A 144,179-nucleotide genomic window follows, 5' to 3' on the forward strand; every position below is an offset into this window, starting at 1 on the left:
AAGGGTATAATTTTCTCTGTATTTGTTTGTGTGTGTACTACATGATCTTAGTTATAAACCACCTAAGTAGCTTGGATTAGAGACATGACTCAATGGCCCTTCTTTTTTTTTTTTAACTAAAACTTTTTTTTATTGTGAAAATATTGTACAGAGGGGTTACAATTACATGAGCAAGGTAATGAGTACATTTCTTATCAAGCATTGTTGTCTCCTCCTTTGTTTCCCCTTGCCATCCCTTTCTATCCACGCCCCCCCCCCCCAAGTTGTAAAGTTCGTTTTTTCGACATAACGTCTTGTATGTCTCATTATTGCAATGGGTCCACTTGTATCCCTATTTAAACAATTTGTTTTTTCCCTTCCTCTCCACAAAGTATACCAACATCAAATACAGTGAAAACAGGAGTTATACTGTGGGGGAGGGACATACAAAGCAACAAAGAAATCATCTTATAAATATGTTAGAAACAATCGCAAGAAAGATAAAAAACATTTGAATCCTTATCTTGGGGTTCATTTCGCCTAACATCAACTTATCTGACCATTTCTGCTTGACTCAGACATATACTAGTTATTGCAAATAAGAGAAACCATGGGACCTATGTTTCTTTGGGCCTGGCTTACTTCACTTAATAGAATTTTTTCCAAGTCTTTCCATTTCCTAACAAATGGGGTGATATCATTCTTTCTGATGGAGGCATAGAATTCCATTGTGTATATATACCACATTTTCTTGATCCATTCATCTACTGAGGGGCATCTGGGTTGGTTCCATATCTTAGCTATGGTAAATAATGCTGCTTAATAAACATAGTTGTGCTGGTAGCTTTAGTATGGTCTTGTTTCTGATCATTTGGGTAAATGCCCCAAAGTGGGATTGCTGGGTCAAAGGGGAGCTGTATGTGGAATCTTTTTTTTTTTTTTTTTTTTGAGGAACCTCCATACTACTTTCCAAAGTGGTTGAACAAGTTTATACTCCCACCAACAATGCAGTAAAGTTCCCTTCTGTCCACATCCCCTCCAGCATCTGTTGTCATTAGAGTTCTTGATTATAGCCATTCTAACTGGGGTGAGGTGGTATCTCAATTGTTTGATTTGCATTTCTTTTATGGCTAGGGAGGTTGAGCATTTCTTCATGTGCCTATTGGCCATCCTTCTTTCCTCTTCAGAGAAGTTTCTCTTTAAGTCTTTAGCCCACTTCTTTATTGGGAAGTTGTTTCTTTGAGAATTTGTTGTTTGGGGATTTAATTTTTTGAGTTCTAGGTATATTTTAGATATGAGACCCTTGTCCATTGTATGGCTAGCAAAGATCTTCTCCCAATCTGTGGGCTTTCTATTGATCTTGCTAGCTATGTCCTTTGCCATGCAGAAGCTCTGCAATCCATACAATCCCATTTGTCCAAACTTTCTTTGATTTGTTGTGTTTCTGGGTCTCTATGAAGAAAATTTCGGCTGAGCCAAGGAGACATAGGGTTTCTTCTATTTCATCCTATAATGTTTTCAGAGTGTCTGCTTTGACTCCGAGGTCTTTGATCCATTTGGAGTTGATTCTGGTACAGGGTAATAGATAAGGATCTAGCTTTAGTTTTCTACAAGTGATTAACCAATTTTGCCAGCACCATTTACTGAAGAGGCTGTCTTTCTTCCATTCTATTTTTTTTTTAACTCCCTTATCCAAGATTAGATAGCTATAGGTCTGTGGATTCATTTCTGGATTTTCAATTCTGTTCCATTGGTCCTGAAGTCTGTTCTTGTGACAGTACCAAGCTGTTTTGATTACTATGGCTTTGTAGCAGAGTTTGAAATTTGGTATTGATATTCCTCCAGCACTGTTCTTTCTGTTAAGGATTGTTTTTGCTATTCAGTGTCTTTTATAGTTCCATATGAATTTTTGGATTGCCTCTTCTATTTCCTTGAAGAATGAGGTTGGAATATTGATAGCTATCGCAATGGCCCTTCTTTATCTAATATTTGTGTCTCTGTTATCCCTGGATGATGGGTGGGTACCAGTACCTGAGCAGGATTCATCCTTTTGGTGATTTCATTATTCCATACTTTTACAACAGAGGGACACTATAAGTTAAAAAGATTTGCCTTGAACTGGGAAGGTAGCTCAGTGGTAGAGCGCTTGCCTTGCATGCATGAGGCCCTGGGTTTGATTCCTCAGCACTACATAAGCAGAAAAAGCGGGAAGTGGCGCTGTGGCTCAAGTGGTAGAGTGCTCACCTTGAGCTGAAGCTGAGGGACAGAGCCCAGGCCCAGAGTTCAGGTCCCATGACTGACGCCCAAAAAAGATATGCCTTGAAGAGTTACTGGAGATATGAACAAGCCTGTCTTTTGAGTGTAAGGTCTGCTTTGGAGGTTATTATAGCTGGGTAATAATGTTTTTTATATTTCCACGTGATTAAATTACTTTTTAGAATGGTCAACTAGGAGGACATAGCCAATCTAATAGTATTTCAGCTAGCGGTTTTGCTATCTGAATTATTCAACAAGGTTTATATAGAACCCATAGCTTTTATTGTGTCCTTTAATAATACATTTTGTCACAACTTGTAATTTACTAGTCATAAATTGAATTACTCAGAGGATTTTGTATAAATTTAAACTCTACTTTACTTTTAGAATTTATGGTCAAGGTTTGTGAGACTCTTAAGGCTTATGATGATTTTCAGACTGTGGCAACAAATTTGGCCATGGTATTTTGACAGGTGAAGACAAAAATTGAAAATGTATCTATATTCACAGCTCTTCAATGTGTCAAGTTCCTAGGGCATGCAAGGATTATTATTTTGTAATGTATTTGCTGCTTGCCACTCTGTTAACCAAAAACAATCCAGTCTGAGGGATCTAAATGTTAGAGGACATGTATGGGACCTATTTCATCTGAGGGAATTTGTGACAAAGCATTCTTGAAACACTTGAGGTGGGTCTCCTGCTTTTTTTGTTGTGGCAAAATACATATTTCTTACTGCCAAAATACATAATAAAAATTAAACTTAAGTCTGAAGTTTACCTTAACCATTTCAAAACATTTGTTGATGAGAATCACTGCCATCAACCAAGACATTCGCTATAATACTATTTTAAGAAGAAAAAGCAAGGATTGATTTTTCTGATTCTCCCCTTCCTCCCCCCCCCCCCCCATTCACTGATGTTTGAATGGGGGGTGGGAATCTGGTGAGTGTCCAGGAGCCAAAAGTTCTTGGTTAATAAACTCTTGAGTTAGTCTGCCTATCTGATCCTGGATATCTTCAGCAGTGACGGGAAGAAGAAAATAAAAGACAAAAATAAACTAAGCAGCACACCAGTGCTCTGGACGTTGAAGTACCCACCCGTGCTGAGTGGCAGAGGCCGCTCCGCGGCGTAGGAGCCCCAGGCTCAGTGATCGCACACAGCAGGGATTCGCAGCCTCCTGCACGCGCGCAGGTGCCCGTCCGTCCGGGGCTCTGCAAGCCAAGGAGTTTGATTTCAGGAAGGACCCGGCCACACAGAGGCTTTGGGGCGGTGGAGGACGTTTACACAGAGACGGGGACTCGGGGTGACCCTTCCCCCCCAGGGCTGCGGCCACGGGTCTCAGTGGCCAGCGAGGCGCAGCGTGTGAATCGGGGCTTCGCCAGTTACAGGGCCCGGGGGCCCGAGGCGCGCAGTTACCGAAAACCCGGGCGGCCGCGCACTGCGGGCGACGAGGGGCACCCTGGGAGGACTGCGGGGCGGCGGGGACCGACCCGGCACCACCGAGGTTCCGGGACCGGGAGGGAGGACGCCGAGCTCCAGCAGCCAGCGCGGGGCCGCGGCTGTTACCTCCCCGGACCCGCGCGACCCTTCCCGCGCCCCGGCTCCGCGGGCTCGGGCGCGCAGAGGACCCCCGCGCCCGCCCCGCTCCGCCGTCGCGCCCCCCACCCGGCGGCCTCCCGCTCCCCCGCCCGGTAACGGCTCCGGGCCCCGCGGCTCCCCCGCGCTCCAGCCGCAATGCGCGCCGGCGGGGGAGGCGGGGGAAAGAGGGGTCATCCGCCCCGGAATCGGCGCAGCCGCCCGGGGCCGCGCTGTGGGGGCGGCTGAGGGATCCCCCAGCAATTCCCGCCGGCCCTCTCCGCCCCTCGCGGCGATCGGCGCCCCCACCGCTAGCCCGTCGCCACGCCCACCGCCGCCGCGCGCCACGCCCACCGCCGCCGCGCGCCCCCGCCCACTCCCGCCGCGCGCCTGGCGCGCGCAGCCGAACTCGTCGCCGCCTCCACCAGAGCCGAGTCGGCGGCTCCAGCGAGCGGCCGCCTCCGCCGCCCGGCCCTCCGCGTCCCCTCCCGTCCCGCCCTCCGGCCCCGGCGCCGAGACCCGTTCCCCACCAGCCGCCCTCTTCCCTCTCCTTCCGGCCTCCCGGCGCTCCCGCAGGCGGCGGTCCGCGCCCGGCCCCGCCGAGCCGGGCGGCGACGCCGGCGGCACCATGAGCTTGGAGGGCAGCCACGGCAGCGACGGGCGTCGCGGGGCGGACAGCGGGGACCCCGAGCCGCCGCCCCCGTCGGCGCCGCGCCCCCCGCCGCCCGCGTCCCCCGAGTGCGCGGCGGGGCCGGTGCGGCCCCCGGGGGAGGTGGCCCCGCGGCGCCGAGGGGCCGACGAGCGCCCGCCGCCGCCGCCGCCGCTCGCCGGCCCGGAGGCGGCCGCGGCTGGCGACTCCGGGGAAGGTCCGCGGGGTTCCCCGGAGACGGCGGCCCCCGAGGCGGCGGGCAAGGGCGGCCCCGGGAAGCCCGAGGCGGCGGCAGCGGGCGGGGAGGGCGAGCGGCGGGGCGCGGGCGATCAGCCCGAGACGCGCTCGGTGTGCAGCAGCCGCAGCAGCAGCAGCGGCGGCGGCGGCGAGCGGCGCGCGGGGCACCAGCACCAGCACCACCAGCCCATCTGCAAGATCTGCTTCCAGGGCGCCGAGCAGGTAAGGCCCGCCGGGCGCCGGGCGCGGGCCGGGCCGGGCCACGCCGCCGCCGAGCGCCGCCCGCAGCCGCTTCAGCACCGCGGACAGCGCCCGGCCCGCCCTCCCCGCCCGGGCTGCCTCCCCTGCAGGCAGAGCAGACTTCCCGGCCGGAATACCCGGCCAGCCCGAGCCACACCGAGGCGGAGGAGCCACACCGAGGCGGACAAGCCGCGGGTGCTTCGATGAAGGGGTAGCGCCAGGGGTTTGGGCTTAGGCAGGCAAGCACGCCCCTGGGCTGTCGGGTGAAGTCGGGGTTCCACTAGTGCATCCCGAATACATCAAAAGAAAGAAAGAAAAAGAAGCAGGGTATTTCCTGATCGCACATATTAGTGGTTGAATCTCACACCGATGTGAAAAGCATTTTCGTTTTACAACTCTTACAAAAGAAAGAGGAAGATATTTTTTGAAGGCTTTTTTAAGCCTTAACATTATAAACACTACTAGAGGCTTATACAAAAGTCATCCTGTGGAGGAAAGGTAATGCATGTCTCGGTGGTGGGAGAACACATTAGGTTTAATATTTTTGAAAGTAAGGACATTGCATAAGATTGTGCAAGCTCACAGAAATATAGGGCCCTAGGTCAATATTTATAATGCCATATTTAGGGGGAAGAAAGCATAATGCTATCGCAGGCTTCTCTCCGGGATGCCGTGCATTTCGTCTTAAGCAATGATTACGAATAACTGCAGACTGGGGAACACATCTGACCATGCACTTAAAAGTTATTAAAGAGATTTAATAGTACAGCCTACCCCTCAAGGGTATTGGAGCTGTATCTTGCAGACCTTTCTATGTTGGTAGAACATTTATGTCATAACTCTAAGCAATACCTTTGGAACGGTTTTAAGACCTTAGTTCCATTCCCATCAGAGGTATTAAATCTTAATTTGATTTTTTTTTTTTTGGTTGGGATAGCTTGATGCTTGTATCTTTCTGGGTAAATAGCTTTGAAAGAGAAGAAAGTGGGCACTGTGTTCTGAAATGGAGATGCAGACGCACATATTCATACCGAGCTGTTTTCTATTCAGGGTGAGCTGTTAAATCCCTGCCGCTGTGACGGGTCTGTGCGGTACACACATCAGCTCTGTCTGCTCAAGTGGATCAGTGAGAGGGGCTCATGGACCTGTGAACTCTGCTGCTACCGATACCACGTCATCGCCATTAAAATGAAACAGCCTTGCCAGGTAGACACAACATCTACTTCATCGGAAATAATTTTGTTAACAGTTGAGTTATGACTTAGGATATTTTACTTAGGCTACTTTAGAACATTTTATGCAAACTGGAGGTAAAACCAGGATTTGGGATTTGTAAAGCTATGCTTTAAGAAAACCATAAGATTTTTTTTAAATCTGTGAAATTCAAAGGACATTTTAACCAAAAGGTTTAATAATTTGTTATTTACTGGATTAATTTATGCCACTTTTTTGCTTCTAAAAAGCAAGTTGGTAAAATTTCAAATACTGCATTTAATCAATTTCATTAATTAGAAATGTTACACAATTTAGTAATATTCCATTTATTTATACAAGCTCTGATGATCTCCACGTACAGGAAACAGATGAGAGTAGAGTGGAACTGTATAGTAAGGAAAATTTGCTTGAACCCATCTGCTCTAGTCTGAATACTCTCTTCACTGAATACTCTTATTCAGACTTTCTTTTTTTATATGAGATCTCTTCATAGTTGAATTTTAGGCCTTTTCATTTTGAATTCAACTACCTTGTGGATGCAGAAGTATTCCCAACACTTATTCTCAATAATATTACTAAAACTGCATGTATTTTTAAAACTTTTGCATAAAATTATTCAGTAACACAATATCATGATATTTGAAGGCCTTCAAATACCCTGAAATACAGGCGTTTTCTTTTATCTTTTTTTCACATGAAACTTATTCAAGTTGAGTAGGCTGGTAAAATATTAAAAAGAAAAGCAGAATAAGAGATTTGGTGGTGAATGAGGCTGCAGTTAATCCGATGTAAAAGAATAAGCAGAAACAAGAAATGTGATTGAAGGGAAATGAAGAAGGAATTGAAAATTTGAGAGAGAAAAATGTTATATCTAATGTTCCCTATTTATCTAAATTACCAAATTTGGGTTACATTTGGGCAAGATAGCATATATGAAATGTTTGCACAAATACCTAGAGACTGAGTTATTACATTAATCATTTAAATGTCTTAGTTTTAACTTTTTCATTTATATAGTTTGCAGTTCATTTGCATCTCTCACAGTTAACTATTTTAAGGTATGACTAGCAAGCATAAAATGAAAACAAGAGCTTTCTCAAGGGGACCTGACACTTGTAAATCATTTGGGAATAGGAAGCAAGCACATGTCCCAACACAGTTTTCAGAACCAGTAATTGACTGAACATCTTGGGTATCAGTTTATGTATGGATGTATCACAGTTGTCTGGAGAAAGCATAGGACCAGGTCCAAAGATCAGGTTATGGTTAATATCTATAATAATTTCACCAGTAGAAATACACATGAAATAAGAGATGGGACAGTTTCCTTACTTTGGTGACAAGTCCAAAAAGAAGTCTGTGGTTAGATGCTCAAGAGCTGAGATAAAATGCTAAGAAGTTCAAACATTTAAACATGTCTCACATGTTAATTCTTTATGGATATTAGTTTATAACCAAATAAGCAGGTCATTAATATGACATTTTAACATAGGGATGAAAGAACACAGCCAAAACATTATTTGTCAGTTGTGATCCTAAAACAAATTATAATCCTACATTACTGTCTTTTGCCTTATTAAAAATTTAGTAATTATTTTAGCAAAAGCAATTCCTTAAGATTTATATAATGTGGCCAGGCGCCGGTGGTTCACGCCTATAATCCTAGCTACTCAGGAGGCTGAGATTGGAGGATCGCAGTTCAAAGCCAGCCCGGGCAGGAACATCCATGAGACTCTTATCTCCAATTAACCACCAGAAAACCAGAAGTGGTGCTATGTTTCAAGTGGTAGAACGCCTGAGGGACAGTGCCTAGGCCCAGAGTTCAAGCTCCATGACTGACCAAAAAAAGCCCCAAATGATATATATCATATGATTCATCTTTCCCCTTCTGAAATAATCCAAACCCTAAAACTAACCCAATTCTACTGTCATCTAGTGTTTAATTATGACATATATAAATACTGTCATCATCTAAAATATCTGAATATTGCATTGAACTGCAAAATAATGTTTAGAAATAAGGTTGTTAAGAATGTGGTGCTAATGAGGTAAGATATGCCAGAAATGAAAGGCATAAAACTCTATTTGCTATATATGAAGCTTGGTACTTTGCAGGGTATTTGGTACTGGGTGTTGAATCCAGGGCCATGTTAGGCAAATGCTCCACCACTGAACTAAATACTCTCCAAGCCCAAGCTTAGTGTTGTTCAGGAACAGAAGTCAGGTATAAAATTCCCAAACAGTGGCTTCTTACATGTAGATGTAGTTTACACTCAGATAAAGTATGGCTGCTTGTTTGGCATTTCTATTATGGGCAACAGACACCTGAGCATTCTCTCTGCTTCTTAGTTCTCATTATTGTGAGTACAAGGCCAGAGTTAGAATTTATTATCTTCTTGCTTCTTTGGCCTGGTAACAATCCACATTTTCACAGAGCAAAATGAGGAAATGGGATTATGGTTCTACCCTTCACTACAGTAACTATAGAACTGTCCCCACAGCTGTAAGCAGGTGATTTCTTGGGTGAAGAACAGAATAGAGAATAAATGATACTATTAAGGGAAAACATGTGGTAAACACTGTGCCAGGCACAGTTCTAAGTGTTTTGCGTAAATAGACACTAATATTTAATCTATGTTATGGATCAATAAGGTGAGGAATATTATTATCTCTGTTGACACAAAATGAAATTGAAATACAGAAGGAAATCTATGAAGGAAATGCCTAGCAGAAGGCAAAGCTAGGATTCGAACTCGGTCAGTCTGGCTCCAGGGTCGCTGGTGTTAGCAACCATATTTGAATGTTGTTTCCCCTTTAGTCATCGTGAAGTTTCTGGGTACATCAGAACTTACACTGTTAAATCTCAAGCTCAAGGCAAATAGGAATGGTTTCATCCTGGGTCTATCTTTGGCCTGTTAGCAGCAACCTCTTAAGATTTTGTGTACTGACTTTGATCAAATGGAAGTTGTTTTCCACAAGCAGCACCACAGGAAGCTAATACAAAGCTGGTGTGAGTTGGAACATCCAGGATGGCTGGCTGGTTTGACTTGTTCTGGTCTGGGAGCTCAGCTGAGCTGCCAGTTGGTGCCTCATGTCTTACGCCATAACCTTGTGTGGTATCTGTGTTTTGGGAGCGTGCAGTAGAAGTTACTAATCATTAAGGCTTATCCTTGGAAATGATGTAACTTCACTTTTGCTCCATTTGTCTGATTGAAATCAAGTCATAGAACTAATTACCATTTAGTAAAAAGGAAAATAAATTCCACCTCTACATTCCAGCCTTTCTTTTAAAGAGGGTGGACATTTTTAACTCACCATGGAAATAGCTTTCAGACTAGATTTTCCAACCTGCCCTGGTCTGTGAAATTGTCTCTGTCAGGTCCTCACAGACTTATAGACATTATAACTGCTCCTTTGCCTCTGACTCAAAGATGGATTCACTCCACCCATCGTGTTTGGTATAACCTCAAGTACTTTGGAAGTACTAACATATATGATATTAAAAATATTACACATTGTAGATACTACTTACATATATCACTATTTTATATACACTAAACACACACACACACACATATATATGATATTACTTATATAAGTGTGTATATACATACTTATGTCACTATATATGTATATATATATCACTATTGTATATATATATATACTTAACTACTAATGCCTAAGGCTCCCTGGGAGAAGTTACAGTGAAGGACAAGGAGCAGTAGTCAGGAAGCAGGTGTGCATGTCAGGAGCATGCTGCCAGAGAGTCTGAGACTTTGGCTTTACCTGTTTGGATTTTGGAAATTGGATTCTAGACCTCTGTATTTCACTGGATTTCACTGATGGTTAGCCTATGACATTTGATGAAAAAAACTGCAGATGTATCCCCTACAACATTTTTAAAGTTTAATTATTATGTCATTAGCAGCAGGAGTTAATTAAGACATTTGCAGTAATTAAAATGCATCCACCTTCCTACTTACTTGCAGAATCTATTTCATTTATTAGCATATCCAGTATGATGAATTTTGAATCACAGTATTTGCTCTAAAATTAGCAAGATGCAAGAACACATAAGATCAAATTCACTCTGAAATGTTGGTGAGATTATAAAAGGATTAAGCTACACATCAGTTTGTGAATGCTTCCTGTATTTTTCCAAGCTGTAGAGATATAGAGATGTTTACTAAGACATTATGGGGGAAAATCTTAATCTTTCTACTGCCTTCTGATGGAAATGGAAATGAAAAGTTGTCACTTGACCTCTTTGAACCTCAGCTGTCAGTTTCTAAAAAGGAGAGAATAATGGTACCAGTATATGTAAGTATACTGAAGTGCTTAGAATGGTGCCTGGTACAGAGTAGGTGCTGATTTCTTCTTTTCCTCTGATCATTAGTACTTGTTTAGTTTGCTAAGAGAAGCACCTTCAGTTGCTAAGAGCTTTCTCTTATTATAGTTAATGTGTAAAGAGTGAAATTAGTGACTCCAATTTCTATATCATTTTTAACATGCTTATAACAGATAATTGTATATGGTTACAGTTCAAAAGAATCTGTTCAAATTCATGTGTACTTAGGAAATAGTTATATCAGGCTTGCTGGTATTTCCATCACCTCAGAGATTTATTATATCTTTGTGCTAAGAACAAAGTTGTTTTGATTTTTATTATACATTATGGCTGGCTATAGTCATCCTTCTTGATGTAGATAAGGTATTTCTCCCAGTGGTCAGCATCTCTCTTGTCTCATCTAGCACCCCTCCCTAGCCTCTGAAAATCACCAACTCCCTTCTCCTTCCACAAGCTCAGCTTTCTGTAGATTCCACATGTAAATGAGATCATATGATAGTTGTCTCTCTGTGCTGAGCATACTGCACTTAATGTAATGTCCCCTAGGTGCATCCATATGATCACAATGAACATATTTTATGTTTTCTTTCAAACACATGCCATACTTTTTAAATTTATTCATCTACTGTCAAAATTTAGATTGTTTTCGATCTTGGCTATTGTAAAAACCAGTGTCATTTATGCTTACAGGTGTTTTTCTTTAACTGCTTATTTTTGAGGGTAGCTTATCTCCATTTTGGACTATGTTAGTTTATCATAAGTAATTAATAAGTTAGTATTTTATAGCAGGTGTAACGTGATATAATAATCTCAGTGCCCATGAGCACTGAGTACGGATGTCCTGCACTGTGGGTCTTAAGTACTTCCTGAGCCTTTTTATCATTGGAGTTATGAGATACTATTAAATGTGGCCAAGCACAGGAAAGAAAGATTCAAGGTCAAGAAATCATGTTAACTTGATTGGATGCCTGGAATCAGCCCCGGTGGGGTGGGGCACATGAAACCTGTCTATAGGTTTGGAGAAGGCTCAGAGATGCCTGGAGGTTTCACAGATAGGCATTACACAGCACATAGCCATGTCTCCCATTGTTGCTTCCTCTTCTTTTGTTACTTATAGGACTGCTAGAATCTTCGTGTCTTATTTGCCTAGGGAAGGATTGAAACTTTAATTTTGTCCATATACTTTTGCCCATATTAGGTCTCTGGCAATTTTTACAAATTTGTAACTTATTTTATTATTTTATTTTTGCCAGATCTAGGGCTTGAACACAGGGCCTGCACTCTGTCCCTGAGCCTTTCTTTGCTCAAGGCTAGTGCTCTACCACTTGAGCCACAGCGCCACTTCTGGCATTTTCTGAGTAGTTTGCCTAGGGATAAAAGTCTCATGGACTTTCTTTCTTTTTTTTTTTTTTTTTAAATTGTGAAAGTACTGTACAGAGGGGTTACAATTACATGGGCAAGATAATGAGTACATTTCTTATCAAGCATTGTAGCCTCCTCCTTTGTTTCTTTGTTTCCCCTTCCCATCCCTTCCCATCCTTCCCATCCTTCTCCCCCCAATTCCCCCCCCCCAAATGCCCCCCCCCCCGCCCCCTGCACCAAAGTTGTAAAGCTCTCTCTCATGGACTTTCTTGCCTTGGGCTGGCTTTTGAACTGTGATCCTCAGATGTCAGTCTCCTGACTAGGATTACAGGTGTAAGCCACTGGCGCCTGACGACTATATTTTTATTGCCTTTTTCTTGCTGCTTTTCTGTTAAATTGTCAACAACAGGTGCTTTCCGGATAGTAAGCATAACTGGAAATCTCCTAGCAAAGAAAGTGATAAGAGAATATTTTTAATTTTTTTTGGGTCCGTCGTGGGGCTTGAACTCAGGGCCTGGGCACTATCCCTCAGCTCTTCAGCTCAAGGCAAGCACTCTTGCCACATGCTCCAGTTCTGGTTTTCTGAGTGGTTTATTGGAGATAAGAGTCTCATGGCCTTTCTTGCCCAGGCTGGCTTTGAATTGTGATCCTCAGGTCTCAGCCTCCTGAGTAGCTAGGATTACAGGTGTGAGCCACCGGCACCTGGCTATTTTTAATTTTTATCCATAGCATTAAAACCCTGAGATTTATCTTAGTAGATTTAAACTAAAGAGGAATTTGGCACCAACTGCACTGGTCTTGGCTGCCTTTTCTCAAGGCACAGCTGCTGGACCTGTTTGTAAGGCATTTGTAGACCTTCGTAAGGACCCTGCACTCCTCTCTTTCCTAAACTGGGCATGAGTGCCGTATTTCTAACTTCCCAGTCCCTGAACGCTGGTATGATGAAGCTAACACACTAGGAGGAGCTGACCTGTGTTACTGAGTTGGATGAGGTTTTGAAAACTTACTAAGAAAATGGAGCAGGAGCTATGCCACACTGTGATTTGAAATCCTCCAGGGCATTGGCATTTTATTGCCTGAAGTATCCACCTGCGTGCAGCCTTGTGACACAAAGGCCACCACTTTGTCCTTGCTAACCACTCTTTGTAGGTTTGATAGCGAATGAGCTGAGGGCGGCTTTTCGTGATGGTGCCTGAGTAGCTGAAAGACAATTTTCAAATGTAATATTTCAGTGTATATGCTGGCCTAGCTTAAAGGTAACTAAAAATGTCAAAAATAAACAAAGAACATATAGTAGGGCAATTTCCTTGCCTTAGAAATAGCTTTTGTTCCATTTGTTTACTCATTCTAAAAGTACATGAATCTGCATTTGACTCACTAGGAAAGATTAATGATTTCCTCTTGAATGAAATATGCAAATTAGATTTTGTGTACTACTCTAGCCACCCTGTTTACTCTGTTGGCTATGTGTACCTTGATTGCCTAATTTGTCCCAAAGCCAGATGGTTCTCTGACAGAAGGGAGAGGACGTAGAGAACTTTGCTGGCTCTGCTCTCTGGCACTTTTGGCTTAGTACAGGTGAGGCTTGGGACAGTGTATACATTCATGAGCATTAGTGCCTAGAACGTTCTTGTCCACACACGCCTGCTTTGTAACACTTTCTAGCTTTTAAAGCATTTCCCTTTTGACGTCTTTTCTCTTCTTTAACCCCTGCAATCAGCTGCCTCTAGGAGAAAGAACTTCCTGAGCAGAAATGGTTGGACCCTTTGGTTAAAGCGGATTAGGGTGGCAGGAAAATTTGTCAGTAGTTGGGTGGAGGAATACTGCATGGTTCTTCATGTCTTCTCTTGATAGCAGTATCTTTTTATTTAAACAAGACCTCTGTGTGGCCTGATCTAAAGTGTTTTAGGCTATGAGGCCATTTTAGCTACTGTTTTTGTTTGTTTTTTTCCCAGGAACCAGTTACAGATACCATATAAACGGATGAACATGGCTGAGTCTAGTACAGCCTTTTTTTTTTTTTTAACCAATAATGAAACCCGAGATTCAAAGAATGCTTTTCTTTTAAAAATTCTTTTCCTACCACCTAAAAATGTAAACACCCATAGGCTACGCCAAAGCAAGCAGTGAACAGGACATGGCTGGCAGTAGATGAAGCAGATGGGGAGACTGATATGGATTTAGGAATTTCGTGACCTTTTAAATTTTGTCATGAGTGAGATGCATCTAAATTTTGATGTTTCTTTGTAACCTTGAGTTAAATCCTATCTCGTTCAGCTCTATAACAAAATATTATTGCATAATACTAGCTATTGAGCCATTGTTTTTCCAAACAGTTTCTTGGTTGTATCAGACTAAGCCAGTATTCCCAGGAGTTGTTAGTTAGGGCAGAAGCAGAGGACAAGGCTATCACAGAATATACTTTCTGTCTCTTAGGGACAAGGCACTCCCTCTCAGTGAGTCCTGGAATACATGATGTAGAACATTCATAGGTTCCAACCCTCAACCAATCCTCCTGGCTTCTGCAACCACAGGTGTTCTTGGAACATGTCCTTTTGCATGTCTTAAAATAAGGGTAGTTTGTTCAGGATTTCCAGGCTATGTAAACATAGTAAGAAGTGAAGAAGGTCTTAGAACAAATTATGTAGCATAGCTCAACATTGTGTTTTGAGCCTTTAGTATTTGTGGTGTGAATGAATGAACTAACAGATGAATAAGTGAGTGTTTTAGCAACATTGCTAGAATCAAGGAGCTCATGTCCTAGTTTCAGAGAGAATACATCTTAAGGAAGTTAAGTTGCCTTCATTACTCACTGTGAACTTTCAATTCTTTTTTTTTTTTTTTTTTTCTGGTCCTAGGGCTGGAACTCAGGGCCGTGAGCCATGCCTGAGCCTCTTTGTGCTCAAGGCTGTCGTTCTACCACTTGAGTTGCTGTGCTACTTCTGGCTTTTTTTTTTGGGTCCAGTCGTGGGGCCTGAACTCTGGGCCTGGGTGCTGTCCCTCAGCTCTTCAGCTCAAGGCTAGCGCTCTACCACTTGAGCCACAGCGCCACTTCCGGCTTTTTTCTTTTTGCTTATGTGGTGCTGAGGAATTGAACCCAGGGCCTCATGCATGCAAGGCAAGCATTCTACCACTGAGCCACCTTCCCAGCCCCACTTCTGGCTTTTTCTGAGTAGTTTGTTGAAGATAAGACCATGGATTTTCCTGCCTGGGCTGACTTTGAACCATGATCCTCAAGTGTCAGCCTTCTGAGTAGCTAGGATTGCAGGCATGATCACCAGTACCCAGCTCTATTCATTTTTTAGTTGATCTTTTATAATAATGTTATTCAGAATTTGGGCAAATATATTCAGTTTTAAGACCAGAGTAATACAGTGATCTGTTTTTGAAAACCTAGATATTATTTTTGTAAAAAGCTTTCAGTGAGATATATCTGTTCTTTTCAAAAGATAAAATGTCATGAAGAAAGACTCAGTGTGTGTGGAATTATCCACACGTGGCGTACTTGCATTCTAGACGTTGTCGCTCGTTGAAGGGTTTCACATAGCGTTTGCTGAGGGAACTGGCAGAATTTCTTAGACATTTCACTGCGTGATCATGGACATGAGCCGCTACGAATGTCTACTGGATGTATTTTTTTGGTGTGAAATCTGACACTGGCTAAAGGAAGCAAGGTGGATTTTTCTGATAAGTGATTTGTATAGTTGTAACATAACTTCAAAGATGGTTTTCTGCTGGTGAATACACTCCAACCCAGAGAGATGTAAGAGGGAACAGGTTGTTTCCTGCCTAGTCTTAGCATGTAGTTCTGCTCTGATGTGGCTGATATTTTGCTAAAGGAACAAGGAAACTCAGCTTCCTTTTATTCTTGGCCCTCCTATGACTGGAACTGCAATGACTTGAAGGATAAACTCAGTGCATTGGACCCTTCCGCAGGGCAGCAAATGGCAGAGGAGCAGATAATCACCTACAATTACTAGTAAATGGGCCGCAAACTCCGAGGACTCAGCCAAGAGTACTTTCTGTATCCTTGGATATTTGATAATGTGTTCAGAAACTCACAATGTACCAGCTATTCTGTGTGGTTTAGATCAATGAAGTCTGACACAAGTAGAGGAAGCTGTGTATGTATGAAAACATATCCCAGAAGTATTTCTGCTTAGGAGAAGTCAAATGAGGGAACTCATGGAAAAGACATTTCTTGATCCATCCCACTATTGGGTGCATGTGCTATGAAATTTCCATATAGTAAATAACCCAGTGTCCTTGCATTTTTATATTTTTGAGTTAGTCCTTTTTAAAAAAACGAGTTCATTTGTTGATGACACCTGAAGAATATATCTTTATTGGGATAATAGAGGCCCAGTGCCTTCATGTGCTGTTTACTTTTGCTTCTCTTTTTGGCATGCTAAATATGTGCAAGTGGTCAAGAGTTTAATTTCAGCCTGAGCCTCCCCATAAGCTTCTAGCTCATTCCAGGAACTTCTGTGCACTCTTTTTGTTATATATGGTCTTGCAGTTGTGCTCAGATATCACCTACCTACTCACTTAGTGCCATGACACTGAGCTACAAATCAGCTCAAAGGAACAGGAAACTATTTCAAGGAAATTACACAAGCTTGCTTGGGTTTGTTCTGCTGTTACAAAGAGATTTTAGGAAGGACAGCATTTTCAGAGCCATAGGGAGGTATTGGAAGGAGTTAGGCAGGTCACAATGATAACACGGAATGCCTCTGGTTGCTTTGTGTATACTGAACTGGAGAGGCAAGACTGAAAGCACAAATGCCATCAGAATACGCTTTGATGAACAAAAGGAACACTTTACAGTCTATGCTAGGATTATGGAAGCAGAGATGAAACAAAAACGGTGTATTTGACAGTGCTTTCCAAGAAGAAGCAATATGTTTCATACTTTTTAATTTTTTTGTTTTATAATTGAGTCAATTATTCTTTTTTTGTGCCGATCCTGAACTCAGAGCTTGGATGCTGTTTCTGAGCTTTTTTTTTTTTTTTTCCCCTCAAGGCAAGTGCTCTTCTACTTCCTGCTTTTTACTGGTTAATTGGAGATAAGAGTCTCATGGACTTTCCTAGGAAGGCTAGCTTTGAGTTGAAATCCTCAGACCTCAGCTTCCTGAGTAGCAGGATCAGAGGTGTGAGCCACTAGCGTTTGGCTATTCAATGATGTTTTACTGTAGGCTTTGTTTTGTCATTTATTCAATAGCAAAGTGCCTGAGCTGACTGGAAGAAGGTACTTATAGCTTTTATCTTATTTTGGTGAGCCTGCTGACCTGGACCAGGCCTGATGTTGTGAGTGTTCCCTAATATATTGAAAAGACACCATATTATAATTTAAAAATCCAGATGGTTTGGAGTTCTGAGTCACATCTGGCCCACAATGTTTTGGTCTATCCTGGAGCATGTTCTGTGTACACTTGAGAAGAATACACATTCTACTTTTGTTGAATGCATTCTGTAGATGTCTGTTGGTATAGTTGATGTGTTATGCTAAGCAGAGTTGGTTGACATTGTTAATGTCTAGTTCCTTGTTAATCTTCTGCCTAGTTTAAAACTAAGTTATTGAGGTTTCTAACTATTACTGTGGATTTGTCTATTTTTCCATTCAGCTTTATCCATTTTTCTTCATGTATTTTTAGGCTTTGTTGTTAGGTGCAAATATGTTTATAAGTGTTATATCTTGTTGGTAGATTGAACATTTTATCAATATCATTTTTTAATCTCCATATCTTAGTCTATTCATACTTCTATAAAATACCTCAGCCTAATTTATAAAAAAATACTAGAAACTTATTTCTCACAACTTTAGAGGGTAGAAATTCAAGATGAAGGCCCGGCAAGCTTGGTGTCTGATGCAGGCTCTGTCTCTGCCCAGGGTGGCATCATGCTGCTACATCCTGAGGGGGACAGGGAGGGATGAATGTTGTATCCTCAATGAGGCAGAACAGGAGAGCTCATCTGCTTCCTCCAGTGCTTACAAAAGTGCCCTCATCCCCTGTATGGGGCTCGATTCCCATGGCATACTCATCTTTTGAGCAATAATATTGCTTAAAAAATTTGACTAATAATATATAATAATAATTTTAATAATGCTACTACACTGGAGATTAAATATCAGTATGCAGATTTCTCAGGTGGAGGCACCCCCTCCCAATTACTCAAACCATCCATCTCTAGCAACAAGTTCTGTCTCATGTCGGTAAAACTGTTCCAATTCCCTTTAGGTTAGAGTTTGCATAGTGTATTCTTTTATCTTTTTACTTTCATCCTACTTGGTCTTTGAATCTAAAGAGGGACTATTACAAACAGCATATGGTTGGAATATTAACTATGGGAGTCTGGATCTGCATAAAATTATCTCTGAAATAGAGCCTTGTGAAAATTAACAAACATTCCAGAGATTGCTTTTGGATTGTGACATCAGTGTCCCTAGAGTCTAAGATTCTACTGTCATGGTGAATATGTGCTGAATGTACTTTAGGTCCTTAATGAAACTGCCACAAAATCTCTGTTACCAAATATATTTATGCACTTGTCCTCTCCTGTAATTTGTGAAGGAACAATTTGATTTTTTTCTCTCTTGTTTTCCCTCCGTTTATCACCTGAGACCTCAAGAAGACAAGAGATTGTATGACTGGACTCCCAAGCTTTTCTAGTAAATAAGAGATTCTTATCACCATTCCTATTTGGTCATTAACTTTTTCCCTATCTCCAGGGCCACCCAAGGATGAAGTCATGATGACACAATTAGCCTTTGTAACATAAGCCTTTCAAAAATTTGTCATGTACCTGCCTACAGGGGTGAGATTATATAAGGATCAATGTAATATAATTGAGAGGGCAGTATACATGCTGGGGTCCAGATTTTCAGCTCAGTCATTTACTAACCTGTGTGATCAACAGTGATGCATTTGTATTAACTTACTAACGTTGCTGGGTTATTAAATCAAGTATATTTCCAAAGTATTTGTCACTTGATAATCTCTCAATTGCTGATTCCTAACCTTGTGAGAAGTAGACTTGCTGTATATACAAGTCTGTCAGATTGTAGGCTGGCTGCTTAGCCATTTATTTTTTCATCCCTTTAGTCATTGAGCATATGTTGTATTAAATGCCAGGCACCACTGTAGGCACTGGAGATTAACAAAGATAAACCCCCCAAATGACAAAATCCTGGCCCTTTCTTTCATATATTCCAAAAGACTGATAATATCTACGTTACATTTAGTAAATGGGTTAATGAGTTGGTGATAAGGGGAAAAAAGGCACATTGGGCAAGAAGGGGACATGAAATATTAATATATGTTGCTAAAATTTTAGAAGGGTGGCTGTGGAAAACTGTCAATGTATAAACTTTAATTTGATGGACAGAAAAATGTATAGACACATATAGAATCTCATAGAAATATGGTATGCCAGTTAGTTTTCTAACTTCATAATATTTCAGTGAGAAGTTTTAGTTTTCTCTCAGTGAACTGTAAATATTTTATAATTTGTCAATGTCTATATATTGACAATACCAATATATTAAAATTTTATCAGAGCCTCTGTCTTCCTCATCTCCTTTTGCATTCAGTGTATTATAATGAATACTCAAAACACTAGTTTTAGAAGCAAGAATACAGCGAGACAGATGTCAAGGGAAAAAGAATATTAAAAGTTGGTTCTGGAGCCTAAGAGTTCCAAATGCTCACGAAGTCATTTACAAATTTTAGTTCTGGCATTAACAGTCCAATCTCCATACTTCTCAAAGGATTAGAGTCTTAAATAAAAGAATTTATATGTAATAGATTAACTCTAGCATTTGAATTCTTTTTAATATTCATTTTGATAAATGTAGTGATAACAAAACAAGTGAAAAACTAATTTTGCTTCTATTTTCTCCTTGGACAAATATAATTTTTCTTATTCCAAGTACACAGTTTCTATGATGGATTGTTCTGAAGAGAAGCTCCATCATCCTCACTGAGTACCATCTAGAAACTTGGCTGTTTGGAGAATGACTGTCTGTGTTTGTGATGTTCAAGATAATGTAATTGCAAGACACTGAAGTGGCTTGCTTCAGAATTGGCCACTACAAAAGACATGCGAGGACACAAAGAGGGGAAATGGCTTTTTATGTTGTTCTTGGAGCTATACAAATTGAGATTTTGGCCTCACAAACATTTGGGAATAAATGGCTCTCATTTGTCAGGGAAGTAGGATACTGAAAAGCCCATATTTTTAAAATCTCTGCCATTGAAGGAGACATGAATATAAAGGAGTTTTGAGGGTGAACATTCCTTCTTCTCCTTCAGAAAACATTTAATACTAGACATTATGCTTGAGCTTTAGGTGGTTTAGTCAGGGGAAATGGAATAATCACTTCCCCAAATGTAATAAGATACTTTTCATCTGCAACTTAAAACCTCTAGCTCTCAAGGGCCATAAACATAAGTGGACTATGAAGAATATTTTATTCAGAGGAAGAGTGATTGGTTTTTCTTGGGGAATAAGATGTTACATTTAGGAACACAAGCAGAAGGAAGTAAGATCTTAGGAAAAACCGTCCCCGTGGAGTCATCTGGCTTTCCTGTGTGTGGTTGGTTGCTTTATTAATGGAACAGTGCAGAACATCTGATAAAAGTTGAAAACCTTTCAAAGAAAGTCATGGGGATTTTTGAGCAAGAATCCCACGTGCTGATCCCGTATCCCCTTTCCTGGTCTGTCAGAAGACCTTCATTGTGCAACCCCGCCCTCTAGTGTTCACAGGAACTACGGTTAAATTCTTGGACTTTTTCTGACTAGGATTGCAGAGTTGCACTGAAGCAGAGATATTTGTGTCCTTTTTTTTATAGTAAAAATTAATTTGACACAGACCCCATTTATCTAAAAAGCTTTGCCATTTGTTCCTGCTCATTTGTTTATAGAACGGTATCAGTTTTGTTCTATTTGATTAGTTTTTTAAAAATTTAATCAGCCCATTTCTGTTTTCTTTGCTCCATTTTGCAGTATTTGAGAGGGAGTTCATCTTCCTCTGCTCAGAGTTTTGGAATAGCAGTGTTTTAAGTAATTTAAGAAGATGAAGCCTGACAACTCAAACAGAATGTTGATCTTTTAAACTTTAAGGAATTCCTTCAAATTTGATTTTCCATTGTATTTCTGGATACAATATTTTTAAATAGAGGATAATTAGCACCTATTGTTCTCTTCAGAATATGTGTAACATATTGATGGTGAAATGTTTTAAGATTTTTGTGATTCAGTTCTTTGAACATGTCACTTATTATGGCCTCATTTATGGAAAAGCAAATGCTGACCATTGGCAAAGAGCGAGGAACAGTGATCACATTTGTCAGCTTCTTTTGTTTGGCTTTAACTTTTCAAAGAGGGCTTTTTACTTTGCTTAGGGCAACATTTTTAAAGAGAATTAGATGAGAAGTCATTTTCATGATGTAAAACTTATGAGCTATATTTGAAAATGATGTTTTTAATTACTACCGATTTTCTTACTAATAGCAAACCATCTTCCTTGGGGAAGAAATTTTTTTCCAGGAAGACTAAATTCTTAGTTAACAATTAGCAGAACATTAATTAAGCTATATCCTACGGAGGCTCTGCCACTGGGGAGAGGATGTGTGGAGAACCATTTCCTCCAGCTACTAGCTACTGTAGATCCCTAGAAATGGCTCTGTACCCCTGGAAACAGAAACAACTAAGAAGTTAATGTGTGTGTGTGTGTGTGTGTGTGTGTGTGAGAGAGAGAGAGAGACAATGTGAATGATTTTATTTCCTAAATGAGAAATAAAATTCTATTTTTTCAGTTGCAACACATTTCAGAAATCATTAATAGCTTGTATTAGACAACCATTCTTTGTCTGGAAACACGTGCACACGGCTTTCAGATCAATGAGGGCAAACATGCTCTCTTTTTTGATATAGAGAGAAAATGTGACCTATAACTTACTGGAAATGGGTGATGAGGTACAAGTAGCTATGTAGGACATGTAACACCATCCCGGCCTTGCTGGTTGACTAACTCATATATAAAGAAGTACATAAAAGCATAGCAAAAGATGAAAGGTTTGCTCTCTCAGAGAAAAGCATTTCAGCTCTATGGTTTTCAAGAGGCCTGGGTAGAGGTAGGCCTTTTAGCAATAGAAAGCTTCCATTTGATGATGGCATGTCCTTACCACGCATTACACTGATTGAATTCACTTATATAGCTTTTTCAAGATAGATAAACCATTCCATTTTATTATTACCCAGTACATTTGTTGTGCTTTTGTTTACTCATTTAAAACTAATTGTTCTACACTGACAAATAAGGATTACATATTTGTCCTGTACAACATGATGTTTTGAAATAACGTATACTTGGTTGAAAGACTCAGTGAACCTAATCCCACCACATGTACTGCTCACAGACTAATCATTTGTTGTATTGAGGACACTTAAAAGCTACTCATCAGCTATCTTCAAGGACACAAGACACCATTACTAACTACAGCTTCTGTGCTCACAATGGATCCCTTAATATTATTATAAAGTTGTCTTTTTTTAACCTTGGCCCGTTGATCTGTTTCTATTACTCCATTTACAATCTCCTTGGGAGATAGACATTAATACATCATTGTACAATTTTTAAAACAAGATTAAGTTTTAACACAGTTTAAAAAACCTTTAGGTTATTGATTTGTAGCTTAATTGCTTCTGATTAGACAATATACTTGTTATAAATTCAGTCTGTCCAATATTTGCTAAAACTTGATCATTTCTGAACATGTGACACATGTGCTGCAAACTGCGTTGGTGGAAGTTTTTGGAGTTGCATCAGATTCAGTGTTAAGGGTGGCTTGCTCTGCTTCTTGCAGAATTCTGTCAGTTCCCAAGGTGAGGCGAATATAGTTATTGGAGCCATAGCTGCAGAATCCCTACCAGATGGGTTTGGTTTAGGTGCCAGTGATGGAAAGCTCATAAAAGCTAGACTGACAATCTTCCTTCCTTCCTTCCTTCCTTCCTTCCTTCCTTCCTTCCTTCCTTCCTTCCTTCCTCCCTCACTCCCTCCCTCACTCCCTCCCTCACTCCCTCCCTCTCTCCCTTCCTTCCTTCCTTCCTTCCTTCCTTCCTTCCTTCCTTCCTTCCTTCCTTCCTTCCTTGCTTCCTTCCTTCCTTCCTTCCTTCCTTCCTTCCTTCCTTCCTTCCTTCCTTCCTTCCTTCCTTCCTTCCTTCCTTCCTTCCTTCCTTCCTTCCTTCCTTCTTTTATTGCTTGCTTTCTTGCTTTCTTGTATTAGGTAAGGGGCTGTCAGGTTCAGAAGTGCTTTGTGTTGTCAGAGGAGTCCAGGCTCTTCCTGCCGTACTATTTATCTTTTACCACCTAAGCGACATTACATTCATGCATCTCATACTGTGTGTGGTCCGGATGGCATTATGGTGCTTAATCACAGTAATAAGTAGAGAGACGTGTTCAGTGCGAAGACAGCACCACTCTCTGCAGGTGTGTGGAAAGCACCTGGAGCCTCTCACCAGTACATCTTAATAACTTAATAGATTTATTCTCAGCCAAACAGCGGAAGTGGGATTTGGAAACGACGACAGTTCCTACAGTTGGGTCCACCAGGGGATCTCTACTCATAAACTTGGAGGGGTGATGAAATACCTTGGCTGTGCTTGTGCCTCTGATTGGGGAGAGGATTGGACATGTGTGTCTGCTCTGAAGACTGCTGGTAGTCGATCACACACACCTGTTCTTCCTGTTAGTTCTTTGTGACAAACTGGATGCTGACAAAAGTTGGCTTACTTTCTTATTTAAGGTGAATTAATTAGCAGAGTTTCAGATGATTTGGGACATGGATCCTGATAAGACTTATTATTCTTAACCACAGATGTTTTCAGAAAACAGGTTTTAATTACATTTTTGAAACTTGGCCCAGACACTTGGAACAAATCTCATCTTTTGGCAGAAGCAGCAGTTATTAGACAGATGGGTGGGACATTGGGAACTGGTTTGTATTATGACCATCGTATGAATACCCCTTACTACACATGAGTTGTGATAGACTCAAACCGTGTATGTGGTTAGAGCTGCAGAGAAGCAGTTTAAAAGGAGAAAGGCCTGGGTTTAGCTCACTTCAGCCCAGGGTCAGCTGGCCCTGGAGCTTTTTGCCTGAGGTGAGCAGAACATCATGGTGGCTGGGGCGTGTGGTAAAGGCTGCTCACCTTATGGCGGCCAGGAAAGACGAGGTGTAATTCCCAGGGTGTACCCCCAGTGACCTCTTTCTTAAAGCCAGCCCATCATCCAGAGCTTTCCACCATCTGGTAACAGCCTTCAGTAATGTGTCTGCAGAGGGGGCATTTCACATGTACATGTAACAACATTACTCATAACAGAATGGGGATAAAATAGGAATGAAAATATAAAGCTCAGCTAAAAGCCTCTTCATGTGCAATGGAGGACATACAACTGTTAATGTTAGAATCACAGTGTGAGTGTCCCTGTCTCCACTATTTATCTGAGATTGTTCTGGAAGTACTAGTTAGTTAGGAAAGAAAAAAAAGTATTCACCTAAGTGCGTTTTCTCTATACTTGTCAGCAGGGACCACTATATTGTCTTTGCCTCAAAATGACACCAATACAAATTTTAAAAAAATTTGCATGTTATATTGGTTAATAAAAAGGTTGTTTTCATTGCACACGTTTTCTGGCAGTGTTAAGGCAAGATATGCGATACTTATTCTTGATGATACGGGAAGACCTGGAAGGAAAAATTCTGATTGATGTTACTTTTCAATAGCTGCAAATGGGAGCATGCATGCACTCACACGCGTGTGTGCACACACACACACACAAACACACACTTAAACTCCTAAGACTACAGGTTGTCAGCTTTTGTCCTGCCAGGACAGAAGAAATAATGAGTGGGATGTAGATGGTCCCTGTGTTTGTTTGCAGGCATACTCCATAAAATTGTATGAATGTGGCAGGGTTGGTGTAGGAGGACACTGGGTTCAGTCTTGGGTGTGTGACAGACAGATGGGGAGACCATGCGAGTATGCATGCATAAATCGTAAATGCTGGGGAGTGTTTGCATAGGTTGGCTTGTAGCACTCAGCACTGTGAGTTGTTGTAGAGACTGTGAAACTTGGGCTGTATAATTTGGAAAGATCTTCATGCCCTGTTCTTGAGGTTCATGTATTGGGCTGTGGGACACAGATGCGTCCCCTCTTAGTTGCTATTTTCAGACTTAGATACCTGGATATTTCTGTGAGTGTAGAGAAATAGATAGAAAGATTCAAAATATTGGCCTTGCTAATTAAAGCTCACCTGGGAAGATATATGTATAAGTGTGAAGTTATTGGAATATAATAGAAATATTGTGATTTGCTGTTATAGTGACAATTTCAGGGCAGGGCTGTCAGTGTAGCAAGGAGGACACTTACTCAAGCTCCCAGGACAATTGGAAGCCAAAGACCTTTCTTTCTTTTCTTTTTTAAATTTTATTTTCTTATAAAGGTGATGTACAGAAAGGTTACAGTTACATAAGTAAGGTAATGAGTACATTTCCTTTCCAACAGTGTTACTCCTCTCTTGATTGCTACCACTTTCCCTCCAGCTGACTCCCCTCCCCCCCCCAAATTGTAAGGTTCCTTTCCAACATCATGTTTAGTGAGTATCATTGTTGCATTGGTTCACCCTGTGTCCCACTGATTCCATGACCCCCACTTTCTTTATACAACTCAGATATACTTATATACAAGGCAAAGGGTACCCCCTTTCTTTCTCCAAATCAGATACACTTATATACAAGACAAAGGGTACCACAGGGAATAAACCAGAGGAGAAAAAAAAGAAAGACAGAAGCAGATGCAAAGACTACACTACAAAGAAGAAAAACAAAACAACAAAACCCCTCTTGTTTCCATATCATGGAGTTCATTTCAATTAGCATCATTTTTACATAGTCATATGTAGATAACTATTGGGCTATTGTGGTCCAGGTAAGAACAGATACCCTGAAAATATTACAGGAGGGAATAGGGGAAACACTAGGGCTCCTTGGCACAGATGGAAACTTCCTAAATAAAAATCCAGAAACACAACGAATCAAAGAAAGGCTGGACAAATGGGATTGCATGAAACTGCAGAGCTTCTATATGGCAAAGGACATAGCTAGCAAGATCAATAGAAAGCCCACAGATTGAGAGAAGATCTTCACTAGCCATACAATGGACAAGGGCCTCATATATGAAATATACTTAGTGTTCAAAAAATTAAACACCCTCCTTTTTATTTTCTTAAGAGAGGTTCTGCTATAGGGGGTGTGGCTCAACAAGCTGCCGACTAGGTTTGTAATCTCTTCAAGTTTACATGCTTTGTTTCTGTGGCCAGTTTTGTTTTTTTTGAAGCGGATTTTTTATTTGCATACAGTATGTGTTATTTCCATACATGCACATGATGTCTCCTGATCAAATTCATCTACTTATCACCCTGTTTCCTCCCTACCTCTTAAAACAATTTCAGAATGTTTTATTGTTCTATATTTGTGTACATAAAATACTTGGATCATATTCTTCTCCTTTTCCCTTCTCCCATCCCACTGGTACTTCCCACCAATGGAATCTGTTGTAGGTTTTTATCTTTTTTTCTTCTTGTTGTTGTTTGAAGTGTTGAACACATTTTTTTTTCATGTATTAGCCATTTGTAGTACTTTGAGAATTGTGTCTTTGGTTCGTTTGTCCGTTTACTCACTGGGCTATTGATTTCATTTTGTTTTTGATTTCTAGTCATATTCATTCCTCCACCACAGGCAGACCACACCCACACTTTGTCCTTCATAGCTCCCCATTGCAAGGGACATGTATGGAACTTCACTGTGGGAACTCATCCATAATTTTGTTTGGGTCACGTGCTGTCCTGGAAATGACAATATTAAGATTCTTGGTACATTTCCTGCAACTTCTGCTTGTCAGGTCTGGGTTGTTGATTCTTTGGGAATTTTATTTTGAGTTCCCTATATAGCCTGGTTATTAATCCATCATCAGATACATAGTAAGAAGATGTTCTATAGGCTGTTTTGTTTTCAGTCTAGTGACTTTTATTGTGCAGAAGCTTTTTAATTTGATGCAATCCTAGTTTTCAATTCTTGCTCTTATTTGCTGAGCTATTGCACATTTATTCAGGAAGTTATGGTATATGCCTTATGTTCCAGTATTTCCCCTATTTTCCTGTCTTAGTTTTGCAGTTTGAGGTCTCCCATTATGTCTTTGATGTATTTTGATACTAGTTCAGGAAGAGAGACTGGAATCTAGTTTGAGTCTCCCACATGAGAATATCCACTTATTTGGCCTCATTTGTTGAAGAGGCTTTTGGGATCTCTATTTCTGTTAGCATCTGCCTCAGTTGATGTCTTAAGGTACTTTTTTTTTTAAACCCACACTGGGACTTGAATTCAAAGCCTAGGCACTGTCCCTTAGCATTTTTTTCTTTTTGTCCGAGGCTAGCACTCTACCACTGAATCCCATCTCCCCTTCTGGCTTTTTGGTAGTTGGTTGAAGAGAGTCTCACAAATTTTCCTGCCTGATCTGTCTTCAAACCCCAAACCTCAGACTCCTGAGTAGTTAGGATTACAAGCATGAATTGTTAGCACATGGCATTTATCCAAGCTAGAGCCTCCAGTTATTTCCAATTATATCTATCTTTCTACCCAGTTCTAGGATTGCAGGCTAGTGTTGTACTGCTCACACTGGACTAGCAAGCACTATCTGGACTCGGTAGACTACCTTCATGGTGTTTCCTGGATGGAAGTTTAAGTGGACACTATCGACTTTCCTCTCATAAATTGAAAAACTTTTGCCACAAATTGAACATTTGGAAGCAATTTATCCTATGCTCTTCTGCTTCTCACAACCTTTCATATTAGAACTTTGAGTTCTGGTCTAGTTTCTGGTCTTCAAACTGAAAATACCCTGGACACCATAAACTCCAAACCTGCAAGAATACAGAGTTGGGGAATGAAGTCTGAGACCTTGTGTCTAGAAGTCATTTCCCTCTTCTCCAAGTCCTAAAAAATCGGACTGCACTGAAGACCTCCTCACTGGGAAGATTCAGTTTGAAACAAACAGAACTGGACTGGAAAGAGGAAGTTGAATGCTTTCAAGAAATGAAAGTCTGAACCTTGCATTGTTTGTTTTTCATTTTAGCAGGAGCTAATAGAGGACAAATATCAATTTTCACGAGCTAGAATGGTTTGGTAAATACAGAGATCACTGCAAGAGGCCATTAGGATGCCACCTATTCCTTTATTTCAATAAATAGAAAAAGAAAGGGCCTCTGTGAATTTCACCAACTTGTGATGAGGAATTGACATTCTGGCTGATTTTTTTGTAATTTCTAAAAGCAGAGGGTTTGTTCTTTACTGCCTTTGAAAACTATTCCAAGATTTGATTTAAAATGCTCAGCTAACTGAGTGAAACTAGATGCTTCATGTATGGAATGTAGTGCTTGTGAGCAATGTATTGGAACCAGGCACACATGATCTGAAATGCTTTACAGAAAATCATCTTTGAAGTTCAGTTCATAAAAAAAAAAAGAAATTTGATCTAATTATTTGCTTTGGACAGATATAGCCAAAACCTACCTAGAAGTGGGAGGAAGGTTACTGTAGGGCAGTATTTGAGGTCATGTGTAATGCGGACAGTGAAATGTAGGGAGAGTGTATCTGGGAAAAAATAGTCCAACATCTTTGTATATTTATCTGGAACAAAGCATGGGCCAAAATACTTGTATGCTTTCCAGAAGTCCACTTGTATCCATATCAACAGCCTTCTCAGCATCATCTTATATAATGTGCATGTGTTTGGTCTTTTACTCTATAATCAAGGTGTTTTTTTTTTCATATTAGTTTGCTTGAGTTACCATGACGAAACATATTGAGTAGGAGCTCGAACCACAGAAATCTAATTATTTTGAGTTTTGGAGTAGAGGAAGTACAACCAAGATTGATGTGCCAGCTGACTTGATTCCTGGGGATTAGTTTGCAGATGGCTCACAGAGTAGGGGAGCAAGAGAATTCTTTTGGTAAGACCATAATACTGTTGTTACACTAGGAAACCACATTTATGGCCTCATTTGACCTCAGTTATGGCCCACAGACTCTATTTCCAAATACATAGCCCCTTTGGGAGAAAGAGATTAAACGTTAGAATTTTGGAGAGCTAATTCAATCCATATCAAGAACTTGCATTTGGATCCACAAAACTAAAGCATTTCAATGACTTCTCAGGCATTTGGAACCTAGAGAGGACATTGACTTTTAGCTTATTTATTTCATGTAGCTTCTTCAGTGGAGAAAAGGCATCCATTATTTCCTGTGTATGAAAGAACAGTCCAGAAAAACCTCTCATAGTATCCAAACTTACTCACTGAATTCATTTGTCTTTAAATGTTGTTCTGAATAGTCCATGATCACTTGAGAACTTTGACTCTAATAAATAGGTTTAGTTCCTTAATAATGTTTTAAAAAGATCAGTTTCTCTCAAAGAAGGAGAAAGTATGGAGACAATGCGTAGGGCTGGGTAAGAAGGCACACAGGTCCTAGCTGGGAGAGTTAGCTGGAGATGGAGACCTGCCATTGAGAGTCTAATGGCCACAGAGGAAACCAAGAAGGAGACAAAGACAAGGAAGAGATTAAGGAGTGGCCTAATTTGAAGTTTGAGGATACAGAAAGAATAGAAGAATATAAATTAAAGTGATTCTAGTTAGCTTACAGGTTGCTTGCCGTGTGTGGGTATTGTTTAGTGTTTATCTATGTTAGTGATATTTAAGAATTTGAAAGAATCATTTTTGGGTACTTTTTTTTTTTGTCAGTTGTGGGACTTGATCTCTGGGCAAGGGCGCTGTCCCTCAGCTCTTCAGCTCAAGGCTAATACTGTACCACTTGAGCCACAGCACCACTTCCGGTTTTCTGGTGGTTTATTGGAGATAAGAGTCTCACAGAGGGGCTGGGAAGGTGGCTCAGTGGTAGAGCGCTTGCCTTGCATGCATGAGGCCCTGGGTTCGATTCCTCAGCACCACATAAGCAAAAAGAAAAAAGCCAGAAGTGGTGCTATGGCTCAAGTGGTAGAGTGCTAGCCTTGAGCTGAAAAGCTGAGGGACAGTGCCCAAGCCCAGAGTTCAGGCCCCACGACTGAACCCCCCCCCCCAAAAAAAAAAAAGAGTCTCACAGACTTTCCTGCCCAGGCTGGCTTTGAACTGCAATCCTCAGATCTCAGCCTCCTGAGTAGCTAAGATTACAGGCGTGAGCCACTGGCGCCCAGCCATTTTTGGGTACTTTTAAATGTGCAGAAATACTACGGGGACACCACTGAGAGCTCTCCTGGCTTGCAGATGTCCTCATCTGTGACATCCTTACTGTCTCATACTTGTCACTACTCACAAACAAGTGCAGGTGCATTATTTTTGACCGAATCCTACAATTGAGTAGGATTCTAAGTTTTATCCTAATATCCCTATTCTGTTCTAGTGTCCTATCTTAAAGTGCCGCATTGCATTTAGTCACTCCTGTCAGCTGTGATGGTTTACGATGGCCTTGGTGGTTTGGAGGAGAGTTTGTCTGGTGGCTTGTAGGATGGCTTTTTGTTTGGTTTTTCCTAATGATTGATTTCCTTGCAGATGAGACTTTGGTTTTTGAGGAGGAGGACAGTAGTGAAGCACCTTTCTGATCACATCATAACAGCCCGTTTTGTCACTGATGACCTTCAGCATTCGTGCCTTAGCCTATTTTATGCTGCTCTAACAGACTTGGTAATGCGCAAAGAATAAAAGCTGGTTCTCATAGTTCAGGATAAATGGAAGCCACAGATGAAAGGAACAAGCAGGGCTCTGGTCTCTCTGTTTCTAGGATGTGTCGTGTATGCTGCATCCTCCAGAGTGTGTGTGTGTGTGTGTGTGTGTGTGTGTGTGTGTGTGTGTGTGTGTGTGTTTACATCATGTTCTCTCATGGCAAAAGCAAGAAAAGGGCAAACCTCTCACACCAGCCCCCTTTATAGCAGTACCCTAAAGCAGTACTCAGTTCAAGAGCTGGAGCCCACTTGACGTGCATCCACATGGTGTGCATGGATGCCGTTTGACCTCTCCTACCAAGGCCGCTACAGAGGGGACCAAGTATTCAACACGTCAGTTTTAGGGCCGCCTTAAAAACATAACACTTAGGCTGAAATCATGTCTTTTAGATTGTTCTCCCCCCTCCCATTTCCATCATTTATTCTTTGGAAACAAATTAGTAAAGACAATCCATACTAAAAGAGTGGAAGATGGTTGACTATGGACTGTATCAGTTTTTTCCACTATCCTACAACAACTAATTGAATCCTGGCTATAACACTTACCCCGACTCTCATGAGACCTTTTTTTCCTGAGGATTTTCCCTCAGGCTCCACATACAATCTCTTTTCCTGTTCTCTCAGCTGTAACTTGTAATTTTGGTGGTTTTCTGTAGTGTGCACATGACATCTAAAATCCAGATTAGCACAGAAAATTCTAGTTAGCAACCCTCAAGTTTCCACTTAATTTAAATGTTTGCCTAACAGGCTAAAAACACTGATAATGAACTGAAAATTATTTTTTAATCACAGTACTTGGCATGAAGTTCCACATATCCTTTGGCACCATGAATTCCTCGCTTGGCTATGACATTTTGATGTCATTTTCTATATGTGGAGCCACATGACTCATCTGGGCATGTTCCTCTGTGTGCTCTATATACACATTGCAATATGTTGCCTGAATTAAGAATTGAAATATATGGCTTAACTAAATCCTAAAGCCTCCAAATCAATCACCCCGGCTGATAGAAAACAAGAGGTAGGATTACAGGATGAAAAGGTGGAGAAGTCAATACAAGCTTAGCCGTCAGTGCTAGAGAAGGAAGGAGTGGGGAGAGGAGTGTCATGGCATAGCGGGAGGGGAGCGCTGGCAGAGGGGGTGCATGCAGGTCAGCTGGACTCTGGGAGGGGATGTGTGTGATTTGGGCATTCCAAGTGTTTGTGAAATGGCATCTCATTTAATGGGCATCTCATCGATAATTTGAAGTATTCATAAACATTCTTGACTTTGACGTTTCCTAAATTCAGTCTGAGTTTTTCTTTGCAATAATATTAGTAATTTTGATTGTTTGAGTGTTTTCTCATGTATTGACTTAATAGTGCCTTATAAAATCTTTGCTGATAACTTTACCCATTAGTCTCCTTTTATAGACGGGGTCATTGAGAATTAGGTTAAACAATCACTGGGTCAGCGATAAAGAGGCCGTACCTCAGTTGGTTCCCATGACATTAAGTTATTTTTTTGCTATCACAGAAGAAACAAGCATTGTTGCTGCTGGCTTCTGCTGAACTCAAGGGCCATGATCTCAGTGTAGATTAATAGTTATGTTCCCAAGAGTGCATTTATATTTAAGAAAGCTTTGTCTGATGGATGGTTTATGAGTGCTGTGGACCTTTAAGAGTATGGACATGTAGGAGGTGCTTGGGTAATTGGGAATCCTCAATGAGGATTCTGGGATCCTCCTGTCCTCCCTTCCCTCTGCTTGCCTTTGGGATGTGGTCATTTTCTACTACAGGAGCTCCAGTAAGGGTGTACTTAACTCAGGAGAGGCCAAAGCAATGGGGCACCTAACCCTGGACTTCAATCTCTTATCAGGGAGCCAAAAAACCATTGTCTTTATCAAGTTAGTTGCCTTTGGTATTGCGTTGCAGTAATGCAAAGCAGACCAAAAGGCAAACGTCTCTACAGCTTATCAATTCTGCAGAGTGCAACTCATTTCCAGTTTGAGCATGCCTTATCCAGCTTCCCAGGTCTGAAGTGTTCTGGAATCCGAAACTCTCTAGTATCAATATGTGCTGGGGGTTGGGGTAGGGGGAGGGGGGTCGACTTCATCTTAGGTTTTATTCTTTATTCTGAGTTTGAATAATGTGCTTGGCTTTTTGCACCAGCTTTCCAATTGTGTCTGGTTCACTAATTCCTAGATCTGTTTCAGACACCCTGGGACTCATGCTCTACAAAGCTTTGTGTAATTAGTTTAGCCTTTGTAAATGGCCTGCCACAGGCCCCTTTTGAATCTCATCTGTTTATTTCTGATCACTTAAGCATTTACAATGTTGGTCTAAACACAAAAAGTCTCTTGGGTTGGTAACAGACCAAAGTTATTAAGCTTATATGCTATGCCATGGTACCACCCCTGATGAGAAGATTATAAAACCTATTAGACCAGGAGCCTAACTCTGAGGTTATTGTAAGGGAAAACCAATCATTCAAAAAGTAAATTTGTTTTCATTTTTCTATTTATAATGTACATTTAGTGTAGGGAATTTAAAACCCTGTGTGAATGCGTTCATGTGTGTTTGTGTGTGTCTTTCTAGATGTTTTCATACCCCAAATTTTGTATTCTTTTGTTTTCTTTTGTTGCTAAGTATCCACTACATACTGTTTTGTGATGGCTATGCTCAAATATAAGGTCTAAGCAGTAGAGATAATGGGAGAAAGTCCATGAGCATGTTTATGCCATTTCTTGTTTTGTTTTTAAAGGTTTTTTTTTTTTTTTTAAATATAACTCAAGTACTGCTGTTGTTAAAAGGGCTGGGCCATTTCACGTTCTCACCAGCAGCATTTGTAATACCAAACTCAGCATTTACTGTTATGTGTTAGAAAGTTTGTTTTCAGGGAAAAACAGTGGCAAAACTGATCCCTATCCAAATACAACCACTCATTTGTCTGTTACGCAAACTCTTCACTCATCTCAAGGTCTTGTAAACACTTCTCTCCCTATAACTTTATTTCCATGTACAAACTTTCCATCATTGCCAGTGCCAGGCCCCAACACAGCAAGAGGAAGAAGCCAAAGACAGATGTGAAGTGGATGTGAAGGAATGAACCTTGAAATATGTGATATGTTGGACTATTTGACTGCCTGAAGACTGACAAGGCAAGGTCAAACATAATGGATCAGGTGGCCACTCATCACTCTGGCACTCTTTCCATGATCTCTTGTTTTTGCTCTTAGGCTATTAAACACTCGGAGAAAATCTAATTTTTGCACTTGGTAGTGAGCATGGCATTAAGTCTACTCTATAGATTTACTACAAAGGACGCATCATCTTGCATTGCCTGGGCTGTCTCCCTAGTAGGTAGGTAAAGCTCTGAGCTCCTGCCGTGGGACGCTGTACCAGGAATGAAATGAGCACACTACAGCCAGCTACTGGATGACACTTAACAATGGCGCTGGATGGCCCCTTCTCTGGTTTTCCCGTTTGTTGCTTCTGCACTTGTGATTGCTACCTTACCATACAGTGTCTGCAGCTTAACACTGGGTCTCCCTTCTAAATGGTGCCCCTCACCACTATTTACTATCTGACACCAGAAATTGATAAGACATTGAAGTGAATAGGTATTTAAGGAAAAAGACATATATTCCAAACCTTAGGCACAGAATAAAGTGATCTTTCTGTTTAAGCTGTCCATTAAACATTAGTGTTCCAGAATATTGAAGCTGGGAGATCAAGTTCAACTTTGTCATGTAGGAAGAAACTGAGCCCCAGAGGGACCCAGAGATTCATTTATATCCCAGAGCTGGTAACGGATAAATTTGTGCCTTGGTCTCTTTAATCCTCTCTCTTTCTGCCCTCCGTTCTGTTACTTTGCTCATAACATTACATGTGTAGATTGCATTTGTGTGTGTGTGTTTGTGACAGAGAGAGAGGGAGGAGAGAGAGAGAGGGAAAGAGAAAGAGAATGTGTATACTGGGGCTTGAACACTCAGCTTGAGCACCGTTCTTTAGTTTTTTTCTCTCAAGGCCGGTCCTCTAGCACTGAAGCCACAGCTCCACTTCTAGCTTTTTGCTGGCTAATTGAATATAAGAGTCTTTCAGACTTTCTTGCCTAGGCTGGCTTTGAATCAGATCTGGCTCTGATCCCCAGATCTCAGCCTCCTGAATAGCTAGAATTACAGGTGTGATCTACTAGCATCTGCAAGAGTTCATTTTTTCCCTCTTATTACTACCACAGTCCATATTACTTCACCTTTGTTCATTGCAATCATATATTGCTACATTTCAAAGTGACAAAAATATTTCCAGAATCTATTTCTTTCTTTTTTGTTTTTTGTTGGTTGTGGGGCTTGAACTCTGGGCTTGGGCACTGTCCCTGCACTCTTCAGCTCAAAGAGAACACTACCGCTTGAGCCACAGCACCACTCCAGGTTTTTTGGTGGTTTATTGGAGATAAGAGTCTCATGGCTGACCAGGCTGGCTTTAAACTATGATCCTCAGATCTCAGCCTCCTGAGTAGCTAGGATTACAGGCGTGAGTCACTGGTACCCGGCTCAGAATCTATTTCTTGTTATGTACAAAATTCTGAATAAGGAGTTTTGATTTGTCATCTACTCTTGTTTCTTTGTAGGCAGTCATGCTAATGTGGAATGCTACTGCTTACTGAACAAAACTGTACTACTATGTACGTTCTTTCAGTATATACCTTGCTCTTTTCCCTAAAAATTAAGATATATCAGCTATTGGGGTCAGAATTCTGAATTTTTTAAAGGAATGACTTTTCAGTGTTTGAGCACTTGTCTTAATACTGCATGTTGACTGGTGTTAATTCACTCATGAAGCCCATGGGCTTACCTACGCTACCTCTGGTCACTGGAGCATTTAAGTCACCACTGGCTTTCTATGGAGGAGGCATGTGTCTCTTTACAACAAAGAGCCATCAGATCGTATTTGCCTGGTGAATTAACACAATCCCTCAATTGAGCATATGCTTTAAAACACATTGTGTCTGGTGGGAAGTAAACTTTTCAGTGAGGATGGATACTGTGGTTCCTAGTGAGAATGATTCAATGCCTCGTGGGAATGATGTTTGGAGTTGGCTGTCCAGTTAGGGCTGGATCTCTGGCAGTGGAGTAAGGTTGACCGGCGATGATGTTTTCTGTCCCAATAAGCGGAGTATATATTGGAGCACCTTCTAGTATTCTTGACTCTCTTCAGTGATTCATGCTTTCTTGTTTCTTTTCCTTGATGAAATTCCCATTTTTAATGTATTTTTATAGTTTTCCTTTATATTTTCCTATATTTTATATTTTTCCTTTATGTATGCATTTTTAAACATTTACCATCAGAATTTTTTAATTTAAAAAAATTTTTATTTTTCATTTTTTATTGTGAAAATACTGATCAGAATTTTTTTTAAACCCGAGCTAAGAATGCTTTTTTCCCCAAAGAATGATTGTTTTGTCTTTTCTATTTAGTAAGTAGATCACTATGCCAGTTATATTCTATAGCCACCAGGACAGAGTCTCTACAAAAGTCTGTAAACTTTATATATAAATATATATATAAAGTTATATATATATAAAGTTATACATATATAAAGTTATATATATATAATCCCAAGTATCATCAATACAACATTCAGTATCATATTATTTTGTAAGTGCTTATGAGTATGTATAGCATAAAATGTGTTCAAGATCTGTATGTATTTACAAGTCCTTTTTAAAAAAATACTGGCACTGAACCTGGCTGCTTACCAGGCAAGTGCTCTACCATTTGAGTCACACCTCCTACCCTTGCTGTTTTGCTTTTTTTTTTTTTGACACAGAGTCTTGATAAACTTGCTCACTCCAGTATCAAACTCACTATCTTCCTTCCTCCTTCTTCTAATTAGCTGGAATTATAGACATGTGCCAACACATCTGACCTCTGCATGCTTAGTGTTAATGAAGCATTCAGTGGATTCATTTGTTAGTAATATAGACTAATGGTTTACAAAACATGAACACATATGTGTGCTTGTGTATTTCTAGAATTTATGATTCTTACATTGGCAAAACAATATAAATTGTTAGATGGGAAGAGACCCAATTTCTAAATTTAAATCCAGTTATAAATATCATGCCTGTTAAAATGGTATTTACCAATATTTATTTGATGGGGTGACTTAAAAACTTAATGAGCATTACTGATCGTTCATTTTCTTTGTAACTGATGATGTAGTCCCTCTATTGATGTTCTGGGAAATGTATCTCGAGATGTGAGCAAAAAGAAAGAAATGCATTTTTTTTGTTTGGGATTTTAGAGTATATATTTTAACTTAATAGTCTGATATTTTCCACTTTCATTTATTTTTCATTTCAAACTTCTCTTATTGATCCATATAAAGATTAAAGTAAGTTGAAGGCAAGAATGAGAACATGGCATCAAGCCGAAAGAATATCTAACTTGTTGGAAATCCACGTTTTCTCTTTGAAAGCTCTAAAACAAACTTAAGGGCATTCCAACTATTTTACTCAACTGTATGGTTAAATTTTGTGAAGCCTTTTCTAGAATTGCTGAAGCTCAGCATAGAAATAAAGCATTGCTGAGCCAGCAAGTTGCTTGAACTATAACTTACTTAATTAGGGCATGATGGGAATATAAAATAACTAAAATAAATATTTGATGTGAACATCTTCCTATTACGTTAAATTAAACTTGGCATGACTATTGCAATATAAAGCACTTAAAATGAGGAAATTTTTTCCATGGAAAGTCATGACTTGAAAATTTTAACATATTACTTTATAGAAAAATAATCAAAGATGTAGACTGTATGTATTCTAGAAAAAAGCTTGCCTGAGACATGTCAATACGATTATAAAACCAAAGGCACATTGATAATAGTGAGATATGTTCATAGGCCTTGAATAATCATAGTGCTCACAAACGGTTTTGGACAGTCCAGTTAATACTTACTTGTACAATACCTGGGTTGTACCAAGATGTACCACAGAGTACCAGTGCATGCCAGTTTCATGCAAACTGCGTGCCCCATGTAAGCAATTGATAAGCTCTGTGTGTCACAGTAAAGGGTTGAACAGTAGTGCTAAAGTTACAGTCACACCAGCAGTAAGCTCATCAAAGACCCATGCCAGTCAAGGATTAATCGAGTTTCTTTGTGTGAAAATTAAATATTAAAAGGAGCATGGTCATTTATACAAAATAAAAGATAATTGTGAAAATGGGAAGGAGACACAAAAGAGCAGAATAAAATGTCTAAGCTTCAGGTGTCATTCTGAAATTGATGTTTTGTTAATCAACTGGCAAGAACAGATGGTCAAGTTTGCTCATATTGTTTTTCTCAATTTTTGAACATGAATCAATTTTTTTACTCACTTTCAGTGACACATTTGAAGTGAAATGCATGCATATACCACACACACACACACACACACACACACACACACACACACACACACACACACACACACACACACAGAATTTGGTATGTGACCAGTGAAGTGAAATTCATTTGAATTCTTTTATTTCCTTGTTAGATCAAACTATATATTCAGAAACTTTTCCCACACCACATTCTCCTAATAAGGAGTATTTCCCTAGGCTTGCTAGCTTAGAATTCCATAGATGTGCATAAAGAGCATTTGATTCTATTTCCTGACTCCTGTTTCTCCTTGTATGAGACCATAAACAACCTCAAACCTTTTCCCATATACTTCCTGGTGCCCATAAAGTTATGAAGGGCTTGAACATGGCATGGCAGCTAGCTGCTGTTTAGCATTTTGCAAAGCTATTTACAAATCCATCCATAGACTCTACTCCCACATTTGACTTTCAGCAAAATACCAGGATGCAAAACACTCACTTTTCTATACTGATAGTAAACATGCTGAGAAAAAATGTCAGGACATAATTCCATATTAAATTGCCTCAAAAAAAAATCTCCAGGAATAAACCAAACAATGAAGATGAAATACCCATACGTGAAAACTAATAATCCTTGAAGAAATAGACGAAAACATCACAAAATGGTAATTCTTCATGTTTGTGGATGACCAGAATTAGCTTCATGAAAACAGATACATTACCAAAACATTGTAAAAGTGGGTATATTATTAAAAGTGGTATACAGACCGAATGCAATATTTTATCAAAATTTCATTTTTCACAAAAATAGAAAAATCAGTCGTAAAACTCATTTGGGAACACAGAAGACTGAATAGCCAAAGCAACTGTGAGCAAAAAAGAACAATGCTGGAGATAGTATAATCTCTGACTTTGAATTAATGACAGAATCATAGTAGCAAAAACAATGTGAAACTGGCACAAAAGTGGACATGTAGATCATGTAGATCAGTGTGATAGAATACAAGACCCAGAGATGAGCCTCCACAGCTAAACTTGCCTAATCTTAGATAAAGGTGTCATTAACATGCATGAAAGGAAAGACTTTAACAAGTGGCATTGAAAAACTGGATATTCACATGCAGAAGACTGAACCTAGATCTCTCTGTCTCTCCACTGTGTACCAGAGTTAATTCAAAATGGATTCAAAGACCTTAACGTACGTAAGACCTGAAACATGAAAGCTACTTCAGGAATACATAAATTAATCTCTGGACATGTAGGCACAGGTGATAACTTTCTGAATAGAGGACTCTACTGCTCAGGAAGTAAGAGCAAGGGTTAACAAACAGTCTTGTATCAAATTACCAAGCTTCTACAAAGAAGAACTAGTAACCAGAATTTAGATACAGCATACAGAATGGGCAGAAATCTTTGCCAGCTATTCTCTGTATGATTAATATCCAGAATATATAAAGAGCTCAAAGAATAACTGTCAAAAGAATAAACAATCCAATTAATAAATGAACAAATAAATTGAACAGATAATCCTCAAGTATGAGTGGCTGACAAATGCATGAAGATAATCAACATTCTTAGTAATAAAAGAAAGGCAAATCAAAATGACATTGAGATACCTCATCACAGTCAAAATAGCTATCATCAAGAAAGCAAATAAACGCTGATAAAGACATGAATGTGGACAAGAATCTTTAGATGCTGTTGGTGGGAGTCTAAATTAGTGCAGCCACTACGGGAGCCAGTCTGGAAGTTTCTGAAGAACAATGCAGCTACCATATGATGTTGCTATTCTGCTTCTGGACATTTACTGGAAGGAATGTAAGGTAATGTATAATTGGGATACATAAATCTTCTCATGGAGCAAAGCGGAAGTGTAGGAGTTCTCACTGGGTGGTGTAGGGTTTCTCACAGAGCTGTGGTGTTTATAGCTTTACCTGTAGGGCTTTGTGTTAAATCTCTGACTTACTCACAGAACCTTTTCTCCTCAGTGTAACTGTAGTTAGATTTTTCTCCTAATTGGGAATTTGCTGTAGGTTTCCTGCAATTCAGGGGCCCCTGGACACTGTAGCATCAGAATTAAGACTTGACTACTTTTTCAAGCTCCACATCTATTCCTGGGGCCCAGGCTGGAGATGAGCCTCAGAAGCATTTCTGGGAAGTTAAGCCCACACTTTAGAAGTCACGTGCTTTAAAAGCTGAATGGGACAACTTTGAGGACCCTTTTGTAGCACGGATAGTGCTAGCAAATGGATAATAGTAGGTTTTTTTGCGCATGGGCCATGTGTTTTCCTGTTCTAGAACAGTTGCATCTATTACTCTCAATCCACACAGCAGCAGATTTACTAGTGCTTAATACGTGGATTTGCTTTGGCGTTTGCTACTTATTTCCATGTCAAATGATCATGAATATGCTATCAGTAATTGTCTGGTGCGTCATTCAACCAGTGTGACACACCACAGACATCGTTGCCCTGTGGTACTGACAGTGCCCCTCTTAATGTGGGCTTTAAACTCCACTTTACAATCACATAATTGACAAGCCATTTCCTGCATAGAAACATCTGACTGGAAGCAAGTAAAATAATGCAAAGCTAGTAACGAAACAATAAGAATGTAACAAATCTAGCATTCTTAGAATGAATACAGCCATTCTTGGAGAAATAAGGACAGTTTAATTGGAGCTGACAAACATGAGCCCCAAACCTAGAAATTAGTGAGACTGACAATATTCATCCACATCTCCTTTAGTTATTATGTGTCTTGCACATAAATGTGTTGAGGTCAATATATAAACTACTAATGATCCTCTAAATCCCTGGCTTTGAAACTTGAACATTGGGACTTCTTGGAGAGAACTACAGGAACTTTTCAGATATTGCTGAAGTCATCGATTTTCATGGAAAATTCTGTGCCATCTTTGAACACAAGGTGTTAAGTGAAGGCAGCTCCTGATTTTAAAGTCTGCTCTCATACACTGTTTTTGATGCTATCCTATATTTATGAAGATAGATTATTGAGCTTATGGTTAAAAGCAAGTGTTCTCAGGATTAAGCTAGAACTGGGGCTGAAGGATCAATGCCTTCCTTACCTGATTGCTTGCAACATTTGAGAAGCTGTCCCATACGCAGAGGTTCATGCGTTCCTAGGGATAATGAAATCATTTAACAATGACACTCAGGTTTATTGTTAGAAAATAAATACTCTTGAGTTGCAGAGATCTAAGTATTCACTATGTAAAATTGGAAGCCATGTCTTTTGTCTAAGTTTTATGAGAAAATATAATGTGACACTAAGGGCTCTATAAATTGAGAAAATGTGGGATCCTCAACTCTTTGTTGTTGTTATTAAATTGAGAAAATGTGGGATCCTCAACTCTTTGTTGTTGTTATTTTTTAAAACCAGACAACAAAAATAATTGCCTTGTGAACAAGTGTTCTCCATTCAGGTGAACGACCCACACACATACTAAGTACCATTCTATTGCAATGTTTTTCTTCCTTGCTTTTTATTACATTTGATGTTAACATCGTATTATAGGTTCTTTAACATTGGTTTTATTATTATTATTATTAAATAGTTGTACAGAAAGGTTTCATTCAATCCATTAGTCAGGTTATGAGTGTAATCCATCTTGACAAGTGTTACCCCTTCCATTGTTATTCTTTTTTTTTCCTGATATTCTGAGACAGTCACTATGAAGCCCTGGTTGGCCTTGGTCTACAAGTCACCAATGCTCAGCCAAAGGACTTTCAGCCTTAATCTCAGGATAATTAGCAAGAGATTTTAAAGACGTAATAGAAGACAAATTCTGAAGACTGTTTCTTTTGTGGGTTTTGAACCTTTTTGTTGGGGGAGGGTCTTATGAAATCTGAGAGTTTTATCAAGTCTACAGATTTATATCAGGCCGAACTCAGTTCCAGTTGCAAGATACTAATTGCCCTAGATTGGTGACCTGAGGCACCACTCATGGTATTTTAAATCTCTCTTTATTAATTGACTCTACTTTAGATTTTTCTGGTTTACTTTATTCATTTATTCACTTATTTATTTGATATATATATATATATATATATATATATATTTCCTATCATGTACCAGCCTCTGTGATAGTTACTAGAAATGTAAGGATGAATGAAATGAGGAAAAGTTCTGGTGTTCATGTGTAAGGCGAATTAAAAATAAGTACCTGTACAGTAAAAATACTCTATCATGATGACAGGCCCTATACACAGAAACTGAGATATGCTTGGCCAGAGGGGTGTGTGTGTGTGTGTGTGTGTGTGTGTGTGTGTGTGTGTGTGTGTGTGTGTGTGTGTACTTCTATATAATATGCTGCTGGAGGGAAGCTGGGCAGAAATAGTGAAGAGAATGGTAAATATAATCAATGGAGGTATGCTTTTCAGAATGAACAAAGGCATGTGCAAAGGCCCTGATGTGCAAAGTATACTTGTTTTTGTGTAATGGAAGTAAATGTGAATGTTTCTATTACCTTTAGCAACATGGGAAACAACCACAAGCTTGATGGTTTAAAGCAATCTCCATTTATTTGGCCCAATATTCTGTTTATCAGCAAGTTGACTGGGCTTAGCCAGAGAGTTCATTTGTTAGTATGGACTGGGCTCACTCACGTGAGGGAAGTTCGAGTCACAGATCCTTGTATGTTTGTCTTTCCAAATGTCGTTTGCATGTGTAAGCTGTAAAGTCCCCAGAGAGTTTGGAGCAGAGGTCTAGCCTGTTAGACCTAAGTAATTGAAAACCATCTCCCAGCTGCTCTGTGCAGAAAAGACCCCAGAGGCTAAGGGGAAGCCCAGGTAGGAGAGTAGGGGTGAGCTGATGCTAGGGAGCAGCAGTGACCACACCACAGATACACATCAACCCTCTCCACTGTCTGTCCACTGTCCCTGCGTTCTTCAGTGAAAGCTTCTGGTAGGTAAGGATTGTTTTACTTATCTGCGGTGCTCTTGCAGCTGAGTCACAGATGCCACATAGTGGCTCAGTGGAATGGCAGATTAATCAACAGCACTTTAAACTTCTAAGATAAACTTGTAGAAACTAAAGAGAACCTCGTTCTCAGAAAGTCTGCCAGTGCCCTCCTAGTTCTGAGTGTCTTGTGGGGTGCAGCGCAGTGCAGCCCTGTGCCTCTCCTTGGACTGTCTGCTGGAATGGAAGCATTGAATTAAGCATTTAGCAGCACATGTATGGACATAAAGCCTAGGAAATCCAGCTGTGAAGGGTTATTTACTAATGCATTTTAAGCAACTGCCTTTTACTTCATCATCTGCATCATTGGTTTGAATCTGTGGGTTGAGTTTTTACTACTAAAAATAGCAGTAATAAGATACAGAGCCTTGAATTTTTTTTTCTTTAAAGGAATAATGGGGGAATAAACTGAGCCTGTGTCAGTCCTTAAATGATTTTCTTTGGTCAGAAAGTCAGTAAACATAATCAGGTTGCTGACCAGTAAGACCTCAGCATCCTCAAACATGTAATGTTCCAGAATAGACATGCCTAATTATTTTACAGCCTCAAAGCCTCCCATTATTATTGCTCTGGGGATTTGGAAATTTTAAAATCAGATTTTCCCCAGGTCCTGCGTTAGGACCTTAGGTCGTGCCCTCTGCATGACAGCTGTCTGTCTTTGCTACCAGAGGGAGAAGTCAGTTCATTCAGGGTCCAGGCTTCCACTCTGCTCCCGGCTCAGCCCTGCTGGCCCAAGGCTGTGTCCCGTCCTTGTTGCCTTCCTTCTCCATTCTCCAGTGTCATCAGGGACTACAGGGCAGTTACATAGACTTATACAGCCCTACCCATTTGTTCTAAAACCCATCAACCAACCCTTCCGTCCAGCAAGCCACTGCCAAATTCTCTTTCCCAGATAGACTCTCCAAAAGTTGTGCCCAAAGTTTGTGCTCTCTAAGCCAATGTGTCACTAAGCTATCTTTTAAAAAAAATTCTCCTTGCTGAAGCCAGCCTGGTGGAGGAGTCTCAGAGTGTGACACAGTGGGTGATGTCCACATTCTTCCGGTTCCTCTCCTGGGCTCTCTGTATGCTCATGTTTATGCTGTGTGTGTGTGTGCGGGGGGGTGCAGGGGTGGGGGATGGGGGTGTGTGGGGTGTGGGGGAGGTGTGGGGGTGGCAGGGTGGGGTGTATTTATATATTAGTTCTTCCTCTCTCAAATATGGTAATTCCTCCATTATTATAAACCTAACCATTAACTTGACATCTCTTGCATATTCATCAGGAATGTCTAACTAAATGTGTCCTAGTGTCCTTCTGCTGGTCTCCTTGCCTAGTGTCTGGTGTCTTGTTTTGTTTCAATTTTTAAAATATATATTTCTTATTGAAACAATACTGTACAGAGGGGTTACAGTTACATGAGTAAGGTAACGAGTATATTTCCTATCAGGTATTGTTACCCCCTCCTTTGTTTTCCCCCTACGATCCCTTCCCTCTCCATCTCGCCAACTCTTCCCTCCCCCCCACAAGTTGTAAAGTTCATTTTCAACATAGTGTCTTGTACATCGATTTCTTACATTGGGTCAACCTGTATCCTTGTTTCAGCATTTTGTTATGTTTCATTTTTTTGTAAGTTTTTTATTGTGAAAATACTGTACAGAGGGGTTACAGTTACATGAGCAAGGTAGTGAGTAGATTTCTTATCAAGCATTGTTGCCTCCTCCTTTGTTTCATTTTTTATCTCTACTAATCTCTGTCTTCTATAGCACTGCTGGTTCAAGTCATCACCCCTTCTTATTTGGATCAGTGAAATGACCTTCTATATGGGATTTCTACTTCTTCTGCTCAGACACAAGGTCCATAATAGATTAAAGGAAATATTACCTTCCTCTCAAAAGAAAGCTCATTAGTGGTTTGCTATCCAACAAACTTGGGAGGAAACCTCAAGTCCCTTAAGAGGATGCAGGCTCTTCCTGACTCCTGCTTCTTTCAGCTCCCCTCATCCTTCCATATTCTACTTGTAGTCCTCCACAGCTCCCAAGTGTCCCTGTTCCTTCAGTATTGTGCCCTCTACCTGCCTCCTGTCTTCTGCTCCTCTAATGAGTTCTTACCCATCCCTCAGCTCTCAACATAAAATGTGATTATAATTTGGATCTTAAATGTTCCTCAAAACTCCCCAGTGCCGGGCTGGGTCACTAGTCTGTGGTGCTACTGGGAGGTAGTAGAATCATCAGGAGGTTTGGTTGCTTTTGAGACTTGCCCTCAATAAAGGAGATTCCTGGGTCCCTCTTTCCTTCCTCTCTGGGTCTCCGCTTCCTAGACACTATGAGGTTAATGGTCTTCTTCCACCTCGTGTTCTCAGCATTTTGTACTGCATTTGCAGGGCTCAAAGCAACAGAGCCAGGACTTCATCCATCAAAACCTCTGAAACCACAGCAAGCAAACCTTTCATCCTTTAAGTTGTTTAACTTAGGTGTTTTGTCCTACTGCTTGAAAACTAACACAAATGCCTTTTGATCACAGGCTTTCTCGATCCACCAACCCAGGAGAGCTCTTACTTTTTCCCTTCTTCAGAGTGTTCTGTGCTTTGTCATTACTTTTCACAGTAACACACTGACTTCATTTGTGCCATTTTTGGTTTAACACCTCCCTCTTCCCCTGGTCTAGAGACCACATAAATAGGCACTTGCAATCTTTTCAACAATGTGACCACTAAGTTACCATAGAATGTATGAGTGAATTTCATTTATTTTGGAAGCCATTGGAATTTAAAGAAAGGCATTGAGGAAAGGCCAACTATTCCTCTGGCCTTCTGCCTTCCTGCAGGCCCAAGTTCCCCCGTTGCTTTGTATATGCTGTATATGTGGTATATGTTGCCTATGTATATGTTGTTTTTCTAGGTACAAAGTTGGTTGAGGAACACAAATATAGAAGCAGGTTCTTAACATGCCTACTCAAATGAATCAATTTAAAGAAAGTCTATGCCATTTTATCAGATAGCTTTTAAAGATTTGTGAATAAATATGCCGAATGGGTAGTCGAGGAATCAATAATTCACAGCATCCCAAATGAACCATAATATAGCACAGCTGATTCAGTCATATTTTATTTATCTCTGTATTGGAGAAAATCAATGGTGAGGATTTCCAGAGCAGCCCTTAGCTCCGCTGTAGGGCTGAGGTGGGGTCCTCTCAAGGGATACGGCGGGAGGCGGGGCCATCCTTCCTTGGCTGCTATTGCTTGTGCTCTCAAGTTCCCATGCAGTTACTGCTACAGTGTTTGCCCATGTGTCCTTCCCAGTGGGTGTCTAGCTTGTGACTTCAGTAACTGCTCTGAAATTCTAATCGCCAGAGCAACATTTACATTTGAAGTTAGCTCTCTGAACTGTTCTAACTGGGCAGCTTTCACTCTTCTTGAATTCATATTCCTGTGCTTGAAAAATAGGCCACCACCTGCCATTGTCTGAGCCCGCATGGAGGGAAGGACAGTTGGAGAGGGAGTAGCTGCTGTTACAAAGAAGCTCTGGATCCTTTCCCAAATACAGCTTCTCAGACAGTTTTTCTGTTGTTTTACATACTTGGCTGCAACTGTTCGTTGTTGTATGATGTTTTACCTTTGAATTCTTTTCAGATTTTGTTTTTCAAAATGTGATGTCATCACTCAGACTAGGAAAGTAGCAGTTTCTACTTTAAAAGTCCCGGTAGCCTTAGAGATTAGTTTTTCCAAAATCACTTTAGAACCTTTTACTCTGTCCAATGGTTAAAGTGAAATCAATAACATAGTTTTTCTTTCTAATAGAAGTCCATGTAGTCGTAGTGAGGCTATTTTCTAAATCACCTATAATAATAGTTCTCTGCAATTTGGAGGTTGATGATAACACTAGAGTCAGATACTTTGAGATTGTCCCAAGTGGTTTGATGAAATTGTGAACATGAGAAGCTGAGTAGGTTCAGCTTCTGGTGTAGACAGATACCGTGTTGGGAATATTTAGTCTGTGCCTTCTATTTCTCATGAGAGATGACAAAACAAGACAAAAAACCCCGCAAAAAAACCCACAAAACAGTCACCAAGTTTCAATTTAATCAGTAAAACATTTGATATGCATCTTTTTCTTCTCTTTCTGGTACCTGCTACCATGTAGACCGTCTGAATATGCTTCACGTACTGTTGCTTCTGTCCTCTCTTCAGTCCTCAGGGCTCTGGATTCAGTTCGCCGTTGAGCTCATTCTTTGCCCATAAGTGAAAGGGTCTGGGCCATCAGGAACTCTTAACAGTACTGCTTGGCTGGGGAGGAGGCGGGCAGTGCATAATGTGAGCCTAGCCAGGAGAGCAGCACAGGAGGAAGCGTCCAGTGCATGTCTAATGCAAGTATTAGGAAGGAAATCAACAAATTAAGCAACCAGAGGGAACTCATGACAAAATAATGGTTTAATGAGATTCACAAATTTTGGCTGATTTTTTAAATTTTAAGTTATTCTTTTTTGCAGAACCCCACCTCTGCTTTCATTAAAAATGTTAGCGCAGAGAATCAGGACTTATAATCTTATTCATGAACCACACGGATGGCAAAACTTTGTTTTTCAGTGCAAAGGGATAAAATAATCAACAATATGAGTCACAAAGGACAGTTAAAGGCCAAAGAGAAATACTACCCAGGAGAAATGCTTATATGAATCCTTTTCATCATAAGCTTTTAATTCTTTTTTTTTTTTTTTGTCGGTCATGGGGCTTGAACTCTGGGCCTGAGTGCTGTCTATCAGCTCTTCAGCTCAGAGCTAGCACTCTACCACTTGAGCTACAGCACCACTTCCGGTTTTTCTGGTGGTTTATTGGAGATAAGAGTTTCAGGGACTTTCCTGCCTGGGCTGGCTTTGAACCGCGATCCTCAAATCTCAGCCTCCTGAGTAGCTGGGATTACAGGTGTGAGCCACCAGCGCCTGGCTAAGCTTTTAATTCTTACAACAAAAATCCAACTAATATAAATTTAACAAATGGACCATTTTATTTAACCACAGTGTATTTAATGATTATAGAAGCCAGAAAGGTTAAATGCCTCAGAAAATTGATACAGGCTTTATGATACAGGCCAATAAGTGGGTTCTGAGAATTTACCAAGAACTGTGATACTTTCTGGGAGAGAAATAAGAGATATAGTTTAAAGACTTAGGGCATTTTGAAAATTGTCCCGTAAACATAATCAGCACCAAGATGAAACAAAAGAAATTTCCAATTATAGATTCCTTCTATGTTGTTCTTAGTTGTTTAATCTCATTTCTCATCTTAAAATTTTAAGGCTTCTGTTATTTTTAATCCTGATATTATAGACTAGCCCTGTGCTACTGTAAGATAATAGCCCTCTTTTGAAAATAAAGATACTTTTGATAAAAAGAAATTATATCGGAATTGGATAATGGATCCTTTGTGAACACTTTCCAAAAGACAGCAGTTGTTGACATTCTCATAAGTGTCCTTCTTCACGGTGCCCTTTTATATAGCTTCATTTGGACCTATGAATATTTTATCTAATTGGAGAAGATGGACTCCAGTCTAGGAAGATTACTTATCTAAAATTCTGGGTTTTAAAAAATTTAAGCAATAACAACATTGAGTTTCTTTTAGGATGCTCAAGAATATGGATACTTTTCACTAGGAAAAGTAGTGATTCTTAGTCATTACTAGGAGTATTAATTATGGTGGTTAAATGGAGTAGTAAACTAGATGTTCCCCATCGGTTGCTTCCTTTTATGTTAGTTGTTAGCTATCTTATGTGAGCTAGAGTTAGTCATCTTAGCTTGGCCCTCAGTTTCTACAAACCAAGTCTGGATAAGGTTGTTTCTAAGTACCACCCTATTAGAGGCTGCAGTTAAAATAAAGAGTCACTTCTGCATTTATCAGCTGTGGTGTTTTATCATAATTATGCCCTCATGCTCTTACCCACATGTAATCGCTCTGTGATCTTAAGTTAGAAACGCTTTAGGAAATGGACTGGGCAGTTTTTTTAGCCTCTCACCAAGTCTTCCTTTTGAGGTCTTTGAATCTATAAACTGAGTTGTGTGAGTTTAATCTCAGTGCCATTAGCATGAAAGCAAAGGCTTTTAAGACTGCATGTATTATAAGTATTTAAAAGTCAACTGAAAAAAATCAGAATATAATTAGTCAAGGTTTTTGTGGAACTAAGAAGAAATTATGCTTTTCAAATGGAACTTCTTTAGATTTTACATTAGTGATCTTAGAGAAAATAAGTGATAGATGAATTTGAGAGTTCAGTCATTTAGTGATTGATTTATTCATTCAGTGATTCATTCAGTAATTTATTTCAGTTTCAGGGATACTATTAAGTATACTGTGAAAATTATCTCCTCTGACTCTGCTATAGTTTGGTTGTTGAATGATCTCCAAAGGTCCATGAAAAGGTTTGTTCCCTGGGGTTTTGGAAAGTGGGACCTAGTAGGCTGTTAGGCCATTAGGAGTGTGACTTTAAGATTCCAGTGGCTTTAAAAGCTGTGTACTTGGAAATGGAGCCAGAAACCAAATATCCGTATTTCTCCGTTGTACCGGATGCTTACAGCATGTGTGTGTGCTAGATTTCATTATGCCAGTTTTGAAGAAACTTAGTCCTGAAGCTCAAGCATTCGGGGGTAAAGTAGGAAAAGGAAGTAGGACTGTCATGGAAGTCTCATCTTTTTCAAGTCTTGTGATGTTGACCATCCTCAACAGCAGGGGAAAACTCCAGAATGGAGCCACCCATGTGTGCACACACAGACAGACATAAGTGCACACAGATGTCATAAACACTATCTTAGTGATGCACTCCAGGCAGAAGTTGAATTTGCCCACATGACTCAGCTCTCTGGGGAAAACACTAGCCTTGGTTTGTGTGGTCTTGTAATGTGAGGAGAACGTAGATTCCTGAGATCATATTGTGGACCACCTGAGCCAGCCTCTCTCCTAAAGCCCTTCATCTCTGACCAACCCTCCCACCCCCAATCCCCACGCCTGAACTCAGGTAATCCTCCTTCTGTGTCCTTTCTTTTCCCCACCCTAGGAGCAGTTGTGTCCCTAGTAATTCCCTTTCTCTTCTTGGCAGAGGACAAATGGTATGCTGAGTTCTGTACCAACCACAAACCGGTGGCCATCCAGTCTCTTGGCTCTTGGCTCTGAATGCTGAGATAGAGCCTTCTTTCCTTTAGTGGTGGCACATTTAATGCTGTTGTGGCTATTTGGTAGTTTATTATTTAGGGGTTAGAAATGATCCCATGTTAGTCTTTGCAAAGCATTTCCAATAGTTCTTCCAGTTATTAACATGTATCTAAGTTTGCTGAGGAAAAAGAAATCAAATGACAAAAGAAGATTCCAGGGTAAAACAAGGGCTTGTTCTTATATCAACTCATTTTGGGGAGCATTAACTCCTCAAGGCAAGCATTAGTTCTGTAGAAATCTAATTACCACACACTGGCCCCCATCTCTGAAAAGGAAGAGCCGTCTTTTTACATGGCCACACTGAGGACCAAGTGTCTATCAGCAGGACACAGCACTCAAACCCTATCCACACCACAGCAAAAGCTGACTTCATATGTCCTTCACGGAGAATAGCAATCTGAAGACCTTAGGGGATGAAGTACTTGGTAGCACAGCCAATTCACAGCTCTCTGTCTGTTCCAGTGTTTAGCCTGCCTTCCCACAGCCAATGAGGAAACACAGGTCTGTACAAATTCCATAGGAGAGGTGAGCTACTGCATGCAATGGTTCCTCCTTACCCTGGGTGCTCTTCTGACCACAAAGCAAGTTTGAACTGAGTGAACTGAAGTGGTGCTTGCTTTCCATGAAAATCCTATTCAAAAGCAAGGTTGCAAACAGCCTTTTGAGGATTTTAAGAAGCTCCCATTAGCTAACATAGATTTCAAGTCCTTGTGGAGCAAACAAGCAATCTAGCTCTGATCACCTACTATCACTTAGTATTTCCCTGGGGTGAAGGGGAGGGCTGTATTTAAACACAAATCCAAGTACTGAGGGAAGTAATTAAATAAAAATACACAGAGACATACTTTCAAATCATATGTGGCAAAATCAAGTTACTAAGATTAACTGTAGTAGACATCTGACACTTGGGGAACATTTCTCTGATTTAAAATTAGGATTAGCACCTCTTTTGTCAGGAGAAACAATTAAAAGGAGAGAAAGCAAGACAAGGTCTTGAGAACAGAAGAGATAAATGCGTTCTTACTCCCACACTCGAGCTGGCATATCTGTATTGATAAACCTTTGGACTGTATGAAAATGTATGAAGTGCTTGAGCAAGAGATAGCAATAATGTTGAAAGATGTGACATGGGTAGCTCCATTGCAGCTAGGAGGAACATAGTGAAGGAATGAATATGCTTTTCCTCAAGTAGAATCAGAATTTGCAGTAGTCTTTATGTATACTCACTCTGTGCTCTGTAGTTGCTGAGTTAAGCCTTTGTAGTCAGCTCAGTAGTAGTTCCTCCTATTAGTACTCAGTCACCTTCAGGTTTTTTTTCTCAGACCCAACCCCAAAACTAACCATTTTCATACTTTACAAAGAAATGTCATACTTGCTGATGTTTGGTTCTATCTTTTGCATATGGATCTGGAAACATCCAACAGGAAGTAGTTAGGATTATAGAGCCTAATAGAATCGCTCCAGTATTTCCAAAGACCTGTTGCCTGCATAAAAGGCAACTTCCATTAGAGCAGTTTTCTGGGTAGATACTGTTCTGAAAAGGTTATTTCACCTGTACAATAGATGTCCTGGTTCATAGATTTTTCTACTATTGTTAGCCTCTCTCTCTCTCTCTCTCTCTCTCTCTCTCTCTCTCTCTCTCTCTCTCTCTCTGCTGGTTGTGGGTCTTGAACTCAGTGTCTTGGTGCTGTCCCAGAGCTCTTCAGCTCAAGGCTAGTACTTACTCTACCACTTTGAGCCACAGCATCACTTCTGGTTTTCTGGTGGTTAATTGAGATAAAAGCCTCATGGACTTTCCTGCCCAGGCTGGCTTTGAACCCTGATCCTCAGATCTCAGCTTCCTTATTAGCTAGGACTACAGGTCTGAGCCATCAGCACTCAACTCTTTGTTTCAAGTCCTTGGGCTCTGCTCATCTTTATTGCCATCCACCAACTAAGCCTTGTCTTTTGACTGTTTTCTCTTCTAGAATTAAAATTTCCAGCTTACCACAAGGCCTCAGTTCTGGCTGAGTGCTCTCTTTGCTGGTCCACATGAGCTTAGGCCAGATTGACCTTTGCTCTGAGGTATTCTGGACTTCGTTTTCCTAGTCCCAAAGGTGAAGAACACCACCTGGCATTTCCAGGATTTGGGAAGAATATGAATTTTTATTGACATTCACAGTTATAAGAGCACAGAACTCTGATAGTGTCTCCTAGGGTTCTTAGGAAGCCTCCCAGTCTCCATTTGCTTTTCTGTGTCTAGACAGACCAGGGCCAGACATTTAGGTTACAACGAGGATTGTGGGCATGACGAGACCCTATTGTTCAGTGGTTGAGCATTTCCAGTTGCTGAAGAAGTAGGAGAAAATATTACTTCTTACCAGAAAGTGGGCCCAGGAATTTCTCTTTGTCTGGACTTCTTGTGAAAACTGTGTCTAACAGTTGTGGAGGTTTGTCTTTTTAAATCTCTGTGAATTAGTATATTGATTGGCCTCACTGGATTGAGTGCTGTGTGTACACACACACACACACACACACACATACACACACACACACACACACACACACACACACAAACAAACAAACATGTTTTTTGTTTTTTTTTTGCTAGTTCTAGGGCCTGAACTCAGGGCAGGCCAGTGAGCTACTATTTGAGCTACAGCTTCACTTCTGGCTTTTAGGAAGTTTATTGAGGATAAGAATCTCACATAATTTTCTTCCCAGGCTGGCTTTGAAACATAATCCTTAGATCTAAGCCTCCTAGCTAGTAGGATCCAATTGTGAGCCACTGGTACATGACTAATTGAAGGCTATGTTAAGTGAGTGCTCTCTTTCTTAAAAAATGTGACCAATATCAAAAAAGCTGTTTTTCTTCTACTTCCATTTTAGCTTTGAATTTAAAATTGTGGAGAATAGTTATCTGAATGGTGACTCTTTAAATTCATAATCATTTATTTGAGTTTTCCTTAATTTCTTTTACGAGTAACCTGTGGCGATATCTTAAACAACATCAGTTCGAAGTCTAGTGTTCTTGTAATTCTAGTAAATAGAAGGCTGAACCAGTAGGCTAAAAATGTTCAAGACTAGCCTAGCTACATATAAAGAACTAGCCTCAAAAACAAAATAAATACATAAAAGGAAAAGATAGAAAAGCAAAGAGACCACTTTTAGTTTATGATTTTTGATGTTTGTTTGGAGTATTACTTTATAAAAATTTACCCACTTTTTGTTGCTAGGATTTAAATATAATTGTTTTTTTTTACTGATAGTATATTCTGAGGCTTTGCTAAATTAATTGGCTAATTATTAGGTTTTCATGTAAGTTCTCTAGAATTTCTACATAGATGATCTACAAATGAAGACAGTTTTATAGTTCTTCCTATGCAGTGTTTATCCTTCTCTATTTCTCTTGCCTTTTTGCATTGAGTAGGATGTCTAGTTCAAAACTAGACACACGTAATGAGTGTTTTAGCATCGTTCCCAATCTGAGGAAAGCACATTACAGTCGTGATCCTAGCTTTAAGTGTTTGGTGGATGAATGTACTCTTTTTTTTTTTTTGTCGTGTCGTGGGGCCTGAACTAGGGGCCTGGGCGCTGTCCCTCAGCTCTTCAGCTCAAGGCTAGCGCTCTACCACTTGAGTCACAGCACCACTTCTGGCTTTTTTCTTTTTGCTTATGTGGTGTTGAGGAATTGAACCCAGGGCCTCATGCATGCAAGGCACTGAGCCACCTTCCCAGCCCCTGAATGTACTTTTTAAGTTAAGATACTTCCCTTTTCTTCTTAGCACTTGTCATAAATGAGTTTGTATAAAATGACTTTACTGCATCCATTAAGGTCTTCATAATTTTCTTGGCTAGCTGTTAATTATGGGCAATTACAATTTGAATTTTATATCTACCTTGAATCCTAAGATCACCCTCACTTCACTCATGCTGTGTTACTGTTTTCATAGATTGTGGGAAGAAGTTTTTATTGTTTCCATCTATCTTTATGAAGAATATTAGCATGGGAGCTGTTTTGTCTTGTGATGTTTATGTTGAGTTTTGGTATTGGGAGTTGTGCTAGTCTCGTAAATAAGTCAAAAAGTGTTCTGGCCTTTGTTTTCTATCAGAGAATATGTAAGGTTGAAATGTTTGTTCATGTATGCCCAGATCATCAGGTCTTACAGGAATTTGCTGCTCTGCTTCATGTGAAGCTTAACAAGTCCAGTTTATTTTGTATAAAGTCATTTATATGTTGTGTTTCTTCTTGAGTCAGTTTTTATATAGTACATTTTTCATGGAACCTATCTATTTCATTTATGGTGTTGAATTAATTGTCACAAAATTATTTTTTACTACTTTTGTATGCCCTTTTCCTCTTTGGGAAAGTCATGTTCTTCTTCCTTCAAAAGAAATTATCTATTTTTCAAGGTCGTTTGGATTATATCATTCTCACACAAAGCAAGTTTCTTCTAATTTTATCTCAGCTGTGACAGTATATGGAGTTGCTTTTCTGGCAGAGAAGATCGAGGTATAACCATGAAATCACTCTTATCATGTAGCCTATAGACATGACTGTTGAGACTGACTGGACATGTCACTAATGGGACATTGTAACTTCATGACATCCTCATTCCAATACTGAGATGTTTTCTGCCCAGATTTCCAATCCCAGGCACTTACGACACCATCAAAAGATGATTGAAAGTAGATTGTGGTTATATTCATATTTCTAAATAGGGTACTCTTTAAGAGCAGGTGTTCTCTCCTGTGACGCTGGTGATTAATCCTGCCTGTCATCCTGTTCAGCATAAATGATTTTTCTATGGACTATTGCCTTATGATTCATATCTGACCAGCTCTGAAAAAATCAGGATGAAACGTTGGGCCGAATGACTTATACACAGTAAGTGGATTTGCTGTTCTAAGTTCAGCCTGCTTTTGTTTGAGCACATGCTACCTTGTTTTTCCTAGGGAAAATTGGGTTCTGAATTAAGAAGGTCTTTAACTCCTTCAGACAATAGATACATCTGGGCAGCAGCTTAGGGACCTTTTGGTGTGCATATCTTTTTCAGTGCTTATCTTACTGACTAGACAAAATTTGCAGATGGGGGAAAGTTTGTGTCTTGCTTTGTCTTGATCTGTCATTTCTTTAAACATTCTGAGCTTTTTCTTGAATCTGTTCTTCTCTGAAGGAAGAAATAAACCTTCGTTACTTAGTAAAGAGGTTTTGGTAAGGGCAACAATATCTGTTGTGATTTCACAGCAATCTGTGGTAATTATTGGGGAAGTTGCTTACCTAATATCCCAAGGAAGTGCTCACGGACATGAATGCTCACACAATAAAACTAGTTCTGGTCATTGTCTATTATTATCTAACTGATGTAAACACTGGTATATAAAGAAAATATTAAATAATTCCCCGTATGAATTGACTTGTGTTCATCCAAATTAAAAAGATAATACTCTCTGAGATTATGTCCCCTAATGGCAGTCTTCAATTAACAAATTGGCACTTCCAGACTCAGGAAGTACTTGGAGATGTCATTTAGGAGGCTACTGATCAGGTTTAATTGGCGCTTTGCCGGCCTGTTTAACATGTTGACTTTCCATTCCCACAACCACATCCTACAATGGTTCCCATTTTGCTTTTGCTTTCAGACTCAGGCTGGGTCCGTCTACGTCTATACAGATTTGGAAACAGTGAGTGCTGACAAAGTAGACAGAGAAGGGCATGGTAGAAAGACATTAGGCTGTGGAATGTATATATTCTTATTCTAGATGTACTAGTGGTTTGACTGTGGCTGGGGCTTCCTCGAGTGATAGAATGGACATGGAATGTTCATAGGTCAGTCAGACAGGATATGGAAATTAGTATCAGAAGCCTTGGGGAGGGGGTTTCAGCCCTTGTTCTGTGTGTCCAGCTGTGAAGCAGATAAGTAAGGGGATGGTGCTCAGCTTGTGTTCTAGGGAAATCTGCAGCCTTTGAATAATGGGAGACCACAGATTGTCTGGGATTAGAGCAAGAAAGAAATTTGCACTAATTATAGACAGTATATAGACAGTAGATTTGGGGTCTAGGAAAGGGAGGGATTCCATTTAGGAGAGAAAGAACATAAAGGGATGGATTTCTAGAAGAGAGGGCATTACGGAAGTGGTGCTGTGGCTCAAGCGGTAGAGCGCTCGCCTTGAGCTGAAGAGCACAGGGGCAGCACCCAGGCCAGAGTTCAAGCCCCATAACTGACAAAAAATAAAAAATTATATATATATATATATATATATATATATATATGGAGAAGAGAGAGAGGAGAGAGAGGGCATTAGAGTCAAATATGAATGGTAGGAGAGTCAGTCCCTGGTAAGAGACGATAAAAAGTCAGATGAGGATAAATGGAGAGATGTTTCTCCCTCCTTCCCTCCCTCCCTCCTTCCTTCCTTCCTTCCTTCTTTCTTCCCTTGTCTTCCCTTTCTCCTCCCCTCCCCTTCACTGCTGTCCCCTCCCTCCCTTCTCTTATTCCCTTTCTTCCTCTTTTATCCTTCTGTAACAATTATGTGCCAGACACAGGCTTTGTGCTGACCTAAGTACTTAGCCTTCCTTACTGGAGCTTAGAGAGGCAGCTGTCCTTTTGCTGGGAATGTGGAACTGCGATAGGTTGAGGAGCATGACTTGCCTCTGCAAATGTCAGCTGACCAGAGAAGACAGACTTGGAAAAACAAAGGAGGAGGCAACAATGCTTGATAAGAAATGTACTCATTACCTTGCTCATGTGATTGTAACCCCTCTGTACAGTATTTTCACAATAAAAAACTTATTTAAAGAAAAACAGACTTGGAGCTTTAGAAAGTTGTAATTCCACAAAAACAAGGATGTGTGCAATTAATTGTCATCAAAGCTCAGTAGAATTATTATAGGTTCTAGTATAAGTGATAAGAGTATAAGCCTAGGAGCCAGACTGTCTGAGCTTTTATCTGAGCTCTGCCCCTGACTAGATGTGGAACGTGGGTCAGTAAACTGTTTACCCTCTCTGCCTCAGTTTGTTTTTCTTCAAAGTGGGGAGAATAAATCCTTCAGAGAGTTGCTGTGGGAATTAAATGAGGTAATGTGTATAATGTCCTAGAAGAATGTCTGGCATGCATTGGTACTATGTAAATGGAAATTATTATTAAATGAAGGTGACCTTTCCAGAAGAAGAGCTCATCAGCTCTACTTTCACCAGGAACCGCAGATAAAATAGCTGGTTGCATACAAGTAGCTTTATAGGAGTATAAGAATCACATATATTCAAATAGTAAAGAAAAAAATAGTAGAATCTATTGAGAGCAAAGCCAAGTATTGTACTATTGCCTTCCTACCAAACTTTGAAAAAAATTTAAAAGTTAAGCAAGTCTCTTTCCTTCTCTACACACACACACACACACACACACACACACACACACACACACACACACACACACACACACACACACACAAAATGATCCCACAATCTTGTATATATTTTTAGAGAAGAAAAATTTGTTTACTTACTGAAAATTTTTGCTAAAGTTTCAAAGTATCCTACAAATCTAAATCCAGTAGCATACCTCAAAAGACTTGAATTGTTCTAGCTAGTGATTCATTAAGCCAACCTTCAGAGGCTGACCCTGTGGACAATTCCTGCCCTCTGAGAGCAAGGACACTGGCTAAAATTCCTGCCATGGAAAGCAGAGCTATTTTGCCTAGAGGAACAAAGGAACCATCCCCTAGTCCCCCTTTGGTACATAATAGAAATAGGAAAGAGTTGTATATCATGGGCAAATAAACTACCAAGATGATACGACTACCTAAAGAGAAATCCCTAGATAGAGAATCAGATTTAATGATTTTAATTTCAATAATGTGTTTGTCCTCATTGAAATAATGCTGTTTTAAGGTTCATCAGTATTTGAAGAGCCTCTTTTATTTTTTAAACACATTTGCTCCTTTGGATTATTTGTGAAATATTTTGCATTATTAGCAGAGTTCCATATAACAAAAAATTTCAAGACTTTGCTAGAGTTTTTGTATAATTTATACTTTCTTTTCAAATAAGTTTAAAAAAATCTAAAACTGTGTCTATATCCACAATATAGATAACATCTATGACAGCAATAAATAATTAAGGTCCCTGCTATTCTGTAATCAACAGTTGTTCTCTTCCTAGCTTTCCATTTTTTTTTGAACATATTAATTCCCAAGGACAAGGCAATTGAATCTTAAACCACTTTAAATTTAGCATCACCAAATGAAGCACCCACAGTTCCTGTTCCTGTTTACCGTGGCCTCACTAATTCACCATCACCTCGTATAGTAGCAGTTTTCTTTCAGGAAATAAGGCGGCTAACCATTCCATAGCCTTCCTTCCTCCTGAGTCCTGGAAAAGTGGAAAGCTATGTCCAAACCCTGCTGCAGTGCTCCCGCACCCAAGCACCCAGTAGGACTGAGCCACCTGTGCCCATGGCAAGCATGTGGGCGGGGCTGGATCCACTAGTTAACAAGTTTAATTAAAACCAAATAGAGTGATATACGATACTAAATTGCTCAAGTTTACTTCCACCAAAGTTACATAATAAGCCTACAGAATCACCAGAATTATTGGCAGAAGAAAAACACATGTTAGTGAAGACCATAGTTCATTAATCCTCCTCTCAAGTTACCTTCGATTACTTACGATTCAGCATATATATTTGAACTTGCAGATCACAACTTGAAAATGAAATTCGTTCACACTTGCATACATGCATGCTCACACACACACACATACACACACACACACACAGAAGATACATCATGGACTGAAAGGTATAGTTCTTTTCAACTATCTGATGTGATTAATAAAAATGATGAAAGGTAAGATGGTGCATATATTTATTAGTATGTATATACATACATGCATACTTCCTGTGGTAGTGGATTTAGGACAAATTTTAATAAAAATGAAAGCTAAACAAGATGAAGAGACATTCCAGTGGCTTGGTGACAGCAAAATTTAAATGCCTTAAAGTTCAAATAATTGACAGTTTGGAATTAATGTGTTGGAAATTGTGTCAGGAAGTTAAGGAAAGAGCAAGTTCAAAACTATGCTGGAAATACAACATGGAATTATTTTTAATAATAAAATAACATCAACTAGTTAATTGTTTTTCATTCAGATATAAACAAGAACTATTCTTCCCAAACGAGTCTTCATATTAAAATGAATAGAAATGTGTTTTACATCAAACAGCTCTTTATTGTTTGGTCTGCCTTAAAAGAAATAAAAGTGATTATAGAGGATGAAACATTTCAAATACATATTCACACTTAATCTGTAACAAATAAAGAATTTATTTTGGTAATGGTCAATCTTACTGGGATGGGGTGGAATTTCACTACCTTATGTATGTAGCTGTAACTACACCCTCTGTATATCATCTTGACAAAATTAAAAAAAACATAAAACAAATATAGAATTTAATAATATCCATGACTATACGAGGTCAAATGTAGATTTATGATATCATGAATATAAATTCCCTATTTATGAGAGATATGTATGTCAATGAGAAAGTAAAAGCTGAAGAGAGACAGAGTGAGAGAGAGAGTCTGGAGAGAAGTCTGGTAGAAACTGAGTGGGTGGAAAGTATAGGCCACGGTGGACTTGTCATTGGGGGAATACACACATTCAGAATTAAGGTAAGTAAGGGTTTAAGGAAATTTCAGGTTCATTTAACAGATTGCTTTGGATAATCTCTACTAAGGTTATTGAGAGTCTGCTGCAGTAGCCCAGGCTCTTGGTTTTGTTTCACTGGTTGGTGGCACGCCAACAGGACAATCTTACTTTGTTTCTCTCTTAAACATATGAACATGAGAACATGACTAAGTCCTCCCAAATTCAGTGCACTCTCAAAGGAACTCTATTAGTTATACTGTAAATTCTCTCAGATATTAATATTTAGGACACCAATTTCTTCACCCCATTGAATAGTGTGTCAATATAGTTTATTAGTTTCTAAGATACTCTATCTCTGTACGTGCTTTAAATCTTGACAAGAAATACTTCATGGGTTACCTATTAGATAATAAATGTATTTTAATATTTGAATATATGAGATGAGCTAGTAGTAGATCAAGTACAATTTTATAGTTCCCTTATGATTATTCTGTTATCTTAAACACTTTTTATTGATGTTCTTTTAGAGCTTACTACATTTTAATACATTTTACTATAAAATATGATAGAGAATTTCCCCCTTTTTTAAGGAAACAAATGTGTCAAGAACAAAAATATGGGATGCAAAATTTCTCACAGTTTATTATCAGAGCGTATTTAATTTCATGTGTGTATGCAAGATAATAATGTGATTCCTAGGGACTAATATTCCTCAGCCATTCACGCTTAGAACTGTTATCTAGAGTAAAAGTAGATTAAACTTACAGAATGGTGAATTACCAAAAATAATGAAGTTAAGGCAATTCATTAATCTTTATCTGCTTGTCTTATTTTTTGTAGTCTGAATAAAGTGGAAAATTCATTTTGAGGATATTGAATAGATTATAGGGGGTCTGGGAATTATGAAGAGAACCATAGGATTGAAACTGTTTTTCTTTTCTTTTAAAATTATACACAGCACCTTTTTTTCTTACATGCCTCTGTTTTTCTTTTAGTGGCAAAGCATTTCTATAACACTGGTTGAGAAAGTTCAGATGATTGCTGTAATCCTAGGATCCCTGTTCTTAATAGCGAGTGTGACTTGGCTCCTCTGGTCAGCCTTCAGCCCCTATGCAGTGTGGCAGAGGAAGGACATCCTCTTTCAGATCTGCTATGGAATGTATGGTTTTATGGATCTAGTATGCATAGGTAAGACCCCGACGTGACCACTCACCAACTGTCAGTACTCCATTGCTTTCAGCCATTAGCGTTTTACCAATCAGATCTCATATCTATAGGATATTGTGGGGGTGGTTTACATTATCTTGATTTTCCACTTAATTATCTGGGGTGGGGCAATGGGGAGTGCCATAATTTGGTGATTTTTTTCAAAGGAAGGAGGCGGGATTGAAGACATTTGGAATGAACAATATAAAGACCATCATGTATTTCTAAAGAGTGAGAACAAATCAATTTCTTTTACAAAGCTGGGGACACATGGGCTGGTACCAAGGGCAATGATACGTGTTGGGGGACAGGCCCATCACCTTAAAGAGTCGCTCCATGATTATGGCTCAGATTATCTGGGGGCGGGGGAGGTAATCGAGGGACTTGGGGACAATTTTTGTTGTTGTTGTTGGCTCTCTTTGCTATGCTTAATAAATTCAGTGGCATAGCAGAGAAAAATGTGTCAAACATTTTAGCTAAAATAGACTTCACAAAAACAGATCACTTCTGCATTTCATTTAACGGATCTGTCCTCTCCGTAATACCACAAGGGAAAACAGAAACTGAGTCACGCAGCATTTTTGTGGCATGTGTGAGGTGTTCCAGGAAGTAATGGTGACCACTGCTGTGGGTGGAATGAGGGTGCTGGAGAGGGACACTGGCTATCAGGAGACTCTCCCTGCTCTGTGCTGGTTCCCAGCCTCATGAGTTATGAAATGAGTTGAAAGGCCTGGCCGTAATTTACAGCAGTAGCTCTTGAAGTATGGCCCCTGGACCGTGGGCAGTAGAGTAGCAGCTTCCACATCACCTGTGTGGAATCCCACATCCTCAGGCCCCATCTAGGACATGTTGAATCATAAACTCCAGGGTGGACCCAGCCATCTGTGTTACACAGGCCTTCTTTCCTCCATTCTGATGCTTGGTACCACAGGCTCGAGGAATGGAGGCTGAGCTTGGGATGGAATGGTTTCGAAGCCTCACCGATACCTGGCAAATCCAGCTTCATCTCTCCATACATCTTTTGGTTCATGAGAAATGTGAATAATAATCCTTACCATGCAGGCCTAAATAAAAGATACTACGGTGATAAATCATTATGTTATTAATTAAAAATGGTAAATTGAACGTAATTGAATAAATAAGAAACACCCAAATAATTTTAGATCACTTAAATCTGTACGCATGTGACCTTAATTTAATTAGCAATTTCAGTATCCTCAGTCATTATTATTTTTTCTCAGATATTATTTTAAAAAATCTTATAAAATATTGAAAATATCGTCAGCCTTAATGTCTTGCTCTTTATTTCCTCCCTAGTCCCTAATACAAGACTAGTAAGAAAGAAAATGATCAATTTGCAGGTGAAAGAGAAGAAAAGGAGAGAATGATGAGTAATGATAGGTAAACCAAGCAGATTTTGACTGAATAATTGGGCTAATAATACTTTGAAATACATGCCCACTTACATATGTAAGCATTTGGAACCTGGAAATCTCAATTCAAATTTATTATGTATGTAAGCATTTGGAACCTGGAAATCTCAATTTAAATTTAACCTCTTAAGTTATAGCTCTGTATAAAGAAGAGTTAAAAAAGTGTTTTACTCCTGGAGGCCCCCAGCCAACTCAATGATAATATTTATTCTTTCACTTTAAATGCTACAAAACATGGTGTTTGGTTCTTATTAGAAGGGGAACACTTCCAAGGCTGGAAGAAAGCATTTCACCATAAATAAATGAAAAGGATTTGAGCAAATAAGTACTGCTAATCTGAATTTAAACACTACATGGTTTCTGAATATATTCAATTTTGTGTCTTTATGTATCAGTTACAATAAATTGTAAAAAGGAGAGATTCAGAGATAAAAAGAAAGATCCGTTAGAATTTCAGTTCTAGTTGAAGGGAAAAATGTTGAGTTGACTTTGTTGGTATCATTTTGGCACTAAGAAGGACCATGCATTTCCTGGTTGGAAAATAATTTTCTTTAATTTACAACTGATATTTAGTGTTATTGAATATCTTATATTTTGACTGCTCCCAGCAGCATTTTGCTCAAGATCATTAGACTTTGGCTTTCAGGAGCCTAGACAAAGGAACAATAGTCTTTTGGTAATGTATGACAGTTGGGCTTCTCTTCAAACTTGAGCACTTGTCTATTTGGTAAAGTCTTATAAAGTAAGTTCTTATAAAGTAAGTTGTCATTGTTAGATATTTAAACACTTGCAATACTTTTTGTTATCTGTTGGCTCATCCAAAGCAAAGATCATCATTCTATCTATCATCTATCTATCTATCTATCTATCTATCTATCTATCTATCTATCTATCTATCTATCTATATCTTAAATAGTAAGTTTACTTGGCAGTCTTATTATATATTCTGTTTTGGCTCAGTGCAAATCACTTTAATTTTCTCCCAAGGAATTGAGAAACTCGTATAGTAAAGGAAACAGTAGCCAGCTGGGTTGTGGTCAGTAGTATTAACCCTTGCTAACATGTCAAAGTAATTCAAGTGTCTGTTATAATTAAATACAGATATCAACAAAAATTACATTGGTTATACTTTAAAAAACACCTAACTGTAAGAGCTTGAGTCAAGTTTGCTTAGGTCCACTTAACATTTAATGGGAATATTCTGCATTGGACACAGTGTTAGCCACTAGGATTCAAATAAGTCAGTTACATTCTTGCTCCTAAGGCACTCAGGGCATCACGAGAATGTGAAAGTGTCCTGGAATCAAAGTGGAGTCATTTTCAAGCCCTAACAAAAAGTAAGGTTAGGAGATTATGGAGGAATGTCTATTCCTGAGCACCAGAGCTGTCACAGAAGATTGCCTGAAACACACCCCGAGCCTCAGCCAACTCAATCTCACACAGAAAATACTTCTGCAGGAACAGACGACCATCCATAACTGCCTGTTTGATTCTCTACTGACAACTCCCTGTGATTGATCTTTGAGCATCTTTGATTTTAATCCTTGTGGTCAAGGATTATTGTTTTCACATATTTTACATTCTCCTCCTCATTTTGACCTTAACCAATTCCTATTGCCTCAGTCTCTTAAAATACACACCAAGTTTACCATGACATATATATTCTCACTGCATTGCCAGAAGGGACAAACTTTATTCTTCTGTGAATCTCTAACACCATAGAATAGAATAGAACATGCTGTCATGAATGTATGAACAAGAAATAGCAGTTGGATAATACAAGGAGAAATGAGACTGGAGTGTTCTGTGAGGGGAAGGTTCCAGACTAATTTCATGGGAAAGGAAAAGCCTGAAAGGCTTATGTTTGAACCTCTTGACAAATAGAGAGATGTCCTTTGGAAGATGTGAAACTGGTTTCCATTCAGAGGGTTTTAAAACAGCCGGACACATTCCGCTTATAAACTTAATGCCTATATGAGAAACAACAGGTTGATAGCTTTGAATATTCTTTAAAACAAAGAACTCAGGAACCCCAGAGACGATTTTTTTCAAATCACAAAATGTTCTAATTCAACCAGAAAATGCAATACTTAGGACAAAACCAGAATTATTAAACAGAAATTTAAATAGTTCCAGAATATTTATTTACTTGGGGAAATTTATTTCCAGATATGGTGCGTTTGTTCATTGCTTTGATTCATCTGTAATAACTCTTCTTTTAGGAAATTTAGGGTTCGTTGTTGTTATAAATGTTTCCAGCTCTCCCGGGCCTGTAGCCACTGTTACAGTTATTAAGATGAAGCTTGCTCAGTAGAACAGGTTTCACATCAGCATTATCCAATACCATACACTCTGGATACTTTGGCTTTGGAGTACTTGCAATATAACTTAATGAGAATGAAAATTAACATTATTATTTAATTTTTAACTGAATTTTAAGTAGCTATATGTAGCTAGTGGCCACTGTATTAAACAGCATGGTCTCTAGATCATGGAATTATAAGTATTAATAATGCTGACTTTGTCTGTTAAATGGGTTGCAGCTGCCAGATGACAAGGGAGACAAAGGGAGGGAGGGTGAGTGCAAACACAACGTGAGGTGTCCAGGGAGATGGCAGCTGCCAAGGAGGCACAGAGAGGCTTGCTTGAGACAGTAGCAGTAACCGAGGGGGAGAAAAAGTCAGGCTGGCACTGGCTGCTCCTTCTAAAATGATGTGCACAGTGGATGGGGAGAGGTAACAAGCCCAAGGACCCCGGGAGGGGCGTGGCAGCAGGCATGTGCTTCTGCCCAGTCCAGTAGCTTCCGCATGGCTGCTCTTCCCTGAGCCCCTCCACGCTCATGGGACTCAGTGCTTGTGCTGCGGGAGAAATACCTCTGCCAGTCATTAAAGTTTGAAAGACTAGGAAATGGTCACACGATGACAGATTTGTTAGGTTAGTTTGCATGAAAAAAATTATAGGTGGCTTCCAATCAGTATCAGATGAGTAGATGGGAATTGAGTTTAGTTTTATGTAGAAGCAACAAATGAGAGCCCTGTTTAACGTGGAAGTTTATACATCTAAATCTATTTTTCACAAGGCTTTAAAGGACACATGTTTTGTGTGATTGTTTCTGAAGGCAAGGGTTCAAGTAGAGAGTCAGACTTACATAATTAGAACTTGGGTAGGTTTTTTTGTTTTTTCTTTTTTTTCTTTTTATTTCTTTTTCGTGTGTGTGTGTGTGTGTGTGTGTGTGTGTGTGCGCGCGTGCGTGCGTGCGCGTGTGCGTGCGTGCGCACGGCCAATCCTAGGGCTTGAACTCGGAGCCTGAGCACCAGCCCTTAGCTATTTTGCTAAGGATTGGCACTTTACCATTTTGAACTACAGCTCCACTTTAGGCTTTTTTTCTGTGTAATTGGAGATAAGAGTCTCATGGACTTTCCTGCCCAAGCTGACTTGGAACTGTGATCCTCAGATCTCAGCCTTCCCAGCCTGGACTGCAGGGGTCAGCCACCAGTGCACAGCTGCACATGTTAAATTGTGATGGATCCTTTCACTTGGCTCTGTGTAAAGGCCTTCTCCTCTTTGCAAACAAGAGTTCCTACTGTCTCACACCTGGCTAATATTTAACACTCTTAGAATCATTTTATTAGAGTCAGTTCAGTAGCCACAGAGGTTGGTGTGACAACTCTAAAAAAAAAAAAAACAAGAATGGCCACTTCAGGTCATGCAGGTGGTAACTTGTCCTGCCTGATGTCCTCTGAGAGACCCAGGCCGTAATATGCAGACACAGACTGGGCTAGCGCTGGGACTCCTCCGCTGTTTTCTCCTAGTGACCAAGACTAGCACTTGCTGCCTCTCACATACCCCGCACACTAGCGCTTCGAGGCTCTGGGTCAGATTCTTTTATTATATGCTAACACGGAGGGATTTTGCTTCTCAGTCTGTTTCTTTTCAGTATGGAGTATATGCATCCTGAAATTGCTTTAAGAGACATGTCCTCTCTCCCTCTCTCACATGGCAGTGTTTAAAATGCTGATCTGTTACTTTGTCCCCCATTTTGCTGTTTCTCAAATTCAAGCCCAAGCACTCAGAATACAGAAACCTTAAGCACCCACACACAGCGCCCACCAGGAACCAAAACCTTTGAGGCTCTTGAAGTTTCCCATGGTTGTTTGTTCTGTCTTGCTTTCAAAAGCTATGTAGTTGAAAGGATTCTAGAAATAAATGACATACTGAATGACATCAAATATTTTCTTCTTACTGTAACAATTATAGTCGGTATTCAAAAACCCATTCTCTCTGCACAAATTTCATACTTTCCAACGAAAGTTGTTTTTTTTTTCCCTTTTGGGTTATACTGGAGTTTGAACTCAGGGCCTCACACTTTCTAGCCAGGTGGTTTACAGCTTGAGCAAACAAAGGATTTATTTTTTCAGATAGGATCTTGTGTTTTACCTTGGACTGGCCTTGGACCACGATCCTTCTACCTCTGCCTCCTATGCACTTGGGATTACAGGTGTCAGCCTGGATTATTTATTGGGACAGAGTCCCTCTCATTCACCTTGTCTGGGCTGACCTCAGTTGACACTATCCCAGACTGCTGGGATGCCAGGCATGCACCGCTCAGGCTTCGGTCCCCCAGTATGAACTCATAGTTTTCTCTTAGTTTCAAACAAAATACTTCTTTAATACTTCATGTCGTATATATTTGGATGCTTTGTTTCATCTCTTGCTTCTGATATGACTTCATTTTACTAACGTTTTCACAGGTAGAGAAGCTAGAAGTAAAACATGATTTAACATTTTATGAACCAAAAACTTAGCACATTTTCTTACTTTGTGAAATCGTATGAGTGAAATGAAGCATTTCCCTCAGTCTTTCAGAGTAATCAAACATGGTCCCCATGAGTAAGCTTCTGCATCAGCAGTGTTTGCTTTCTTCGTTAATGACAGAGCTTATGTCTGACCTGGAGCTAAGGGTACAGCTTAGTTATAGACCAGTCAGCCTAAGCAAAGCATAATTCAGGAAATAACTTTACTGCTATGGTAAAAAAATTGCATATATTCTGAGCAAAATGCGAATGACTACTAAACTACCTTTGTCTTTGTAAAAGTTTCTCATGCTTCCTGTCACCTCCTAGCAGGATTCAGAAGTTGCTATTTTCTTAAAGTGTTTCTGATCTAGAATATGTCTAATGAAAAGAGGGAAGAGTCAGAAAGAAGTTGGCATTGAAGTCGACACATGTCATAATTCAGAGCGCCAGGGAGACCTCTCAAGCTCCCTGCCCCCACCCCGCACCCCACTCCTCCCCTCACTCAGGCCGTGCATCATAGGGACATTTCTTTACACTTGACACTTATGGCTACATCAATGGTATCAATGGTTCCATGTAAATACTGTGGATCGTGTGGGGCCGCTGTTCGGCCTTCTTTGAGGCTATGGATGAGTGACTTTACCCAGCTCCTTTAGAAGCAAGGCCACCAGCACCTAGTGTGAACTGACACCAGCCGCCCCCTCCTACTCCCCGCCCCCCAGCGAAGACCTTTCCCTGTGGGAAGTGGAGAACGCAGAAGTCGGTCCCCCACCTATCTCCCTCACCCTCTTACATCTCCTGTGATGGCTCCGGCCTTCCAGATTCAAACCTGTCAACAGTTTCCATCAGAGGCCTTGCACACATGTGCAGTAATCTTTCTGGCCACCAACCCTGGAGTCCCAGCTTTAGTCTTTCATCACACCGCCCTCCTCCCGCCCTCCAGCACCGTCACTGCCACAGTTAGAATCCAGTCACTGGGGACCAGCAGCAAAAGAAGGCTTTTAAAGCAGAAGTCAGCTTGCAGCCACAGAATGGGGTGCAGGAGGCTGCTGACATGCCAGGACCGACAAGGTTATGGTAGAAGGCAGTGGGGGAGGTGTTACGTCTGTATTTGTCTCCTGAGTTTTGTAGGAAGCACCGATATGGAGAAGTCTGCATGAGTCGTAAGGCACATGGGGAAAAAAAAGCCAAACTTTTAAACAGAGTTTGGCATCATAGCCAGGAAAGTTGATTAGCCCAATATTTCCTTTGAATCTTCCCATCACTGTAATTTTCCCTCTGCACAGAAGAAGCACATCAGCCATCCTGCTCCAGGAAATGTTTCCATTTCCTGAGCTATAATTTGATTGGGGACCTACATCCCTCAGCACCACAATGTGGCTACTTCAGAGAGCTTTGCCCAGCTGCTTCTGTAGGGAGGATGGAAACATTCTCCTGCTGTTGCCCAGAGCCCCTCTGGGTTCCTTACCCTTCCATCGCAGGCCAGGGCAGCACTGATGGGGGTTGGGACTGGTCCTGAGTGTTAGGAGACTTGCATGCTCTCCCAACTCATTTCAGTTGTTCTTTATGTGGAGTGGGATTCCTTTACATGGACACATCATTCCTTGAGTTCACAATGTGTTAGCACGTTTCAAGCACGAGGAAATAGCACCTCTTAGTTTAGAAAGAGTCTGGTTCAGTCCTTCCACTGGAAATACAGTCCTGAGTCCGTCCTTCACACCAGCTCCCCCTGGGAGGCTGTACACTTGGAGTACATTTTGAGTAGGCCTCCCTGGGAGCCTGGGCAGAGTAGCTCTGTGCAATAGGAAATAGTTAAGAAAATAAATATGTAGTCCTTCCTATCCTTTGAGCAGTTGGTCATTATCTCTTTCCCTGGGAGGTACAAATTACAGGGGTTTCTGTGCCTTAATCATACTGATGTTTACCAATTTCTCTAAAGATTACTATCATGGTTAGTTATTAGCATTATTGTTACTTTTAAAACCCCTGGAGATAAAACAGAAGCGAACTTATTTTGCTACTTGCCCTTTCAGGCTGGGCTGCGATGGTTTCTTCAAGCTAATGAACCCCTAAGGTCTATGAAGAAAACAATGAAAATCACTAACTCAAGTCAGCCTTCTTCTTATGTGACCTTGCCAAGTTCACGTTCATTGGAACAATCAGTCACATAATTATCAGAATGGCAGACTAAGTGTTTTGTTATGGTTGACTTCCTCCTCCTCCATAGGAAATGGGGTACTTGCAGCTATCTCTCTCAACTGGAGAGAGTCTAGCCAAAGAGGATGTTAGCTGCCTACCAAGCCAACATAGGTAGTTTATGTGTTTACGATTACTAAAATATAAAATCAGGACAAGGATAAAGAAAACTGTCGTTGATCTAGGAATAGTTTTACATTTTTAGATGATTAGAAACCATCAAAACAAGAATATTATTCCATGGTGAACATTGTATCACATTTAAACTTTAGCAAGGAAGGTTGTATTTGGGCAAGAACATAGCTTCTCACAGGCTGTCTATGAGAAGTGATAACAGAGTAGTCTAAAATATTTTCTAGGTCTCAGAATATAACATGTGTTTGCTTTATCTACTTGCTGCTAGGAGCCATGCCGGGATAGAAGAAACTAAAAGAATAACTGGAAGAAAGCCAAGGGAGAAATATGTGTTAGAACTGATAGGAGAAGATTAATCATACTTAGGGACAGCAAGGTATAATGGGAGGAAGAAAAGCTTGAGCTTAGTTTTCAAGACGATCAAGAATTAGGAAGGGTCTCAGGAAGAGGCAGCTGCTGGACTTTTCAGTGTGTCTGTGATGGCATGTATCGGTTTTTAAAGGAATCCTATTAAGTTTGATATGGCAAGAACAAAAGAATCTTATTAGAGAAGTAGCCATGAGGAAATGAGGTCTGATCATGTGGAAAGATTCTGTGAATGGAGCTGGAGAACAAGACTAAACTAAAAGCCCATAAAGGATCATTTCCCTGCTAGGATTCATCATCTGGTAATGAAGAAATGTCCTTGAGAGTGGTAAGGATTGGAGGGGATGGAGTCATAGCAGAGAAGCAGGAAAGATGAAAATAACCCAAGAGAATAGCCAGACTTTCCTTAAGACTTGGAGGGGAACTGCTAGAATTAAGAGATTAATAGAAGATAATGTTAGGTGTGGTGGAGATAAAGGGTAGTGAGAATGTGTTCTGAGGGACAGGACCGGCCGTCAGCGGTGACCAGAGGCTGATCTTAGTCCATGAACACCACAGATACATATGTAAGAAGACAGAGAAGGGAGAGAAAGAGCACAGATCCCTTTACCCTGTTTTGTAGAATTTCTGGAGACTGTAAATAGTTGTGGCTAGTAAGCAGCTGGCTTTAAACAACTAGAGATTTATATCTGGTAGTTGAAGCTAGTATCTCCTTTTGAAGAATTATCTTGCGACTGTGAGAATGGTAGACTTGGGCTCTGGGATTAGTAATTGAAAGATGAAGAAAGTCTATGTGCACTGGGAGTACAAAAACTAATAAAGCAATAATAGATTGGGAGTGGGTTTTTTTTTCTCCAGAATACAAGTGGTGGTAGGGATTGTCAGCCTCCTTTGTGCTCTGTGTTTGTTTGGAAATAGCAGAGATTTCGCACCTGACTCAGGTTTATGGGCATGGTTGTTACGTGAGTGTCTGGTCTGTGATTGTTTGATTCTTTGATCCAGGCAAACACTTGAGCAGGCTGACGGGCCACTAGGTGAGGAGGCCGCCATGTACCGGGGACAGACACACATCCTTGTAAAGAGCACTTCTGGCTTTTTGGTCCCATCAACTCCCTCTAGCCATACTTTTCCCCCTCACTCTCATGAAATATAAGCCTTGACCTTCCTTGGCTTTTTCTTTTTCTTTAATGTTTTAGTTTAATTTTTTTTGTAAAGGTTATGTACTGCGTTACATAAATCAGGCAGTGAATACATTTCTTTTAAACAGTGTTACCCCCTTCCTCATTTTCTCCCAGTTAAGTCTCTCTCTCTCCTCCTCCTCCTCCTCTCCCAGACTTTTCAAATCTAATTTTGGTTTGCCTGTCTCTGTTTGACTTTGGTATCTGAGAATATTATTTTTGAACATTTCAAAAAACAACACTTGAAATATTATCACGTTGAAATATTATCACTAGATTAAATCAAGCTTTAGATAAAACATCCCTTAGGTTCTACTAATACTACTTCTCTTCTCTTTGCTTTGCATTGAGCAAAAATTGATTGATTGAATTCTTACCACCCCCAGATACTGTAGTAGCAATAGGCACCCAAAGTCAAAAAGAGCAGGGTTCCAGTTGTCAGGTACACACAGCCATCACAGGCATGCCAACAGGTTTCTATAGAAGAGGCAAGTAAAACTGCAGGCACACCCTGTGGGAAGGGGAGATGGTATGAGTGTGTGTGTGTGTGTGTGTGTGTGTGTGTGTGTGTGTGTGTGTGTGTATGTGTGTATGTATATATTTGATTAAGGAGAAAATATGAATCTGAAGCATTAATAGTTCATTGTATAAATGTAGAAGTGGACATTCCAAAAACTTCTTTTTTTATGGTTTCAGCTCTGGTCTTTTAAGAAGACAAAATAAGCAGAATTTAGTGAGAGAAAGAGATGAGGGATCCTCAGGACTCTCAGGTTTCTGGTTTAGTTGGTGCATGAAATAGCCCTTAACAGAAAGAGGGGTGGTAGGACAAGAACACATTTGTGTTGCATCAGATCCTTTGGGGAGGCTGTATTTTATTCACTCCAATCAGATTACATTCATATCACGGTAATAAGCATCTTTTTGTTTGTACCGTTACCTACTTTGGTGATGGTGTTTCTTGGACCATCAGTATTTAGAAAATAGCCAGCCTCTACTGTCAAGGGATTTTGGTCATAGCAAGATTTCAGAATCATTCATGGTTCTCATCAGATTTCTTACCCAGAATATTTCGCTTTCAATAGGAATGTTGAATCTGCATTTGTGCCCTTGAGCTGTCAGCGCTTATGACCAATTTGCCTGTCCCAGAATGGTCCTGTGAATTGTATTTGGTTCTAGGCAATTCTGAGAGGATCACTTACTTTAAACAAAAGAAAAACAACACATCATTTATGGATCTAAGAACATTTTATGAGGCCTAGCTATTCATATATTTTTTTCTGTATGGACAACATTGGAGATATATACATGCAAAAATCTCCATGCATATTTAGGACATTATTTCCAGAGGCCTGGGTTCAAGCACATCAATTTATGATAGCTTTGTTTTATGAACATAGTGATTTATATGATGAATTATTTATTCTCTTTCATAAAATTTTTATCATTTTGGATTTTTATGTGTTCTAACATCATGTATAGTTCACTCAAACAATATTGAGTTCAGAGAGAAATAATTTTGAATACCTAATTATTTATTCAAGATTTATATTAACAAGACTCAACAGTGTCTTTGGAAACAACTTTAGAGTAATTGCCTCTAAACTCAAATTGAAGTTTGCAAACTGCTGGGTATGTAAATTGGGGTTAGTCAAAAAATGGTTCTAGGAAAGGGGAGTTAATACATGTTCTTGCATTCTAGCAAACATCACAAATAAGAATCTCATGAACCACAGTCTTCCAAGTAACCACAAATTCTCCTCACCATCACTAAATACCAGTAGAAACTAAGAAGTCAAAAGTAGAACCAGTTGATGAGATGGGATCTGAACGATCCCAAATTAAGCAGGTCTTAAAATCTCCAGTCTGCTTTTGGAGCCCAGTGACAACTCATTTATAGATTTTGGATACACACATGCACACACACACACACACACACACACACACACACACACACACACACCACCTCAGGGAAGTGTGAGAGGGAAATTTTGGCAAGGGAGAAAGAAGAAATTTAGGTTGGAAACCTTGGGCATTTTCACAATCAAGAGACTTCTGGCTAGACACTTGCTTTACTGTGATGCCTTCAGCCTTCCCAAGTGCCATTTTAATGGAAGACTATTAGGAGCTTTACTAAGGGTTTTCTGTAATGTCATCAGAAGCTACATTTCCAAGGGAAAGTTGATGGTAAGCATGACTTAGCAGACAACTGGAAAAATCTCTTACAGTTTTAATGCTGTCTTCCAATAGGTCTCCCAGCCCTCTCCTCTCCAGTGGTAGAGGGTGCTGCTTTGCGGCCACCTGGTGTTTGGATGAGAGCTTTCCTTCAGAAGTTCACATGTTGAAGGCTTGGTTCTCCAATGCAATGCTCAGAAGTGGGGCTTTGGGAAGTTATTGGATCATGAGGGCTCAGATCTAGTCAATGGATTCATCCATTGATAGATTTATAATTTGAAGGCACTTTGATAGGTGGTAGAAAGTAGGATGTAAGGTCTTATTCGGAAGAAGTAAGTCCCTAGGAGTATGCTGTTAGACCTCTCCCCACATCCCTGTTCTCTTGTTGCTCTCTGCTACCATCTTTCCTCCCCCTGTGATGTTTTGCCTAGCTGCCAGGCCCAAAGCTATGGCCCCAGATAACCATCAACTGAAGCCTCTGTGACTGCCATCCAAAATAAGCCTTTTCTTAGGTTTATTGTCATAGTGATGAAAGGCTAATGAACACAGTATTTCAAGAGTCTTAACAGTGTTGTGTCCGTGATATTAAGATGGCATCTCATTACATAACTCAAGTCAGTCATAGCCTCTAGAACTGGGTTTACTCCTGGTTTAAATGAGAGAGCGTTGTGGTTTATCTACAAGATCAGCTGTAGTCACCACAGGCTTCCATCACAAAATACTGCAAGTAGACGGCTTAAGCAATATTTCTGATGGTTCTAAGAGCTCAAAAATCTAGGATGTTCACATATTTGATGTCTGATGACACCTTTTCCCCTGGTTTGAAGACAGTTGTCTTCTCATTATGCCCTCACATCACCCTACTTGGGTGTGTATGGGGGAAAGGAAGGCTAGCGTGTCTTCTTTTTGTAAGGCAGTTTATGGCACCATAATAGTCTGACCCTCGTGATCTTGTTTATCTCTTCTCTCTCAATTCTCTCTACTGAGAATTGATCGTTCTGCATGAATTTAATGGGGTCACCAATAGTTCATCCACAATAATGTCTTTTTAACAGGGCATTTTACAGCTAGAACATACTGACATACATTGGAAACATAGTAAGACCAGGAGTGTCATATTCAAAATTTATAACTTTGAGTCCTAGTCTCCTCTGTGATGTTAGAGAAATGGTGAAACCTCTCTGTCTTGATCTTAATTTCCTCACTTGTTCTATAGTAGCACCTATTTGTAGTGTTTCCACCATGCGTGCAAATAAGTGAAAATAGAACATGTAATCTCTTAGGATCTTTGATAGTTTAGCTTAATGTATGTTGTTTTCATAATCTTTTTTTGTTGAATTTTTCTTTCTTTTTTTATTGTGAAAATACTGTACAGAGGGGTTACAATTACATGGACAAGGAAATGAGTACATTTCTTATCAAGCATTGTTGCCTCCTCCTTTGTTTCCCCTTCCCATCCCTTCCCTTCTCCCACCCCCACACCAACCCCCCACCCCCACCAAAGTTGTAAAGTTCATTTTTTGACATAATGACTTTTTCATAATCTTTGTAAAAACAATCAAAAGTATTCAAGTCAAAGCTGCAAGTGGTAACATAAGATACTTAGTTGTTTGTATGAAATTGACTAATTATGTTATAGGTAAGGACTATCAAACTACAAATTCTTACATGACCATAAATTTTGCAAGTCTTCATTAATTTTAACACTTTGGATGTGCCTGGAAAATCATCTTCTTCATTGCTTTGGGTAATGAGCTCATACTTGTTGCCATAAAAAATTTCAACTGGCACATTGCTTCAAAAATTGGAACATATCCTACTTATATAAAGTTTGATTTCAACAAAACCAGAAACTATTTAAGTCTGCTTTGTTTTTCAAATTATCCTTTAACACAACTGTTCCTTTGCATACCAATGAGGGTGCATTCCAATTAAATATTACTGGCAAAGAAAAAAAGATGGAAGCAACCATTCCCACACACCCATTCCTCCAAACACCAAAGTCCCATAAATCACATGTTGTTTACATGTCATAGACATTGTCATCTCTGTTCCTTGTAGGCTACTGATTTGGATGACAAAGTCAGGCCAAGTCTTAGATGTCGTGAGATATCAAGCAAGTAACAAATTTGTTGGCTTATCAGTAAGAAACCAGAGCAGAACAGTTTCTAAAATCTAGGTTTTCAGCACAATAAATCAAATATGAATGAATCATTACCCCTGGATTTAAAGATCATAGGTGCTATGTCCTTATATTACCACCAGCAAACAAGGCTTTGGGCACATCTCCAGAACATTTAGAGAAGAAACATCCTTAGGGTGGGAAGGAGTTAATTATATTTCATGGAATTTTTTTTTTTTTTTTTTTTTTGTCGGTCGTGGGGCTTGAACTCTGGGCCTGGGCGCTGTCCCTCAGCTCTTCAGCTCAAGGCGAGCGCTCTACCACTTGAGCTACAGCGCCACTTCCGGTTTTCTGGTGGTTTATTGGAGATAGGAGTCTCACGGTCTCTCCTGCCCGGGCTGGCTTTGAACCGCGATCCTCAGATCTCAGCCTCCTGAGTAGCTAGGATTACAGGCGTGAGCCACCAGCGCCCAGCAATTTCATGGAAATTTTAAACTTCCAGAAGCCGAAGAATAATTTTGAATGCTCACAGGGAATTAAACATAATGTAAATACCAGTTGTGTCTTAAACATGGAGTCATTAAACCTGTAGTTGTATGTTCACAGGATTGTATCTACATGAGAATTTCATTTAGTTCTCTATAGCTTACCAAGTCCTGAAGATATTTTTTAAATGCATTGGACACTCCTTTATCCAAAGGAATAGTCAGAGTTGTCCAAACTGATCAGATAATGTTCAGAAAGCACCAAGAATTACAGGTCTAAATCAACAGATATTTGTTTACTCATAGTAATAGAGTTTGAACTCAGCCTCCCACGTGCTGGTCTAGTGCTCTACTCCTTGATCCACACTGGCTTTTCGCTAGTAGAATCTCCCAAATAGCTCAAAATATCTTCAGAGCTCAATACTCCAGGTCTTTGCCTCCTTTAGTTGCCACCAATGCCTATCTAAGATGACTAGAGTTTTAACTGATGATTTTATTACTGAATTTTTGAAATCTTCAGTGAGCAATAAATTTCCCATTTCTTCACATTTGGTAAATTTATGTACTTACAAAAGATTTACAGAATGTATTTCCAGAAAGTGACTTTAGGTCTGATTTCTGGCCTTTCAAAGACATTTGATTTTTTAAGGAGAGAATAATATTTGTCAAAATTAGTAGTATGCCCTGGTGAGCCCACTCCCTGCCCGGCCACACATCGCTGCGAGTGACCCTGTCGCAGGCTGTAGTTGCTTGGAGATTAGTATAAAAGCATGTTTCTCACCTCATATATTTATTATCGACTTTTTAGTTAATAAAAATCTGATTCCCATGTCGTTACCATCTCAGAGGAAATTTGAGTGCTTTATAGTTGATGAATTCCAACGTATCTCCCACTGAATGTAAAAAGGGGGTGTGTCAGTTGCATTTGAAGGAGAACATACAGAACCAGAAAGGTTAAATCATGGGCCATGAGGAACCAGTTAAGCTCTAGTGATCTTGGCTTGTAATTCTGGCTGCTTCCTGAAGACATGTAGTTGGCTGGGTTAACTTGGATTTTTCCTCTGGAAAAGGAAGTGTCTAAAGCAATATTTTGGCATTGTTATGATTAGCTGAAATTTTACATTTCTCCTCATTATTTTGGCAATGTACAATAGTTGAGGTCAAGAACATTTTTACTTGAAAAGCCATATGCACTTTTTAGTAGGCTGCTATATATCTTTGGATGCTTTTAAGTTACATGCATCAAAAATTTATCTCCTGCTAAGGGGACAATGTAAATAGATAAAAATTCTGATTTTCAGGGACCTACCTAGCAAAAATATAATAAAAGCAATCTCAACAAAATCGCACTCGAAACCTTCCTCGTCCCCATGAGAAATCACTACCAGTGCTTCAGTTATCCTTTCCTCCTTCCCCAAGAAGAATGGGAGACTCTGAGCGCACCCCTTTCTTTCATTGTAGTTCCTGTCCCGTTTTCCTGAGTTTCACTGCCACTTTGTTGTCCCCAACTCCCCCGTCCCATCTCAGATTAAGTTTTCTAATAAATTAGGTGACTTGGGAAATTTTGGCTGCATAACATTCACGTCCCCATTGTCTGGTTAAAAAAATACATTTGATTTTTTGCAGCGAAGACCAAGTGAAGCGCCTTCCCTCAGTCACTGCCTCCCCTCCTCACCTTAGTGGACATAGTGGGTATTATTCTCACCTTCATACCTTTACCATATCTATGTGTGCCTAGTAAAATGTGTGGTACTTTTTACTCCACATATTTCTTTCGGAAGTTTTCGTGGTGGGTCTGAGATTGTTCACTGTGGTTGCAAGATTTACCCATGACAATGTGTGTGACTTTGTTCCCTTCTATCCTATTCTTCTGAGGATGGAGGCTGAGATGGCTTGAGATAGTCTTCAAGTACAACTCATTAGTCAATAAACACATGTGTTTCCCCTGCTTTCATTTAGAAGAGTTTGTCTAGGACCTGTGTCCAAATGTCTCAGTTCTGGGAGTAGAGGATAGGTCATTCTCCCAACTCATCATTGGACAAATCGTTCTACCAACTGGCGTACTCCACCACTTAACAAGGACTCTGCTCTGATTTTTCATAATTCGGGTCCCTCAGAGAGTGGAAATCATCTTTATGTCTACACCTAAAAGGACCTTTTTCCCCATGGACCTCCTTTATCCTATGAGTGGTCCCAATTTCAAAAGTGGATCTCTATGCTGAAATGTAAACTGAGGAAAAAACAAAGGATGAGTGAGGGTGTGGAGGGGGCAGTGAGGCTGGATCTGGGCATCAGTGTATTTAATCTGACTTAGGATCTGGCTCTTTGCATTCTCCAGGTTTCCTAAGACTCTGAGAACCATATGCCTGGATTCAAGAGCTCAGGGCCAGCCTGCCTGGGTTACATTCCTGCCCTACCGCTCCTGGTTGTAGATTCTTGTGCAAATTCTTTAACATCCCTGTGGCTTGGTTTCCTTGTTGGTAAAGTGAGGGAAATGCCAGTATTCACTTCCTAAGGCAGTGGTGAGAATTGAATGAAATACATAAATCTTTCAAAATACCCAAGGGATAGTCTGAGCCATGATAGAGCAAGCGAATCACATTCAAGACAGCTTAACTGTCTACCTGTTAGGGAACTTTCCCTCTGTAAATACTCCTCCGAGCTGACTGGAGCATTTGAGAACTCTGAATCCTGCACTCTTTGATGTCAATAAACAACAGAATAAATGACTTCTTGAATGTCGTGCTGCTATGCAAAATAACATTCCCAGCTTTGGTCACTAGTGTTTTTCTCCTTGAATTTAGGTCTCATCGTCCACGAAGGAGCTGCAGTTTACAGAGTGTTTAAACGCTGGAGAGCTGTCAATTTGCACTGGGATGTATTAAATTATGACAAAGCCACAGACATCGAAGAAAGTAGCCGAGAAGAGTCGTCCACAAGCAGGACTTTATGGTTACCATTGACCGCTCTGAGAAACAGGAACTCTGTCCACCCAATGCAGCTCACCTCGCCGAGGTTTCAGTGCGGCTATGTGCTGCTGCATCTTTTCAACCGGATGAGGCCCCACGAGGATCTGTCAGAGGACAGCAGCTCCGGGGAGGTTGTGATGAGGGTGACCTCAGTGTGACGGGCAGGTGCAGCGACGCAGCGGGGCCCGCCCCGCACAATTTGGAATGTAATTGCAATGAATGGCAAAGCCACAGCACTTCTAAACACACACACACACCTATGAACTTTTTAAAATTTATGCTTTTTATATGAACATTTGAATTGCAAATACATTTTCTGAAAAAACCAAGCGTCGTCTTGTTCTGTTTTCTGACTTCGCACATCCTTTATAAGTTAGTCCTTGAAATCCTAATGCATATAGTTTAATTCTATATAGTTAACAATGATGGAAGTGTCCCTCGAGGCCCCGAATATTTTTTTCTTGCTTATTTTAAATATATTTTTGATCAAATGTTTTGCTGCACGTGTAATTTTTCAGACAGTCTGAATGGGGCAATTGAAAATGTCGTGGGCAGGCTTTACAGGGCGTGCCCAAGGCACAACATCCCATGTTCCCGGATGCGGGGTGGTGAGTCTCTCCTGCTTCATGCTGGTTGACAGTCTCAAGGAGGCTTTATACAGTGGTGAAAAGTGCCCTATACTAAGAAGGCAATTCTAGGTATTATGACCTACTGTCTAAACTCAGAAGCATCCTGAGAGCTTCCAAAAAGACAACGTAAACACAGGAAGATGGTTTCACCAGATACTTAACCCAAATGTTGCACAATGTACATGTTATATTCTTATTTTTTTAAAGTTAAACTGCCTCATATTTGCATAGTTCTCTAACAGACCTATCACAATTAACTTGGCAAAGTACTAGTATTTTAAAACACATAATCACCATCTTAATTAGATTTTCTTTGGGTAAAAGCTTAGACACCCTCTTAATCATTTTAAACACTAATCTTATTACTCTGTTTAATGAAGCCTTGGGAAATATTTCCAACAGCAGTGAAGTCTTTCTCTTTTCCTAGATGGATGAGAGGTCGGTATTTTTTTTAATTAAATAGGAAAAAGAGAAATGAAGCTATTGATTCCCAAGAAACATGTTATCTAGTGTTACCTGGGATTTTTTTTTTTGCCTTTTTCACTCAGCAGCTGGAGGTGATCAGTGCATTTTGATGGACAGTGACAGGACGTGAAGAGGCAGGTGGTCCTGATTTCCTTGGAAGCATGACTGGAACAGGCTGGGCCACAGAAGTAACTATCAACTAGATTGAAACATCACTGCGAATACAATGCTTAATACTCTAATTTATGAAAACAATAGAAAAGTAATAGAACAATTTATAGTGAGCATTAGTATTCCCCTCTAGCAAGTTCTAGTACTTGAAATAATGTTCCCAGTTAAAAATTACAAATGACAGGAATGCACCAGTTTTGAAACTATGAGGAAAAACTCATGACATCATGAAAGAAGGAAAATTCAGACATTATTTAGGGGCCTAAGCAGGAAGTGAGACTATTCAGTATTCTTTCTATTCGCAGGCTTGTTTTAAGCTGGTGTTAATGGACATAATCTGGGTGAGAAATGTGGACAGTTGAATCTGTAAGATGAATCATGATAGTGGATCATCTAAAGGAGAATACTTCCGGTTACTACTGATACTACATGAGGGAGTATTGTGTTAAAAATGCTGGGCTACACAGACTGTAGACCCAGTGCAGACTCCTAGCAGTCCTGTCACTGGAATTAGAATGCATCTCTATGTCAACTCACTTGGGAATCAAAAGGAGAAAGTGTTAGAAGGCCTCTTTCTAGAATCTTCCTGGGGTGCAGGGGATCAAGGCATCTGGAAAGGAGAGGACCTTGGACAATCCTTCAATGACCTTGTTCTCTGGCCGGGACTTCTGTCAGATCCGGTGTATCCTTTGATCATCTGCATAGCCCCTGTGTCCTAACACGGGCGTGTGGGGTGTGTGTGTGTGTGTGCACACCCCTGTACACACATTTATTTACAACAATGTTGGCATACATTTCTGCTCAACAAAATGTCCCACCCAAAAAGTAATTGCAAAGGAGCTCAACAAAAGTGTCACTGGTTGTTTTTTTTTGTTTTTTGTTTTTTTGTGGGTCATGGGGCTTGAACTCTGGCCCTGGGCGCTGTCCCTCAGCTCTTCAGCTCAAGGCGAGTGCTCTACCACTTGAGCTACAGCACCACTAAGCTCAACAAAAGTGGTGATATATTTAGAGACTTGAATTCACTGCTTTAAGATAACTAAAATTCTTTGATGTTGTGTTACACAAACTCTGATGACAGAAATAACTTTTCAGTTGAAAATGACAGAAGCCAAAACTCAAGCTGCCTTAAATGCCAAAAAAAACCCCCAAAAACCATTTCTAGTAAGGAAATGAGCTAGAAACATCTTTAATTATTATTTATAAAATCTTTTCCAATATGATAACAATGGAGCCCGCATGCAGGCTCACTTTTGAATGACTAGTTTTGCCACATAAGCATTTCTGGAACACCTGGATCTGTTATTAGCGTGGGATGAGCCAGGTCTGCAGGGACTTGGGTGGAATCTGCAGTGTGCATTGCACATGTGCTGGTGTGCTGAGGGAACTCAGAGAAGCAGTCGGCAGCTGCATGGTGAGTTGCCCCTGGAGCATCTGCGGAAGCTGTCACTGAGAAGCTTGGCAGGCCCTGAGTGGACATTTGCAGACAGATAAATGGATGAACCCTTGGGTGGAGTTGGGGGGGAGGCAAGGGACAGCTATGGAGGGATTTTATGGAGAGCACAGAATCCAGGAGTAACTAGGACTCTAGCCTGTGGAGCTGGCCAGAGACTGGGAGTGGATCCTACAGGAATCCGTGTGAAGGTGGTGTGGGGCAGTATGCAGGAAGGTGTGGGGAGCTCATGCCTGGGACATGGGCGTGGTCTCGGTCAACTGTTGCACAATCCGTAATGCATCCAAAATGCTGGAGCAGTATCTGCATGTTGCTCTTTTCTTTTCCTAGGAGATGGCAAAAGCATGATTTGGGGGAAGAAAACATACCACAGCTCTTGTGAAATAGGAGATCATTTCTCCACTATTGAAAGTGTCTCCAGCATTTTCCAAAGTAAGCGTATCGTGTGATTTTTCTTATTTTCTTGTTGAATTTTGCATTCACTACAACCCACTAGCTGACAATAGGCCAGAACTCTGCGAAGGGTGGAGCTCTGGCATAGAAAGTTGGCTGTCATGCATAAGGCCTTGGTTTCAGGCTCCAGCATCAAAAAGGGAAAAAGGAAAAGCCAGAAATATGCCATAGTAAACCAAACTTCTTGTGGCTTCGGCTTCAGCAGAGGACAGATTCCCTTTTCCTTTCTGCTTTTCTCCACAGTTAGCCTGTGCTCCTTCCCAAGTGCTCCTTCCTCTTTTCTTATTTTAAATTGTCTTTACTGGTACAAAGGACCTGTCATGTACCAAAGCAGTTTTCAAATACCGGGCATCTTGATTCCTACCAACCTCTTTCCACAATCTCACTCACCCCTCCCAACCTACCCTTTTCTTTACTTTTGTTTTTGTGATTTTTAAATATTATCTGTAATTAGTTGTAAGAAGGAGGTGCCAGTTAACAAAGCAGTTTATGAATACAATATTTCTGGATCAAAGGTACCCCTTTCAAAATTCTCACCCATTTCTCCCCCACCCCTTCCTTAACTCGTCTTAATTTTATAGGATATGCTTTGAATTCTTGACTTCATTCTCCCTTTCTTCTCAACTCTTTGTCCTCTCCTTTCCCCCTGACCCTTCCCCACCCCTTCCAAGTACCTGATATCTGGTGTTATATTTTGCTGAACTCTGATTGGCTTTCTAAGGAATCACACTATTCGAGTCCTTCCTTGAGTCTACTGTATTTTAGTTAATACATTTGTATATACTTGCATACCACCCAACATATTTACTTGTAAGTTTATAAGCTAAATCTAGCTTCCACAGATAAGGGTAAACATCCATCTTTTGTCTCTCTGGCCTGACTTATTTAACAGTGTTTTCCAGGTCTTTCCATTTCTTTACAAATGATGCAAACCCCATCATTCTTTCTAACAGATGCGTTTTTGTATGCCACATTTTCTTAATCTATATTTCCATTGAGGAAGCATCTGGGATGATACTTGACTATGTCAAGTATGGTTGTGCTGGTGGCTTTACTGTATCCTGGTTTGTAATCTTTTGGGCGAATGACCAGGAGTGGAATCGCTGAATCATGGGGTTGTTTGATGTTTAGTTTTCTGAGGAACTTCCACATTGCTTTTCAGAGTGGTTGAATGAGTTTACTTTCCCACCAACAGTGTTTTAGGATTTCCTTTTGCTCCTTTATCTCCACCAGCATCTTGTTCACATTTGTTTTCTTTGATAATGACCTTTCTAATTGGGATGAGGTGGAATCCCAATATTTGAATTTTCTTTAGGGCCAGAGATGTTGAACTTTTCTTCATGTGTCTATTGGCCATTTTTACTTCTTCTGAGAAGACTCTAGCTTCATAGCCCATTTGTTAATTGGGTTTTTAGTGTTACTGAGGTTTTAATTTTTTAAAGTTCTCTGTATATTCCAGATAGTAGGCCATTGTCTGATATGTCGCTGGAAAAAAAATCATATCCCATTTTATATGCTGTCTTCTTAATTTTGACTGCATTCTCCCGCTTCTCCTCTTCATTCCTCTGTCCCTTTCCCCTGAATCCCTCCCCACCCCTTTTGAGCACCTGCCTCCTATTGAGAAGCACTCATTAAACAGCAAAAGAAATTTGTCTTTGCTGATCTGGAATTAAATTACCTGTCATGCATTCATTTATATGTAATTTTCAAACACATTTTTAACAGCAGTTATAATTTTTCTATATCTTCCCTTATAGTTTATTTATTGCACTTACACATTTTAATAATAGTTGTTTATCAATCCCTGTTTTTCTGTTTGTTGGAGGCAGGATTTCATTATGTAGTTCAGGCACATGCATGATTCTCCTAACTCAGGCTCTCAAGTGCTAGGATTATTGTTACTTGCCACCTCTTGTGGAAATATGATATTGTATCTGTTTTCCCCCCCAAATCCATCCTTTTCAAACTAGGGTATGACAAATTGATTTTCTTCTCTCTATACAACATTCATTGTAATAATATATATATAGATATATATATATAATGTAGCATAATATATATGACATGATATAGGATGCATAATATGATCTTGTTCTATATATTAAGAAATAATTGGTTAAAGATCTTAAAGTGAGGATATCTTAGACAATTAGTTTCAGTTTATCAATTCAGAAAGATATTTCTATCATGTGTACATGATACAGAACTGCAGCAATGTTATAATTTATAACAAAATTTAAAATTCTGTGTCCTACTGGTATCTAGAGATTAATCTTGTTAGTCCTGAGCTCAACGTTATTTTAAACATCTTTGCCTAAGGAAACATTGGACATTGGGAGCTATAGGGAAAATGATAATAATGTATGATTTCCCATAAGGTTTTTTTAAAATTATGAACCTTAATCAAAAATACTTTAAAGTTGAGCTAGGCTCATGCCTGTAATCCTAGCTACTCAAGAGGCTGAGATATGAGGATCACAATCAAAGCCAGCCTGGGCAGGAAAGTCTTTGAGACTCTTCTCTCCAATAGACTACTCCAAAGAAGCTGGAAGTGATGCTGTAGCACAGGTGGTAGAGTGCTAGCCTTGAGCACAAAGAGGCTCAGAGACAGTGTCCAAATCCTGAGTTCAACCCCAGAACTGGATGGAGATATATATTATATATATATATTATAATATATATATTATATATATATATTCAATTCAACATGTTGATTTATGAAGTTTTCCCCTTTTGAGGGGCAAGTCTTCCTCATAGCCACACAGGGCCTTGGACCACAGAGATCTGCTCAGAAGCACTGTAACCAAGAAGACAGTAGAAGGGGTCTCTAGTTGAGCTAGACTTCCCATGAGGCTCTTGGGAATGATGTCCCAGGGGCAATAGAGGTAAGTGTAAAGGTTAGAAGAATGCTGTTAGGACTGTCCATGGATTGTTCCAGATAAGTGCAGCGTGAGGGTGGGGGGAGAGAAAGAGAAGAGGAGTGAGTAGAGTGGGGAGAAAAATGAAGGATATCAGCTGTTCAGAGGCCAAGGAGAAAGTCTGCTTCAAAGAGGAGGTTGCAAGAGCATCCCATGTTGCTGAAAAGCAAGGGTCAGGAAGCATCCAAGCAACAGCAAGGTGGCCTTGGTGCTCTGGACAGAAGTCCCTGTGATTTTTAAGATGGAAGAGAAGCTGGCGCTGGTGTCTCAAGCTGTAATCGTAGCCACTCAGGAGGCTCAGATCTGAGAATTGCAGTTCAGATTACAGCCTGGACAGGAAAGTCTGTGAGACTCATCTTCCATTAACCACCAGAAAACTGGAAGTAGTGCTGTGACTCAAAGTGGTAGAGCACTAGACGAGAAAAAGAAGCGTGGAGACAGGACCCAGGCCTCAGGTTCAAGACCCAGGACTGACACACACACATACACACACACCTGTGCACGCGTGCGCGCACACACACACACACATACAGAGAAAAGATGGAAGAAAAACTGTGATTTAATAGTAAATGACAGTAGAAAGTATGAACTGGGTACTTACTTGAGCCAGGTATTCCTTCTTCCTACTTTTGTTCCTATTTATTTATTTTATTGTGAAAATACCGTACAGAGGGGTTACAATTACACGGGCAAGGTAATGAGTACATGTCTTTCTTTCTTTTTTTTTATTGTGAAAATACTGTACAGAGGGGTTACAATTACATGGGCAAGATAATGAGTACATTTCTTATCAAGCATTGTTGCCTCCTTTGTTTCCCCTTCCCATCTTCCCACCCTTTTCTCTCTCCCTCCCCCTGCCCTGCTTCCCTCTTCCCCACTCCACCCCACCCTCCAGCCAAAGTTGTAAAGTTCATTTTTCGACATAACATCTTGTACATCTCATTGTTGCAATGGGCCCACCTGTATCCCTATTTAAACAATTTGTTTTCTCCCTTCCCCCCCCCCCCCCCAAATTATACCAACATCAAATACAGTGAAAACAGGGGTTATACCATGGGGGAAGAATATACAAAGCAACAAAGAAATCATCTTATAAATATGTTAGAAACAATAGCAAGAAAAAAAGGACTCAAAAAAAAATTTGAGTCCTTTCTTCAACCACTTTGGAAAGCAGTATGGAGGTTCCTCAAAAGACTTCACATAGAGCTCCCCTATGACCCAGCAATCCCACTATTGGGCATTTACCCAAATGTTTACAAACAAGACCACACTAAAGCTATTAGCACAACTATGTTTATTGCAGCATTATTTACCAGAGCTAAGATATGGAACCAGCCCAGATGCCCCTCAGTAGATGAATGGATCAAGAAAATGTGGTATATGTACACAATGGAATTCTATGCCTCCATCAGAAAGAATGACATTTCCCCATTTGTTAGGAAATGGAAAAACTTGGAAAAAATTATATTAAGTGAAGCCAGGCCCAAAGAAACATAGGTCCCATGGTTTCCCTTATTTGCAATATCTAGTATATGTATGAGTCAAGCGGAAAAGGTCAGATAATGTGATGTTAGGAAAATGAATCCTTAGATATATATTTTAATGTTTTTTTCCTTTCATGCATCTGTTTCTAATGCATTTATAAGATTATCTCTTTGTTGCTTTGTATGTCCCTCCCCCACAGTATAACCCATGCTTTCACTATATTTGATGTCAGTATAACTTGTAGAGGAGATGGGGAAAAACAAGTCGTTTAAGGATACAGGTGGACCTGTTGCAACAATGAGAAGTACAAGTTGTCATGTCGAGCATTACAATGTTGGTGGGGTGGGGGAAAGCGGGGAGGATTGGGTGGCGGGGGGGGGGGGGTGGGAAGCTGGGAAGGGATGTGAAGGGTAAACAAAAGAGGAGGCTGCAATGCTTGATAGGAAATGTACGCATTAACCTGCCCATGTAATTGTAACCCCTCCGTACAGTGTGTTCACAAAAGAAAAAATTTGAGTCCTTATCTTGGGGTTCATTTCACCTAACATCAACTTATTTGGCCGTTTCTGCTTGTCCCAGACATATACTAGTTATTGCAAATAAGGGAATTATATTAAGTGAAGTAAGCTAGGCCCAAAGAATCATAGGTCCCATAGTTTTTGTCTGTCTGTTCTTCATTTTAAGATGTAAGCTCCTAGCTGGGTGCTGGTGGCTCACGCCTGTAATCTTAGCTACTCAGGAGGCTGAGATCTGAGGGTCCTGGTTCAAAGCCAGCCTGGGCAGGAAAGTCTGTGAGACTCTTATCTCCAATTAACCATCAGAAAATCAGAAGTGGTGCTGTGGCTCAAGTGGTAGAGCACTCTCCTTGAGCTGAAGAACTGAGGGACAGCGCCCAGGCCCAGAGTTCAAGCCCCACAACTGACACACACACACAAAAAAAAGTGAGCTGCTGTCACATACATGAATGGTGTTGGGAAGGGGCTGTGCAGCGGGGGATGAGATTGTAAATACCTGGGAGACGTGGTTTTCACACAAGCTCCCCGAGCAGGACAGAGAGGATGGACGTAGAATCCATGTACAGTGTTTGAGCTTCAGTTCTAATCAGAAGGGAAGAAAGAAAGAGAGGAAATGCTTGAACATAAGTGTGTAGCAGGAGGAACACAGGAGACAAGGTATGGGAAGCCCAATTTTTCCTAACCAGAATTCCCTATTTTCTGTGAAAACCACTCTCCTGCTGGGAGATGCATTCTTGTCATTTGTCACTCAGGGCAAAAGTATTAACATCATCCCTCAAACCTTTATTCTTTTATAGTCACAATTAAGAGTGGATTCCATCTATTTGTCAGTTAATAATTTTCTAAAATCGAACCACCTCCCTGGCTGACCTCAGGTCCTCTCTACTAAAGACTATTACAATACTCCCTGAGAACAGCGGTGCTGGTTGAAGGGTGTCTCTTGCTCAAAGTAATGACAATCTGGAGCTTCATAATATGGTCTTCATTGGACATTGGGTTTTCCATGCATAATTATTTAAGATGAAGGCATAATAGATGAGAAAAGGCCTCAGTCCCACAACTGATGTCTTTAGAGAGTCCATAGAATTATCTAGAGACACAGACACAGAGGTATGTATGCCAATACTAGGTATGCCATTATCTGGACAGCTTTTGTCTTTAAAAAATCCTGTGGTAACTGTTAAAGCAAAATCAAGCACCACCATCCACCTGCGGGAAACTTGCTGAATATACATCTTTAGTTCTCATCCTTGCCAGTTCATTTCCTTTTCCTCCTTTGTTTTCACTTCTTCCTCTTCTTCGTCATCCATTTCACCAATTACCAGCAGCTATAAATTACTTCAATTCTTTCTTTACTGTAATAGACCTCTTCCTGGATGCCATCGCTTCAGATACAAACAAGATACATAATTTATATGAGGACTACAAAACGTTTTACCTGTCCTTAATAGGCTTTTCTCTCTAATAGTTATATCCTGTGTTCCCTGGAAAAGCCCTACAAGTATCATAAAGTAATTTGTGCCTAGAATAAAGTCTCCTCAAAGGAAGACTTTCAGAAACATCTTAAGATAAGCTGTCTACAAGCTTCTAGTTTAATACATTGCTACAGTCAATCTTCTCCCTAAATATCTAGAATTAGTCTTGAGATTATTGAATAATCAATTTCTAATTATACACATTTCCTGGAGTTCTCTCTAAGGGCTTCAAAATGCCTATGCAATTAATGCCTAAAGGACTTTGGTAACGTATTAGTGATAAACTGAACTAAAGAAAGTTACATAGAAGGCTTTCAGGTTTGAAACTAGTGAGAGTCTAGAAAGAGCCAGCTTGAGTGATTCCAAGCCAAGCTGGAAGCACCTGTATGGAGGGAATCTTCAGGAGGGCACTGAGACAGAGCCTTGAAACAAAGAGAAGAGAAGGTCTGGATCTGGCTTCCTTTTTGCTGATGTAACAGATTACCACATAGTAGCTTCAAATAAGTAACATGAATTTATTGCCTTGTACGAGTAGAAGCCGGAAATCCCCAAATCTATCTTAAGCGGCTAAACCTAAGGTGTCAATGGGGCAGACTCCTGCACAAGTCTAGAGGACAATGCGTTTCCTTGTTTTTTCTGGGTATCTTTTCCATGAGCAGAAGAAGAAAGAGGGGAACCTGGGGACGGTCCCATTCCCTGCCCGCCCATCGTTGAACCATTTCAACATCTATGTCATTTCTTTCCCTTGGGCCCTTCTGGCCTTGTGTTACAATGACACCATGTTTACATTGGGTTACCTGGACATTCCGGGTGGCCTCCACACCACACCCCAAGCCCTTACCCACATCTGCCGGGTCCTTTCTGCCATGTAAGTCAGCTCACAGGTTTCCAGGGCGGCAGGACGTCCCTGAGGGCCATTCTTTCTCCTGCTGCCGTGTTCTGCAGTCTTGCTTGCATGGTATTCTGAATGTCTGAATTGTTACTATATCTGCCTCTTCCTACCTGGGGACGCAGGTAGGCATGGGTGCCACTGCACACAGTCAAGTCGCAGAGGTTTCTGGGACTGTCTCCACTACATTTGTGTCCAGATTACTTACAGTGAAATCTTAGAAGTGTGAAGCATCTAGGTGACCAACTAGTGCAAGAGAAGAGGCGGGAAAGGACGACAGTGCTCTGTGCTCAGCTCTAGGCCTGAGAGCTGCCACGGCCCCCAAGAAGGAAGCGCTTTGTCACGACATGGAGGGGCTAAGGAAATGAATACTCTGTGAAACAAGACAGACCCAGAAAGGAATATACTACATGGCCTCCCTCCCTTGTAAGTGGAATCTAAAAGCAGAAAAAAAGTCAATGTACAGAAATGGAGAATCAAACTGGTTACTGTGGTTAGAGTGGTGGAGAGGAAATGAGTCAGTATGCAGAGTGGATAAGAAGGAAAGCTCCAATGAGACTGTAGGTAAGATTGGTATATCGTAGCCTGGATTTTTTTTTGTAAAAGAAAAGAAAATGAGATTATAGCTGTACCTGCAGGGGTCAGGGAAGAAGTGGAGAACTGTTGGAGATGATGCGTCTGCTCATTGCTTCTCTGTGGTAACTATTTTACTACACAGACGTCTTATAACAATGTTGTATGCCTCAAACATAGGCAGTGCAATTTGCTTCTTTTTCAAAGAAGGCAGTGTTGAGTCGGCTGGAGGCCTTTGCAGCCCTGCTCAAGTTGCAAATTCTGACCTGCTCTCACCACACAAGGACCTCATCGCCAGCAATCTGCTCAGCTTCTTGGCTTCACCTTCACGGCAGAGAGAACCCAGGGATCTCTTTTTGGGTTGAGAAGCCTCATGGAAATCACTAGTGAGAAATGGAGCCAGAGAGAATTGGGAAGTGAAACATGCTGCTCTCCAGATTTTATTTGCTTTATACTTATTTATTTGTTATTGATATTTGATTTTAGAATGATTTTAAGAATGATTTTTTTAGGAGACACAGCTTGAGAGTTTAAAACAGATGATTACCTCCTTAACTGCAATTTTCCATTATAATAATTAAATATAATACTTGTTTGAATATCCTCAGAGTACTTGATTTAGTAAAAAGAGGACCTAACTCTGCCTGCTGGTGGCTCACACCTGTAATCCTAGCTGCTTGCGAGGCTGAGATCTGAGGATCATGATTAGAAGTCAAATGGGGCAGGAAAGTTATCTCTAGTTAATGTGCAAAAAACTGCAAATGGAACTGTGGCTCATGTGGTATATTGATAGCCTTGAGAGAAAAAGCTGAAGTACAGTGTTCAGGCACTGAGTTTAGGTTGCAGTACCTGAACAAACAAACGAGCAGCTAGTACTAACAAGTTCTTGCTCCGCTTTAGGTACAATTGGGGATGTGAATATTCGACTTTGTGAATGGAAAAACTCTACCATAAATGAAACTTGAATAGAAAGGTAAAAGCCCACACCATTGATGAATGGCTAGGTTATGCCCAAACTCAGGCACCTTGCTATACTGACACTAGAAACATATGGGAGATGGTGGTGAAATACTTTTTCTGTAAATGTATTTCTAGAAGCCACAGTGCATATGATCCAGAAGTTTGGATTTGGCAATTGTAGCTGATAAAGTCTACATTTCAAATGAGTTCCATTAGCTCAGTTTGGATTTCCTATTGAAAGTTATTGAAGTTCCCATCATGATCATGTCAATGTTAGTTCTACCATCCACTTAATTGTTTTAGTGTCATCTGAAGATAAAACTGTTTATATCAGTTTGCCCTGTCCCTATATAGCCAAACAAAGGAATTTATCTCAGCCTCCAGAGTAGCTAGGATTATGGGAGTGAACCACCAGAGTCTGGCTTAAATCTATTTTTTTTAAACTGCAAGCCAGAACTCTGCTTAGTTCAAAGGCCTAAAATCCAAGCATACTTTTAATGACTCCTGGGCGTTTCATGAGCATCTCAAAGTAACTTACTAAAAATTAAGCCTGTCATCATCTTTCCTCAAATTCAATGCCACTGTTTTCCTTTCTGCAGTAACTGACATCATGATCTGATCAGCTGCAAAAGTCAGGATTCAGGCATTGTTAATAGTTCATCTTCCCTAAGCATTTACTTCTTTAATATCAATAGATCCATTGCTTCCAAGCCCACGGACATTATCTTGATAGACACCCTCAAGACTTCTTGCTTGGTATCAGGAAGAGGAACTTGAGGTCTGTGGGAAGAAGGAACTTCAGGGGAAGATGAGTGAAGAGAGGAAGGATAGGAGAATGCAGTCATAATATGCAATGTGTATATGTGAAAATGGAGCTAGGAAGATTGAGGGGATGGGTGGGTTTGGGAGAGAAAAAGAAGGATGGTGGTCAGCATGCACTGCAGTAATAAACTAGAATGCTGAATTAAAATCTCTTTGAATAGCTACTTAAAAGCTATAGTTTTTTTTTTTTAATTTAATTTTATTTTATTTGAGAACATACTGTACAGAGGGGTTACAATTACATGGGCAGGAAAATGCATACATTTCTTACCAAGCATTGCAGCCTCCTCCTTTGTTTACCCTTCACCTCCCTTCCTAGCCTCTCCCCTCCCCCCCACCCAATCATACCTCCCCTCCCCCCCCCCCCCCCCCCCGACATTGTAAAGCTGGTTTTGACATGACATTTTGTACTTCTCATTGTTGCAACAGGTCCACCTGAATCCTTAAAGGACTTGTTTGTCCCCGAAAGCTATAGTTTTTTTTGTGGTTTTTTTTTTGGAGGGGAGGGGGTCCAGTCTTGGGACCTTGAACTCTGGGCCTGGGTGCTGTCCCTCAGCTCTTCAGCTCAAGGCTAGAGTTCTACCACTTGAGCCACAGCGCCACTTCCAGCTTTTTCCTTTTTGCTTATGTGGTGCTGAGGAATCAAACCCAGGGCCTCATGCATGCAAGGCAAGCGCTCTACCACTGAGCCACCTTCCCAGCCCCGCTATAAAGTTTTTTAAAAGAAGATATCTTGCCTGGCTTTCTGACTAGCTTCTTCTCTATTCTTCCACCTTCTAGCGTGGCTCACTCAAAATTATATGCTAGAATGGTTTTCTTGTCATTCTGTGCTATATAAATTTCTAATATCTCTTCCTTGCTTTCGGATAAAATTCAAATTCAAAAGCAGTATCTTGGTGAGTTTTCTGTGGCTTTCATGAAGTAATAGAAATGGGGGTATATAGACCGAGGAGCCCAGGAGCATTGTGGTGGCCTTTGCTCCTCACCTTGGGGAGCACTTCCGCATTGTATGGTAAGGAATCTCGTGGTGAGGCGGAGCAAGCAGCATGCCAGCTCCATCCCCCTGCCCCTTCTTAGAACTACAGGACCCATTGCTGGATGACCAAATCTAATCCCAGTTACTTTCCACAGTTCCCACCTTCAAATACCATCAATGTATGATTCTGGGCCTGAGGTTTCAACAGGCGTTTCAAAGGGCACATTCACAGGAAGCTCGTGGCACTTCTAATCTCTCCATTGCCAAGATAGCCCTCAGACCCAGTGTCCATCCAGAATGAAATCTGGAGATAGGATCCATCAGAGTTAAAATACCCCCTGAAACTCAATTGGGCAAATAAAAAACACAGAGGAAATTCCCTTTCCTTTCACTTAAAAGGCAGAACAGGGAAATGTGTCTGGCAGCTCAGGGGAGAAGAGATGCATTGTGGCTGTCTGCTATTATCTGGACTGAGGTAGGGCTCATGCTCTCCTGTCTTCGTGCTTTTTCTCTTCCTGGGATTGCATGATGATTGCTCCAAGAAAGTTTGGCCTCCTCAGTCCACCAGTGTCTTTCCATCGGGGTTCACACTAGGACACTCACTGTCTGGGTCTCTTCACATCCCACAATTTGCTCCAGGCATTGGACTGTCTGTCTTTATGGAGTATATTTGTACCAGGTCTGACAAATACCCGTGGTAGATTACTTAATTCATTTTTCTCTTATCAACTGATTTTACTGAGTTTTACTGGACATTGTGAAAAAATAAGTGCATGATCATTCTATTCATGAGACAATTGTGTACATCTGTGTAAAAAAAACCTTCAATCAAGGCATTTATTATCTAGATAGTTGCTTTATATGTATCTGTTTTCTGTCTCTGAACCATAAGCAACCTCTGTACAATTTCCACTGAGCTAGTTTTGGTTCAGGCTGCTCATGAACCTGAAATAGGAATAAATCGTGCACTGAAGTAGATAATTTATATATAACAGCTTCCAATCTTCAAAATGTTTTTGAGATCCATCCATATAGGTGGGCGTATCAGTTACTTATTTTTCATATTTCATATTTTATATGCTATGAATACATCATAATTTGCTTAGCTATTATTGTTCCTTGATAAACAATCTGCTATAACAGAGTAAATGGTTATCAACTTTCTTACACAAGTGTTTTTATGAGTAAGTAATTTTAAAATATTTGCTTTAGAGCTGGGTGCCTATAATCCTAGCAACTCAGGAGGCTGAGACCTGAGGATTGGGGCTCAAAGCCAGCCCATCCAGAAAAGTCTGTAAGACTTTTATCTCCAATTTACGACCAAAAAAGCTGGAAGTGGGGTTGTGGTTTAAGTGGTAAAGCACCAGCCTTGAACACAAAAGCTCAGGTATAGTGCTTAGTCCTTGAGTTCAAACCTCAGGACCAGCACATACCTACCCACTCACACCTTCCCCCACATACACACCCACACCCACATAAACATTCCCTTGTGTAATCATACCTATGGGAAGAATTGATGGCTATAGTTTAAGACATACATCTTGAGAACTTTCAGTATAAGCAAGCCTCCAATTTTGTGTATTTTTGTATAACTTTCTTATAATGCATTAATTATATTTCTATAATCATTGATAATATATTATCAATTCTGCCAGATATTAATATTAGCCATCACACTGATGTTATAGATGAATCAGCGGCAAAGAGACATAGTATTGGAAAGAGACAGCATTGAACCTTTCCCAGTGCTTCCTACTCTATGATTGTACAGCAGCTTTCAGTGAGAATCCTATGCCTTCCACATAAGTAGACACAATGTATTCCAGGCTTTTATAGCCTCCCATGTATATAGAGAGCAAGATGACTATTAATAGCTCAATAAATCATCTTTCTGTATTTTCCTTCTTTCTTCCTCAAATTCAATAACCTTCTTCAAGGTGTTTCCAGAGAGAAGTATCATGCAGAACATCAAATTATAGAATTTAGCATCCATGTCTGTGCCCAGAACACCCATCATGAATTTAGAAAGAGATAGATATCCTCTCAGTTAAGGGGAGTTTCGGATGGTAGGAGGAAATGTGCAGGGAGACAGTGCAGCTTTCATTCATCACAGGTTTAATCTTTGTTGGCTGACTAGATCTGGTAGCCTTAGAGAAGCAGAATTCTAACTGTTCCCTTCTTTTCCCCCTGGGGAACAGTGCTTCAGTAGCATACCGGCTAGCAGGGATCTTCACGGGATCATGACTGAAAAATTTGCCTCAACCCCTTTCCAAATGAAAGTAAATTACCAACAGAAGGGCAGGATGACAATAATCTTTTTCTATTCTTTCACATTTGCTTACATTTCCTTAGACTACGACAATACTGTTTATTTTTCTTTCTGCAGCTAGTAGAGCTAAGTTTAATAAAAATGACAGGTGAACACTTACTGTCTGATTTTATGACTCAAGTCCTTTCTGTCTAGACTAACATAATATTAAAATGCCTTTCTCCTGGGCATTGATTTTCTAGACATAGCAGAGAATATACTTGAGATAGCATGAAAACTAAGTAAGTACAATCTGTACCTACAATAGGTGCAAACTTAGAAAGCCCTGGACTTAAAGTTTTAGTGAATAATAGCATATATTACGAAGGGACAGTTCCTACGTTTGGTGTTGAACATAGCCTCTGGAAATTCCCAGAGGCTCATCTGATGATACAATCAAGTTCCTTTAAAATAACTCGCCTAAATGTTTAAGTTCAACATTCTACGGAATGACAAAGGAATCATTCACCTGGATCATTTCCCCTTCATGTGACTGTCATGGCTGGAGGACTTGAGCTACCATGCAGGGAGATGGCACAGGCCAGTGGGGCTGAGACTGTAACTGTTTGTTGAGGTCAGTAAAAAAGTCATCAACAGGGTAAAAGGCTGGGGCGGTGCTCCAGGTTCCTTTTCCAAAGGTCTGGTGTTTGCTGTGTGCCTCCAGCCATGGAGACAAATCTAATTCTTATCCAGTGTGCTTACTGTCTGCAGCCACTTAGGATTAATTCTAGCTGTGCTCAGAGGTGAGCTGAACGTCTGACTTCTCTCTGGCTCTCTGACCTCATTAAGGGCTTGTGGTCTCACACTCCAACAGTGCCAGCACTGAAAAGAGACTTTACCATTGCTATTAGTTTTAAACAACACATAATAAACAATGATACACAATTTATGGTGTATCGTGTGCTAATTGGATACGTGTGTGTAATAGGCAATGATGAATTGGTAATTAACGTTTCCATCTTCTTAAACATTGATCGCTTCTTTGCGTTAGGAGACTTCAAACTCCTTTCTCCTAGTTTTTCATAAAATGTATAATAAATCGTTGTTATCGTTTGTCTGCTGGGTGGTAGAACACTAGAATTTATTGATGCTATCTAACTGCATTTTTGTTCTTTTACCCCAGTTTCCTGTCTTTATAAACCGGTAGCATTATTCTATTCTATTCTCAATGTCTGTGAGCTCAGCATTGTAAACTTCTGCCCATAAATGGAGATGTGCAGCATTTGTGTTTCTGTGCCTGGCTTTTTTCACTTAATATGTTCTCCAGTTCCATCCATGTTATCATAAAGGGCAGAAATGTATTCTTTGTGAAGCCCCATAATATTCTGTTATACCACATTCTCATCCATTTATTTTCCAGTGGACAACTTGGTTGATTCCATATTTTGCTTATTCCAACTATGCTACAAAAATATAGGTGTGTGGGTGTCTCATATGTTGAATTCATTTCCTTTGGATAGATGCTCTGAAGCAGGATCGTTGTATCATGATAGCTCTACTTTTAGAAAAGCCTCTACTCTTTTCCCATGATGACTGTGTCAGACTATTTTATTAGGAAACTACTGATTCCTATTCATGTGCCAAACATCCCTGGAAGAGAGTGGAGGAGAGGATCTGGAGGAAATGTTCAGCTGGGAGGAGTGACAAGAGGTGCCTCGTGGCCCCTTCCGTGGTGCTGCTCCATCCCTCTCAGCCACTCTCATCTGATGACACAGGGCACTCGGGTTAGAGGCATAGAGCTACCTGGAGCCCTACCAGCACTCATCTTTCCTCAGGCAGCAAATCCCAGAATTTTCTATGGCTGTGGCTCAAGTCTTCCTCCTAAGTGTGTGTGGTTTCTTGTCTGCGGCCCACTATCCACAAGCCTGGAATTCCACAGGATTGGGGTCTGGCCAAGAACAGTTGATGGGTGAACGACTCTTAGACATAAGGACTGGAGGCCATACACAAGTGCAGAGATGGGAAGGATACAAAGGTAGAAAGACTCTTGGTCCAGATATTCAAAACGCAGACCTGCGCATTCCAGTTTATAAAGGTATTTTTAAAGTAAAGAGGATAAAGCTAATTTTATGTAATACATTTTAATTTGATCTGCTAGTCATCTTGTATTAATTTGCACTCTTGTCTTGATAAGTATTAGCAATATATCTATAACCATGGCCTTAAGAAATTAAACCACATTGTTACACATTCCTCAATTTGCATTTCTCTGTAGGGATCATTTAATTTTTTTTTCTTTTTCATAGTACCATGGTTTGAATTTGGGGCCTTGAACTTTCTAGTCAGGTGCTTTGCCACTGGATACAAAATCTCTCATCTCTTTTTAGATGAGTTATGTTTGAGGTAAGGTCTTATTTATGCCTGAGCTGTGATTCTCCTATTCAACCTTTGCTACATCACTGGAGGTGAGCGCATGCACCTCTGCACCCCGACTGTGTGTGCCCTTCATAGTTTGGATGGTAGTCATAGCCTAGCATGTTTAGCCATTACTTGGGATGAAGTCTTGTGAACTTCTATGCCCAGGCTGACCACAAATAGAAATTTCCAGATTTCTTCCATCCAAGTGACAAGAGCCACTGCACTTAGAAGGACCTTTGCCTTTTTTCAGTGATGTTATAACGCAATTCTAGCAGACCTCTGATTTGAAAACTTGGGAAGTCACAGTAGAAGTTTACTCAACATACCCACTAATCAATACTGCTTTCCAGTCTGCCTGGGGAACACGGCCAATGATGTTTTAGATCCTTCATTTAGTTATCTACATGAAAAATCATAGAAATGGGTGGTTTAAAAGAAAGTGGCTACTTTTACCTCACAAAGGCGTAATTGTGAAGGTCTCGGCTGACAGGGTATCTCCTCTTACTCCAAGTGGAGTAAGAAGGACACCAGCAGTAAGAAGTTTCTCCCTCCTTGAGGTAGAGTAGCTTGGCTGGGACCTGGAGTGATGGCTTTAACGTTCCTTCACTCACGTGGTGGGCAAGAGTGTGTGGGTGTCAGCCGGGCCCAGCCAGGATGGCAGGCGGTGGGCGCTCAAGGATGCCTCTCCATGCCCTGTCCATGCGGGCATCTCAGTCTTCCTGGGCTTCCTCCCAGCAGGTAGCTGGGTTTTCAAAACAAGGCAGAAGAGCATTTTTAGGACTAAAGTTTGGGAGGCATGTGGCGTTATTTTCACCATCATCTGCCAAGGCAGCCATCAAGGCCCTTACAGACTTCACAGGAAGGGCAGAGGCTCGAGCCGTAACTGAGGGAAGCCCCTGAGGAAGTACGCTTACACTGAAGAATATGAATGCTCTATGGTAGGGCCACACAGTTCTAAGGTAAGCTAAGACTTAGCTCTTAAACCTTGTAATATCAGTTGTCATCATACCACTAGTGATGAAATCGATGGCGAAACAGTGATGCTTTTTCCCCCACGCGAAAATTGGCAGAATGCTATGAAAGGAGACCAAATGAATGAGCTACGCCGCACAAACAACTCTGAGCAGTAAAACAGAGCTCCTGGGACGCTTCCACACCAGGTGTCTGACATGTGTCTCTGGGTTCGTTTCCCATGCAAGGAACTAAAACTGGAACACATGCAGCACACTTAACATGCAGAGTGTCTGCCAGAAGAGTAGTGCTGAATTGATTCCAATAAGTAGACCTTCTACGGAAAGAAAAGTCCTTTGCATGGTTTAAAGACAATGTAATGTTTCAGGTATGGTATGCATTACCCAATTTTTGAAAATTCATTATTTCACCTGGCATTCAAAATCAAGATTATTGTCCTGCGTTGGGTTTTATAAGAAAGTTTCCATTGTTCTTTCTCCCCAAACACTGTTTTCTCATTTGTAAAATGAATGCCATAATCAAGACCTAGAATTTATAGGATTTTTAAGTAACTAAATTTACTTAAAATATTCTGCCTATAAGTAAGCATTTTGCCAGTGTAGATTTTACTGTTACTTCTTTATGTCCTATGGAGAAAAGACAAGTTTTTTGACCAACCTGGCGATGGAGATTCAACAAAGAACTCTTGGGGAAACGAGGCTCAGGAAACCTCCTTGATTCTTCTGTGGCCAAGAGTCATGAAGAGATGGAAGATAGTGTCTGATCCACAGTAACTCTGAAAGATATCCTGTGCCCTTTCCTCTCATTTTCAGCATTAAACTTCTATCCTAGGCCATTTCTCCCACTATTCTTGGGTTCTTTCTGTGACTACCCTGTTTATATTTATTCCCTTTATTTCTTTTTATGTGAATTGTACAAGGAGTTTCATTGTGACCTTCCCATACATACATACATACGAGGTAACACATTCATCTTCCATTACCACTGCTCGTGCGTCTCCTCCAGAGAAGGGCTCTTGTTGGCTGTTCTTCCAAATAAGAATGACACTTATTTGTCACTTAGCCACATTGTGATCCACTGGGCTATAGGAGTTATCATGTAGCTTTAGTAGAGAAGCAAATCTCATATTCATTCAATCATAGCCAAAACTCCAGTTCCTTATGACACAGAGCAAGACAACAAGTACACTTAGGCTGTGCTAAGGGTAAAGGAAGGGAACGGAGTCTCTGGGATATCAGTTTGTGACTGATATTCAGCTTGACACATGGACACCGGTGCAGGGATCCAACAATTGTTTTAAATATCACCTTTGTGTGGAGATTATTGGATGGCAACCACTCAGGAGAAAAATTCAATGTAGTAGAATAGAGGTCATATCCGATTCTCACTTTAATCTTGGTTCTTCAGCAAAGCCTCTCCCTCTCATATTTGTATAACATACATGTGTAGATTTCTCATTTCATCACTCTGAAAACTAATTTGGAATAAAAGTCATGCATTAATATTGCAAAAAGTTCTCAAAGTCTATGCCTGAGCACAATTGCTTCTACACATTGATCTGTGTTCCCTAAGCTTGTTAGATGAACACACACACATACCATTCACATACTTACACACATATACACATACACACAGTCATGGACAGATACATAGAGACATGGATGCACATACACTTATGTACACACAAACAGACACATATGCACAATGCACAATATACACACCGACACATAATGATTCAAGGAGACACATTCACACACAGGCACACAAGCACACATGTACACACATTTACACAAACACGTCTATGAGCACATACAGTCACACACCTAGATAAACATAGATGGAGACACACACTCACACACTAATGTGAAAATTAACATCATTTACCCTAGTAAGACCAAAATGCAACAAGATTTGCTTTCCTAGTTGCTTAGTCTTTCCACATCCATCAGCCTTTAGCAAGAATGTGCATTCTATCTTTAGAACACATTTAGAGAAAACAATTCCCAAAATGATACAGAGAAAATCCATCTGGAATCAATTGTTTAAAATGCTCAGCAAAACTCTTCCTCTCTTTGGAACACTCCAGTCCTGAAAAGAGAGTTAAGATGAAAATAACTCTCTAGTCTTACTCATGGCTGGAAAGTTGTGGTGGGAGGGTTGGGCGGGGAGATGGTCCCACATTTAGAACCCCCACAAAAGATTCCATCTTTGATTTGTCTTGCCTATCTGGTTTCCTTACCTTTAGCTCCACAATTGTTTCTGCCTTGCATTTGCCTAGTGGTTTATTTCTTTTTGAATACAGCAGAGAAAGAAAGCACCACAAGTGACAAATAAAATGGTCAATAGTGAAGCAGATTCTCTGGCCCTCACACCGTAAGTGTTCAGAACATCGGTCAGTATGAGCACTTTTTCAGGCTCAATGTTCCATTCTTCAAAAGAAACAAAACGTACTCATTCTTCCCAGTTAGAACCATTAAGGCTCCTTCCACCTGTGTTTAGTGGAACGTGGTTTATTAGCAAGATCTTCCGGTCTTATTAGTTGCAGATTTCAGGGCATAAATAATGGACCAGATATCATATGAGGTGGTTTTCTAAAGCACCAGGAAAAAGTATTTCCTCCCATCAGGTAGTTTCCATTATCTATAACCCTGAACTTCACATTGCTCTATGTCTTGTTTTATTCACTCAATTGAGCATAAATGAATCTAGTGATTTTGTGCACTGTAGATGAAGCAACTTACTATTACCCAGGCCCTGACATCTCCCACAGGCTGGGCAAGTGTCTGCTGTTGATTTCTTTCTATTCAGCAAGCATTTCTTACTATGAGACACTGAAAGTCTGACCTGCAATGGCTGATGGATGCTTGGTGAATTCTTCAAGAGGAAGCATAGCCTAGCTGTTAGGGACAAGAACTTTAATGTCCAACTGCCTGGCTCCATATCGAGACTTTCCTACTGGCTGTGTGACTTTGGGAAAGAGACTCCTATTCCTGTACCTTGGGCCTCTCATCTGTGAACTGTTCACATCACAGGGATGGAAAGATCATTCACAGAATCAGTACCCTAGCAAGTACCTCTGCAGGGCTTGGCGCAGGCTGGGTGTTCCGAAAAAGTTAGTTATGGTGATGATCATGAAGAAGGAGGTCCAAAATATTTTGTCATTAAAATGTGTTTGGAATCTGGAAAAGGTTGGGAATGGCACTCTGTTTCTAGGGGCCCGGTTGGGAAGAACTGAGCCAGTTTCACCAGGGGGCATCAGTCCTGTAACTGTGAGTACTGCCCAAGGCAGTTCATGTGTGCCCTACTGCATTCCAACTTCTTGAATGCATTCCATACATGGCGCTCCCTGTGTTAGTCAGCTTTCCATCACTGTGACAAAACACCTGGGAAGTCGACTTAAAGGAAGAAAGGTTTCTTTTGAGTCACAGTGACAGAGGCTTCAGTTTGTGGTTTCTTGGATGTGACGTTTCTGGACCTATGATGAGGCAAAATCATTACGCGGGAATATGTGGTAGAGCAGGGCTGCTCACCTCATAAGCAGACTGAGAAAGTGAGAGAGACAGAGACAAAGAGACAGAGACAGAGACAGAGTACCAAGGGCCGGCGGTACAATGTACCTTTAACGGCAGGCCCCCAGTGATTCTTTCCTTTAACTAGCCCCCTCAACTCCTAAATTTTCTACCACATCCCAATAGTGTATTAAGCTATGAATTCATCAGTGAATTACCACTGATGAAATCAGAGCCTTCAGGATCCCATCACCATCCCCAGTACTCACCTTTGGGAACATCCAAATCCCAAACTATAACATCCGTTGAACATTGTTGATGGCGGTGAGGATGTCTTTGTCTGCGGCTCTTAGCTGCTTGTGGTCTATGAGACCACATGTCTAGCATATTATATATCCACCTATCCATCCTCTATCTTTTAACATATTGTGCCTTCCAGTGAATGAAATGACTATAGGATCATTTCTAAGACATCAAGCTGTTGAGATCAAGACAGCTGTAAGTGTGTATGTTTGGTATTAGAGACCGGAATATGTGAAAACCCACCTCAAAATGATTTCCTGTGTGACGTTGTCTCAACAATTTCCTTTGTCGCCAGCACACTCTCATTTATCTTCACAACCATGTTGCACAGCAGCAGGTCATTCCCGTCCCACAAAATCAGAACAGGCTTAGAGAAAAATCTCTCAGTGTCACGTAAATTAGGAAGGAGTATTAGTTAACCCTTGAACACACAAAGAAATGGACTCAAGAGAAATGACTTTTCAAGCAGCTATAAAGTGAATGTGAATAAGCAGCATGCATTTTTGTTTTTGGCTCATATGGTCCTTACAGGGACACACGGTAATCTAAGGTCCTTGCCCTGGCATGTCAGCATCCTCCAGACACCCTCCCTCCTGTCTTCAAATCTAGCCTCTTGCCCATTTGTGTCTAATGCAATCTAGTAGCACACACAAGCAGGATTGTGCTAAGACCCCTCACTGGGACAAGATCCCTTGAAGCTCCTATAATACTTGCATTTTTATGCCATGTTCTTCCCCGAATCCTCACAAACTAATGGAAAAATGTCCATATTTTTTTAATGTATCTTGAAGGAGCTGTGCCATTTATTTTTTGCCATTCAACAAAGCAGTTTACGAATGCAGTGCATCTCGAGCAAGTCCATTTTTTGGTGAAATTTCAATGAGATACCATTTTGAAAACATTGAACATCTCCAGCAGTTTTATTTTTGTTTTTGTTTTTTGTTCATAACAAAAATACTTCCACAAATATCTTTAACCTTGTGAACTGAAAAGCACCAGAGCCGGCTTGGGAAGGCCTGGTCCAGTGTGCCGGCATTCTCTTTGCTGATTGGAATGCATGCTTGGGGTGGAGCCTCTGCCCTGAGGGTGGAAAGGTGGTCCTGGGCTCTTGAAGGGGAGATTGTGAATAAAACATGGGCCAGGCCTCTGCCACTACTTAGCTAATTAGCTATTGGGCCTCAGGGAAGCCATCATTCTTTGTCTCTATCCTCTATCCTCCTGGTGGCCCCAGAAGGTCCTAGGTCAATCAAATGGAACAGTGGCTGTGGAAGATTTTGAACAAGGCATATTCGATAGGCTATAAGCATCACTTCCATTAGGCTCAGAGCTGAGTCACACAGATTGGCAGTGAGGTAAATGGCAAAGGAGAAAAGGTCGTGGGAAATGTAGATGCAAGGCTGAGCTGAGTCATTCTCCTTGCATTAGGACCAGTTAGAGGGTGACAAAGCTGAGAGCGTGAATGTCAGATGAGCCGAAGGAGAGACAGGAAGCTGAACTTTCATCTGGGAAGTGACTAAATGGTAAAGGTGACCCTACTGGAGGAAAAGAGAGACAGTAGAGTCAGTCAGTTAAGAATTCCCTCTACTAACACACATTAAAGCACCTACTATGTGCGAGACACATTGCTATGGAGGCTTCAAACTACATGATGTAGAGTTTGCCTTTGGTCATAGAAATAACAATCTTGTGGTGAAGTGTGTCCGGGAGAAGCAAATGTTATATATAAATGTGTTGTGATATCTCCTCAGTTATGTCTTAATTTCTGTGCACATTTTAGGCATTCCCCAAACATCACCTCAAGGAAAGCTGCATCTAGTTCCTTTTAGAGTTAGGAGGAGATTAGATATTCCCATCTGGACACTCATCTGGGGGTTGGGCATATTATAGGGTAGCCAGATGACCATGCCAATGTAGCCATTTGGGAGAGTGTAGGAAGCTGGAGATGTAGCTTTGCCACCAAATATGCAAAGAGTACCTTTGAGGTGGATACTAGAGGAAAGGAAGGAAGGAAGGAAGGAAGGAAGGGAGGGAGAGAGGGAGGAAAGGAGGGAGAGAGGGAAGAAAGGAGGGAGGGGACAATTTAATTCCTATTTCTGTTTCAGAGTTCTGAAGTATCTGACCACTAATCCTCTAAGTGACATATAAACTCTGAATGTCTCTATATTTCCATGTGTAACATATAACTCATGATAACTACCCTTTTGGAATGTTGTTCTAATGAATGTGGGAATCGATGTACATCATCAATGAAGGGTTCAGTAGAAGTCATGACTCCTCACCTACCTTTCCCCCAAAAGTGGATATTACCTCAGTTATTGTCTTCTGAAGGTTACTATGCCTGGGAGAATATGTACGTTAATAATACTCTCACAGACTACAGAACACTTAATATGCCATATCAGTGGTAAACTTCCTTTCCTCTGGCATTTTGGATATGATCTATATATAGAGTCTTGTGAGGAAGAGGTAATAGAGAGGGCAACTTTGATGCAAGTACTGTATGTGCTTGTATGGAAGTACCGTAATGAAACTGCTTTGTACAGCTAATATGTACTAGTTTCTTAAAAGAGAATGACCTTGCTTGTACAGATTAAATACTGTTCATTGTCTGGTGGGACGTGCAATAGGTTGGGCTAATGAGCAGAGTGTCTGGGTCTTGCTGCCTCCATATTTATCTGAATGGGGACAAATCCTTAGAAAATGAAATATTCAAGGGCATGATTTGACTGACCTCAGAGTCTGCGGTAGGCTGCAGTGGATGAGAATAATTTCAGCTACAATATTTAGAACTGTGACTAATGAATCTTCATATCTTTTCAAACTCATCTGTTCTTATTTAAAAGCAATGAAAAGTGGCAGTTTAGAAAGCTGTACTTCTCCATGAGTGTAATAAAAAATAGATGGCTTTACCAGCCAAAGTTCTTAATGTCCTTCCCTCAGGGGGAAAAATAATTGCTACAAGGAATTAAAATTTAACTCCTTGCTCATATTCCTTGAAAAAGGTTCAATGTCATTTTTACTTCCCATCCTCCTCCATACTTTGCCCAATTTAGGTGTGGAACATTTTATATTTACATCTATACCTAATATTTGCTTACCTGTATTTCACATACTGTTAAGAAAATAAATTTCATTGAGTTATGTCTTATATAAAAGAACTCAAAGAGCTTTGAGGCTTAAGTTCAATATGCAGAATCAGATTCTAGCTATGACTCTCTCTAATACTCAAGAGAGTAAACCTTAACACAACACAGAGGCAACTCTTCTTACAAGAATAGCTTCTCAGCAGCAAATGTCTCTAACTGTACACAAAGGAAACAGGTCCTTCGCGAACATTATTTAAAGGGGGAAGGCTGGAAATACCACTTTCTGGATGACAATTTCACTCAAGAGCAAAGACCAAGCTGGAAGCTGGTGGCTCATACTTATAATCCTAGCTACTCAGGTGGCTGAGACCTGAGGATAGCAGTTCGAAGCCAGACTAGGCAGGAAAGCCCTTGATACTTGTATCTCTAATAAACTAACAGTATTACCACAACGTGGTAGAGCACTAGCCTTCAGCAGAAGAACTCAGGGACAGTATCCAGGCCCTGAGTTCAAACCCTATGCCTGACAAAAAAAAGAATGAAGACAAGCATTGCCATTAGAAAGCAAAAATCAAGTCCTAGGAATTTAGCAGAAAACTGAATCTGGATGTATGTAACCTCATTCAGATGAATGAATACTTTTGGAACTCTGTTTCCTCATCTGTAAATAGAAAAGTTTAGACTTAGAAATGGAAAAGATCTAGAACACTTTACAACCCCTCCCAAATCTTGGGACTGCATAAATACCAACATCAGCCATCAATAACACTCATGGCACCGTTTCTTGTTTATCTCACACCCTGCTCGGGTACTTTATTCACCGTTAGAAACAACAGATAAATAGTAGTTATTGAAGTAACACCTATTTGTCACCTTTAGACTGGAATGTTTCAAAGACACCATCTAAAATCCCTAGGATTCTCTTCTTTACACAGTCTGTCTACAGTTAATAACTGATTTAAAACAACTGCACAGCTGGAAAACAGCCAACACACCCCCTGTTATGTGGGATCTCAGACAACACGGCCTCACACTAAAATACACATACACAAAGCCCATGGCCAGCAAGTGCTAACTGCTGCACTGGTGGGGTCTGGCCTCAGGACATAAGAGATACCATCAAGTTTCTCTGAAACACAAGCTGAACTACGTGATTTTAAAGCTATGCTGGAAGCAAAAAAGAAAGAGAACACTGAGCAAGAAAAGAGATCCAGCGATTGGCAGCCATCCACTGTTGGATCTCTGTAGAATTTTTAGTGCTGCTCTGGTTGAGATGATACGATGAAGACAGAGAGCTTTGACCACGATCTCCCTGTACCTCCTGAACCCCACTGGGAAAGCACACATTAGCAGTCGGGATCTCTTGTAAGAAATCATATCATGGCATCTATTACCTAGTGTGAGTCTTAAGGATGACAGGGTATCCAGTCATCGCACTGATGAGGTCTCTATGGAAAGATGCTAATACGTAATATTCTGGTTTGCCAGGGTTTGCTCTGGACTCTAAAGTTCTTTGCCTAGAGAAGGCCAGATATTTACAAAAGAAAAAAAAGGCATTTTGAAAGCACAGCATTGATTCCTATCTTCAAAAAGAACAATCACTTCTTTTAGTTGGGGGAGTGAGAGCTCAGTCTTCCACGCTGAATCTATACTTTGATTGAGATGAGGCTGGTCTGATCCTCCTCTGTCTGCAAGTGGCTGTCGTTCCTTGCTCATTGACTGATCACACACCTCTCTGGCACAGGGGAGATGGCGTTGTCTGAATTAGTCCAGGGAGGACAACGCAGGATGGAAGCTGCAGCCAGTGTTCCTCCACCTACTTTCTCCATCATCTACATCTTTCCTATATCTCCACCCTGTTCTTCTCATCTCTGAGTACCAAGCACAGGTGAGCACTTGTATGAATCTTCCAGAGATACCATGGCAAAATATCAGGCTGATTTATTTTCTCATAGCTCTGGCGTATGAACGTTCAAGATCAAAGTAGTAGATTCCTTTCTCTGTGGGCAGGAAGAAAGGATTCATCCCAAACCTTTCTCCTTTGGCTTCTAAATGACCATCTCTGGCCACCTTTTCACATGTGAAATCAATATGTCGGTCTAGGTATTCTAACTTCTTCCCACAAGCGCATCACTAATACTGGATTGGAGCCCAATTTGCTTTAATTACTTCTTTAAAAGCCTGGCACTGGGGTGTTAATGTATCAGTTTTGGGAAAATGGAATTCAGTCCATAGTGGCACACAATATAATTTACATCTATTTTTTTTGAGGGCGTGAACCAAATTTACTTAATTTTTATCCTAAAACAGTTCATTGAGATCTTAGAAGTTACTAATTACTCTTATGTCACCTAACACTGTAATCTTTATTCACAATGAGCAGGCATTATTCCTGGTCCTTAGGAAAGGAAACTGAGTTCCAGAGAGATAAAGAAATTAATTACCTGAGATCCCAAATTCAGAGATGTAAAGTTATTTTAATCCACAAATAGCAAAAAAAAAAAATTGCAAAAGGAGCAGTGAGTCCTTGTATGTAAACAGCAGATGATATCAGCTCTAAACTTAGAGGATATTTTAAAGCTTTGTTCTTTAAAAGCATTTTTGCCGAGTTACAATGATAATACAAACTTGCAAAATCAAATAAAAAGATAATTGGGCTCCAAGGGTTTCAACTCATCCCCTGCCCATCTTCCCTCACAAACACCAATGGCTCCCACTCCATCTGTTCTATAATAGGCCACACGTGTGCATGTATTATTGATTTCTTGCTTTATGTTAGACTAATCCTACATACAAACCATTCAATTTTGTCAGGTACATCTTTTATTATCTAATACTGAATGTTTCTTTTTGAAAAATTTACTAGTTTTTTTTTTTATTATCTTTAAGTAGTTGTACAAAGGAGTTGCCATTCAACAAAGCAGTTAATGAATGCAATTGTCTTTTCAACCTCCTAACATCACTTCCCGCACTTTTCTTAATTTGGTAGGAAATATATTGAATTTTTTCTTTATTTTTGGTTGGTCGTGAGGCTTGAACTCTGGGCCTGGGCGCTGTCCCTCAGCTCTTCAGCTCAAGGCTAGCGCTCTACCTCTTGAGCCACAGCACCACTTCCAGTTTTCTGAGTGATTTATTGGAGATAAGAGTCTCACGGACTTTTCTGCCCAGGCTGGCTTTGAACAGTGATCCTCAGATCTCAGCCTCTTGAGTAGCTAGGATTACAGGCATGAGCCAAGGGTGCCCAGCTAAATATATTGAATTTTTAACTGATAGTTCTTTATCTTTTTCCCTTCTAATCTCTTTCTGTAAACAGATGTGTACATAAGTTATTGAAGTGGGAATTACATTATCTATTCTATTTTTTCATTTTATGCTTAACTCCCCTGGGTCTTTTTCTGTATCCCTCTACCTACAACATCCCCAAAGCATCTAGGGCGTTTTTCCTAAATTCCTTGTTGTTGAGTATATCTATATATGGGGCTTTAGCGCTAAGAATAAAATAAAGATATTGGGGCCTTACATTGAGTGCTGATGAGATACGTGCACCTCTTTGAGGAGGTTGACTGTGATAGATGGAATAATGGCCTCCCCCTAAGAAATTCATGTTCAAATCCATAGCTGTGCATGCTCAGAATGCCCGTATTCTTCTCAGGTTACAATGTGTATACAAGATCTCTAATGACTTTGCATATTTGAGATGAAAGAAGATGAACTCTATTCTGACCTGAGAAGAATGTTTCCTGAGTTTCCAGGAATGAGAAGCCATGATGACATCTGTTAAGAGAGGAGGTCATTTGCAACCCCCTGTGATATGGAGGAAGGCTTCCTTCTCCTACCCACAACTGGATCCAATTAGAAACTCTTCCAAGTAGTCCTGAGATTAATACAAAGCTAAATGACTGTATTTTGAGTGTCCATTCCACACCAGGCATTTTGGCATATATTATTTCATTTAACTTTGTGTCAAAAAACCCTGTGACATACATACTTGCCTCCTCATTTTACAGCCAAGGAAACTGAGGATAAGAATGTTTAAACAATCTTGTCTAAGCTCACAGAGCTAATAAGTGATGGAAATGACATTTCAATTGGCTCTGTCTGGCTCCAAATACCCTGTTATGTCTGGCGTGCCATGAACGTTATCTCTGCTGCATAAAAAGTTGCCTCTTCTGGTAATATTCTCATCAATAGCTGAACAGAAGTGAGCCATTCTGGGCACGGATGCCAAAGTAGGTCATCCAAGGTAATTTCCTCACTGCTGAGGCTCTTTTCCTTTCTCTCTCTTCCTCTCCTACTTTTCTTTCTGTTTGACGATTGCCATGACATCCATAAGAGACAACAGGGTCAGTGTGCAGTAGAATAAAACACAGAAATCACTTGTTTTTCTTCAGTGTTCTCCTTTGTATCTCTCCCTTTTCTTCGCCGGCAGCGTCATGTCCATGGGTGACTGGGAGGAAGGATTCTCTGCATTATTGGGAGATGAGCAGATTGACTTTTCCACTATGAGACTTGTGTTATAACTGTGAGGTAAGACTGCTTGAGGTGTAGCTTCGCATCCGTGCTGACTGGCAGCCCCCAAAAGATCTTCCAAGACTACTAGTAGGACTGAGACTGCCAGCCAGTTACCAAAGCATCTAGGGCATTTTCCCTAGATTCCTTGCTGTTGTGTGTATCTATATGTGGGGCTTTTGAGCTAAGAGTAAAATAAAAATTTAGGGGCCTTGCATTGATTCAGCACTTGATTGAGAATTTGGGGCGTGCTGATGAGATGTGTGCATCTCTTTGAAGAGGCTGACAGTGATAGGGGGAATAATAAGAAATTCATGTTCGAATCCATAGACTATGTGTCACCATAGACAACAAAAGAGATTTTGCAGATGTAAGTTACAGATCTTTAGATGAGACTTTTGAACTGGATTACTGGGGTTGATCTGAACTATTATCACAAATGTCTTTATTAGGAAGAAATAGGAGGAGGTTTTCCAAACAAGTAAATCTAAGCTAATTGATGCTTTCTTGCTTTGAAGATGGAAGGATCTGGAAGCAAAGCAATGTAAGGAATGAATCTCTGGAGGCTGGCAAAGGTGACGATACGTATTTTCCCCTTTAGTCCTCTGGAGAGTTTGGCTCTGAGAGCATCCTGCCTTTGGCCTGGAGGTCCTAATTTCAGACAGCAGGCCTCCCAATTGTTAGAGAATAAATACACATTGTGCTTATGAGGTAAGTTATTACAGCAGCAACAGGAAAGTAGGACATCATGTGATTGAATTTGATTCAATGAACTGGGCATATTGAAGATGGTGGAGCTTCTTGACACTAACATGGTTGTGTGGAGAGCATGCCCAGCTCACCTGCAATGCCTCAGTTATCTTTTCTTTTTCTTTTCTTTTTTTTGGGGGGGGGGAGTCCGCTCGTGGTGCCTGAACTCTGGGCCTGGGCGCTGTCCCTCAGCTCTTCAGCTCAAGGCTAGCACTCTACCACTTGAGCCACAGTACCACTTCCGGCTTTTTTCTTTTTGCTTATGTGGTGCTGAGGAATCGAGCCCAGGGCCTCGTGCATGCAAGGCAAGCGCTCTACCACTGAGCCACCTTCCTAGCCCCTCAGTTATCTTTTCATTGGCAGCATCCTTCCATTTACTCCTTTCTAGTTGCTTCATATGGTGTTAGTGTTGCCCTAGCCACTACAGCCTGGATATGCTTTCTTTGACCCTCAATATCACCTCTTTTTTATTGTCAAGGTGACGTACATCGGGGTCACAGTTACATAAGTAAGGTAATACGTACATTTCTTGTTGAACTTGTTACCCCCTCCCTCGCTTTTCTCCCTCTTTCCTTCTCCCCATCCTCCCCAAGTTGTACAGATCATTTCTAATATAATGTCTTGTGAGTATTGCTATTGCATACAGAGACTTCTCCTCATCTCTTCTGGGCAAAGTCAAGTGTGGATCTGTTTCACCAGAGCTCCTGTAATGGTGGATCAAGCTAGGTATGAATACACATTTTGTTTTGTGTCCTTTTGACCCTTGCTGACTCTGGTCTTGCAAAGAAACATACAAGCAAGGCTGATGGTTTAAGAATGTAGTGTACCATCTGTCATTGCATACTTCTTTTAGAAGTGGAAAAGCATGTTTCACTTCACTACCTGTTTACCTACCTGTTTAAGGGTATATTATAGATACTCATTCAGTACTTAACCACATGATAGACACAGACAGACAGACAGACAGACAGAGACAGACAGACAGACAGACAGAGACAGACAGACAGACAGACAGATAGATAGATAGATAGATAGATAGATAGATAGATAGATAGATAGATAGATAGGTAGATAGGTAGGTAGGTAGGTAGATAGATTTGATCCTTGATTTTCCAGGGGATTTGTTCCTAGCCATCATATGGATACAAAAAATCCACAGATGTATAAGTCTTTTATAAGGAATGTTGTAATATTGCACATAACCTGAGTACATCTTCTCCATATAGACTTAAATCATTTCTGGACAATTTTTAAAACCTACTGCCATCAAAATGCTTGGCAAATATTTGTTATACTTTATTGTTTAGGGAATAATGGTAGGAGAAAAAGATACACACACACACACACACACACACACACACACACACACACACACACACACACACATATTCAGTAGGAATCATGCACTGTTTTCAATGCCAAGGTTGGAATCCAGGGCCTCACACTGGCCAGGCAAGCACTTTACCACTGATATACATCCTCAGCCTAAAGATTTAATCTCAAGTTGTTTGGGTCAGCAGGTGAACAGTGTATGGATACCAAGGGCTGACTGTACAAACATACATACATACACATCCATACAGAAAGATCTATGTGTATGAATAATTTTAGAGCAGTATCCATTACTTTGTGTTATATATATATATATTTGCCATTACTGTGGCTGAGACAAAGGACATCCAAGGGGGTTATGAAATTGCATAGCAAGAGAATATTATAATTCTTCCTTAGGGTGAGAAGGATGTCTCATAGGGAAATTGTGTTTCAAGGTGACACCTAAATATTGATGAAGGGTAGAAAACCAAAACCAAGGGGAGGCTTATATACAGGTCAAATGAATCTCTGGGATGGGGAGACACACAGTCCTTTAAAGGAACAAATGGAAGGTGATTGTGGTGGAGCAGAGTGGACCGGGAAGAAGAAGAAGAGTTGAAGCTGGAGAGGTAAGTGGAGGCCAGATGTGGAGCCAAAACAGCACAGTGTCTAAACATATCATTTGCAAGCTCTAAGGTAAATATACTGCAACGCAAAAAAAAAGAGTAACAATTTATAAATTAGTGTCTTCAGAATTATATATTATTTTAGAAAGACTTTGGTATGCTCACATGAATTTGATTTGTCTTTCTGGTTGGGTTTTCCATTAAAAAATTAGAACAAACTGCAAATTGTGGAGTAGAAGGGAGGGAGGAAGGAGGAAAGAAAAGAGGAAGGAAAGGAAGAGAGGAACAGGAGATAGAAAGGAGAAAAGGAAGGAAGGAGAAAAGTAGGGGAAAAGGAGGGAAGGAAGGAAGGAAGACAGAAGAGGGAAAGAAGAAGGGAAGGAAGAAAGGGAGGAAGGGATGAAGATGGTTTCCTTCAGTGTTCCCTCTCCCTACGACGGCCTGGGTGGCTGGGGAGTACTGGCCTTCCTTGTTCTTCAGATTCTCTTAACTTCTTAGCTCAGATCTTAGGAAACAACGTCCCATGATGCCGCTGTGCAAGAGTGAAGCTGCACTTGATACCAGTTTGCTTGTCCCTTGGCCTTCCCTCTGTTCAGGAAGTTCTGCAGACTTCACTATTTTGAGGCACATCAGTCAGGGCTGTGAGCTCACCCATGCTGAGATGCCAGGGCTGTGAAGGGCAGGAGTAAATTTCATGATACTTACCTGGTTCTAAAAGCCAGCTAGGAGTCTCTGAAATGGCAGGGAGGGCTGTATCTGAAAGGGGCTGGGCCTTGTTTGGTCTAAGGGAGTGGAATCACCTCCCAGGGTCTATTCACAAAGTATCTGCTTAGACAGTGATAGCAACCTCCACGGATTCTCAGCTGCTACCTAGCTGGCTTTATGCTTCCCAGCAAGGGACAAGAAGCAGCCACAGCATCGGTGTTCTCTTAGTATTGGAAGCCTGGGCTCTGCCTTCAAAAAAAAAATCAATGCTTTGGAGTTTCATAGCATCCCCGTTAGCATCTCTGTTGTGCAATCTTGCTGTTTGATCATCATTCAGTGACGACGCTTGATTTCTTTCGAACAGACCCAATAGCTTCCCTCCCTTCCCCCCCCCCCCATTTTTTCTCTTTGAGAACACTTGCTCAACTTTTATGTAGGATTTTATTTTATTTTTTTGTGGAAGACAAATAATGTAATTATTATTTGCTCGGGATTGGCTATCAAACTGCATGAAGTAACACAATACGATCCAGGAGATTTAGGTGGTTGTTTTAATAGTTTCTACAAGAACACTTCATAATCGTCAAAGTGTTTTGCAAGTCCCACTTGTTATTTCTGTTGCCTGTAGTGTGGCTACTCCTCACTCCTTCCACAGATTGGTGAAGATGCAGTTACTGAAAGGTGAAATGCTTTTAACTCTCATGGGTCCACCTGGACTGACCAATGCTAAAGGAAAAAAATCGATACTATGTATTATAAAAAATATGCATTTAGAGAAGTGGGAGGTCTAACTCCTTAAAGGGACAGACGTGAATAGCCCAAAGGAACTGTTTTGGGTCTGAGGAAGAGAAGATTATTAAATGCTAAAGTGCCTATTTTGTTTACAGAATAGCCTTAGTAACAAGCGTATTTACAGGAAGAGTTTTTGTTTTGTTTTGTTTTGTTTTTGGCCAGTCATGGGGCTTGAACTCAGGGCGTGGGTTCTGTCCCTGAACTTTTTTTTTTTTTTAACAAGTTTTTTATTGTGAAAATACTGTACAGAAGAGGGGTTACAGTTACATGAGCAAGGTAATGAGTACCTTTCTTATCAAGCATTGTTCCCTCCTCCTTTGTTTTCCCCTACCATCCCTTCCCTCCCACTTCCTCAACTACACTCTCCCTGCCCCCCCCCCCCCAGCTAAATTGTAAAGTTTGTTTTTTGACATAGCTTCTTGTACATCTCATTGTTGCAATAGGTCAAACTGTATCACTATTTAAACAATTTTTTCCCTTCCTCTCCCCAAATTATACCAACATCAAATACAGTGAAAACAAGGGTTATACCATGGGGAAGGGACATACAAAGCACCCCAAAAATCATATGGTACCTCATAAATATGTTAGAAACAATAGCAAGAAAGAAAAAAAATACTTGTGTCCCTATCTTAGGGTTCATTTTGCTTAACATCAATCTTGTTTGATCTTTTCTGCTTGTCTTAGACATATACTAGTTATTGGAAATAAGGGAAACCATGGGACCTGTGTTTCTTTGCGCCTGGCTTACATCACTTAATATAATTTTTTCCAAGTCTTCTCAAGGCTAGAGCTCTACCACTTTGAGCCACAGTGCCACTTCTGCTTTTCTGATGGTTCACTGGAGATGAATCAAATGGGCCTTCTAGTCCTGGGTGGCAGATCTCAGCCTCCTGAATGGCTAGGGTTACAAGTGTGAGCCACTGATACCTGGCTCTAAATTTTGATATAATGTTTTAAATTTTTTATTGTGAAAATACCATACAGAGGGGTTACAATTACATGGGCAAGATAATGAGTACATTTCTTATCAAGCATTGTAGCTGCTTCCTTTGTTTCCCCTTCCCATCCCTATGTTTTTTTGTGTGTGTGAGATTTATTTAGAGTACCTTGGATAATACGTGAAATTATCTTTTTCAAAAAAAATTATTCTAAGTAGTTGTACAAAGGAGTTACCACTTAACAAAGCGGCTTATGAATATAATGTCTCCTCTTTCAACATTTTCCTCCATCCCTCCTGAACCACACCTTCCCTTATTTTTCCTTAATTTTGTAGGATATCTATTGAATTCCTGACTGTGTTCTCTCTTGCCTCTTCTCCTGTTCATGCATCTCCCCCTCTCTCCTTGACGACATCTCACTCCTTTCAAATCCCCATCTCTTGGTGTTTATTTTGTTGAACGTTGACTTTGCCTTTCTAAAGAATTACGGTATTCGAGTTTTCTGTGGTTAACAATACAGCAGACTGGTAATTTATCACGAAAAAAAGATCAATTTGGCTCACGTTTTTGGAGGTGGTGAGGTCCAAGAGCAGAGATGGCACCAGCATCTGGCAAGGGCCTAGGGAGCCTGCCATACCAGGGAAGGAGCACACACAAGAGAGGAAGTGTCAGTGTTCATTTTCATAACAATCCCTTTCAAGACGACAGACCCATTTCCTTGATAACTGCATTCATTCCCTGACCCAATCACCCTGTGCTAAGACCCTCCCTGGACACTGTGCTGTTGGGGATTAAGTTTGCAACATATAAGTTTGAAGAGCTTCATTTCGAAGTCGGGAGGTCAGGTGTGGCTGGTGCCATCTCGGCCGCACGGTGGATGGTAGGGTCTGGCATCATGTCTTTATTCTGGTTGAAGGTGAAGTCCCACCTCTCAGGTGATGGGTGTGCCTGAATTCCTAGAGGCAGGGGTGGGGACTTGGACAACAGGTCACCGGACCTGTCAGTCCTGTGCCTTGCACTTGGGAGACTCTCAAGTTTTCTGTGACCCTGACCTCTACCCCAGACACTAGGCTCAGACCAGCTGACGTGCCATTATACCATGCCCTCATCTCCTGGCTCCTGGGTCCACCATGGAGTCCCGCCTCAGCTCTCCATTGGGGTTGACCTGGTTTGTTGGTATTGTTTTTCTGCTCTTTCCTTCCTTCCTGCTCTCCTGGCACAATTTTCTGACAGTGTTAAGTGTAGTTGAGGGGCTGCAGGTCTTTGTGACAGGATTCCACGTGCAGTTACGAGCTGTTCAATAAAGACACCTGATTTGACCTCTCAAAATGTGGCTTCTTTGTTTCTCACACCTGAGTTACCTTACAACAAAACTATTACTGATTATATTTTGAATAGAACAAATCTTACAATTTGTCCTATTCAGTTTCTTCCTTTACTCAGGGTAGAGAAGGCAGAAATAGTACAGTACTTCCCAGAAGACAGTGGCAATGAGGAGTAGAAATTACATCAACATCATGCTCCATGTTAATTGTGGAGGGATAAAGTCTCATGCTCTCAGTACTATCTTGGCAACAAAGCCCTGTTGTTTGCTCCAGTAGGCTACATAGAAGTCAGTGCTCTTGAATTCCAAGAAGCTCAAATATAAACCTAAAAATACAGGAAACCAACTTTTGGTTGATTTAAGAAAATTAATCCTTTCTGGGGAGTCATAGAGTAGATTTAAGATCCATCAGGAAAACCATAGGGCAAAGCTTGGAAACTTCTCAAGAACACAGATGCTGGCGATAACTGGGATCATAGCCAAATCACAGGAAAGCCAGAAAATGAGAGCACTGCTGCCACCAGAACTTGAACAGGAATCCTAGCACTGCAGCACGCAGACTGGAGCTCCTCAAGCGTTGTTGCTGCCACCCACCTAGCATCAGGATGGAGTCTTCCTGCTTCTGCACACTGCCAGCTTCCAATGCAGAACTGGAGAAAAATACATTAAATTAGTCTGTCTTTGGTCACATGTCCAAATCTTGACTACAAGCAAGGCTGAGGATGTTAAAGCCTTAGTCTTTCAGCATCTTTAGTGAAAATCAAGCCTTACTTTCCACAAACACTCATCACTGGACAGTATCTCATTTGTAAGAAGGTTTCAGATCACTAAAATTAAGACATTCATAACATACATACAGAGAAAGAGAGAGAAAGAAGCACAAGGAGAGACAGAGAGTCTATGACAGAACTTTATTTTCTTCTCTGAGAAATGATCATGAAGTTGTTTTTAACTTTTCCAATGTTTTGATTCTAAAGCAGTTATACCTAGATGCATGCACATTATGAATATTCTCTTTGCCATTTGAGAAAGAAACAACACATAGACCATCTGCTTTCTGAGCTCCTCCATGCCTGCAAGTCATTGTGCTATTACTGTCTTGATGGTAAGTAGATTGCATCATGCATGCTAACTCTTTTTGACGGGGTGCAGTTTACAAAGTGGTTATGCAAAAACATAACTCAGAGAATGACCATGTGTTGGGAGCTCCTCTTGTAAGCCACATAAAAGTGAGGAGCTAGCTTAGAGCAGAGCTGAGCACCAAGAATGTGCCACGTACCCACAGTGAGCTGTCAATTAGCAAGAATTTTCATAGAAGGACGAGAGAGTTAGGAGGGTCTAGAAGGTGGTTAGGCCAGCCGAGACCTACCATTGAAGAGGAGTATTGAGAATCTTCCCTTTTCCCTTTCTCCTTTTGCTTTCTGGCCACCATGAGGATGCAACTTTGCTTTATCACTCGACTCTAAACACACACACACACACACACACACTCACGTTGTTTTTACTTCACCATAGGACTCAAAGCAACATATCTAACTGATCATGAACTTGATTATAGCAGGTGTTTTCTTCTAGTAACAGAGAGCTAACTAGGGCTAGGAAGGTGGCTCAGTGGTAGAGTGCTTGCCTTGCATGCATGAGCTCCTGGGTTTGATTCCTCAGCACCACATAAGCAGAAAAAGCCAGAAGTGGCACTGTGGCTCAAGTGGTAGAGCACTAGCCTTGAGCTGAAGAGCTGAGGGACAGCACTCAGGCCCAGAGTTCAAGCCCCACAACTGACAAAAAATTAAAGATAAGAAAGCTAACTCATATACCCATCTGCAAATTCTCAGTAATATTAGAGATTAGAGCCTCTCCTCCTAATAACATAAAGAAAGCTACATGTGGGACCAGTTTTGGTTGAAAGTAGCCAGGATTATGCCAGCCAGGGTACAAGCCAGTGCTGAGTTTGACAGAAGGCAGCCTAGATGCAAAGTGTTCAGTCATAAGCCCCCAGTGTAGACACATACCCACCTGTCTAGACTCTATGCCAGCAGCCTTACGTGAGTACTGAAGTGGAATGGCCACCTCCAGCTTTCCTTGAATTTGAAGGTTCTTTCCCCGGAACAGGTCCTGAGGTGATGTGTTACCAGCATGGGTTTCAGAAAAGTGACCGTGTTGATGTGGAGGGATGGTGGCAAAGCGGAGCCAAAGAAAGGGATGAAAGTTTTGGCCCATACAGTGCCCAGAGGCTCCACACAAATCCTTTGCTGTTGGTGTTCTCTGTGTCTCTTCCAGTCCATCTGCCTCACTCACATCTGTGTCACCCACTCTGGATTACGCTTGCCTGGTTCACACAGTGTTATGCATGCTGGCATGCCTACATTTGGTGCCCAAGTCTTAGTATTTGTCCAAATGCTTGCCAGAAATACAAATGTGAACCATAGAATTTGCTTGGAAATGTGAGGCTCTGGTGGCAAAGGAAGTGGCAATTTTAATTATTTGCAATCCTCATCTGATCTGATGATTGCTAATAAGTATGAAGCTTACACAGATAGGATCCATCTGTAAAGGAAAATTTAACAATATCTACCATTAAATAGACTGGCTGTGACCAAATTATAATAAGAAAGTTAGAGAAGTTAACTGTGAGGCTCTAAGAAGAGTTGAGGGAACAAAGACTTGGGAAGGAGATAGATTCCAATATTCCTTTAACAAAATATAGCCTTTTAAAAGATATTTTATTAAGAAATTTGGACACTTATGACAAAGGACAGAGAATATTGTAAGCAATAATGCATCCACTATTCAACAAACAAGTTCCTATGTGTTCACACCTGAAACATCATTTGTTAGGCTTGATGAAATCATTTTAATTTTTAATCTGCTCCAAACAGTTTAGAATCCACAAGTACACAGGTCATGATCATTGTTGGAGTCACGCGAGATCCTCTCTCACAGTGTGGTCTCCTGTCTCTACTGCTCTCAACGAGTTGGTTGTTTTACAAGTCCCATCAGCCCTTGAGAAGATGAAATGCTGAAGGCCATCACACCTACACAGCACCCCAGGGAATTTCCTCAACTGTAGTATCATTGGATTCTGTTTAAATTCCAAAAATATTAAATTTGAGAAGATGCCATTCAATGGACAATGTACATGTTTGAATGGCCAGAAACATCTATTAGACAGTTTTACAGTCAGGGTTATAGTCCAAGTCTTCATGGAAGGAGCTTCCATAAATTTCTGGACTACCATTTATTACTCATATTGCCAGGACACTCTTTCATATGTCAACCTTGTCCTCTTCCCCTGTAATCCAGCTCATTGCACTCTACTTTGTCCCTAGTAATAATAGCTATTACTGAACTTAGTTGCCTGGGAGCTGTACACCAGGCCTTGCGAGGTAGGAACTAGTTACTAAGCAGGCCTGGAAACAAGTCTGAGGTGAGGCTCAATACTGAAGGGGGAAAGGACACTGACTCAGCCGCAGCTTGGCTATGCAAAAACAGGCAGAAGGACTGGCAGGAGAGCCAGTCATGTTTCAGACTCCAAATTACAACGGCTGGTCCAGGTTTAAATTGCCCAACCAAAGGCAGCACTGGATGCACACAGCGGTCAGGCACCTTTGTACAGCACCAAAGCTAGCGAGGGTCTTTCCCCATATCTTTTGTAGGTGGAAAGCGATTGGTATTTTAATTACCTAGGAAGAAATCTTGGAACTTGCAGTTGTGGGAGAAAAGGGAAGAAAGCAGCACTGGGTAGCATGCAATGTTGGCCTGCTTTATCTGATCCCATGGGAAACACAAGTGGCGTTTGGAAGGTGGATCTGCAGATGTTTCCTGAGATGCGCTGAGAGACCAGGGCTTCCCCCTGGCTGCAGGGACCAGTCACCGGATACGGGCCACTTTAGAAAGTCGTCATGAGCTTAGGCGAGGTGGTAGTCTTTCCTCAAGACATTTCTGAAGATAGCTGGCAGTTCCAGGCATCTGGGTGGTCCAGAGGTGGTAATAGTAGAAGGGTAGAATAGTGGACTCTTAGTCGAGTAGTGAATTCCTTCACTACAGGAACTCAGAACTGCAGAAAGCAGCAGGAATAACTCCCAGAGTTCTGATGACACTTAAACCCATGGTTCTATGCATCCTGAATGCACCATGGTTTTCTTAGAAAAGCCAGTTAAACCTATTAAACCTAGTTTAAATTGAGCTTCCTTCATCTTTTGCTAGAGTGAAACTCATCTAAGACAGTGACAAGTATCAATACCTTCTTGAAAAAAAATCCATGAAACCAAAATGTAAATATCTCACAAAATGGGTGAAAATGTAAATTGGTGCAATCATTGTTTAAAATAAAAACAGAACAAAATACAATGGTGTAGAATTCTCTTAAAAGTAAATCAAAGTAGAACTACAATGTGATCCAAAAATCCCTCTTCTGGGTATACAATAAACCTGCCTTTGCCACAGAGTTATCACATGTGGTTTGACCATGCATGGTAAGAAAATAAGACAAAGATGAAATGAATGAATGTACAACACAATATGCAACATATAGTTAAGCATAGTCACTGTATTTGGGATTTTTTTTCCCCAAAAGAATATATTTTAGGTCCTCTTGCCACACATACAAAATGAGTGACTGTGGAATGAAGAATATATTAACTTGCATTGCAACAACAATCATTTCACTGTGTATCTGCACATCAAACATCATATTGTATACTTCAAATGCTTAGAACAGAATTCAAAACATTCGGGAGGCACCTGAGAAATTGCCATTCTCTGTACCATGAGAGGACACAAGTAAGTGGCTGTTTGCAAGCCACAAAGAGAGATTTTTATCAGGAATTGAACCCCAAAGAACTATGAACTTGAATTTTCCAACCTTCAGAATTTTAAGAAAATGAATGTATGTTCTGTATGCCAACATCCAAAGAAAAACCCAGAATATGTATTACATTTCTTAACAGCCTTTGTTCCACGTTGGTTCTCCCAAATAGAAGAAATAAACAGGAGAATTACTCTTGTGGTCGCAATTCAGATGAACAAGGAGGGTTTCCATGTGAGGATGAAATTAGAGAAACCATTGAGTGAAGTGCCAATATTGCTATGCAAAATTTTTGTTACCTTGGAGAGATAGGGCTTTGCAAATGTAGGCTCTATATTTAAGGAAATGTATAATAGTTCAATGAGAATTGAATAAATAAAGGGCTCATAGTGGTTGTGTGACAGTTACATCTCAAATTCTGATTACATAGCCCCAACACAGAATGAAACTGAGGGCAAAGGTGTTTTACCAGACAAGTGGACCTTTGTGAATTGTGCCAATGGGAGGGAAAAACGAAGAGAGTACAATGGAAGTGGTGACATTGTTCCAAAAGAAATGTACTCTCTGCCTGACTTATGTAACTGTAGCTGTTCTGTACATCACTTTTATAATAACAATAAACAATTAAAAACAGAATTGTACCAACAAAATTGAATCTCTAACGATGGTCATGGTGACTTTCTAAACTCTGTAAAAGAATGTTCATAGAAAGATTCATCATTTGAGCGCAACTAGTATCCTTGTGCTATATTGCTGGTTGGTAGTGAAATCATACTCAGAATGGCTGTTTTCTTTGTTATTTTAAGTCTTGTAACCCTCCCATTGGTAGATGGAGTTTGAAATATTAGATGTATGGGGGAATGAAAATGAAACTTCAGCTGTTCTACTTTCTTGGCTCAGAAAGTTGCCTTCCAGGGACCAGAAGTAATAATAGCTATGATTTATTGGATTCTTACAAAGTTCCAGGCATTGTGCTAAGTACTTTCCGTGAATTATTTCATGCAATCTTCACAGAAAATCTTTGGAAGTAGGTACTCATTAATATCTCCATTTTATGTGTGATGAAAGTCAAGCTTGGAGAGGTCAGATGACCATTTCCAATAGGCAAAAGCAAAAGTTAAGACAAAACTAATATTCCACACTACTGTTATATAGGAGATTTTTTTTCAAGTGAAAATAGTAGATCATGCTCAGTAATCATTGAAAAGATGTGAAGAAATGGAATGCACATGTTAGGATGGTAGCCGAGCATAAGAGTGGCAAGCGAGGTTTCTAGCACTGGCTAGATCTATCTATCTGCTTATTGATTCATCATCCATCCATCCATCCATCCATCCATCCATCCATCCATCCATCCATCCATCCATCCATCCACCATCTATCTAACTAACCAATTCTCTAGTGTTGGGCAGGCCATCAGCCCTGCAGTGCCACCTAGATGAAAAGCAATGATATCCAGGTGAAATGGATCCTCTTTCTATCTCTCTACCCAGAGGACATTTCCTTTTTCATTTCTCTTCCTGGAAGTGGAATTATCCTAATTCACCAAAAAGTTCATGGTGCTCTGGATGTGTGAGATAAAAACTGGAACAAATCACTGGGCACCAGTGGTTCATGCCTGCAATCCTAGCTACTCAGGAGGCTGAGATTTGAAGATCATGGCTCAAAGCCAGCCCCAGGCAGGAAAGTCCATGAGACTCTTTATCTCTAATTAAACAAAGAAAGAATGGATGGAGCTGTGGCTCAAGTGGTAGAGTGCTAGCCTTGAGCAAAATAGCTCAGGGACAACACTTAGGCCCTGAGTTCAAGCCTTTCTCTCATTCACACACACACACACACACACACACACACACACACACACACACACACACACACAACCTGTAATAAATCAACAAATGAATGAATGAAAGGGAATATATTAATTGAGAAGAGGGAAACAGTAATGAATGATTCAGTAGTAATGAATGATAGAGTGTATTCTGAAAACTAACAATCAACTTGTTTGACCTGTGTCTTGGGTTAGATCCTGTACCTAAATGGGTATGATTTGTAATGGATTTGTGTGTTTCTGCCCCACTCATCTGAAGGTACTTTTGAAAAATGCTGTTTCTTTATTATTACTAAGTAGTTGTACAAAGGCTTTCAACTTCAGAAGTCAAGTTAGGAGTGCAATGGATCTAGGTGGACGTCACTCTTTCCATTGCTCCTCTCCATTTCCCCCCATCCCTCAAAGTTATGTGGTTCATTTTTCACATAATACACATTGAATGTAAGGACTGCATCTACCTTCCTCCCTCCATTGCTATGTCTCCTCTTATTCCAAACATGCTTCCACTTCCTGATATCCCTTTTGTTGAATGGCTCATTAGTTGTTCAATGGAGTTACATTGATGGACTTCGTCCCTAAGTATACTGTCTTTAAGCCAATTCATTCATGTGTATTTGTATAAACTCCGTATATGCTAATGTGTATGTTTTTATTATAGAACTAACTTCCACATATGAAAGAAAACATTGTCTCTATGAGCCTGACTTGCTTCGCTTAACATAATTTTTCTAAGCCCATTAATTTCCTTGCATATGACATATTATTCTTTCTGATAGATGAGTAAATTTCATTGTATATATGTTGAAGGTATTTTTTAAACCAATATAATCAGAAGTAGGGATTTCACTGAGTTATAAACTCATTCCAGGTGGAAGTATGTTTAAATCACAGATATTTAAAATACATATCTGTTTTTGAATGTATTTATTTAAGGATAATAGTAAATAAATATAAATCAATAAATATTTGCGGAAGAATAAGTAATTATACACTGTGAAACTGAGGTCACAATGATTACATTCATTTACATGTTGTTTTCAAAATTAATTTGGCCTTGGAATACATAAATTGTCAGAGTTACAGTGATCTCATTCATTTTCTGGTTTTATATTTTATATCCCTTCCTTATAGAAACTTCTCTAGGCTTTGAAATCTAAATCAAATCTCTCTGTGTTATTTTTGTTCAAGATCCCTAAATTTCTGTGTTCCTTTCACTTACAATTTATGTCTACTGATGTGCTTTCATTTGACCCTGTTCACTGCAGTAAAGGCTGTGTCCCGTGGTTTATTGCTGTACATCATCTGGGATGTGTAACTTCAATTGAATATGAGCAAAGAGGAGTATATTGAGAGGAGGAGAGCCAATCTGTTATCAAAATAAATTTTAATAAAAAAGGAGATTTGATTCTAAGCTATATGAAAAAAAACATACTCATTAAGTTTATTGAGAGAGTCTCAAGGTAAGAATGGGGTCACGGGATAGCTGCTTTCAGGTACTGCAAGAATGTTCACTGAATAACTGAGTATATTCACATTCAGATAGAGACAGACAGATACACACACATGAACACACACACACATACACACATACACACAACTTCCATACCTATGGAATAATCTAGGACCAATATTGACAATGATAATTATTGGAAGTAAATATTTGGGATTAAATATAAATCTACTTCTCAGTAAAAATAGACAAGGAGTTCTCAGAGTTTCAGCTAGATTAACAATCAGTGGGAATATTAGAGAAGAGGTAATTAAGAAATAACCTCCGAATTAGAGCAGCAGTAAAGAAATAGCAGCAGTGAGTTTGACAGGTAACAACTTCCCTAACTCTGTTGGACTGGTTCATTGATCTTTGTCTTTCTTTAATTTCAACATTCTGGCCTAAAATTTGGTAGAACATGCCATTTCTTTGAACCTCATACCTTCCTGGAAAGAGACTAAGCAGAAATTCTGTTCTTTTTATTTTTGAAAAGTATATGGGGTATGGCACTGAAACCATAGAGGTTTATAAACTCATAACAAATGGGTTATGATTTAATAAACCTCACTTTTTCAAAGGGAACACTAGGAATCTAAGCACTGCCCCAGCTGCATAACTGTTAACCTTGATTTATTGGTAACAAAAGCAATTACATATTCTTGGTAACATAAGCGCTATCTAGACACAGTATTAATATTTATTAAAGCATTTTCTGCAAGCAAACAAGTTAACATCTTTTCCTAGCAAGCCAAAATTCTGCATTCTGATTAGCAAATAATATTCCACAAAATACCAGTGTATAGATCAGTTTTTCTATTTCACAGTTCGTAATCTTTGATTGAATTTTTGCAGACTCATTTAGAGACAGATGCCATCCTGGCCAATGTTGGGATCTTCTTCTTTGCAATAAGCCAAGAAATTCTTGTCCTTGGCATGAATGAAATGTCTCACTATTTTAGTTCATTTCTATGTAGTTTATGTTCATTTTTCCTTCATTATCTCACCAAGTCCTACTTGAGAAAAGAGGATCTCTACATCTTTCAGGATTCATGATGTTTATACATGTATACTACTTTTCTATCATATTTATACTTATGATTACTGAGCTTGTTCTGGGTGGGAGCGTTGGTTGTGGGGCTTGAACTCTGGGCCTACATGCTGTCCCTCAGCTCTTCAGCTCAAGGCTAGTGGTCTACCATTTGAGCCACAGCATTACTTCCAATTTTCTGGTGGTTAATTGGAGATAAGAGCTCACAGACTTTCCTGCCCAGGCTGGCTTTGAACTGTGATCCTCAGATCTCAGCCTCCTGAGTAGCTAGGATTACAGGCGTGAGCCACCAGCATCTGGCAGAGCTTCCCATTTTTAACATTCACTTCTTATCAGATCCATTTGAACCAACACAATGACCATGCATCTGATAGTTTGGGTGACACTAGTTTTATTAGCCCCCTGATTAAAAAAAAAAATGCCCTGGCTTGAGCTAGAAGGCTCCCCTCTCATTTACAGTTAATATTGCACAAGCTCTCTTGACATTTTTTCTTAGCTCATTTTTCCCTTCAAATTTCTTTTTAAGCTTGTTTCTTTCCCACAAATTATGAGGCAAACTGGCTCTGCTAGGCAATCTTCTGTACCAATAAATCAAAGGTTTCCATAAAGCGGTGCAATTTCTCGCTGATGGCACTTGAAGAAGAAAGTTATTAAATCATTACTCATTTAATATGAATTTAGGATGCTCAAAGATTTCTTGCCATGTACTTTGCCTATTCTGATGAGCGTGTAGAAATTTAGATATTTTATAGAGAACCTGGGCATGATATTAATGACTACCAGGACCTAAACCTTGGTCTGTCATTACTAATGACAAAATAAACGAGCAGGCAATTTTCAGGAATGCCTGTTTCCTCCAAATGCAACATCTAGGGCTTGGTGCCATACCACAATGAAAAATGGACTAAAGTCGGGAATGCATATCCAGAACCATTGCTTGGGCATCTCACAAAGCTTGCAAGAGTCCCCTGGTCATCTCTGAGTCCATAACTTCAATGGTAGGGACACAGGTCTAGAACATCTTCTATAACTATTCATGGTTTAGTGAGATGCTTTTATTGATTGCTCATTTAAAAGGGGTGAGTAGCACCTGTATCAATGGAGAGAAATGGTTTTATTCCCGGGCAAATGGGATGCTCTGTTCCTTTCACTGGGGGTTGAATGGCTGAAGCAGCATTCGCTGGAGATGGGTGTTCGTGGATTCTGCAGCCGGAACTAAGATTCTCCTGCAGGATCACACAGCAGGTTGGGAACAGGAGATTCCATGTTTTCTTCATAGCATACAATCAGGAGCCCACACGAATGGAAGAGCCTGGCTACATTGTTTATAAATACGAACATCTATTCTATTCAACTACAGGGTCCATGTGTCTCTCCTTGGACAGACATAGAAATCTCAGAAATATGCTTTCAGTGTACGGTCCTCCCCTACCCCCCCCCCCCCCCCCCCCGCCAGAGGAAACTGCTGTCTACAGCCCTGAATGCTGACTTGCTGAATGATATGTTGAGTGGAGGGTCCAAGAAATTGGAACATTTTCTCCGTATTGTGTACTTACCATAAAGACATTCACAATTATAATGTGAATTATGATGACTTAAACACCAGGGAATCTCATTGTATATAAATAGGCACTGTATATATATATATATATATATATATATATATACACATATATATATGTATATATATATATATATAGGCATTGTATATAAATAGTGATAAGGTCCAACTTGTTGGAAGTCAGACCCCAAATAGTAGTCCTATTTAGTGACTGAGTACCTTAAATTCTACCATCATCCTTCATCTTCTAGTTCTCATTCTTAGATATTCCAAATCAAATCTATGAAACCAAATGAATTCATCAAATCCACTGACAATAGGAAAATCTAGGAAGACTAGAAGTTGAACAAAGCAGTATAGGAATATGAAAATTTTCAGTTTATTCTGGGTCTTGAATGACAGGATCACAGCCCATCTATGAGCAGACATTTCACCAATTCTTTCCTTTTCAAGTAGAGATTCTCAGTCTTGTCTTAGGATGGGAAATTGTGATGGCACTCATGCACTGAAGGCACTTAGCAGCATCACATCCTTCCACCCACTGGGTACCAGTCCCCCAGTCCATCCAGTTATGACAACCTAGAACACCTGTAGACATTGTCCACAGTCCTCAATTGAGAGCCACTAGTCTAATGTACATTACAGTTGTCAAAGATGGTAAGGGTGGATGGCTCTATAATTGATTTCTCCCATAGATGGAGCTCTTGTGCAAGGAAGGGCTTCACTGAAAGGGGAAAGGCAAATCTATCCCAAAGGAATCACACCCTCAGTTCACCAGCTACAAAATCAGCTGCAAATTAGCCCTCATTTCTAACTCCTTCAGATCAGCAGGAAACGGACAACACCGGAACGCTGCCTGCCTCACCGACCATGGGCTGGTCAGAAAAGCTGGGTGTGGAGATGGAAGGTGTGGGCTGGGGGACCTCTTCTCACCCTGGGGCTCCCAGGAGAAGCTGGGCGAATGCCAAGGATTTCCAGAGAATTGCCGAGAGCAGCAGGGCTACTCATATGCTTTCGATATTGCAAAATTACTCCTTGTTAGCATCTACATTTTGTCTTTAAATTGCTTTCATTGTTTTATGCGGTCTGTGGTACACACCTCATTTCTTTCTATTTGAAGCTATAGTATTTCCAGCAGTTAGCTTGGTTAACAGAAGTTTCTTATATTTTTTAAGCCAAGGGGTCCTCATGAAGTTAGAAAAGTAGAGGGAAGAGAGGTGGCGTATGCAGCTCTGCTATGAGAACTATCTACCCATGGCCATAAAAAATGTCCCATTTCTTGAAGGGAGGGATAGACTCTCTGAGTATTCAGTGATGCTCAGAAATCCCTATGATTTTATTTAATTCCATTTGTAAAGTTTTACTTTTGTTTGCTGATGAAGAATAGCTAGAGTGGCATGGATTTATTTCTGGGTCATCTGCTCTCTTCAGTTGGTCTTTATGTCTGTTTTTGTGTTGGTAACATGCTGTTTTTGTTACTATGGCTCTTTAATATAATTGAGGTCATGTATTGTGTGTGTTATCTCCAGCAATACTCTTCCCTGCCCTCTCCCATTGGTGTGTCTATTTGGGGTCCTTTGATGACTATATGAATTTTAGGATTGATTTTTCTATTTGGGTGAGGAAAGCTCTAAGATTTCTTATGGGAATTGCAGTGAATCAGTAGATTGCTCTCAGCAATACACAACCATTTTCATGGTATCGATTCTGCCAATTTATGAGCATGGAGGTCTTTCTGTCTTCTTCAGTTCCTTTCTTCAACATCTTCCAGTTTTCGTATAGAGGTCTTTCATCTCTTAAGTTTTCTCTTAGCTATCTTTTGAAGCTTTTGTGAGTGTAATTGTGTTCCTGAATTCTTCTCAGCCTGTTTACAGTTACTATACTAAAAATTTACTTTTTTGTGTATGATTTTTAGACCCTACTCTACTGGTTTATCAGATATTGGAGTTCCGAGGCTGAATCTTTAAGGCCTTTTAGGTGGAAGATTGTATCATCAGGAAACAGGGACAATTTGAAAAAGTAAAATTGATCAATAAACACACGATGTTCCATTAACCATCAAAATAAAAATTGAAAATAACATTGAGATTTCATCTTACTACATTCAGAAGGGCCTTCATCAAGGACACAAACAACCAACGCTGACAAAGATGTGGGGGAAATGTAACCCAATACTCTGTTGGTGGGAATGTAAACTAGTGCAACCTGTATGGAAGTTCCTCAGAAAACTAAAGTAAGTATTACCATAGGATGCAAAGAAGTGAAAATATAACAATAGACCTTACATATCTATGTTTATTGCAGCATTTGTCACAATAGCCAAACGTGGAAAGAGCCTAGTTGTCCTACAATTGCTGAATGGGTTGAAAATTATACATATATATAACTATATACACATCCACATATATATATATATACATTTATACACACAATGGAGTATTATTCAGATATAGGAAGAATGAAAACATGTCCTTTGTAGGAAAATAGAAGAATACGGTAATCATCATATTAAGCAAAATAAGCCAGGATCAGGACAAAGGTCACATGTTTTCTTTCATATATGGATGTTTGAACTACAAGATAAACATTTACATAAACATACAAGATTAATTGTTCATGTCTATGCATCTATGTGTGTAACATGTTATAGTTTTGGGGCTTTTGGGGGGGATTAGAAGGAGTAAGAGGAAAAGAGAATGTTAGAGGGTGAAGAATCCCTAAACACATTGTATATATGAATAAAGACTACAAAACAAAACTTTCTGAAAACTGTCAACTATAAGGGGTAAATAAGGATTTCAATCTGGTAAAGCTTGCTTATTTTTGTTTTACAATGTAGACTTCATATTTCTCTGAAATTTTGATTGAAGTATCTCAGAATGTCTTCAATTACTTGAGTCATCTCTGTTTACCATGGGTCAGACTTTTCCAGCTTAAGCCTTCAGTTTTCCATAAATGTCTGATTATTTGGGCTATCCTATGGAATCGAACATGTAGCTCTAGTCTTAGCTGAGGTATTCCAATTTGTAAATTATTCTAAATGTAAACTATCACTGGCCTTGACCCCCAGGTCCCCAAAGGAGACATCTAACACCCTCTACTTACACACACACACACACACACACACACACACACACACACTCGGAGTTTGCTCTCTTTTCTTGTAAGACATAAGCAGATTGAGGGGTGAAGAAAGGGTAAATTTAGAAAAGCTAAAAAATTATATTTGAAAATGCAATTATTTGATTTTTACTTTTTGTACATAAGCCCTTTCCTCTTGATCTTTAAAGTCGTGTCTGATCAGACTATCTCAGAGCTAAATGAGAGGAAATTCAACTTAGGAAATGAGTAGCAACTTGATAAAACAAAAAGTGAAAAACAAACCCACATTATTTTATGTCCCGCAGTGAAGGCATTTAGGATGACAACCGAATGTTGAAAGTGCTTCAGATCTACTTGAAGCTAACTTTGGTTTGAAAAGAAATTCTAGGTAGCTAACTCCAAGAGCACCTCTCATCTGTCTAATTGTAGTGTACCAGAGTAGAATGTAGCCCAGTTCAATTGACTCTATTTGGCAATGAAAAATTATACTCTTTTTCTGCAAAAGAACAGTTGTATTTTGGGATTATTCAACCAGCCACTCATGAGTTATGTTCAATTGCAGCCTAATTATGAGTAAGAAAGGAAAAACAGTCGGTTTATGATGTTAAAGAATAAAGCCTTTGTGTGCAACTGGGGTTTTTATTTTCTATCTCAAAGCAGCTCATGAAAATCTATTTTGACAACACCATTCTGAATAAACTTGGAAGCTTTGGGCCAGAGGTAGGAAAACATTTTCTATCAATAGCCAGTTACCTCACACTTGCTGTATCAATTTGTGACTTGCTCAGGATGATCACCTAATATAGCTTAAGCCTGTTATTTTGAAAGAGAAAATTTAAAGCTTCAGTAAAGAAGCTATGAAACTGGCTAGCAACATTTTATTTTAAAATATACCTTAATCCTGTATTATATATGAACATGATACAGAACATGAGTAAAGGTAGAGCAGAAAAGAAGAGAGACAGGGTAGAAGAAAGAGACACACACACACAGCAGGAGATTTAGACTGAGGGAGAAACAGAAGAGTTCAACAGATGATAAAGTGTGAATATATTTGGATGCATGGTGCGTCCAAATGTATGTGTGTTAATAGCAGCTTCTGAGGTATTAATTGATTAGCATCTGTTCAGATATTTTTAATTATTCTTAGTCTTTAAATGCAATGAATAGCCAGAGCAGATCACTGTGGGAGCCTCTTTTTAAGTCTGCATTATGGAAGCTAAGACATATTATCAAAGGAGCCACCACCAAAACCCTCACATTAATTATATAATTTTAAATTAAACTCAAGTATAGATTCAATCAAATTTCATCAGTCTTCCCATGAGCATTCTTCTTCTGGCCCATGCTAAAATTCTAGATCTGTTATGTAGGATTTACATTGCATTTAGTTCTCTTGTTTCCATATTCTCTGATAATTTCTACTCTCTGTGATTTATCTCCCATAATCTGATAACTTTAGAGGAATACAGGACAGCTCTTTTGTACGATGTCCTACAATTGCATTGGTGTAATGTTGCTTTTGTCTTCCCATGATTAGACAAAACTTTTGCATTTTTCGGCCATTCCTACTTTATAGTCTCAGGAGGTACATAATATCAGTATGCCTAATTAATGTCTAATGTTAAACTTGATCAAGTGGCTAAGGTGGTGTCTGCCAAGTCTTCCCATTTAAAATTACTTGTTTCCTTCTTCAATGAATAAATATTCTGGAGAGATAACTTCACATTGTGCAAATTGTCATTCTCCTAATCTTGTGCATGAATCTGAACATTGGTATTCTTGCCTACAATAATTATTTCTATGGCTTTTTAATGACAAATTGATTACTTTTGTCTGTTTTCACTCATTTATTTTTTTACATTTTGCCTTTAATTTTATAAAAGCAATGAAATTTATTTTATTTCTTAACAATATTTACTGTTATTGTAGAGTTGATATACAGAGGGGTTACAGTTACATGAATCAGGTAATGAGTGATGAGCACAATTCCTTTTGAACCATGTCTCCCTTCCCTTGCTCTCCCCCAGTTTCTCCCTCCCATCCCCACCCACAAGGTGTACAGTTCATCTGCCACAGTGTATAATGAGTACATTGTTATATGTGTTCACGCTTGTCCCACCTCTTCTGTGTCTTCCCTTCCCCTCCCAAATACAAACACACGAACAAGACAAAAGGAAAAGAACCCAAAACCAGCAACAATGGCAATGAAAAATGTCTCTTGTTTCCTTTCCTGGGAGTTCATTTCATCAAATACTATTTTATATGAGCATACACACATAACTGTTGACCTTTTCAACCACTCCTGTGCATATCCTCCTTTCTTTATTCTCGGGTTACTGTAAGTTATGGTAGATTCATGGATGCTTCTAGCATTCTACTGTTTATAATTTGGTCTATCGTGAACTTGCTTAAGCAAGTTTGGATTCATGGAGCGGTGTCCTTGAGCTGAGTTATGTTAATAGCTGCTTAGGCAAGTTCACTGGTGGATGTTTCAGTTCGGGTTTGGACATCTCATCTTTCAGCGCTTCTTTGTTTTCTGACACTAGATGAGGTCCAGACTCAGCTTTGCCTTTTCCTTACAGTGCCCTTGGAATTGACCAGTTCTGTGAAGATAGTTTGTTTCTTCCATGGGGAAATGATATTTATTTTTTAATTTAAATTTTATTGTGAAGGCGATGTAGAGAGGAGTTGCAGTAACATGTCAGGTAATGAGCACATTTCTTTTGGGACAGTGTCACCTCCTCCCTCATTTTCTACCAGTTTTTCCCATCTTGACCCTCCTACCCTTCCAGGGAAATGATATTGAGAACCAACGATCAGACTCTGAGCATAGTCATTATCACCATGATATTATTGATTCCCTACCCTGTCAAAGGTTCATGCTTTCCTCAGTATTTTGCTGTCTTGATTAATTACATTAAGTCATGGTGGTTCTAACTTCATTCTGTTTTCAAATTTGCTTTGGCTAGTAAAGTCTCTTTTAGATTCAATGTAAACTGTAGAAATAGTTGGTCAATGTACAAAACAATCTTGTGGGACATTCACTGAGATTGTATTGAATTTACAGGTTAATTTGGAGTGAATTGACATTGTGCTGACATTGGGTCTTCCAGACCCTTGCTGGAGATGGCTGTCTCATTTGATCCTTTGCTGACGTTTCATGTGTTAGAGGTGTAGTCGTCAACCTGTAGTGCTCTTAAGAGATGTCAGAACCCTCAGGAAGTAGACCCTCATGGGAGGAAGAGGAAATCAGTCCCTGAGGGATCTTAGAGGGAATATAGGACCCTTATCTCTCCTGTTCCCTCTTCTTTCCTTTCTCTTCCTTCCCCATCCTCCTCCTCCTCCCCCTCTTCTCCCTGCTGCTGCTGCTACTTCCTCTCTCTTCTCTCGTTCTCTGTGACTCTTGCTGTCTCTGCTTTCAAGCCAGCAGTAAATGAGCAGACTCCCTTTGAAATATTCTCCCTCATGATGTACTATCCAAAGCAACAAGGACAAACTACCTTGGCCTGCTACCTCAAAGCTGTGGGACAAAATGACCTTTTCTTCCCTATAAATTAATTAATCCCAGATATTTGTCATAGAGATCAAAGTCTGAATAATATACCTTTAATTTTTTAAAAGTCTCATTTCTGCACAAGATTCATACCAAAGGATGGAAGCCTTAGATAGCTAAGGGAACCTATTTCGGGATCTGAGTCTATGTCTCAATAATTGGCTGGGTGGAAAACATTTCACATAATCATTTTTAGTTTTATTTTGTTTCTCCTTAGTTAACACTGGACCAACTGAGGGGGAAAAGAAAACTATCCTCATGTGGTACAATAGGAAGGGAAAGATAGAAGCATTTAGCTATTTGCTTCTAATGCCCTTGATAACATTCAAACAAGATATGCTGTTAAAACAGTCTGCATTTATAGCGCCACGCATGTTTTATTTGTAAATGTTGCAAGTATGCCTCCTGTTTGTTTATTTCCCTAGTCTCACCCCCAGATATATCTTTTGGAGATAAAAAAAACATAGGATAGGATAGAAAATGAGAAAATTTATTTTTCCACCATGAATTCATTATTTGTTGGCACAACTTTGGCTTTCATTCATTGCAGAAACTCTAGTGTAATCATTCCCAGTACGTCCATTGTGGTTGGAAACTAAAGGAGACTAGCATGTGGTCTTTTATGGTCTGTTTATGCTTTTTAGATTTTGAAAATTAATATGTTCAGTGACATCCTCTTTCAACTTCATCTCCTTCTTATACATCATTTGGAAGCTTGATTGCCGGCGAGAATATAACTAGGCTTCTGTGGTTTAGAAATTAGCCATGTAAGATAGGAATGGCTCACAAAGTCTGATTATTAAAATATATAAAGGGAGAAATTGATATATTTTGGTCCTAGAAGTACAGTTTTCCAGTTATAGATTTGTGGAAAATCTTCTGATTAAGCAAACTATGTTGGTATGTGGTACATATGTCCTCATGGTTTTGCCTATTCATTACTTTGGACTATGAATCTAAAGGAACAGGATTTCATCTTGAAAGAGATCTGCTTTTAACAACAAATTTACCATTGATTTATAATAACTTTTTAATTTTTAAAAATTTGTAGTAGAACACAATAACAAAAATGACTATTTTACTCCTCTCAAAATGTACAGTTCTGTAGCATTAAGTAGATCCATATTGTAGTCCAACCTGTATTCTATCCCCCTGCACAACTCAGTTCATCTTACAAAGCTAAGATTCTGCACCCATTAAGCAATAAGTCCTCCTTTTCCTCTTTCCAGATCCTGGTAACTTCAACTCTACTTTCTAGCTTTATGATTTTTGACTACTCTAAGCAGTTCACATAATTAAAGTATACAATATTGTCATTTCATAGCTGGTTTGTTTCACTTAGCTTAAGTTTCTTGATGTTTTCTCATGTTGCATTTTAAATCAAAATTTTATTTCTTCATAAGGTTGAGTGATATTTGGTTGTAGGTATATGCCGCGTTTTTCTTACTCATTCATTGATGGACACTTGGATTACTTCCACATTTTGGCTATTGTGAATAATACTGCTATGAGCATGGAAGTGTAAGTATCTCATCAAGAGCTGGCTTTCATTTCTTTATGGTATCTTTCCAGAAGTGGAATTATTGGGTCATCTGGCAATTTTATTCTATTCTCTTTGAGGATCCAACGCTCTGTTTCCATAATGTTGATACTATTTTGCATTTCCCTAACAAAGCACAATGGTTCTAATTTCCTGAAAAAAAAAATCCCAAATGCATTTGAGAAGAATATGCATCCTATTCGTGGTGGTTAAAATACTCTTTAGATGTCAAAACTAAGTTTATTGTGTAATTTAAGTTCTCTGTTTCCTGGATTATATTCTTATTGTGTGGTTTCTATATCTGTTATTGAAAATGAGGCAATAGTCAGGTGCTGGCGGTTTATATCTTCAATTGTAGCTACTAAAGAAGCTGAGCTGGAGGATGGCTCTTCAAGGCCAACTCTGGAAGAAAAAGAGAGTCAGACTCCATCTCCAGAATAACCAGCAAAAAGCAGGATAGAAGCATGACTTGAATTCCAGCAAAACAAGTAAGCTGTGCAAATATAAGGCCTATCATTCAAACTCACTACCAACATGAAAGAAAGAAAACAATAACATCTCCAATTGTTATGGTCGCAACTACTGCCCTCTACTTGTATTTACTTATTGTTATTATTATATATTAATTGTACAAAAAGGGCTTCATTGTAATATGTCCACAAAGGTATATAATATACTTTGATCATGTTTACCCTCTCTGTTATTTCTTTTATCATGTGTATTCTTTTTCTTGACCTTTCTGCCTTCTCAATACCCTTTTATTTTCAGAATCTTGTTTTTTTTCTGCAAGTTTTCATAAATGATAGAAAACATATGGTGCTGTCTTATTTTACTTAACATGATGACATCTTGTTCAAACTACTTTCCAGCAAACAATAAAAATAAATCCAAGTAATATTAATAGATCTACAGTGGAGCTAAGTAAATACTTTTCATAAGTATAGACCAAGCTATACATACTATCAGAAATATGCTAGTCAAAACTACATTATACTTCACATGATTCAGTCATTCCTCTTTGCATATATATATATATACACACACACACACACACACACACACACACACACACACACACACACACATATATACACACACACACACACACACACACACACACACACACACACATATATATATATATATACATATATATATATATATACACACACCCTTGGTTCTATAAATAACTTGTCACCAAGACTCTGCTGCTGTTTGTAGCTTTGCTTTCCCTCCCACAGAGGAAGCTCAGATGACAGATGAGCAGACCTAGCTGCAGGTTAAATTAATATTTTCTGCAAATCTTAAACTTAGTGTAGGGACTTAGTATGACAATAACTGCTCCTGTGTAATAGGCTAGCATTTGAGAAAAAAACAGATATTCTAATTCTCTCAGTATCTCACAATGCTATAGCCAAAGGTCTTATTGAGAGAGGACTTAGTGTTTGAGACTGAGTTACCCTAGTGACCTGACAATAAGGAACAATCACAATTCAGGAAGTCTAGAAATATTCTTTTACAGTGTCTCAATGACAGGCAGCAATGAGTGGGATTGTAGGAATGTAAAGAGGCTGAAAGAAGCCAACTAACTAGTTGGAGTGGTGGAGAGCTTGGGAAGTAATAGGTATGGAGATCATTTGCTATGTCTCTCTGTAGTGTACTTGGATCCATAGCTGGTGAGTGGTAGACTACTTGGCCTCTGCCTTCCAGCTTGGTGAGAGTTGTATACAGGGCTGAGAGTTGTAATCCCAGTTCCCTTGGATCACATGACTTCCCTCCATCCTTCTCATAGTGTGGTTAACTTCTTTTTTTGGGGGGGGGCGTCCAGTCATGGAGCCTGAATTCTGGGCCTGGGCGCTGTCCTTCAGCTCTTCAGCTCAAGGCTAGTGCTCTACCACTTGAGCCAGAGCTCCACTTCTGGCTTTTTTCTTTTTTCTTATGTGGTGCTGAGGAATCAAACCCAGGGTCTCAGGCATGCAAGGCAAGCGCTCTACCACTGAGCCACCTTCCCAGCCCCAGTGTGGTTAACTTCTTGGCAAAGTCTGAAAGTGCTGGAAGCCAGTAGGCAGAGCATCAGTTCTCATTCTCTAGTCTAGAACTCAGTACACTGTTTTCTCCCTATACATATTCAGGGGGCAACCCAAGGCTTGGATATTTATTGCCTCTAGGGACACACACTGGGGATCCTGTGTAACAAGTAAGAATTGTTCAGTTCACAGGTTGCAGAGCTGTCTACACCCTGCAGAAGTTTTGAATACACAGATGGGAGGCACTTCCAAAATGCAAGGAGTCCTGAAGTGGACAATTGATCCTGGGCCAACCACACTTATTTCACAGGCAGCATTGATACATGCAAGATATGAAAGAGAAATTCAAGGAAGACACAAATATTCTGCAAAAAGCAGTGAAAGTCAAGTAAGTCAAATAAAATATTTAGTGGAAGGCCTTATAAGTAGACTGGACCAAGTTGAAGGCAAACTATATTGATGTTTGAAGACAATGTAGATGAATTAGAAGACTTAGACAAAGATAAGGAATAAAATTAAAATGTTGGAACAGAATATGCAAGTCCTGTACATTACTGAAAGCCCAAAGATATGAAACCAGGGCACAGAAGAAAGAGAAGAGGGAAAGATAGAGGAAGAGAACATATTCAGTAAGATAATAGCAGAAAATTTCCCAAATCTTAAGAAAGACATGGTCATCCATATACAAGAACCTTTTATAACAGTAAACAGACAAAACCAGAAAAGAAGCCCTCCCTATCTTATTATAGCTAAAACATTAGGTATACAGGAAAGGAGGGAACATTGAAATCTGTACAAAGGAAACACAAATTTACATATAAAGGCAAAAGCATTGTAATAAAAGTAGATTTCAACAAAAACTCTAAAAGAAAGAAGAGACATGGGACGAGATATTTCAAGCCCTTCAAGAAAATGGCAGCTAAAGTAGATTAGTATACCAAGCAAGCCTATTCTTGAAAATTGAAGATATTATAAAAAAAAATCTATGACAAAAGAAAACTAAAACAACTTGTGTTCCTAAGCCAACATTGCAGACAATACTTACATAAATTCTACACACAGAAGAGGAAGAAGAACAAAACAATGAAAACACAGAAAAGAATATATGTCTCTATCTTGATCATAGCCAAGGTGAGGATAAGAAAACAACAAATGACAGGAATCACTGCATCCCTTTCAATTAATAACTCAGAATCTTAATGTCTTCAATTGTAAAACTATTTTAAAAATAGGCAAGCTTACAGACTGGATTAAGACACAAGGCCTGGCTGGGTGGCTTATACCCAAAATCCTAGCTATGCAGGAGGCTGAGATCTGAGGATTGTGGTTCGACTCCCGCTTTATATATAATCAATATATGCTCAAAAACAATAACTAAAAGGACAATATACACACATGGAGGAGGTGAGAGATGAAGGAAGTGTGATAGCTGGTGCTAACTTAACATGGTTAAGCAAACACCATATTTCAGGATTTGTATTGTCTGCATGGTCTTGGGTTTTACTTGACCAAAGATGAACTTCTGAGTCTTGGAAGAAAGTGGTGAGACTCCAACCACTGTTGTGTGAAGACTGCCACAGGCTTTCCACTAGCTTCTCTTTTATGCTTTCTCACAGATTGACTTCACAGATTGACCTGTGATTCCCACTGACCCATGATTCACTTAGTCATCCAAATTCCTTCGTAGACCTTCACTTCCTGGTTTCTCCTACAGTTCTGTAAGACCTAAATCCTCACATAAATATTTAATTCTGTAATTTAGGATATTAATTTCCTTGGTTGAATTGACAAAGGTACTATGTGTCTCACTTCAATTCACCATCATGAGAAATTGCTTAACACTTGGAGAAATTGCTTAACACTTGGAAAGAAACGAAACATTTCTTGAGTTCTCTGGTCATGGAGGAGGGTACTTTGTCCATTATTTATTCAATATATATATTCCCCAAACGTGCCAGATGTCTTAAGGAGAAAAGACACACAAGTTAAAATACTTACCATATAATGAAATGTCCTAATCAGATCTCTTTGAGAATGAAAGGGGCATTGTTAATACATATAAGCTGGGGCTATGTTATAAAAACCAAGAAATTTATTCATGAATCAAGGCTCTAGTCTGCATGGTACTTATAGATAAGAAAAGCTGCAAAAAGGTATCTATAGAAGAAGGTATCTATAGAGTCAAGAAAATATAATGCAGAATGATTGACCTTCTTTGAGCACTAAGGAAAGTTAGCTGACTGAATTTAGGGATTTGCTCTTTTGCTCTTTCTATCATCATCATCATCATCATCCTCATCCTCGTCATCATCCTCATCCTCATCATCTCTGTCTCCATTTCTCTTTTCTCCTGTGACTGTAACATAACTATTGATAGGAAAGGAGTCAGCTAGGCTCACTGAATGTGCAGGTCACTCACACAGGGAGTCAGTGATGAGGCAAAGAACAAACAAAAATATCCATTTAAAGCACTTTTGAGTTGTGTTACATTTATTTTGCAAGGTGGCCTTTGTCCTTGCGGGTGCATCTGGTGCAGATTATGGGACCTGACTTGGGGGTGGGGGGTGGGAGCTTTGTCCTTTGTAATTTATTTTAATATTTATCTTTTTACTTTGGAGCCATATTTTGGTCTAAACATTGGCCTTCTTGGTACCTGTTAGACAAATAACTTATTCCTCTTTTCCTGTAATGCTCATGTGTAAAATGGTTGCAATAATAGTAATTTACCTCAAAAGGTTGTTTTAAGGACAAAATGAGGCTAAGTATGCAAATACCCAAAGTGCTTAGCACATTGTAGCCTTTGCATAAATAAATGAAGTTTCTTGTCATTGCTGTTATTATGAGAATGATCTTTACTCTTATCAGGTCATAATCTCCCCAGTGAAACACATGGAATGTTCTTTCATTTAAGCTATTCTGCAAATAATAAAGATAGATCACTGTCAAAATGCTTTCAGGTTTCCTTCATTTGAGCTCCTACGTCTAGAACATGATTATTATCGAAATGTCTAAAATACCAAACTAATAAAGAAAACAAATTGGGTGTATTTCCACATCTTAGAGATACTGTTAACATATTCTATCTACTGCTGTAAATTTTTATGTTGTGTTGAAATATTAACATATCACATGTACTGAATTTTTAAAATGTATTTTTCCTCACTTAAAAATCATTCATATTTACTAAAGAAAAAAAGTAAAGCTACCTACAAACATATATAAAAGTATTGAAATCACATGGCTGTCAAAATTTTGGGTGAATTTTGTTAACTCCTGTTCTGTGATTTTAAAAGAAATATAGTTAAAATCATAATGGACACTGATTTTTTTAAGCATCATTAACAAGGAGATGTTTATAGGTCTTATTTGAAAAAAATGAAAGTCTGTCATATAAGAGCTAATATCAACCCCAGAGTAAATTTATTAGGTTTTCCTAATTAAAAATCTGCACTCACTGCTGTTTTTCACCATGAATTTTATAGAGGCCAACATTATTACTCAAATAAGTTAAGATGCAGTTGGACATTGCGCTATCCATATATCTCTGCTTTCATGAATAACGGAAACACAACTTTTACTGCTCATGCTATTTAAGTGCCCCAAACACACAAGAGTTTAGCCATGGTTGGCAAGGATTAGAAGCAAAAAAAACCATGGTGGTATCAACCATGGTTTTGAAAAAAAAAAAAAAACCATAAAAATCTCATCTCCATTGATCAATGAGTAGAACTCAAGCTTTCTAGTGTCATCTCTGAAGTGCCCAAGGAATGCTGACTCACAAGCCTTCTCAATCCTAAATTTGGAGGAAGGGAAACCTGAATAAACCTGTTGTGTCCTTCACCGCCATGTCCAGTGGTCTCTAAAGAATAGGATACAAATATAAGCTCTACAGGTGTGGTTTGGGTCATTTTGTGGAAGTAATTACAGTTTGACCAGTGTATGTTAAATGTAAACTTTTGTGAATCTGGCATCCAACTGATGCTATTTCAAATGCAAGGGTCGTTTTCTGAGCAACTGCATCTGACGATCTCACAATCTTAACAGTCTTAAAACAGACTGCTTGTTTTCTTCTGTATGCGGCCCAGAATGCTCTGGTATTTGAAGTTACAGAATAGAAATGAATTTCCAAGGATCACTTTCCTCCAACATCCTACAGATTTAAAAGTTTCCTCCTGCCCTCCCTCTCCTTCCTCCCTCCTTCCCTCCCTCCCTCCTGCCTTCCTGCCTTCCTGCTTGCCTTCCTGCCTGCCTTCCTGCCTGCCTGCCTCCACTTTTCCGTATCTTTTGTTTCCCAAGTATTAGGGTTTGAACTTGGAGCCTTGGATTTGCTAGGTAGGGAATATATCATTGTGTCAGGCCCCTGACACCAATATTTTATGTTGGAAATGTAAAAATTTTGCTAGGATGAATGTATCTTGTTGTTTTTTTTTGGAAACATAGCAACCTCTTTACATTTATATTCTGATATTTTAAAACTCAGGTTCAGCAATGTTTGTAAACCTGAAACTTATTTTCTCCAGTGCTCCTTTGGCAGCTGCTGGATGAAGGGAGGCTGAAGGGAGTCTTTGCAGGTTTTCTTTCAGATGATTCTAGCTTTGCCCTTAGTCAATTATAGAAGTCATTGCTCCAGCAGTAAGTTGGACTTTGCAACTTTGTTGCTAACTTTCTTCTAGAAATTCTCTCCTATTTTACTATTTACTTCAATGTCTTTTTTTTCCTTAGTAGTTCTGACCTAGCTCTTTCTTATTTTCCATCAAGAAACTATTTCCCACAGCCATCAGTTCATAGCCGATTTCAGTTTTCATACTAAGCAATTACCAAGACTTTATTTTCATTCTTTACATTTTAAGAATGAAGTTCCTGTTATCCAACTCTGGTGCATCCTCCTGTGATCAGTGGTATGACCCTGTCCACTGTTAATTTAGCAGGACATAGGCAGTTTTCAGGCGCTATCATGTTGTAGATGGTTTTCTGGCTCTATCATGTTCTTGCTGTTCAAGGCTGGCTGGTTGTTTCTGTTCCCCACTCTGCCACTCTGAAATTCACAGGCCTTCCTTGGTTTCTGTTTTCACTTGAGTCTACCTAACAGGAATCTCAGCAAGAGATTGGAGGAAAGCAGGAGGAGGACTGGGGTACTGTTCACTCTAACCCATTTATGAGGTTGTTGGTCTCCTGACTCAAGGTCAAAGCCCCTTTCTCATATATCCCTGCTCAGACCTCTCTGTTTCAGTCCTGAAAAGTGTTCATCCTATCCCACCTTCTTTTTTTAAAAAAATCAATGGATTTCTGTATGCCAACAATGAGAAAAGTGTGGCTGAAATTAAGAAAGCAACTCCATTCATAATAGCCCCACAAAAAATAAAATACCTAGGAATTAATTTAACCAAAGAAGTGAAAGACCTCTATGATGAAAACTTTAAAAACTTGAAAAAAGAAATCAAAACAGAACTTAGAAAGTGGCAAAAACTCCCATGCTCCTGGATTGGAAAGACCAAAATTGTGAAAATGGCAATACATCCCAAGGCTATCTACAAATTCAATGCAATACCTATCAAAATTCCAACCTCATTTTTCAAGGCAATAGAAGAGGCAATCCAAAAATTCATATGGAACAATAAAAGACCCCGAATAGCAAAAACGCTCCTCAATGGAAAGAACATTACTGGAGGAATATCAATCCCAAATTTCAAACTCTACTATAAAGCCATAGTAATCAAAACAGCTTGGTACTGGCACAAAAACAGACTTCAGGAATAGAATTGAAAACCCAGAAATGAACCTACAGACCTATAGCCATCTAATCTTCGATAAGGGAGCTAAAAAAATAGAATGGAAGAAAGACTACCTCTTCAGTAAATGGTGCTGGCAAAATTGGTTAACTACTTGTAGAAAACTAAAGCTAGATCCTTATATATCACCCACCTTCTATATCTACCTGTGAAGAGGGCTCTGCTGCTTCAGCTCCTCTTATCAAGGTTGTTTTTCTCTAGTCTAGTCATACTTTTTAAGTAGTCTTTATCATTTTATCTGTTGTCTAGGCCGTGGTGTCCAGTCTTTGTGTTGCTGTGAAGACATTTTATAGATGTGATTAAGATATGAATCAGTTGGCTTTAAGTGAAGTAGACCACCTTTGATAATGTGGGTGAGCCTCATCCTTCAGGCTGAAGAATTGAAAAGCAAGAATTAAGGTTTCCCAAAGAAATTCTGTTGTCAAAATCTTCTTTGAGTTTCCAGCCTGCCAGCATGCTATGGATTTTATATTACTCAATTAATTAAAATTTCTGTCTTTCTGTCCCTGTCTCTCAGACTCTCTGTTTCTCTGTTTATCCTGTCTCTCTGTCTCTTCCTCTCGCTGTCTCTGTCACTCTGTCTCTGTCTCTTTCTCTCTCTCTCTCTCTCTCACACATACACACACACACACACACACACACACACACACACACACACACACTATATGGCTGTCTGATTGAATGGGGATGCTATTATAAACTCTTGATAGCTCTAGCCCAGGAATGGTCTCAGGGCACATATACATTTCCTACCCAGATTCCTGTTTCTTCATTATTTCTTTCAGCACCTTCTTTTGCTCTCCTCTGGGCTCAGTACTGCCCCGGGCATCAGGAACCATAAACTGGGAGGTAAGGCCCTTGTCCCTGTGGAACTATCAAAGCCCCTGAAGAAAGCACTGTAATGCAATGTAATTAGCACTATGTTGGCTGAGAGATGCTGGGGGCCTCTTCCCTTGTTTTAGCTATCCAGAGGCTTTTGTGGGGGAGAGCACCTCCAGGCTTAGAGACGGCCATGTGGGTTTACCTGCATGAGGGGGAGGGGTGCTAGAAATTTTCTGGAAGTAGAACTTTGCCTGTGTGTGTAAGCCAAGTTTATCAAGAGATAGAATCAACTGCACATACATGGACATACCAGAGAGGATGCATTTTGGGACATCTATGATTATGGAGGCCCAGAAAGCCAATGATATTCTGACTGTAGGCTGAGAATTAGAAAAGGGGACAAGGGTAATTCATTGTGAGTTTGAAGTTCTGATTGTTGAGGCAGC

At 40.0% G+C, this 144,179-nt stretch overlaps 1 protein-coding gene across 1 annotated transcript; it reads left to right on the plus strand.

Moving 5' to 3' along the window:
- The first annotated feature begins 4,438 nt into the window (after positions 1 to 4,438).
- Positions 4,439 to 79,205, plus strand: Marchf11 (membrane associated ring-CH-type finger 11). Its single transcript, XM_042695229.1, has 4 exons — positions 4,439 to 4,918; positions 5,987 to 6,142; positions 60,827 to 61,019; positions 78,725 to 79,205. The coding sequence occupies exons 1-4, from the start codon at positions 4,439 to 4,441 to the stop codon at positions 79,045 to 79,047; spliced, it is 1,152 nt and encodes a 383-aa protein (XP_042551163.1). The 3' UTR covers positions 79,048 to 79,205.
- The last annotated feature ends 64,974 nt before the right edge of the window (positions 79,206 to 144,179 follow it).

This window comes from Dipodomys spectabilis, unplaced genomic scaffold (genome assembly GCF_019054845.1).
Source record: "Dipodomys spectabilis isolate Male_0828 unplaced genomic scaffold, ASM1905484v1 ptg000179l, whole genome shotgun sequence".
NCBI classification, from domain to species: Eukaryota; Metazoa; Chordata; class Mammalia; order Rodentia; family Heteromyidae; genus Dipodomys; species Dipodomys spectabilis.

What these genes read in the sequence shown, in the direction of transcription:
- Marchf11 (XM_042695229.1), top strand. Translation starts at nt 4,439, where the DNA reads ATGAGCTTGGAGGGCAGCCACGGCAGCGACGGGCGTCGCGGGGCGGAC. An exon ending in AAATGAAACAGCCTTGCCAG is followed by an intron (nt 6,143 to 60,826) that starts GTAGACACAACA and finishes TTTTTCTTTTAG; the next exon opens with TGGCAAAGCATTTCTATAAC. An exon ending in TATGGATCTAGTATGCATAG is followed by an intron (nt 61,020 to 78,724) that starts GTAAGACCCCGA and finishes CCTTGAATTTAG; the next exon opens with GTCTCATCGTCCACGAAGGA.